Genomic DNA, 144179 nt, shown 5'->3' with positions numbered 1-144179 from the left:
CTTTTATATAATAATCTCCCAAGAAAAAGAGTAGAAGTTCCAGCACGTGGGATATTTAAAACGGGGCTAGACAGCACTAGAAAATACACTCTTGGGAACAATCCTACACTGGAAAGGAGCCAGACTGGATGATGTACTCGGTCTTTTTCTCTCTAACGTCTATTATGTCTGTGATCTAGATGGTGATTTATTTATTTCATTTTACCACCTCCACTTGAGATGATCAGAAAAAGTGAATCTAATGAAAGTGACTCCCTTAGAGGTTGAGATCCACAATTGAGGAAGAAAGGGATACTAGAATTATTTATATTTTTACTTTATGAATAATTTTGTGGCTATGATAAGTAAAATTACATTCAGGAAAAACACAATTTTTCCCCCAGGGAGTTAAAATGAAAATTAATTGAAGAGTGACAGTAAGAGTAATTGTAGGTTTTAGTAAACTGCATCTTAAAGAACAATGCATTCTTGTACTCCTCTGCCCCCCCCCCCAATATGGCTCATAGGTTGTAGATCACAAACATCTTCCTGTGTCGTATTTGTGGCTTATAATATGCCAGCAAATTGGAATATTTCAGATTTGTTAACTTGTTTTAGTGTGAATAATAGCTTACTTGTCGGAGCAGGAGTTGCTTCCTCTTTATGGGCTGAATGTTACAGTCCACTTAAGTTTGTGCACTACCTGGTACAGCAAGACAGGAGGAAGAAACAAGCTGAATCTAGCAGAAAGCTTATTGAAAATGCACAGAATACCATCCTCAGCCAAGTAGAAAATTTTACCCCTCTTTAATGGTGTGTGAACTTCCATGCTCTTATTTTTCTTTAATTAGTGAGTAGCTAGCTACCCTGTTTCAGTTTTAATAAATAAAGAGGCATCTATATTACTTGTATAGGCACTGATCCTGCCAGGTGATGAGCACCCCTTATGAGGTTCAAAGCAACCCTCAACTCCTGTTGATGTCTTTAGTGTAGTAGATGGAAATGAAGGGTCCTCAGCAGGATTAAGTCGTCTCTCACAATCCAAATTCTATTCATAATATACTATTTCACCAACAGGTTACGCTACTTACATGCATTCTGATTGCTAATTGTATCCCATTATTTCAGAAAATTCCGGAAAAAGAAAGTACCAATTGCACATTTCTCCTTCCTATGTATTCTGAGCACCTGACTAATCATTTTGTCTGATCAAATAGTCCCATCACCCTGGCTTGTCATCAAAATAAGACTGGTGCTAATGTAGGGGATCAAAATATGACACATTGGAGAAGTGTTAAAAAATAGTTTCTCTAGGGAGGCTTCCCATTCTGAAGCAATCAGTTGGCAAGGGGAAGAGAGCGGGGTGGAGGGAGGGGAAGGGAAGGGAGTCAGGGCGTAAATCAGCCACCATGCAACCAAATAAACATCAGAATCTTAGTTAGTTTTATGTGCTGACAATAGGCTTGCTGCTAAAGGAGACACACAAAAAAACAACCCACACAATCCCTGGAGGAAAAACAATTGCAGTAGACAGGGCACCCTGGAATACTCTGGGGAAGGAATAACAAGTTTTAAAAAAATACAATTTATATTAGTTGCTTGAGTCACTTGCTGATCACACAGAATAAGTGATTCTCTTGGAGGGATCTGAATAAAGGGTGGGTAGAAGAGCTAAACAGTGCAGCGGAAGAACATGGGCCACATTGCCTTTGGTCCTTGTGTGACAGCATGGAGGTGGAGAGGGCCTTGTGATTCTGATTTAATATTGATACTGCAATAGGATTGGCAGCCCATTGTGCCAGACACTGAGCAACTCCATACACAGACAGGTCCCAGCCCAGAGAGCACACAATTTAAGATAAGTTGCATACAACCTCAAGTCCCCTCTCCGCTGCAATACCCAGAGGAAATCAGCCAGTTAATGATGGCCTGGGGTTAATTTGTACTTTGATTATTTACACTTATGAATTTTTTTTTTTTGCAAATAATATTGAATGAGATAGAAACTAACAGACTTACTAAAATATATATTGACATTTGTTTGTATCTAGATGTCTGATAACTCAAGTTGCAGTGGGGGAGGTTTAGATTGGATATTAGGAAAAACTTTTTCACTAAGAGGGTGGTGAAACACTGGAATGCGTTACCTAGGGAGGTGGTAGAATCTCCTTCCTTAGAGGTTTTTAAGGTCAGGCTTGACAAAGCCCTGGCTGGGATGATTTAACTGGGAATTGGTCCTGCTTTGAGCAGGGGGTTGGACTAGATGACCTTCTGGGGTCCCTTCCAACCCTGATATTCTATGATTCTATGATTCTATGAACTCCACAGCTAAGTGTCAGGGCCTTCAGAAGAGCATTTACAAGCAGTAATTATTTGGATGGAGAGTAATCATGTTTGAAAATACACTCAGTTTTCTTTGGGATGTTCCTCTTTTGCTTTTCTCTCCAAAACCCACAATATTAAATAATGGCACACCATTGTGTACTGTACATGGTGTGAAATAATAGCTTCCTTTTAACATCTTCATTTGTCTTAAAATCATTCTACTTTAGACTGGAAGTCTTTCAAAGAAGTCTAATCTCTACTACCTCCAGCCTTCTGATGTCTGTGTCATATAATGCAGGTGCTTCCAGAAGACAGAGTAATATGGTTAGTACACTAGTTTGATACATTTTCACTTTGGTATCAAATAAGGTTTTTCTCATTCCATAATGTTGTTAATCCATCAAGAGTTAATCTCCTTAGATCAGTGTTTCCCAAACTTAGGATGCCGCTTGTTCAGGGAAAGCCCCTGGTGGGCCAGGCCGGTTTGTTTACCTGCCGTGTCCACAGGTTCGGCCAATCGCGGCTTCCCACTGGGAAACACTGCCTTAGATTATGCAGATCACATTGTACAACTGGGAGACACCTTTGAATTAATGAGGATACTCTTTGCTACTTTGGAAAAGTGGTGTTGTAACAGGCATGTGCTACTCATCACTCAGTGACGCCTCCTGGTGGCTCATCTGGGGAATTAGCTCGCCACTATCCACACGCTGTACAGCAGTCGCTCAGCCCATTGCCTCAGTCACTGGCTCTGCAGCCCCTCTCTTGCTGGCAGGAGCTGCCGTGTCTCTGCTTCATGGCTTAGCCCTCCAGCCAAGTCACAATCATCCTCCCCTTCTGGGGTCTCACCAGAGCCTCTCTCAGGCAGCCTCCATATCCACTGTGCTGAGGGTGCCTCTCCCACCATGGCAACCCAGGCCCACCTTCTACATTGGGTTCCAACCCAGGGGCCTCTGAACCAGCAGTTCAGGTCTATTCTCTCAGCCCTCACTGCTCCTTCCCTGGACTACTGCTGCTTACTCTCCTATTACAGGTTTCAGAGTAGCAGCCGTGTTAGTCTGTATTTGCAAAAAGAAAAGGAGTAATTGTGGCACCTTAGAGACTAACCAATTTATTTGAGCATAAGCTTTCGTGAGCTACAGCTCACTTCATCGGATGCATAAAAGTGGAAAATGCAGTGAGGATGTTTTTATATACACAGACCATGAAAAAATGGGTATTTATCACTTCAAAAGATTTTCTCTCCCCCCACCCCACTCTCCTGCTGGTAATAGCTTATCTAAAGTGATCACTCTCCTTACAATGTGTATGATAATCAAGGTGGGCCATTTCCAGCACAAATCCAGGGTTTAACAAGAACGTCTGAGGAATTGGGGGGGGGGAAGGGGGTAGGAAAAAACAAGGGGAAATAGGTTACCTTGCATAATGACTTAGCCACTCCCAGTCTCTATTCAAGCCTAAGTTAATTGTATCCAATTTCCAAATGAATTCCAATTTAGCAGTCTCTCGCTGGACTCTGGTTTTGAAGTTTTTCTGTTGTAATATCGCAACTTTCATGTCTGTAATCGTGTGACCAGAGAGATTGAAGTGTTCTCCAACTGGTTTATGAATGTTATAATTCTTGACATCTGATTTGTGTCCATTTATTATCAGGCCCACCTTGATTATCATACACATTGTAAGGAGAGTGATCACTTTAGATAAGCTATTACCAGCAGGAGAGTGGGGTGCGGGGAGAAAACCTTTTGAAGGGATAAACACCCATTTGTTCATGGTCTGTGTGTATAAAAGCATCCTCACTGCATTTTCCACTTTTATGCATCCAATAAAGTGAGCTGTAGCTCATGAAAGCTTATGCTCAAATAAATTGGTTAGTCTCTAAGGTGCCACAAGTACTCCTCTCCTATTACAGGCTCCTACTCTCCCCTCTTGTATAAGGGAGTGAGATTGCAGGCTTCCTCGCTGCAGCCTTCTTCTGTGTTGCCAGCTCCCTGACTTTATGGAAGACCTGCCTGTTTCTGCCCAGGTGAGCTTCATCCCCAATTAAATCTCATTGAATCCTAGCTACCCTCCAGGAGCAGCCTATGGCTAATTGGCCTCTCTTGCTTTTATTCACCCTTCCAGGGTCTGTGTGGGGGTGAGCTCCTCATCCGAGGTGTAGTTGACTTGAACTTGTAATAAATGCCAAAAAGATAAATGTGGTTGCATCTTGGGAAAGGGACAATAGAGAAAATGTTGAAATGAAGCAGCAGTGAAGTCACAGAACAAGTAGAATCTTCTGTGTACTTAAGAAGCTTGATCAGTGCTGAAAGTTCCACCAAAAATGAGTTTTGAAGGAGATCAGCCTTAGTCACTAGCGCTGCAGAGAAACTGGGAACTAATATACATTAATAATAATCAGCACTTACAGTGCTTTACATCTTCAAAGCGTTGTATAAACTTTAGCTAATTAATCTGTTCAACACTTCTGTGGGCTAAGTATAATTATTCTCATTTCATGGATGAGGAAATGTTAAGCAACTTACCTTAGGCCAGACAGAAAGTCAGTGGTGGAGGAGGATTTAGAACTCAGGAGTTAGTAACTTTCAGTCCCATGCCTTTTATTCCACTAGCCCATTTCTCACAGGCCAGGGATACAAACTTGTATGTGAAACTAATTAAAAGATTTCAGAAATACTCTAAGAAATAAAAAAAAGCTAAAGTAACTTCTCTCAGAAATGTGGCAACAATAAAATACATGACAGAGGATAGCTGCATAAAAGTTTCATTGGCAGTCATTTGGAATGACCTGAATAGCTCATGCTTTGGCCATCTGTGAGTGATGTGGTTATGCCAAACTCATGCCAATGAAACCATGATACTAGCCCATATCCTCACGGAATACTGTATATATGGGAAATAGCAGCATGCCTCAAAGTGTGAATCAGAATCTGAGGTGGTGGTTTGGATCTGGCATTATGGGTTTAGTCTATTATAAAGACAGGCATGAGCTTGGAAGTTCAGATTCAAATCTGAACTTTCCCAAAGTTTGGCGAGAATGTGTTTTGCACCAGGTGCAGATGCATCCCTATACACATATGTACAGAATGTATTGCAACTTCACTTGCAGGAAACAGGCAGTCCTTGCCTCTTCCCCTGTGTAGATTATTTCAGTCTGTCATATCTTTGGCATGTTGTCATGTTTGTGCTTATGTATCAGTGGTCTGGTTTTCAAAGATGCTGAATACCTTGCCTTCAATGGCACTCAGCTCACTTTGAAAATAAAAGCACAAATGTATAAACAAATTAATAATTAGTGGATGAGTCACAAAATTCTCATTCCTTTATGGCAGTGTTAAAGCTGTTCAGTGAAGGGGGGAAAAGTAGCTATTATCTACTGTTAACTACGTAAAATACATCAACCATAGTCACTTCAATCCTGGAGGGAGGCATCAGGGTAACCAAGCCAAGGAAGTGATAAACAGCTATTATAATGTACTAGGCCACAGTTCAGCAGAGTACTTAAGCATGTGCCTAATTTTAAGCATGTCAGCCATATTAACCTCAATGAGACCATTCCTGTGCTTAAAGTTAGGCCTGTGTTTAAATTCCTTGCTGAATCAGAGCCTTATAGAACTTGGCATCAGCAAACTGCCAGATGATTAAATAACCAAGCCCAGTGGAAAAAACCCTTGTAACCTTTTTAGTTACTAATCAACAAACACCTGCTGCATTTTGGGTTTGACTCTGATCCCACACCAATTTTACACTGGTGCAACTATATTGATTTTAATCATGTATTCCTAATCCACAGTGTGAGATCAGAATCAGGCATTTAAAGTGAAGTAATACACTACATGTAAGTGTGTCATGTTCCGTGTTTATTGTCTCTTATTGATTCCTGATCAAATGTATTCAGTTTAAAGCAAGATGGTTGTTCTTATTGCCAGCCCTGCAAACCTAGCATCTGACTAGATGATCACGATGGTGCCTTCTGACCTTGAAGTCTATGAGTCTACGACAGCTTGTGTTTTTCTATTTGTGTGCATTATCACCAGTAATAGAGTTCCTACAATCAGAATAGATACTAGTTTCCTGGTCCAGTCCTATGATGCTGTATGTATAATAAAAGGATACTGAAAACTTTCAGAAAATACTGTACCTATAACATTCCTTCTGTATTAAACATTATACCATGTATCCATCCTTGGTGTAACTCCAGGAAAATCAGTCAATTTGTACCAGGGATAAACTTGACCCAATATCTTGAATAACATCTATCAAATCCTCAGAAGCAGTGAAGGTGATTAGAAAAAAAAAAAGGTGAAATATTCTCATTGGACAGTATAAATACTCCCTTTCTGGTTAAAAATATTTCTTTAAGGATACAAAACCCTTCCCAAACATACCGGATCTGGGACAATGACACTTCCTCACCGCAAATACAGTAAGAGGTTTTTGCCAGTAAAGGATATGCTCTGCTTTGCAAAGGAAACTCATGTTGGCAGGTTTCACCATAGAAACCCCAGTCCTGGCTGAAAATAGACAAACACCTACTGTCAAATGTTCTTACCTTGGGAATAACAAAGAAACATACTTTTTTTAAAAAAAGACTGAGTTAAGTCACATGAGAATTGGGCTTCCTGGCCTCCGCTGTTCAAAGTGAAAATAAGAACATAAATGCAGCACCAGCTGCAGCAGTGCAAAAATAAAAACAAGTAAAAAAGATTTAATCTTCCATCAACTTTGTCTCCTATTCTGCCACCCTCTCCTCTTATTAACCAGGCTGCGTATTCAGAGTGCCACAAGGAACACAATCCTCAGCCCTCACCATAGCTTACAGAAATTGTAAATTACAGCTTCCCTTTAAATAGGCTAAAAGCCCTCTAGTGGAATGCACTGCATTCTCTGTTTCAGAAGCCACCAGAACCGTGCCAGAGTACCAGTGTGTATATGTAGCTATGTCTTGCATGTTTTATGTAGTTAGTAAACACAGTTATTTGGACTCCACCAAGTCCATGTTGTTCACTCATATTAAGTTTGTTGTATAAAAAGCAACACTACACGTACCCGCCACAAACCTGGTGCCTAGGATTTCTGGGTAAAGGGATGGTGGTGGGGTGAGAAGGAATGATAGATGCCATCTTATATACCTCCTCTGTATTGGGGTTTGGCCAGTGGACTATCTCAGTGGATCTGATCTGCTTGTATGGAGAGTCCAGAAACCTGGCAGATTTTGCCAAATAGAAATTCTCCTTGCATAAGCCACAAGAAGTGTGGTCAGGGAGAAAGGAAGCATGGCCGAAACTTCTAATCTCAGCTGATGGAATGGTGCCATAGGCAGGTAGGAATAAGTTTGAGCAGCCTGAGGGTGCTTTAAATTATGCAAAGTACGAAACTGTCTCCCAGCTGGCTTCAGTTTTTTTTACAAAATTGGCAAAAAAACCCAACCTTTCCTTCTTCCTGGTCCTGACCTCTTCAGGTCCCATGCCACACATAGCTTGGCCAGATCTGAGAATCAGGCCCAAAGTCTCCTCCTTCAAATCCTGCCTTAAAACCTCTTCTTTCACCAAACTTTCCCACATTTATTTATTCAGAGATGATACCGCAGACTGTAGCTTCTTGGGCTTAAACGATTGTTCAAGGTACATGAGTTAGATTAAGGATTCTTTGGAGAAGGAACACTTTTCTGTGGGATCTGTAAAGTGCTTTGTACATTTTCAATTATATTTCAATAGAGAGCCAGATCCTGCTCATCTTATTCATAGCAGGGAGTTATTTAGTTTGAGTTGGTGAGGGAAATAGCTGTGCCCTGAAAATGATTTGCCTTTCTTAAGATATTTTACAGACTTTCAAGTTGTTGCATATCTTTGTGCAAGTGACTCCTTTGACACATCTCTACAATGTCTAAAATGGAGAGACACACAGAAATCCACTATGAATAATCAAATACTCTTGTCATCTCAGCAAAGCTGATGAAAGGCTAGTAGGACCTAAAGGTCAACAAATACTTACTATGAATTCTCCTACCGATCTAAAGTTTTCTGTATTCAGATAATAAATTCAGCCTACATTTTCGTCCCACTATCTCAGTCAGACAGCAGTAATGAGGCACTGGGGGTGACAGACTGTTGAAGGTGGATGGCTATACACAGAATGAAAAATAGCACAGATAAGGCAAGATCAGTCACAGTAACTGAAGAGTGGACATCTTGCTGATAAAAAAGAGTTTACAAAAACAAATGTGCACCACCCTATCTGTAGTGCTTTACCCTTAGTCACTCAGAAGAGCTTTCCTCTACCACTCATGTCACTGAAAAGATTTTCCCCTTGCACAACACCACACCCAATGGTGAACTAAAAGACAGTCTCCCACAAATGTCTTACCCTTCTTGTTTATGGGAGGGGGACAAAGTCTTCTTTTCTTTTTTATATTTGAGATCCATATAACATCTCACTTTCCTGTTTTGCTGGAAGACCACAACAACATCTTGGACTGATCTGATTAGTGAAAGGGCATGAACTGCTGCTCTCCATCCTCCCAGCTGAAGGAGAATGGGATGCTAAGCTCTTGACAGCAGTTAGGAAGAGAGAGAATTGTAGCTCAGCTTATAACCTTTTGCAATATCACCATTCAAGAATGCCAAGGATCATGCCATAGTCTTCTAGGAAAAAACCAAGAGCAAAGTGAGGACCCAATATTCATGATACTTAATTTGAAAAAAAAGATCCCAAACCAACCCAATCCACAACAACAAGAAGCAGAAAATAAAATATTTTGAAAAGTGTTTGAGGGAGCAGGATAGGGTAAGAATGAATATTTTCATCTTGTTTCTTTCTCTTTTCATCTTTAAGTTCTGGATTTGTTAGTGTACTTTTATCTTTTTTATCTCAGGCAACATCCTTTATACACAATATATGCTGTACTGGCTGCTTTCAGGCCATGTGGATATAACTATAAACTCTACTGATGCGCTAATAACTTTTATGGTATGCCTCAACACAGAACCTTGTATCCAAAATTACCTCAACCGAATTTGGTCCAATATTTGGCCTGGTTTTCAGTGAGGCCTCAAACGACTTCTACTTGTATACTCATGAGCAAGTCTGATCGCAACACACACACACTTGAGTTGTACTTTCTGTGTATTAACACAGGCATGCAGGTGATAGACTATTCCTATGCAATACCCATTGCGCATGACAGAATGTACACAGGTTTTAGTGCATAAATATTGTATACACAGATGTGTGTACTCATGCACACACAAACTGAAGCCATCTTTTAAAACATAGGCCCACTTTGTCTCCTATACGCGCCGAAGCAGGGATTTGACTAGCGAATGGAATGTGCCTCTTGAACTGTTGTCTGAAACAGCCCTGGGTGTCTCTTAGCACTACATACAGTTCCACTGAACTTTAAGATCTGAAATGGAGCCTTATGTCTGATATGCACAAACCTATGGAACATACACAGCAGTGGTGTCTGATACTTAGGGCCCTACCAAATTCATGGCCATGAAAAACACATCACAGACAGTGAAATCTGGTCTTTTGTGTGGTTTTACCCTATACTATACAGCAGGGATCGGCAACCTTTGGCATGTGGACCGTCAGAGAAATCCGCTGGTGGGCTGGGCCGGTTTGTTTACCTGCAGCGTCCGCAGATTCGGCCGATCGCAGCTCCCACTGGCCGCGGTTTGCCGTGCCAGGCCAATGGGGGCTGCGGGAAGCGGCGCAGGCTGAGGGTTGTGCTGGGGGAGACCAGCATTTCCCAAATTGGGGGTTCTGACCCAAAAGGGAGTTGCAGGGGGTCACAAGGTTATTTTAGGAGGGTCATAGTATTGCCACCCTTACTTCTGCGCTGCCTTCAGAGCTGGGTGACGGGAGAGCAGCAACTGGTGGCCAGGTGCCCAGCTCTGAAGGCAGCGCCCCGCTCGCCACAGCACAGAAGTAAGGGTGACAATACCATACCATGCCACCAGTGTTCCCTCTAATTTTTCCCACCCGTGTGTGGAATGAATTTTGTTGTGCACCAATGTGGAGGTGATGTGTCACACATGGTTGGTGCACATAACAAAATTCATGTGGCGGGGGTGGGGTCAAGGGGTTTGGAGTGTGTGGGGGGCTCAGGGCTGGGACAGAGGGTTGGGGTGCGGGGGCGGGGGTTGAGGGCTCCGGCTTGGGGTGCAGGCTCTGGGATGTGGCTGGGGATGAGGAGCTCAGGGCTGGGACAGAGGGTTGGGGTGTGGGGGTGTGGGGATGAGGGCTCTGGGGTGGGGCCCAAGACGAGAAGTTTGAGGTGCAGGCTGCCCCAGAGCTGCAACAGGGAGAGGACTCCCCCAGCTCTCTCCCTGAAGCAGCACCTGGGCTGGGGGGGGGGCGGAGGGGCACCTCTCCCCACCACGGCAGCTTTGGGGCTGCGGCCGCGGCCTCTCACACAGCTGCAGCGTCTCTCACACAGGCGCCTCTCACACTGCTGCGGCAAGTCCAGGCCAGGGCTGGGTTGGGACCGGGGGAAGGGCACGTCTCCCCCAGCCGTGGCAGGCCCATGCCAGGGCTGGGTTGGGGCCGGGGGAAGGAGCACCTCTCCCATGGCCGCTGTAGGTCTGGCCTACCCTGGGTTGGGGCCAGGGGAGGGGCACGTCTCCCCCAGCCACAGCAGGTCCATGCCAGGGCTCAGTTAGGGCTGGGGGAGAGGCGCGTCTGCCCTGGCCACAGCAGGTGTGTGGCTGGGCTGGGTTGGGTCTGTGGCTGGGGGAGAGGAATCTCTCCCTGCTGCAGCTCTGAGCACTTGCGCGGTGCTTAATAGGCTGCTGTGTGGCTTAGAGGGAACTTAGCATGCCACCCTTATTTCTGTGCTGCTGCCTTCAGAGCTGCGCGGCCGGAGAGTGGCAGCTGCTGACTGAGGGCCCAGCTTGCAGGCAGCAGCGCAGAAGGGTGGCAATACCGTACCGTGCCATCCTGACTTCTGCGCTGCTGCTGGCGGCGGCTCTGCCTTCAGAGCTGGGCTCCCGGCCAGCAGCCGCCGCTCTCCAGCTGCCCAGCTCTCAAGGCAGCATCGCCACAAGCAGCAGTAAGGATAGCAGTACTGCAACCCCCCTACAATGACCTTGGGACCCCCCCACCTCCTTTTTAGGTCAGGAGCCCTACAAGTACAACACCCTGAAATTCAGATTTAAATATCTGAAATCATGAAATTTACGATTTTTAAAATCCTATGACCGTGAAATTGACACGCCTGGATCCTGAATTTGGTGGGGCCCTACTGATAATCTGTGGCACCCTGCAGTAGAGTGCATTGTGCAATGCCCCTCCCTAGTCCACTGGCCAGCACAGAGGAGAGAAGAAGCAAGTTCTTGCCCTCACCCCACCACTCCCTATCCCGTGGACTGTGGACTAGTGTCACTGCAGACAATAGAGTCCACCAGCTTTTGTGCATTAGGAGTGTAAGAACCAACAAGTGTGTGTGGGATACAAGTGTGTGTGTGTCTATGTGAGAAATGGCTCCTTGTACCCTGTGACAGGGTAAAACAGCCAGGAAAGGGTGATGGGCAACCTGCCTGTCATATGACTCAGCGGGGGATGTAAGGAAAGGATATTCCCCCCTCTTTCTGCAGGCTGTGTGAGGCAAGAGGAAAGCCCCTGTGGGCTGCAGCCTGTGCTGGTCAGGAGAATGGCTTTGTTTTTTGTTATTTGTTAGTTCTGTGTTCTGTACAATAAATTGTTCCTTGAGTCAAGGGCCTGAAATGGACTTGGCATATAATCAGTTATGTTATGCAGCTGTTTTAACTAATAATCCTATCTCCCTCTACAAAAACTAAAACAAGGGCCACAGGAGTCTCAATTATCTGTTACTGGTGCAGTGCAGTGCCTACTACAAAAACTCTGTCTCCCATGCTGAATATTTGAGTCTTGACATGGAAACAAATTAACACTTCTCAGATTCAGACATTGCTTCAATCTTAGTTTCTGGAGGGGAAAAAGCACAGTTTAGATGCAGCCATTTCATGATATGGTCTTACGGTCACGGTCTGGACAGCATTTATCAAATGAACTATACTTTTTAGCATTATGTTATTATATTTTTCATATTCCTCCACTTTTTTGGTGCTTTCACTCATTAGTCATGTGATCAGTCTGATTACTTGTGTGCTATATAGATAAATAATCATTCATGATGTGATCATGTTATCACTTTACCAATGTGAGCTAGAAACCCAGAGAACTGATATAGACTATTAATTGCAAATAATTAAAATGTTAAATTGATTAGTTCTTACACTGAATTTATTCTTTCAAATTTATAAAGTTTTAGAAAATCTACAATACAAATCCTTCCCCCCCCCCAAAAATAGACATTTGTCTGTATATGGAGATCATTAATCCCTCATAGCATTGATGTGAAATATGAGACCATGTTGTAAATCTTGGGGTAATGCTTACCTTTTCAATGTCAAATGATATGACCTGCAACTCTCAGTTTAAATCGAGTTACATTTCAAGCACTTTCACATTCATTATACCCAAGTTATATCGTTATGCAATATTTTAAGTTATGGTTTTTAGTTTTGGAAAAGTTTGGTTTTTTGCTTTACTTTTGTGGTTTCACAAAAAATATTTACTTAGGCAAAACTGTCAAGACCCAATCAGATATCTACATTAGTTTGGAGTGTTTTTTGAAGAGTATCAAAAGACAGGAGAGCAGAAGTTCCGCAGTTCTCTTCTGAGCTACTTTGCTCTCCCTTGCTCATTGGCAGGTACACTCAGTCCAGAAACGGAAGGAACTGCAAAGTTTATGCAATAAATCATTCAATATTTGTATCCTCTACATTGTAATGATCAGGATCTGAGTGTCCAAGGTACAGAGGAACAGGAACATTATTAGAATTCCAGAACCTCAGCGGTAGGTAAGTTGCACTATATAGGGTAGTATGGAAATTACAATCATTTTTGGCTACTTTTATAATGAGGCTGAGATATTTTTAAATCCCAGACCCACAAATTCGTTGATATATAATAATTGCTGCCTCGAACGTACAATTTATTGCTTGACTTACTCCTAATGTGAGAAAGACAGAAGATTTGAGTGATGATGTAAAGAATGAGGGAAACAGCTGTATTTTAAAAAATATCATGTGTGCCTCAGTTTACCTGCGTGATATTATTCTGCAGGACTGCCAGGAATTAAATCAGAGGAGACTGGGGGGTGTGTGCGGGGGAGATGGGAACAGGGAATGGGGGTAAGGAAATTGGAATCATGTTTTGCTAAAGAGGGAGATGGGAACAGGGAAATGGAGTAAGGAAATTGGAATCATGTTTTGCTAAGGGCAGGAATGGGAACAGGGACACAGCTGTAAGGCTCTGTGGTGTCAGAGCTGGGAAGGAGGATACTAAGGAAGGAAACTGGAATCATGCTTGCTGGAAGTTCACCCCAATAAACATCGAATTGTTTGCATCTTTGGACTTCGGGTATTGTTGCTCTCTGTTCATGCGAGAAGGACCAGGGAAGGAAGTGGGTGAAGGAATAAGCTCCCTAACATCTTGGTGCCGGTGACTGACTCGAATGAATTGCATTGGATAGGTGAGTGGCAGCCTGTAAGTCCCCTTCCCCAACAGTCCGTGTAGCTGCTTGGAGGGGGTATCGCAAACTCTCGTGATGGTAGTTGCGGGTTCTGGCAAGCCAGGGTAAAGGATTTTTTGGATAAATGAATAAGGAAGAACCAGGGCCCATACCAGGTGCTGGGGTCAACCTGGGATGAGATTAAAAAGGAAATGGAGGAAGTGTGGGGGGACCCAGAGGGATGGGGGGTGGCTGAGGAGCCCACCCTCCTTGGTATATGGGTAGTTGAAGAAGATCCCTGCCCATGGGGACTGAATGCCTTCCAGGGAAAGGAGGCACTTCAGTCTGCTTTTGAGAGGTTTAAAGTAAGGGCAGCATTATGAAAAGTTGCCAGTAATCTTTCAAGTTTGGTGCTGCTTCAGCAAGGGCTGCTGAAGGGTTGTAAATTAGTTAGGGGTAGTTAAAGATGACGTGGCACAAAAGAGTTGATAGCCAAAAGCAGAGTTAACAGACGACCTTTAGAGACTGGGGCTGGGACTTGGTCCTGGGGGAGTGGAGAGAAAGAAGGGAAAAAAAAAAAAGTTTCAAAGTGCAACCTGCCTTTCCACACTCTTTTGTTTGTCTGAAGTTTTAATGGAGGGTACTTTGGATACTTATGTGAGATGTCAAGAAGGAAGTTTTTGTTTAATGATAAAACCCAGTTATATAAATGTAACTGTATGTGCAACTCTGTGCTGTCACATTGAATGGAAGCTTGGTAATTAAATTTTCCAAGGGGGTCAGGTAGAGTGGCTACTGCCACCACTATGCTTCTGTCCCCAGAAGCCTTTACAGCTGTTCTGAGGGAAAATGGGCCCTTTTCCCACAGAAATGGTCTATAAGGGACTGCTGCCGGCAGAGAGAGAATCTGATCAAAATTATTTGACTATTGGGTAATGTAATCAAAATCACTAAAGGAAGGGTATAAAAATATTGCTCGGGCATGTAGGAATGATATCAGGAGGGCCAAATCGCACCTGGAGCTGCAGCTAGCAAGAGATGTCAAGAGTAACAAGAAGGGTTTCTTCAGGTATGTTGGCAACAAGAAGAAGGCCAAGGAAAGTGTGGGCCCCTTACTGAATGAGGGAGGCAACCTAGTGACAGAGGATGTGGAAAAAGCTAATGTACTCAATGCTTTTTTTGCCTCTGTCTTCACTAACAAGGTCAGCTCCCAGACTGCTGCGCTGGGCATCACAAAATGGGGAAGAGATGGTGTCACGGTTCCTCCCCCACTCTGAACTCTAGGGTACAGATGTGGGGACCTGCATGAAAAACCTCCTAAGCTTATCTTTACCAGCTTAGGTCAAAACTTCCCCAAGGTACAAAATATTACTCCTGTTATCCTTGGACTGGCCGCTACCACCACCAAACTAATACTGGTTACTGGGGAAGAGCTGTTTGGACGCGTCCTTCCCCCCAAAATACTTCCCAAAACCTTGCACCCCACTTCCTGGACAAGGTTTGGTAAAAAGCCTCACCAATTTGCTTAGGTGACTACAGACCCAGACCCTTGGATCTTAAGAACAATGAACAATCCTCCCAACACTTGCACCCCCCCTTTTCTGGGAAATGTTGGATAAAAAGCCTCACCAATTTGCATAGGTGACCACAGACCCAAACCCTTGGATCTGAGAACAATGAAAAAGCATTCAGTGTTTTACAAGAAGACTTTTAATAAAAAATAGAAGTAAATAGAAATAAAGAAATCCCCCCTGTAAAATCAGGATGGTAGATATCTTACAGGGTAATTAGATTCAAAAACATAGAGAACCCCTCTAGGCAAAACCTTAAGTTACAAAAAAGATACACAGACAGAAATAGTTATTCTATTCAGCACAATTCTTTTCTCAGCCATTTAAAGAAATCATAATCTAACACATACCTAGCTAGATTACTTACTAAAAGTTCTAAGACTCCATTCCTGTTCTGTCCCCGGCCAAGACGACTACAGACAGACACAGACCCTTTGTTTCTCTCCCTCCTCCCAGCTTTTGAAAGTATCTTGTCTCCTCATTGGTCATTTTGGTCAGGTGCCAGCGAGGTTACCTTTAGCTTCTTAACCCTTTACAGGTGAGAGGAGCTTTCCCCTGGCCAGGAGGGATTTCAAAGGGGTTTACCCTTCCCTTTATATTTATGACAGATGGCCAGCCCTCTGTGGAGATAGAGGTGGTTAGGGACTATTTAGAAAAGCTGGACGTGCACAAGTTTATGGGGCCAGACGAGTTGCATCCGAGAGTGCTGAAGGAATTGGCGGCTGTGATTGCAGAGCCATTGGCCATTATCTTTGAAAACTCGTGGCGAACGGGGGAAGTCCCGGATGACTGGAAAAAGGCTAATGTAGTGCCAATCTTTAAAAAAGGGAAGAAGGAGGATCCTGGGAACTACAGGCCAGTCAGACTCACCTCAGTCCCTGGAAAAATCATGGAGCAGGTCCTCAAAGAATCAATCCTGAAGCACTTGCATGAGAGGAAAGTGATCAGGAACAGCCAGCATGGATTCACCAAGGGAAGGTCATGCCTGACTAATCTAATCACCTTTTATGATAAGATTACTGGTTCTGTGGATGAAGGGAAAGCAGTGGATGTATTGTTTCTTGACTTTAGCAAAGCTTTTGACACTGTCTCCCACAGTATTCTTGTCAGCAAGTTAAGGAAGTATGGGCTGGATGAATGCTCTATAAGGTGGGTAGAAAGCTGGCTAGATTGTCGGGCTCAACGGGTAGTGATCAATGGCTCCATGTCTAGTCGGCAGCCAGTGTCAAGTGGAGTGCCCCAGGGGTCGGTCCTGGGGCCGGTTTTGTTCAATATCTTCATAAATGATCTGGAGGATGGTGTAGATTGCACTCTCAGCAAATTTGCGGATGATACTAAACTGGGAGGAGTGGTAGATACGCTGGAGGGTAGGGATAGGATACAGAAGGACCTAGACAAATTGGAGGATTGGGCCAAAAGAAATCTGATGAGGTTCAATAAGGATAAGTGCAGGGTCCTGCACTTAGGACGGAAGAACCCAATGCACAGCTACAGACTAGGGACCGAATGGCTAGGCAGCAGTTCTGCGGAAAAGGACCTAGGGGTGACAGTGGATGAGAAGCTGGATATGAGTCAGCAGTGTGCCCTTGTTGCCAAGAAGGCCAATGGCATTTTGGGATGTATAAGTAGGGGCATAGCGAGCAGATCGAGGGACGTGATCGTTCCCCTCTATTCGACATTGGTGAGGCCTCATCTGGAGTACTGTGTCCAGTTTTGGGCCCCACACTACAAGAAGGATGTGGAAAAACTGGAGAGAGTCCAGCGAAGGGCAACAAAAATGATTAGGGGTCTAGAACACATGACTTATGAGGAGAGGCTGAGGGAGCTGGGATTGTTTAGTCTGCAGAAGAGAAGAATGAGGGGGGATTTGATAGCTGCTTTCAACTACCTGAAAGGTGGTTCCAAAGAGGATGGCTCTAGACTGTTCTCAATGGTAGCAGATGACAGAACGAGGAATAATGGTCTCAAGTTGCAGTGGGGGAGGTTTAGATTGGATATTAGGAAAAACTTTTTCACTAGGAGGGTGGTGAAACACTGGAATGCATTACCTAGGGAGGTGGTAGAATCTCCTTCCTTAGAGGTTTTTAAGGTCAGGCTTGACAAAGCCCTGGCTGAGATGATTTAACTGGGAATTGGTCCTGCTTCGAGCAGGGGGTTGGACTAGATGACCTTCTGGGGTCCCTTCCAACCCTGATATTCTATGATTCTATGATTCTAGAGAGTATGTGCTCTTGTAATATCAATAATACCAGCCCTATTAGCCCCTTCTGGCCCTGAAATGGCAAAGCCACACACCTTTCCTTAAAGAATTCAATAGAAAATAATAGCTTTACTGTAGGTTTTTTGATCCATTTTATAGAATTTAATACAAAATAATATCCTTGATATAATTCTACATGCTCATTTGTTAAAAAAAGCATATAGAAATGTTAGGATTCTCTATGAAATTCCCTCACTTTTAGATTAATTTCTATACACTCCTAAAGAGATAAATTATATAAGACACTTCCATAAGGGCACATAGGTACTTCCATGAGGTTTAAAGGGATAATTCTGCTTCTGCACCATTCCCACCATTCCTCATGCAACAGCTGCTTTTGCCCTGCATTTGCTCAGTTTTTGGGTCCACTAGGGACACCTCCCATAGGGGATGATCTGAACTTTAGTGCTTACTTAAAGAAATCTTCCAGTGAAGTCCGAGTGTGAAACACATGATTTAGCACTTTGGATTTATGGAACAGAGATGAATATTCATGAGATTTATAGTAGTGTATGTCCAAATAAACATCCCCATTCATTTTCATCATGTTATATGCACACTCAGTTTATTCAAACCCTCACTAAAAGCTGGAAGAAAATACTGGGGTAATTTAATTAATGGGTCTTGTAATCCTGGTGCTAACATTTTCCTCAACATTTATTTGTTTGTTCACATAACTAGGCCATCCCATCCCCACGGTTCTGGCAGCTGTACAAAACTTTTTCAGAATGCTTAAATGAAAATGAAGTTGGGCTCAGTGTCACAAAGAGAAGCAGCTTATCTGCTCGGACAAAGAAAAAAGCACCAGAAGCAAGAGAGCTTGTGAGGGAAGTGAGGATTAAATAGTTGATGATGAATTGCCCCAAACCAGGAGACCTTACACCTTGCCTCTCAAGACAGTTACTGGGGTACTCTAGCAGATACAGTCAGAGAGGTAGCTACATATATAGGATCTCTGAACCAAAAAGGCCCAGATAAAGCCACGGGACAGAAAACAAGGATAACCCAGCCAACCTCAGATTTGGAGTAAGATTGAGGCAGACAGAACTGTTAAGGACCACTGTCAAGGATATATAAGGGCATTATATATCATCACCAAAATCCTAAACTGAATCTCTTGGCTGATTGTTGAGTATGGATGGTTCCCATTGTTGGTCTTGGTCACTTCCTCTGGTTGGTGGAATATATTTTGCAAAAATGCTGATGCTAGTTATTACAGAGGTTGCCGATAATTCTTTAGTTAAAGATGATAAGATAATGAATTCTTTTGTGCTCTGATTTTTAAGGGCTGGTAAGAATGTACTAATGTTAAAAAATATGCAGTTAGTCCCTTGTTGTCCAGTAATCCCTTTTCCGAATGTGATGTTTTACTGTGTTGCTTGTCAGAAACATTGTACTGGTGGCTGTCTTTTAAAATTAGATGTTGGGGCAGGATTAGCTATGCACGGAACATCATTTTCATGGGCTCCCTCCTTAAAAAAAATGTACATCAGGGTGGAACCAGCCACCAAAAGGCAATTAAAAGCAATCCTTTGATATGATCATAGAAATATAGGACTGCAAGGGACCTTGATAGGTCATCTAGTCTAGTCACCTGCACTGAGCCAGGACTAAGTATTATCTAGACCATCACTGACAGGTGTTTGTCTAATCCGTTCTCAGAAACTTCCAGTGACGGAGATTCGCCATCCTCCCTAGATAATTTGTTCCAGTGCTTAACTACCCTTATAATTAGAAGTTTTTTCTAATATCCAACCTAAGTCTCCCTTGCTGCAATTTAAACCCATTGCATCTTGTCCTGTCCTCAATGGTTAAGTAGAACAATTTATCAACTTCTTTATAACAACCTTTTATGTACTTGAAAACTGTTATCATGTTCCCCTCTCAGTCTTCTCTTCTCCTGATTAAACAAACCCATTTTTTTTCAATCTTTCCCCATTGTTCATGTTTTCTAGACCTCTAATAATTTGTGTTGCTGTTCTCTGGACTTTCTCCAAATTGTCCACATCTTTCCCAAAGTGTGGTGCTTAGAACTGGACACAATACTCCAGCTGAGGCCTTATTAGTGCTGAGTAGAGAGGAAGAATTACTTCTTGTGTCTTGGTTACAACACTCCTGCAAATAAATTCCAGAATGATGTTTGCTATTTTTCCAAAAGTATTACAGTATTGACTCATATTTTGTTTGCGATCCACTATAACTACCCAGATCCTTTTCTGCAGTAATCCTGTCCTGCAAAGCACTTGGGTTTGGGGTTATTTATGCCCTTAAGTGAGGCTTTTTCCAGACCTTTCACAATTGGTTCCTATCAATAATATCTAACAGTATTTGCCCTATTCTGTTCACTCCCTCTGAAGCCTCTGGCACTGGCTACTGTTGGAAGATAGGATACTGGGCTAGACAGGCCATTGGTTTGACCCAGCATGGCCATTTTTATGTTCTTATGACCTGGGCAATTTATCAAGTGATCCATCCCCATCCCTGGTGGTGCTTTTGGGGGCATCTAATTCAACTGGTATTATTTTTGTTTCTGATTTACATGACACTACACTGGGCTGCCTATGCAGTTCCCCTACTCCTGTAGCACCCCCTCCTGGACACTAACTTAAGACTCCAAATTCTCATCAGTACCGCTCCTTCCTCTTGTTATCACTCCTGGGCTCTGTGGTAGCACATTTATCTATTTCCAGTAAACTGGAACCGGAATAATCTTTTCCAAATCCAGCAGCAGCAGATGCAAAGAAATTCAACAGAAGCAGACTTTTTGTGGCAGTATTGCAAATCCTGAAAAGAGACACATTTAGAATATCTCAATTTTTTGACTAATTTTTCAAAATGTTGCTGTAGGTATGTCTTTTTGGTTCTTACTAATCACTTGAGCATCCAGTTCGCCACTGACAGAAGAAAATTATATATAACATAACAACCACCTGGATGGGTCATCAGCAGGATTGAACCTAGGACCTCTCAGTCTACAACCACCACCCATACTGACTGAGCAAAAGGACGGACTCTGAACTAGAAGCGGTAGACTCATAACTTCTTATGAGGACCAGCCACTAGAAGGGAACAAAGACCCTTACAGTATTAATATGAGTTACATTTACAAGGAATAATTAGGATTTCTTGCACATCCACACTTGGAATTACTTTAAAATCAGAAGTATATGCCATGGGAATAGAGAGGTATTTTAAGGTTGGAATGCAACCTTTAAATGCCCACATTAAGTATAATGTTCCCATAAGCATTTTTATACAGTCTGTTTGGTTGTGCTCACGGATTATAAAATTTGGCTGGCATGTCCTAGTTTCCTGTGTTCCTACCTAGGCTAAAATTCAAGATGTTCCCTGTGACAGGTCAAACGTAGTCCCACTGAAATGTAGTCCCACTGAAACTCTATTTGCCTGAGGGAGATATATATTGCAAAGATAGGCTGGGCTTGATTTTTTTCATAAAAAGAAAATGTACATGGACTGGCAAATCTCTTCTAGTGTTTAGCCCTGTTGGGGCCAAATCTTGTATCTTCTTCAGAGGCTACAGAAATGGGGTAGTTCCACTGTGCAGAGAGAGACAAGGTTTGAAAAACTGGATTCCCAGCTTCTAGGCCACTGCACCCAGCCTGGCAAGGGCTCCCTGCATTTCCCAACTCAGCGGGATTTTGGGGAGGGATTTCTACGTACTTCAACTTGGAGCCACTGACCATTGTCCCCAACCAAATGGGGAGAGGGTGAGGGCTACTTTAGTTTCTGGGCTGTAGTGGCATCCTTGGCATGGTTCCATTCGTGTTCTACAGCCTCTGTGGGAGACTAGCTACTTGGGCTTGGTGCTGGAAACAGGATCTAGCCCCTTAGGACTGTAACCAGCTCTTCCTAAACTATTGAGTCAAACTCCTACAGGAGAAGTAAAGGAAAGTTCACAAAGGGCCCAGTCCTACTCCCACTGAAACAAATGGCATAACTCCCATTGCCTTCAATGGGCGCAGGCGCAGGTCCTGCAATACTGACTTCACTGGGAGTTTTAACTGCATCAGAACTACAGGATTGGGCCCACAATGACTAATGGGACATGGAATGGGCAATTTTAACAGAAATTAATTGTATGAATATTTATGGATTTTTATTGGTATTGAATATGTTAATGTTGATATAAATATTAAAATATATTTTATATAATAGTAAAAAAATACTGGCTCCCTCAGACATTTGACCTAACTACTTCTTGCTTAAATTCATGAGTCAATTTGACCTACCTTCCCTCAACTCTTGTTCCACCAAGATTACTTTTTTCTAGCACTGTTGCATGGGCCACAATATGACATAATGAGTATCAACTAGGGTATGTCTGTATTAAATTAATATCTGACTGGTTCCCATACTTGCATTAAACATGCAAATGAAAACACTTAATAAAACAATTACTTTTTAATGTTCTTAGGCAACGTGTACACATTTCATTAATATGCACATATCAAAGAAGGCTCTAAATGCTGACTTTTGGAAAGATTTGTTAAAGAAGTTATAGAACAAACTGTTCATTTTTTTATTATTTAAATCTAAAGAGAATCAATATAGTAAAAACTTCTGTCAAACATTTGACAAGAAATATTCAAAGCAACTTCATCTTTTCTAAATATATATTTAATGATGCTCATTTACCATTTTAAGCAGCCATTGAAAACATAAGCTTAATATCTTTCATATTTTAAGAGAATTCTATTTGTCACATTTGCCACACTGTGCAAGTGAGCAATTCCCTTGATGTACCACGTCAGTTAACAGCTGTTACCAACACAAAGTGAAGCAGGACAGGATGGCAATTGTGGGGACTTTAGAAAATGGGATAGAAAACAAAACAACATATATAGGGTCTGATACTCATTTACATTTATTCACCGCTTGGTGTTAACTACATTTACACCCATTTTAAGATCCTTTTACACTGCCAAAGCAGAGTGTAAATTAGAATCAGGCCCTCTGAGTTTTTTTGGGGTGGGGGGTGTCTCCTCCATATCCTGCCTCTTTCCTATTCCACCCTCAGAAAGAGGATGACTTCGTTCTGCTCATGCAGGAGGCTCTTAGGGACCATAAACTCCAGATAGGTGGTGTTTGACAACACAATAATATATTCTGAAAGAATGGACAAACGACTGAGAGTGGGGGATTCCTGAACTTTAAATGCAGCTTGGTTGCTGATTTGGCTGTGTCTGTGTGGCCTCAAGCAAGTTACTTAACCTTTCTGTGACTATTTTCCACACTGTAGAACTGGGATAATCATTACCTGTCCCACAGGGATTCTTTGAGTATTAATTAGTTAAGATTTGAGCAGCACTCTGAAAATATAAACACAGTGTAAGAGCTCAGGATAAATGACCCATAGGAATATAGAAGACCTCCATGGGCATATAATACGATGAATTAAAATAAAAGTTAATTCTTTTATGTTTTAATGTAACATAGACTCACAGAAGTTAGAGATAGTGGAAGAGTCTTATGTTATGTAGTCCATCTCCCTGCCAATGCAAGGTTTTTCTATATTGCAGACATAAATATTTTTACATTTACCAGTATTTTTGCCCAGCTTTGTTATAAATGGCTCAAATGGATCTGGATTGTAAAACCATGGGTTATACTGTCAGTATTTCACACAATACACGGTGGTGTCTCTGGTTCAGTAATTTATCTCTAGCCTTGTCTACACTGAGACATCCAGGAAAATCCATCCGGATTAACTAAAAGGTGTGAATTTGAAATGGGTTAATTAAACTGCATTAAACCCCTGCGTGAACACCCTCATTCAGAATTAAAGTAGCCACAGTTCAGTTTAGTTTAATTCACTTCCAAAGGGAATTAAGATAAACCAAATTAAGGCCACTTTAATTCTGGATATCAGCACCCACTCAGGGATTTAATGAGGTTTAGCTAATCCAATGTACAAATTAATTTGGATTAATTTTCCAGAGCATCCCTGTGTAGACAACCCTCTGTGTAAATGAGTGCAGTATCTGGTCTTTTGTCTCAATCTCCATTCTTGCACCCAGTTTCTTCTACCCTTTTAGACAATCTGACCACTGCTGGTGCTAGAACCTTCTCCTGATCGATTCTCTGTAATCTTCCTTTATCTTTCTACTTCATCGCCTCTCCATCTGTTCTCAAAACTCACTTGAATATGTATCTTGACTCCCTTGCCTATGATTGTTTGACTACGTCAGTGCCCACTAAGGAACATTTAGTGGGCCCCAGCAGGGTCCACATCGGGGAGTTACAGTGCACCGGTGTGTTGCACTCTCCAGGTCACACCCCAATAGTTGAGCGTGCAGTCTCATGTAAGCAAGCCCTCAGGCCTGCTCTACTAGTACAACTCTTTTGTACTGGTATAACTATTTTGGCTAGAGGTGTGATTTTATTTTACTGAAATATTGGTACAACCCCTATTGTGGCCCAGTTATACCAGTTGTGATGCTGGCAGGCCAGATACCAGCTCCTGCCCAGGCTGCAGGCATTAGCTAAGGACTGACAAACTCATAGCTGGAGACCAGACCAGGGCACCTGTATGTTAGTTTTGCTCAAAATAGAAATTGGTCTTTTACGAATGTATTTTGTGTTTAGACTCTATGAAATGCTTGTATGTTGCTGCATGCATTAATCTCCCATTAATCTCTGCCCTCTGTTATATGGTAATATTTAAGTTGTTTGCTCATCCACCACCCATGAAGAGGAGACCTACAAGTGAACTCATCCCATCATCTTGAACTCCTGGGCAAGGGAATAAAAATCCGAGACAAGAAGAAACTGCATCTTTTGGCTGTTCAAACTCTGAACGGCCAGAGATCCCCAGGGGCAGCCTCCTGGGTCTGCCCTGAAAGACACTTTGAATTGACAGATCACTACAACTCAGTCACCCTTAGGATTTAGATGGTAACTCATTGGTGTCTATATGTTTGCTTGCTTTAACCAGTAAATAACTCTTATTTCTTTTTCCTAGTTAATAAACCTTTAGATAGATAGTTTATTACAGGATTGGCTACAGGCATTGTCTTTGGTGTAATATCTAGGGCACCAATTGATCTGGGGGTAAGTTACTGGTCTCTTGGGACTGGAAGCAACCTGAATGTGCTTTGATTTTCAGTGCAAATGACAATTTATCATTAAATCCAGTTTGTTTCGGTGGCAAGATAGACTGGAGAGTCTAAGCGGACTGTCTGTGACTCCATGGTAAGGCTGCTATAGTGATCCAGGAGTTCACCTTTGTTACTGGATTGGTGAAATCCAGCTGTAGAATACACCACCATTTTGGGGTGTCTGCCCTGTTTTTGACATTATCCTCAGCTAGGCACTCATGGTCGTGAGCCACTCCACACAGTGTTACACCGGTATAAGCATTTTTATAGCTTATTCCCCTTTCCATACAAGAATAAGCCATATCAATATAATTGTATCAACACTAGGGTGATGGTACTGCTATAGTTATACTGGTATAATTAAAGTGATATGACTTACACTTGCCTGCACACTAATCTTCCTCAACTATTATTTTATTCTACTTTGCATGTATATGGGATACAGTTTGTAGGAAAGCTCCAAATGAAGGTGTATCCTAGTCTATTTAGTGCTATTTGTTTTTGTTGGAAGCCATGAAAGGAACATGAGACTCCACACTCAAGACCACTAAAGTTACAATTATTTTCAAAGGGATGGTGCCTCAATCCTTGCATTTGAAATACTTTTATCTATGTACTGTGAAGCCCAGTTGTTTACTGTGATCTCACATAAATACAGAAAACTATTGCTGTAGGTGGGGACCTTCCCACAAGAATGCTACCAGGTAAATGTTATTGTGCTGATTCACAGCATGAGTAACTTTTTAGTACTATGCAAACAGCTTTTTGGTGATGTAATTCTAGAAGTCAGTTGAACATCCAGAGTACTGTATGTTTATGTAGTCAGTGATTCCTGTTGATAGACTGATGGCAATGACTTCATGGTATAGTGGAGCATCCACAATCAAAATGAAGAAATGCAAATGCAAATACATAGACTTCTTCCCTTGAAGTGTTACTTTTATCTTAACTTACTCTTTTGCAAAGTGAGGTTGAGGTAAAAGTTGAGCATCACTCCCCTTAATGGGATCTCTTTCCCTTACTTGCAATCCATGCAATCTCACAACAAACCAGAAGTCTAGTCCATTGTGGAAGCTGGATATTCAAATGTAGAAATTGATTTTACAAGTGAGTCACTGTGGAAAGAGGATAGACCTGAGCTTTTGGAGTCCAGTCCCCCAAGCTTCCAAGTACCTCCTGAGACATGCAGAGAATCGACTTGAGCTGGAGAATAGCTCTCCACAAGTCATGCGAGTGCTGTGTGTGTAACTCAGGGGTTTACAAAATACTGAAGAGGTCCATTTCATTCCATTATGAGGGTGCTAAGGGAATACATTTATTGGGTAAGGGAAGTTTCATGTAAAGAAGTGTCATTTAAATTTTGAATTTCATTCTTGTGAGATCACATTCAAGGAGTATTCGTAGAGGAATGATAAAAAATGGAAATGTGCCCAGTTATAAAAAGAAGAATACATCGTAGTTGTAACAACAAGGAGAAATGTAAAACTGACAATTTGAGACAGTCAAATCCTCTTAGATAGGACACCTTTGCAGACTGCCTATCATCCTGATTAAGTTGCTGCACAGAATAAGAAAAAAAGCCTTTTAAAAAAAATGAGATTTGTGAGATTTGAAATGAAATAAGATACTATAGTGAGTTCAAACTCAAGAATACAAGCAGTATTAACTCAGCAACAGCGACTGCATTCTATTACTGATGGTTGAAATTTAATCTTAAATGTGGTGTTGGTTATTTATTCAGTTAGGCTGATATCCCGCACTGTGTGCAAAAAGGGGTGAAAAGAAAGGACCTACTAGGCACTACAGTATTGCAATTAATAAGAGATGTGAGGCTCCTGGGTCCCCTCTATTTTGCTGTATTGTCCTTCTTGAGATGCAGAGCCTGGGGTAATGTATGTAGATCTGGAAGGGGGCATGGGATGAAGATCACGTGAAGCCTGAGGATCCAGGAGATGAGCAGGACAAAGCCCTGTGGATTTCAGCCTCCTTTGCACCTCTTCACGCTCAGTCACTGGTAGCATGGCAGGCCCTGGAAAGTAGCCTGTGCTCAGAACCCTTCTGTGGAGTATCAAAGCTGCAGAGGGAAAGTTGCTCACCACAGCAATAACTTGTGATCATACTGCTTTGTAAACGATGGCGCTCTAAGAGGGGAACATAGTGCACAGAGCAAGTGTTCCCTGACTCTGACTAGCACCACAGTGGTGAGCTCAATCAATGAGCCTAGAAGGGCGTGCAGGCACTTTTGTGAAGGAATGCTGGCACACACTGCTCATCCCCTCCCTGCAGCCTCCCAATCCACTTTCCAGGAGACTCCTCCATACTGTGCTGTAGAATGGAGCATATGGTTCTTGGTGCCCAAAGCTTCCACTCTAGTCACTCAGTCAAAACTCTCACTGACAAGCATCATCAGTAAGAGTTATAAGGTTATAAGGGTACTTGTTCGTGTTTCTTTTAAATTGATAATGATACCCAGGTGCTCACAATGAATTCTGTAGAATAACAATTATTGAACCCTTGGAATTCGATAACCCAGGGAGTCTAGAATTTCTCTTTTAGTCTATTTCCGCACTTAATGGTGGTGTGCAGAGTATGAACACTGCACGCCCCCCTTGCTTGGATATAAATAGTAGTGTAGACGGTGAGGCCCTGCTTAGGTGAGTAAAGACATGCCAGAACCTTACGGTACATCTCCTACATGGCTCTCTCCATGCCTACGCAGTGCCTCCCACATCAACACTGCTATTTTTAGTAGTGTAGTGTCCCGCTGCTTCCCCCCACCAGAGCCTTTCAGTCATATGTGAACACACACTGCAGTGTGGACGCAGCCTGCTTTTCACTGTACCAGTATGTGTAGCTACGCAGTAGACAAGGCCTTACTTAGATACCACAAAAGGGTATTTAGCCTCTGATTAACCAGAGCAGATAATTGCTAATTTCTTGTTTTATTTCTTTAGCTATCCAGGGATGGTAATGATCTTGACTGGTCTTTTTCCTCTCTACGTGGGTAACATGTTAGTTTGTGAAAAGAGATGTTTGTCATGCACATTTGCATTTATGTTTATGCAACATTTTCTTTCAGCAATTGCAGATGCTTGACAGCAGCCCGTTGCAAAGGCAAAATGATTTTCATGCATTTTAAAAACCAGTACAGTGCAGAGAATAAACATTTTAAGACCGAACTCCCAAACAATTCTGAATTGAGGCTTATGGGATCTACCGGAATTAGAACTATTAATAAAAAAGTAAAATAGGTCAAATGTTGCCCTCCGATGTGTGTACAGAATTCATAAATTCCAGCAACAATCAAAGCAGTTTTCTTTCCTCTTGGTTTTATCTTTTTACACCACACACAGCAGGACTGTATCTCTAACTCAAGCCCTGCATTGTTGCTAGGAAACACAAAATGCATTTCAGTAACGCTGCCCAAGTATTTGATTGTGTGGTTGTCTTTCCCTTATTTAGTTAGAGAGTTTACGTAAAACATATCATTTAACTGTGTCTGCAGTAATTAACAGAATCTAGCCATCTGTCTGCGAAAAGTGTGTGTAAATATACAACACATACACATGGTATGGGTTTCGTTATTTCACAGTGGGCTATATAGGGGGTGATTCTCCATTAAGCATAGTGCTCTGACAGGAAATGAAAGCAGAAATGTTGCCTAGGGAATACCCCTTGAAGGAAGGGGCTCCTATTCCAGAGCCCTCAATGTAAGTGGCCCACCAGGGATGAGAAGGAGGTAATGTGACCACAGTGCTGTGGTCTTTAGCTATTCTGCACTCCCAAGTCTTTGCCAGCGTTTCTCAAACTGGGGTCCGCGAGGGTACCCAGGGGGTCCATGGGCCCCACTGATCAACTCCTCCCCCTCCCAGCACCTCCTCCGTGCCAGGGAACAGCTGTTCAGCGGCTTGCAGGAGGTGCTAGGAGGGAGGGGGAGGAGCAGGAACAGAGCGTTCTCGGGAAAGGGGGTGGAATCATGTCCAGGGCTGCCAGCCCCGCTGATCAACTTCTCCCCCTCCCTCCCAGTGCCTCCTGCCACCTGGGCTGAAGCCAAAGCCTGAGCAAAGTAGCTTGGCAGGGGCCACTGTGGCATGGGGCCCCAGGCAGTTGTCCTGCTTGCTACCCCCTAACACCGGCCATAGCTTTTATGTGCAGAAAACCTTGTGGCACAGGTGGGCTGTGGAGTTTTTATAGCATGTTGGGGGGGCCTCAGAAAGAAAAAGGTTGAGAACCCCTGCTCTACTTTATACTGGAGACTCAACAGGCCCCTGAGACAGCCCAGAAAGGGAGGGATGCAATGGTGACTTCATGCCACTCTTGCCTCTTCCTCCTCACAGGCCTGCCTTTTACTCCCTACATTCCTGTACCATGTACAATCAGCCCCAGAGTGACTTGCTAAGGTGGGCAGATCTTGCTTTCAGAAAGAACTTACTGTATATGTAATGATATAAAAGCAATTTTAACAGAGTAAAATTAATTTCTAGTGTGGCTTAAGAGAAGTTGGTGGAGTTTGAAGGATGAATTTAGCTCACGTCTAGAGGCCAAATTCTCATTTCAGTATGCTGGTGTAAATGCAGAGTAATTTCAATAAAGTATAAGATGTTACTCTAGTTTCATGCCACTGTAGCTGAGATGACACTCTGGGGCTAGGACTTTACATGTTCTAACTGAATGATACTGAAATTTTTGCTCTGAATTTTCTTTCCACTATCTAACATTTGGGGCATATCTGTTATCTAAAGTCATAGGGTTTTACTATGTACAGCAAACACGGTCAGCAGCAGTGCAATCATGGTAAATTAGCAGAGAAATTCTGATTGGAAGCCCAGGGAATAAAGATGAGCTAGTCAGTATATTAAATCACTTGACTAAAAGACAGGTTTCAGAGTAGCAGCCATGTTAGTCTGTATCCGCAAAAAGAACAGGAGTACTTGTGGCACCTTAGAGACTAACAAATTTATTTTAGCATAAGCTTTTGTGAGCTACAGCTCACTTCATCGAATGCATGCCTCCGATGAAGTGAGCTGTAGCTCACGAAAGCTTATGCTCAAATAAATTTGTTAGTCTCTAAGGTGCCACAAGTACTCCTGTTCTTTTTACTAAAAGAGTAATTGTGGGTTTAAAAGAATTCTTGATAATTAGTCCCGAGATTGATATAGTGACAGATAGTACTGGTATTGCAGAAAAGAGAGACAGTTTATTAGCAGCTGTCCTAACTGATAGGACCAAACAGATAAAAATAGAAAGATGGAAATAGAAAGTAAAAGACTGGATTATAAATCAGCATCAGTCCACAATTACTAGACTGAGAAGATGACAAAGAAATTGTTACATGCAGTGTAGCTTTAGCTGTATCGGTCCCAGGATATTAGAGAGACAAGGTGGGTGAGGTAACATCTTTTAGTGGACCAACTTCTGTCCACTAAACTTCTATTGGTTCATTAAAAGATATTACCTCCCCCACCTTGTCTCTTTAAGGGTATGTCTACACTCACCAGGGATCGATGCTGCGGCAATCAATGCACTGGGGGTCATAGAATCATAGAATCATAGAATAACAGAGTTGGAAGGGACCTCAGGAGGCCATCTAGTCCAACCCCCTGCCCAGAGCAGGACCAATCATAGAATCATAGAATCATAGAATATCAGGGTTGGAAGGGACCCCAGAAGGTCATCTAGTCCAACCCCCTGCTCAAAGCAGGACCAATTCCCAGTTAAATCATCCCAGCCAGGGCTTTGTCAAGCCTGACCTTAAAAACCTCTAAGGAAGGAGATTCTACCACCTCCCTAGGTAACGCATTCCAGTGTTTCACCACCCTCTTAGTGAAAAAGTTTTTCCTAATATCCAATCTAAACCTCCCCCACTGCAACTTGAGACCATTACTCCTCGTTCTGTCATCTGCTACCATTGAGAACAGTCTAGAGCCATCCTCTTTGGAACCCCCTTTCAGGTAGTTGAAAGCAGCTATCAAATCCCCCCTCATTCTTCTCTTCTGCAGGCTAAACAATCCCAGCTCCCTCAGCCTCTCCTCATAACTCATGTGTTCCAGTCCCCTAATCATTTTTGTTGCCCTTCGCTGGACTCTCTCCAATTTATCCACATCCTTCTTGAAGTGTGGGGCCCAAAACTGGACACAGTACTCCAGATGAGGCCTCACCAATGTCGAATAGAGGGGAACGATCACGTCCCTCGATCTGCTCGCTATGCCCCTACTTATACATCCCAAAATGCCATTGGCCTTCTTGGCAACAAGGGCACACTGCTGACTCATATCCAGCTTCTCGTCCACTGTCACCCCTAGGTCCTTTTCTGCAGAACTGCTGCCTAGCCATTCGGTCCCTAGTCTGTAGCTGTGCATTGGGTTCTTCCGTCCTAAGTGCAGGACCCTGCACTTATCCTTATTGAACCTCATCAGATTCCTTTTGGCCCAATCTTCCAATTGGTCTAGGTCCTTCTGTATCCTATCCCTCCCCTCCAACGTATCTACCACTCCTCCCAGTTTAGTATCATCCGCAAATTTGCTGAGAGTGCAATCCACACCATCCTCCAGATCATTTATGAAGATATTGAATAAAACCGGCCCCAGGACCGACCCTTGGGGCACTCCACTTGATACCGGCTGCCAACTAGACATGGAGCCATTGATCACTAGATTTAGTGGGTCGATTTAGTGGGTCTAATGAAGATCTGCTAAGTCCACTGCAGATCGCTCTCGCATCGACTCCGGTACTTCACTGGAATGAGAAGTGTAAGGTCATTGAATGGGAGAGTTTCTCCCATCGACCCACTGTGGTGTAGACACCCCAGTAAGTCAACCTAAACTATGTTGCTGGAGTTGCATAAGTTAGGCTGCCTTATCCCCGTAGTGTAGATCTGGCCTAAGAAAGTGTTAGACGTATAAGATAGCTCCCTGGGAAATAAAGTCATACTGGTCAAAATCCTTCTGGTGCTGAGAAACTCCTTGGGAATAAAGCTTTGAAAAGAGTTCAGATTTTAATTGTGGGATTTTTTTTTAATGAGAGCTATAGCATGTACATTGTATGATTAGGTAATAAACTCAACACACTGATCTCTGATCAGGCCAAGAAATATCAGTTGGGGTGGTTAAATGCTGGAGGAAAATGCTCACTATGCAACCTGTGCTATTCAAGTCCTCCTGTTCCAATGGATTTATAACTATAATTATCTTATTTTAGATTTTATCCAATCAACTTTAAATGAGCATTTACTTTTCTATAGTAAATTAATTGTCTTTTTTAAGTAATTTTTTTGTAAACTTCCACTTTGCACTGTGATATCTAACCCTACTGGATATACAGGCTCAGAGTTAAAATAAAAAGTAGCTATAATGGCTCAAGTTCAGCATTTTCTGGTAAATATTTTTAATGGGGCTTATTAAGGATTTTGTTAAAAGGTCCAGTTGAATAGTAATAAATGATTTACCAGTGTTGTAAAAGATCAAAGAAGTTATTCAGAGTGCTTTATTCTCAGAACAACTAAAATCCCGATGTCTTTGGAAGTCTGATTAGCCCTTTATTTTTCGTAGCAGCCAGAACTACTGCATTACATTTTGCAAAAAGGCGATAATTATAAAGAGAGCAGCCGCAACCCCTTTATTAAGGTTGCCTAATATTTTACATGATAAAAGATTTTTGGCAACATTTTCTGAAGAGCTCTAACACCTCAATGGTTTGCAGCAGGATTTTGAAGTTTGTCACAAGGGTAGTCCTGGAACCAGGAAGGTACCTTTTGTTGGCCTTGAGAAAATCTCTTTATATCTGGCCAAGTTATAAACTACTGAGAATCACCATTTCCTTTCTGTATTTCACATGCCAAAATCCCTCACCATTCCATTAGCAGTTCACACCCAGCGTGGAAGCTCTATATGGGAGAGACAAAATGGATTCCCCTCCTGTTTTGCCCCACTCATCAAAATAGGATAGTGTAAAATGTACTGCCCTGGGAACCAGGAAACCATGCATTCTAGACACAGTTCTACTAGCTGATGTTAATAATTCTGTGCCCTTACTAACCCTTATCCAGGGGTGAAAGTAAGTCTAGGGACTTACCGGTACGGGGCTGGGGCAAGCTCTGGCCCCCGGAAGGGGCGGGGCCTCGAGCGGAAGGGACGGGGCTGTGGGAGGTCAGAGCCAGCCCCGGCCCACCCTATACCGGAAAGTGTCTCCTTCCCCCTCCCTGTGGTAACAGCAGCACCCGGGGGCTCTGGCAGCGGTTTAAAGGGCCCTGGGTGGTAGCAGCGGACGGAGCCCTGGGCCCTTTAAATCGTCCCCGGAGCCCCGCCGCCGCTGCTTCCCCAGGGCTCCGGCCACCACTACCGCCCCGGGCCCTTTAAATCGTCCCCGGAGCCTGCCGGAGCCCTGGAGAAGCCGCAGTGGCGGGGCTCCGGGGATGATTTAAAGGGCCCAGGGCTCGGCCGCCGCTACTGCCCTGGGCCCTTTAAATCGCTGCCCCAGCCCCGCCGCTGCTACTCCAGGGCTCCGGCAGCGGGGCTCTGGCAGCAATTTAAAGGGCCAGGGGCTCCAGCCGCTGCTCTTGCTCTTGCCGGTACGCTGTACCGGGGTGTACTGTCTTACTTTCACCTCTGCCCTTATCATCAATCAAGGCCTCACAGGTTACAGAAGCTGAACGTACAGCCCAGATTTCTAATACAGAACACTGAAGACTTAACCACACTCTCTCTCAAAAGCAGTTGGTCTCATGTTTATCCTTGGTTATGCTGTGTGCAAAATATAGCTACTCCTACATATGTAACGCACCAATTCAGTGTGTTATGCATCCTTCTCTAGTGGCTCATCCATAGATAATACAGCCTGCCTCTGCTGCCCAGTAACAAAAGTAGTTCTTCATCTCAAGTGGTACTGTGCTGAAGATTTACTGTTCAAGATTTAGTGACGATGTGTGATGGTGGAGGGAGAAATATTGCTGCTGCAAACTACTGAATTTGATTTTGCCTTTTTTCTTAACAAATAACCAAACTAGAAACTACCTTAAAAAACTATGTTAAAATATTTAGGTTGCAAATTAGGTACTACAAATTTATGAAAAAATAGATTTAAGGTTGCAGAAGCAACAATTTTTAATTTTATGATCTCATACGATTATTTCCTCAGGACCTCTACTTCACTCAGTGCACAGGATGGATAGTGTTCAGGGAAAAAAATCAGGGGAGCGTAGTGAGCGAGATGGTTGAGCAGGACTGCCACCTCCTTTGCTCTAAAAGTTGGAAGTCTAAAAAATCAGACGCTAGATGTCCCAAGTTGGGGTATAATTACTGAGGTATTCCAAATGAATGGAGATTTTGCTCTTAGTGACCTGATGCCTCAATTCCTTGTCTATAAAATGGTAATAATACTACTCTATTGCACAGAGAAGATAAATAACATTTGTGAGGCTAAGACACTAGGGTACTGAGCACCATATACTCTGTGCATTGAATGAGGCAGGACCCTGCAGAACAAATATTATGAGATCATGTAATTAAAGACTAATCATAAAACATATGCACAATGTGGACAATTTAAGGTTGCACAGGCATTTGCATTCATAACTTTGCACTGTTCATAACTATTTGAATATAGCATTTTTAGATGTAGTACTAGTAGAAATTTAGCAGTACAACTCCTATTGATATTACTGATATCACTGGCCAACTTTCTGTACGCTACTGAGAATCTATCCCACAGAGACAGAATGAAACAGACACTAGCGGATTCTTTAGACACTTATGTCCTGATCAAACAAGGTGCTGAGTACCTTTTACAAAGTACTGAAGTGAATGGGAGTTGAGAACGGTCAGCACAGAATTAGGCCCTCCGGCCATCCAACTGAACTAACAAGGATGAGACAAGAGTTACTCAGAATAATAGGGCGAAAGAGGACAGTAAGACTGAGACATTGCACCCCATATTCTTATTATGATAAGATTATGACATAGTTATGTATTTTATGCAGGTTAAGACATGTGAGATGTCATTGGAAAGGTTATGATTTGTTGAATATGATTATCCTATTTGTATAGATGTATCATTTTTGTATCTGAAGTTATGTATTGATTTCACATGTAGCTATTCCTGGGCAATGCCCACTAGGCAAAAGCTGGATGGCTGGCTAGGAAGGGTCCATTCAAGTTAATCATAGAACTGGAAGGGACCTCAAGAGGTCATCTAGTCCAGTCCCCTGCCCTCAAGGCAGGACTAAGTATTATCTAGACCAGTGGTTCTCAAAGCCGGTCCACCGCTTGTTCAGGGAAAGCCCCTGGAGGGCTGGGTCGGTTTGTTTATGTGCTATGTCCGCAGGTTCGGCCGATCGCGGCTCCCACTGGCCGCGGTTTGCCGCTCCAGGCCAATGGGGGCTGCGGGAAGGGTGACCAGCACATCCCTCGGCCTGCGCCACTTTCTGCAGCCCCCATTGGCCTGGACCGGCAAACCACGGCCAGTGGGAGCTGCGATTGGCTGAACCTGCAGACGCGGCACGTAAACAAACCGGCCCGGCCTGCCAGAGGCTTTCCCTGAACAAGAGGCGGACCAGCTTTGAGAACCACTGATCTAGACCATCCCTGACAGGTGTTTGTCCAACCTGCTCTTAAAAATCCCCACTTATGGAAATTCCACAACCTCCCTAGTCAATTTATTCCAGTGCTTAACCACTCTGACAGTTAGGAAGTTTTTCCTAATGTCCAACCTAAACCTTCCTTGCTGCAATTTAAGCCCATTGCTTCTTGTCCTATCCTCAGAGGTTAAAAAGAATCATTTTTCTCCCTCCTCCTTTAACAATCTTTTATGTACTTGAAAACTGTTATGTCCCCTCTCAGTCTTCTCTTCTCCAGACTAAACAAACCCAATTTTTTCAATCTGCCCTCATAGGTCATGTTTTCTAGACCTTTAATAATTTTTGTTGCTCTTCTCTGGACTTTCTCCAATTTGTATAGATGTATAGATGTAATGAGCCATTAGAGAAAACAATAAGCCTTAGGACGGGGTGGGCAAACTTTTTGGCCAGAGGGCCACATCGGGGTGCGGAACTGTATGGAGGGCTGAGTAGGGAAGGCTATGCCCCCCAAACAGCCTGGCCCCCTCCCACTTCTCGCCCCCTGACTACCCTCCTCAGAACCCACGACCCATCCAACCCCCCGGGGACCCCACCCCCTATCAAACCTCCCCTGCTCCCTGTCCCCTGACTGCCCCTCAACTCCTATCCACACCCCGCCCCCTGACAGGCCCCTCAGGACCCCACCCCCTATCCAAACCCCCCTGCTCCCTGTCCCCGGACTGCCCCGACCCCTATCCACACATGCCTGTTCCCCATCCCCTGACCACCACCCCCGAACCTCTGCCCCATCCAACCGCCCCCTGCTCCCTGTCCTCTGGCTGCCCCCGGAACCCCCTGCCCCTTATCCAACCCCCCAACCACTGCCCCCTAACCATGCCGCTCAGAGCGGCAGGAGCTCGCAGCCCCGCTGCCTGGATGGAGCCAGCTGTGCTGCCCATGCAGCGGTGTGACTGTGGGGGAGAGGGGACAGCACGGGAGGGGCCGGGGGCTAGCCTCCCCAGCCAGGAGCTCAAGGGCCGGGCAGGATGGTCCCACGGGCTGGATGTGGCCTGAGGGTCATAGTTTGCCCAACTCTGCCTTAGGAGAAGCTTATCTCCCACCTGGGGGGCATTCCTGAGGATGCTACAGACTGCCTCCGAATAATGGTTGCTGTGACAATATAGGGCATGTGACCATGTCAGCTGGTACTGGACTCCATTTTGGGATGTCAGTATTTTTCCACTGACTGGCATGGGAACCAAACTTTGAAACAAAGAGTTCCCACCATATGCAAAGCTATCTAAGGCAGGGGGATGACATCATCTTGATTCTTTTACTGACTCCCACACCCAAGAAGATTCCTGGAAACACCTGTGGAACAAAGACTGAACTGGGGGAAGTGCTGGACCCAGGCTAAAGGGATTTTTAGCCTGTGAATAGAACACCTGGAGATTCCAAGCTGTAAGCAAGTGCAGCTTTCCCCTTAAGAATCTGCATCCTGCTTGTATCATCACTTAGGCTGGGTGAGGCTCTGCTATTCATATCTAGTCCATGTAGTATATTAAGCTTAGTTTGCATTTTTTGTTTATTTGCTAGGTAATCTGCTTTGATCTGTTTGCTATCCCTTATAATCACTTAAAAGCTATCTATCTTTTGTAGTTAATAAACTGTTTTTGCTTTATCTAAAACCAGTGTGTGGGAGTCATAACTCAGGGCAGAAAGCTGTCGCATAGTCCTCTCCACATTGAGGGAGGGGGCGAATTTTATGAGCTTATGCTGTACAGTTCCCTGTGCAGCACAAAACAGTATAATTTTGAGTTTATACTCCAGAGGGGTTGCGTGCCTTAGGAACTGGGAGATGCCCTAGCTGAAGCCTTTCCAGTCAGGGACTGGTCAAAAAGCCTGTCTGGACGTAATGCAGCTGGGTGTGTCCCTACCTGTATGTATGCTGGTGAAAGTGCAGGCTGAAGCCTGGAGGGCTTGGCAGCTTGTCACAGCAGTACAGTGTAAGAGAGAGCCCAGGCTGGTGGGTCAGGGGGGCTCAGTGGTACCCCAGTTCCGGGTGACCTCCCAGGGGGAACCCATCACAAATACAGTACACAATTGTAGTAGGCTATCCCTCTCAAGCACCCCTTTGGGGAGAAGCTAGGCACTGTTCCTGCCTCAGAGTCCAGTCCAGGGCACAGCCCTCCAGCTGTGCTCTTCAGGGTGTCTGCCCCTTTGCAGGGTGAATTATGGTAGTCTAAACAAAAAAATTTTTATGCTTCTGCAGCCCACAAAAAGCAGAGTCCTAGGCCTTAGGGAATCCAAAGAGGAAAAAAAAGGAAAAGCCTCCTTTCTGAGAGGACCAGGGCAGCTAAGGTGCTCAAGCTGTTTCCCCAATCTGCAGCCTCTGTTTCCAGGGAGCTCTGAGTTACAGTTGTGCTGTTTCAGGTGTGCCCCTCTGCACTGAGCTAGGATTCTCTCTTTTTAAGGACCTTCCAATCTTCAGGCTTGACAAGCCTTACAAGTGTGCTGGGTTGAGGCTGGTTGTGTCGAAAGAAGTTCTTTAACCTGTTCCTGACTGGGGTGGCAATCTGAAGGCCTCTAGCTGCCTTAACATAATCACTAAAGCATAATGAATACAAATAGCTAATTGCACGGAATGCATCCAAGAGCAGGAGCACTGAAAACCCCAAATAAAATCACCTTCCACATCCCATTGTCTCAAGACACCATACGCAGACAATAAATATATTAGATGCAGACAATATAACATAGGACCCACTATGCTGTTAAATCCTGACATACATATATATGTGGTGAAATGTTATTTCTAACAGGAAACTAGGAATCATAGTCAAAGAATGAAACACAGTACAATTCATTGAATTGTACGTAAAGCTAATCCTGCATATCACATTAAATCAACATAATCGGTGCAGCAATGGAATAAAAATAATTCTTTATTTCTTTGCATAACATGTGTCCAAAATTGTATTCATTACAGAAATCTTATCTAGACAGCGGTATGTGTAATAGAAGAAGATTTTTTTATTCCCAGCAGTTCTAAATAAAAATCCACAAAGCAAACTTGATAAATCCAAATTCTATGTGACCATTTTCTATCGTTATAAAAGAATCTTCACCTTTGTGTTGCACAATTCAACCTGCTGTGATAAATCTCACTAAGGAAACCCTGTTGTGACCCAGATCTTAGATATAAGCTTAAAAAAAACCAGAGAAACCCCACAGTGCTCTCCAAGCAATAAGAAGCTCAAGCAAGACTCATCCCAGACAGCTAACATTCAGGAAATTAAATTCCTTCAGTAAAAGAAAACAAATTCCATTTTTTTAAAATCAAGAAGTTTGTGACAATTTATATCTTTCGCCTGCAGTAACAGGCATGATTTGCAATTTACTTCATCTGAACCAAAAGTGTCTTTACATCCATAATTTTAAAGCTGAGAAGTGCCTGTAATAGATCAAGCACAGCTCCCTGCAGCTACTAGAATAGCAGAGTTTACAAAGCTGCCAGAAAAGAAAACAAATATTAAACTCTACGATGACTTCATATTATTGCTGTTTGGCAAAGAAGGCAGAGCTGGAGACTGACATTTGCCACACAGCACATTTCAAATGCAGACAAATGTGAAAAATAGCTGGGAATGTGTGCAATAACGAATCAATAAATAAACCATTTCAATCCAACAGGAAGCCTGGAGAATGACATCACTGTGACAGAAAGCCTGAGCACTGAGCCCTTTCCATCGATCATGCAGGTTATTTAGGGTGATGCCAACTGTCACAGGGCAAAAGGCAAAATGACAGAGGGAGAAAAGTTGACCAAAGGCTCAGCTTTAAACACAAGAACACCCTCTCCAGGCACGGTTTTATTGTAGGGTTCTGCGTTTATCCAAATTGACACCAATTTAACAAAAGTCCCTAGCTAGACTCTTTCCATGAAGTTTTACAGGCAGTAAACTAAAAAAACAACCACCCCAAAACAAATGTACAAACTATGCATGGCAGCTTTGTATGATTCCCTAGATCTCCCTGTCCTGGCTTCTGATTAGCACAACTCTCCCATCTAGGCCCTAGAAATGTCATTGTGACTGAACATGGCTGTCAACAGGGGCTGACCATAGTTTAGTGGTCCATGTAGATCATGACAGACCATGGTCAACACTGTCAGCTAAACCACCTCAAGTGTTTGAGCATGGCTAACTGACAAGACATGATGCTAAACGTTGTTTGTCCTACCCTCCACTGACTGTTAAGTCACATTCAGCCCTGGGTCAACTAATGTGATTGTTAACAACTGTGTTCAGGAAGTAAAAGTCTGTAGTGTAGATCAAATCTGAGCATAACACCTTTCTTTTATAGCGTTGAATTCATCCCCAGCAGGTAGTGCCTACCTGAGCTGCCTCTGAGCTCTGGCTGGAAATTAATTCTCCATATCCCAAACAATTGGCTGGTTTGGCAGGGCCTCTTCCTAAAGACACCATCGGAACATGCCCTTCAGGGAATGCCAAATGACCTGTATCACTACAGAGGTTTTATTACTATACTTCAAAAATCTAAAAGAAAAATTATAAAATTAGAAGCAGTGGAAACCCCAGATTTATGGAAACTTTGCAGAAAATAAAATACATTTAGAGAAGTGGCTGCTTACAGCTGCGCACTGAAGCAGAAGATACACAAATACAGTCTTTTGCATCTGTGATAATTTATCCTGTATCAAACTCTGCACTGCAAATCAATGATATGTGTAATGGGCCACTGTTGTGAAAGTAATTTTGGGATTTAGCAAAAAGACAAGAGTAAAGCTACAGTAGAGATCTCCACTTATAGTCACATTATATTGATGAATGATTGGGACATTTCCCTGAAGCTCCGATGAGCTCCTGATCTGTTACCATATCAGAAAACAGAAATAAACTAGCCCTCAGAGGCATATCGTTTTGAGTCCATGACCCTGCAAAAGGATGTGTGTGAGGGACCCTTAAGCCCACCCAGCCCCCTTTTGCAGTAATGGGGCTTAAAGCTATATATATCCCCAAGTGGGTTTTTAAAATGTATACATCAGTTTAATGAGGAATTATTTTAATTAAAAACAGTGGGCCAAATTAATCTTTGTTATAAACACTACAAAATCAATGACATTGCACCAGGGATGAATCCAGCCTAATTTTAATCATTTGGACAGGTAATGAGTGACTTATTACCTGTAGCTTTTTGTTTAAAGGCTCAATTAATAAAAATAACATTTAAGCAGCTGTTGCTACTACACATGATTTATCAGCAGACCATCAGTGTGTTTTGAACAATATGAACACAATCTTTTTAAATTATATATTCAAGGCAATACATAGAAGTTTGTAAATATATAAATAATACATGGATGCCTACTAGTTTATTAGACAACATCCAGATGCATAAATTTACTGAAAGTGTGAGCTCTATTTACTAATTTGCATTTAACAAAGTCTCAAAAAATTGGTGTGTTATATAAAAAAGTTGCAGAGTACATTAGTACCTTGTGGGTGTAAAAGAAGGCAAAAGCGTATGTGCGGAAATAAACTGATGTTGTGCTTTCTTCTTTAGATGAGATGCAATTTTTAGTATATTGGGGAATATCATAAGGGATTTCAGTCCTGATGCATCATACTATCATGAAGGGATCCGAGTCTGGGACTGTAACAGGGTGGCCGGTTCTAGCACCCAACAAAGGAATGCAAGACTGTTTTGTTGAGCCACTGTGACAATGTAGAAAGTCACTCCACAAGCCCCAGAGCACAAGGGGTTAACCAAATCTCTGCCTTTCACTTGGGAGATAGAGATGGGGCATGCAGATCAAGATTTTAGGTTCTTGTCTTCACTAGCAAGTTAACGTGAGATATAACTTGAGTGTTCCCATTAACATCCACGCACAAAAACCCATCTTGTGTTGACTGGGGGAATAGACTTTGATTGAACTTCCTTTGAGAGCCACAAGCTATCTATAGACTAGATGCAGGCTAGTGCTGCAACATTACAGCCGAGTGCTGCAAATTTTCCAGTGCCTTCCCACAATTCCCTCAGCCCAAGGCCTTTTCTTGCCATCCACCTATCCTTCTTTCCTGACCAGAAGTCACCTACACCTGCAAATTGGCTGGCTCAGCATTCTCTCCTCTCAGTTGCACATAGCTTCAAGTACCAGCAACTGCACTTACTTTTATTTTATTTTTTAAACTAGCCTCTGGGACCCTACAAGCCCCTTTATACCAACTGGCAAAAGATGCACCCAACACACGTTGTCAGACTATTTAGCCAAATAGTGTCTTGTAAGGCAGTGGTTTTCAAACTGTGGGTCGCGACCCAGTACTGCGTCGCGCAATGTAAGCCACTGGATCGCGGCGGCTCTGATCAGCACCGCCGACAGGGCTGTTAAAAGTCTAGCTAAGGCAGGCTAGTCCCTACCTGTTCCGACACCGCGCTGCACCCCGGAAGCAGTCAGCAGCGGGTCCGGCTCCTAGGCGGGTGGCGGGCTGCAGGGCTCCGTGCTGCCTCTGCCTTGAGCACTGGCTCCGCACTCCCATTGCCAGGAGCCAGCCAATGGGATCTGGAGGAGATCGGCGCCTGCGGGCGAAAGCCGCACGGAGCCACTTACACACCTCTGCTAGGAGCCGGACCTGCTGCTGACCGCTTCCAGGGAGCAGCATGGTCCGCGGTGCCAGGACAGTCAGGAAGCCTGCCTTAGCACCACCGCTGACAGGGAGCTGCCCAACGTAAGCCCGTACCCCAACTCTGTGCCCCAACCCCTTGACCCATCTCTGAGCCCCTCCCAAACCTGGAGCCCCCTCCTGCACCCCAAACCTCTCATTACCCAGAGCCTGCACCCCTACCCCAGAGCCCTGACCCCCTCCCATGCCCCAACCCTCTGCCCCAGCCCAGAGTCCCCCCCCAAGCCCAGAGTCCCCTCCTGCACCCCAAACCCCTCATCCTTGGCTCCACCCCAGAGCGTGCACCCCCTAGCCCAGAGCCCTGACCCCCTCCCGTGCCCTAACCCTCTTCCCAAGCCCTAAGCCCCTTCCACACCCAAAACCCCTCATCTCCAGCTCTGTTGAGTTGCAGGCATCAACAATTTTCTTCAACTGGGTCGCCAGAAAAAAAGTTTGAAAACCATTGTTGTAAGGTATCACATGATAATAAGTGACACATTGATCATGAATATTGTGCAATTAAAACTACAAATCTGTCATGGATTCCTTGATTTTATGAGACCTCTGTGACTTCCTGTAATTTCCAATCATTCAGACCCGGGCGGTGGGGCTGGGGCTCTGTGCTTCCGCCCTGGGCAGCAGGGCTGGGGCTACTGCGATTTATTGTATACTGCCTGCGTCCTGTCTGTGTCTTTTAATAAAAATACCTGTGCCAAAATCTTAGCCTTACAAGTGATGTATGTACAGGTAGTATAAAAAGTTAGGAAGGCGAGCTGGAAATATGTTCTTAAAATGTTGATAAAGAAGCCTGCCCTAGACAAAGAAATGTGGATTTACCTGTCATCAGCCTAATAGATGAGTGAGAAAACAGCATGTCTTGATTACAAGCAGAGCCAGTGTGAGGCATAAGCAGACTAAACAATTGCTTAGGGCTCTGAGCAGCTCAAGGGGGCCCCCTATTTGCTTATTTTAAGAACTTGCCTGGTTTAGCATTGGGGGGAGGGAATATATTCCTGCTCAGAGCCCCCAGTGGGCTAGCACTGGCTTTGATTACAAGCAAGGAAATGAAAGTACAATTGCTTCTAAGGTAAACAAAGTGATCAAGCCAATTAAGAAAGCAAACTGACTAGAGAAGGAAGAAGGTGCTTGGCCTGCACTCCAAAAAAGCAGCAGCAGGGGAGAGGAACCTTTTCTGGGTTCACTTTTCAAAGAATACATTTCAAAACTTTTCTGGACTATAAAAGGGGACTCCTTTGTTTTTCATCACTTAGGGGAGAAAGGACTCAGAAGCCTCTGACTCTGAGCTGTGGATCCTTCTGTCTGAGGATGCTATTAGCTTGATGTAAGTGAAAAAGCAGCTGAGGCAATGATTGCAGCTTGCTAAAGTATTAGGTACTGGAAAGCCTGTTTTATTTTGTTTTTCACGTTACCCATCTCTTCTCTTCTTAGTATCACTTAAATCTATGTTCTTTATTAATGAATTGATAAGAAAACAAGAATAAGTTTATCTCAGTGCTGTTGTACTAAAGTAAGGTGTGCATCCTCAGCTGAACCAATGGACTGGTCAGTATTCTGTCTCTTGGTAATCTCTATGAGTGTCCAGTGACAGGGACTGGACACTGTGGATAGATGTCTCTGGGGAACTTGGATTTGCTGAATGTTACCTGTAAGGGAAGGTTAAGACTGGCAGAGTCTCAAGGGGTTTGCTGGTGAGGTGGACAGACTGCTGTGGTAGGGAGCTGATTCACATTTAAGCTCCAGCAAAGCTCTCTTGCTGAGGTAGAGGAGTAACACAGTGGCTTACAGTTCTAGGTGCCCCAGAGAGCATCACCATCCCCCAAAGAGACATTTTCTCAATCTCAATGCAGAAGTGGCTGCAGTCTAGGGGGAAGAGTGAGTCCTTTCCCCTCCCAGCTTGCTAAGAAGCTAGAAAGATCTCTGGCAACTGGGACCCACTGTTGTGAGTGACTTGTTTTTGTTTGAAATCCTTTGTTTCTGAATCAATAAAAGAAAGCCCTGAACAAAGAGATTGAAACTCTGCCACTGCTGGAAAGTACTGGTGGTTCTGCTGACTGGCCTACAGTCATCTTCAGCTGAAGTGCTGGAACCTTGCATAGTTAGACACACAGTGATGCCTGTTGACAGATTAATCTTGCAAACTCTGGTCAGGATACTGAAGAGGCTGGAGAGTTTCAGGCAGTGTACAGACTGGTCTACAATAGGTGACGCAGCTCTGTCGGGGTACTAGCTGTGGAAGATGTAGTGTAGACAGGACTCAGGCATCACTTTTAGCATTTTGTCAGAACAGGGTCATTCCGTGTCATGATGCCTGAGCCCTTTCTATGCTGCAGCTTCCACCACTATCACCAGTTGAGCTGCACTAGTGATGAATTATACAGCTTATTTTTCTAGTGTACAATGTAGACAAGGCCAAAGTTAATGTATATATTAATGCACCCATGCACATACTTCCTTACTCCTCTTGATCCTCTGGCTGATGTGTAATTAGTCACATTCTGTTTTCTCAAAGGAAAAAGTCTTTCAACTTCTAAAAAACTTTTTAAAAAAGTCACCCACCATCACAAAACCAAAAAACCCAAATAGCTGCTATTTAATAGGACCTAGAAACCACAAGTTACAGGATCATGTCTGGCTCTGAAGCAGCAGCTGGCTAACAAACACTATCCTCAGAGCTCCATACCATGACTGAAGCTGTGGGGCAGAGCAGGATGCTTAGGGCATGATAAGACTATCCTTTTAAAGTTCCATTTCACATTGTGAGTGTGTGTGCACACACAGGCATCTATTTGTTTCTAAGTGAGCCGTATTAATATTTCAAACTGTGCATTTACCTGTTGCTGGAAGGAACTTTGGGTACCATATAAGTACCTCACTATATTACTGTAACTAAACCAAATCTGTGTAAGCAGAACAAAAAGTTCCCAAAGTCTTGCAGTGGTCATATAAGGCCTGTTCCTGAGAGACTTTGAACAACTCTGACTGGTTTCATACGTTCATGGTTTCTGTATATTAAAGTTTTTACGATAGCGTATGGTAACCAAGAAGAACCTTTTGAAGTGATAGTTTTGCAAAGCCAATAATCTTCATAGAAAAACAAAACTGACCAACTTGTGGATAAATCAGCGGAGGCCAGGGACCATATGGAGGAACAGAAGACCAGTGGGGGCTATGGAGAGTAGAGGTTCAGGAGGGGATATAGAGGCCGGGGAGAGGAATGGAGAGGGGCAAGAGACTGGGAGGCATAAAGTAAAGGAGTGGTGGCATGGAGCAGTACTCTTCACTCTTGTTTGTGTGCGTAGTATTTTATGCTCTGTGGAAGAGAGGAGAGGCAACAAAAGCAGGGTATAGCAGGGGGTGCAGGAAGAAAGGAAAGGGTGCCACTGGAGAAGGCTTGAGTGTGGCAGGAGATGTGAGCTACTGGGGAAAGGGGAATGGGTGCTGGTGAAGAAATAAATTCTGTATTGAAAGGGAAAAAAGATTTTCCTTTAGCCATTACTGAACATGCTTTAAAATGGAAAAGGAGCTAGATCTGAAAATGTTTTCTCTGTTTCCTTTTCCAAAGCTCTTTTAACATCAAGGGTGTTTTTGTTTGCTTGGCAATGAGGCCCCAGCTGCACACCAAAGCGTCTGCAGTCTCAAGCTAGGCACTCACTGCTGCCCACCTTGAAGAGTGCCAATGAGTCACTGCCAAGCTAATGCAAGGAGGCAGTGCACCCCAAACCACTGCTGCAACTTTCCCTTAGGCCTGCAGGCAGCAGTTCTAAATATATAGCTAGTGTTCTCAAGTATTCTTTCCAACATGGTCTCCAAGAGCAGGTCTATAGGATTAGATAGGTACATAAAGGGTTAAATTACCTTGGCTAACATATATATACACGCTTTGCAGTTTGTGGAAAGTGCAGGTGCTCAGCAGATGTGGAAGGGCCTTAAAAGATGGTATCCTTAATTGGAAACACTGGGCTCGGAATGTGGCTGATAAGATAGGAGGGTTATCTTTGAACAAAAAGCCCCAATTATCAGGGATGGTTCTAACCAGTTTTAGCAAAGAAAGGAATCCAAGAGGCAGTGACTACAGTCATATAGGTTCTGATGGATAAGGTATAAAAGGGTAAACTCTTAAGACTGTTTGTTGCTAGAACCTGCCTGTCCAGTTGGAGCCAGCCAACATGGGTTTGAGCATCTTGGAGCTAGTCCTTTTATAAGTACCTGATCAATGCTTATAAATGGCCCACCTTGATTATCATACACATTGTAAGGAGAGTAATCACTTTAGATAAGCTATTACTAAAAGGAGAGTGGTTTTTTGTTTTTGTTTTTTTTTTTTGGGGGGGGAGGGGTGTTGAGGGTGAGGAGGGGAGAAAACCTGGATTTGTGCTGGAAATGGCCCACCTTGATTATCATACACATTGTAAGGAGAGTGATCACTTTACATAAGCTATTACCAGCAGGAGAGTGGGGTGAAAACCTTTTGTAGTGATAATTTTTTCATGGTTTGTGTGTATAAAAACGTCTTCTGTACTTTCCACAGTATGCATCCGATGAAGTGAGCTGTAGCTCACGAAAGCTTATGCTCAAATAAATTGGTTAGTCTCTAAGGTGCCACAAGTACTCCTTTTCTTATAACTACATGTAACTGTAAGGGTGGGATGATTGCTTAGGCATTTAAGGCACATTTGGAGCATCTGTATAAATATTATTCAGCCCATTGGATTTAATAAAGGAAGTTATGGTTAAATTGGTGTCATGGTGAAATCCTGTATTATATAAACAAACACACACACACACACCACCACCAAGGTCCAGGGAGCAAAACCCTAGAAAAGAAGAAAAGCAGGGGGCTAAATAGGAAGCCACTCAATGTATGGTCAGCTGCCTTAAAAAAAATTCTTAGATTGGAATGCCTGGGAGATTGGAAACTCTATTTCCTTCAATGGTTTTGTCTCTTTGATAGCAGGAGGCCATCATAGAAAGGAGAAGAAAGGCAGAGGAAGAGACTAAAGATAAGAGGAGAAGGAGAAGGAGCAGGAGGGAGGAGAAGAGGGAAACTGAGGAGAAGAGAAGGAGTCAGTTTGATACATATAAATTTGAAATGATGGAGATATTAACATACATTTCCTCCTAGAACACACTTGGGACCATGGATACACTGGACCCCCATTTCTGGCACACTGTGTACATGGGAATGATTGCTAGTTCCTCGTTCCTTAGCGATGGCCTCTGTGCATCTCAGAATTGCAGAAAAGGCTCACAGGGGTTCTATGAAGACACTGACAAGATCTTTCAATCACTCATAAATAATCAGTTACAAGCAAGTAGCACAATTGCTGTTTCAGGTCTTTTATCCCCAGATTAAACACTTAGAAAAAATGTTCTGCATTTGCCAATCTTCATAAAAATACGTTCTACAAGGACATTTGTCTGACAATAAAAGTCAAAGGAAATACTGTTAAGTAAGGATATCAGTCCCTCCTTAAGTCCTGCTTCTACTGTGATACTTACAAAAAATTCCCAATTAATAGCGGGTAATAGAGGGCCAGTGCGGAATGCTGCTACACATTTAAAATAATAAAATCAGTTTACTATTTACCTATCTCGAACTATTCATAAATTGTTTATCGTCTCACACTATGCACTTTATGAGGCAAGGATTCCATCATATCATTTGTTGGGAAATCACCTAGCATATTTGGTTGTAAATATAATAACATGGGACACTACATTAACATGGGACACTCCATTCATGCCAATGCGTGTTGTGCAATACACTCCGTCAAGCTCTGCCATGTGCATCTGACTGGAGAATTTACCCCTAAGGACAACTCCCCCAAGCAACTCCCATTAAAATCAATGGAAGCGGGACTCCTACCATGGATAAAAGCAGGATCATATAGACCTGATTTTTTGTAGCCACATTAAGCTTTTTAATTAACATTAAGCTCTTGATTGTTGTGTCCTGGAGATAGATGAGATGAGAGTGCAAGGATGAATATTCAAAGAAAAAAAATCTTGTTGGGTAGCCAGCAGACTGATCCTCTTCACCGGTCTCATATTCCAGTATTACTCTACCCAGATTGGAGGAACCATTATTACACAGAAGAAGGTACATTTTCATTTGTAGGGATAATTATGCTGGATGGTGTTTTTTCTTCAATTGCTGTTATATAGCTACTTACAGAGTATTGCACAAACAATAGTGTTTGTGGCCACATTTTAAAAAATGGCTGCCTAGACAGCGCCTATAATATTTGTATGCACTCGCATGGTTTGTGTGCTCAGTGGTGCTTAATGTGTGCAGGACTGTAACAGGTCACAGACCCTGGAAATAAGAGTTCTAAAGAACTAGCCATGTCATCAAGGGGTGTAGGTTTTTAGTATGGCCTGGGGAAAAAACCCTCTGATTGGCTGCTTTCCCCACATGCCCATTCAGAGCTGCTGCAGGAAGCAGGCAGAGCTTTCCCGTGTCCCCTCGGGAACCAACACCATTCTCACAGAAAGGGGGTGGGGGAAAATGGGAAAGAGGGAGCAGAAAGAGCCCTGCTGCTTGGAGCTGTTCTGGTCCCTCCTCCTCCTTCACCGCAGTACCTGACCTGGGAAGGGGGAGTTGGGACCCCTCTGCAGCAATGCCCCAAGCCAGGGAGTGGGTGAAGAACCCCTGGAGCTGCAGGAGGAGCAGAGATGAGGCTGGGTGGGGGAGAACTCATGATGAACTGGTGGGACGGGGGCGGGGAGGTGGGATCAGACTGATCTGAGGGTTGGGGAGCAAAATCAGTTATTGGGCAGGGCCCAGGGAACTGGCAGATGTGGGTGTGATGATAGACTCACCGTCACCACCACAACCACCATTTTTTTCAGACCACTTGAAGCACTAGTGTGTAGACCCCGGCATTTATAACATCATAATCCATATGCTCATTCAAGACAGGCATCTGCAGGCAATTTCCCTTCAGCATGTTGAAATGTGGGATACATGCATGTAATGAGGACACGGTTTTGTGGGCACAATTTAGGCAGCTGCTTCAGCATATTTATACTACTGGGAAGTGAGAACTAGCAATTTATTTGTGAAATTCATAACAGAGAAACCACACAACAGTCTCAAAGCTGCTGAGTGATACACATCAACCAGCCTGTTGTAAGAGAGTTAGCACATGACAGTAAAATATATAGATGAGTGGGGAGAAGCATATGACTAGGCTGGGAAAACAGTGAATTTTCAGAACCTGGGAACAGACAATCTGGGGAAGAAAAGAGGATGGAATATTTAAGACATTACCCCTACAAGTAAACAGTGCTGAGAACACAAACTTGTTCAGGGGTGTGTGAATGGATTGAAAAAACAGCTGTACTCATTTGTGGTTACCTAATGCTGCTTCTGTGCATGATCTTCTCTTTGTTTACTGTTCTAAACTGCTTAAATGGCATGAACTACTCTGGTGATAGGGCATATACTGTTTATGCCTTTGCTTGTGTTTGTTTGCCCTTGTCCTATGTACATGGAAGAGATTTTTTTACCTGACTTTCAGACCCTCTTTATTTTTCTCTCTAGTGATTGGCAAAGATTACTACAGTTAACTGGGATTTAAGAAAAAAAGTCAATGGAATCAATGAAATTATGCTTTCCCCTGCATAAATGGTACTTTTTGAATGAGCATACAGTGCCATACTGGCATGGGACTAAGGAATGACATGTAGATAATAAGAAAAGGAGTACTTGTGGCACCTTAGAGACTAACCAATTTATTTGAGCATAAGCTTTCGTGAGCTACAGCTCACTTCATCAGATGCATTCAGTGGAAAATACAGTGAGGAGATTTATATACACACAGAACATGAAAAAATGGGTGTTATCATACACACTGTAAGGAGAATGATCACTTAAGATGAGCTATTACCAGCAGGAGAGTGGGGGGGGGAAGGGGGGAAGAAAACCTTTTGTAGTGATAATCAAGGTGGGTTAACAAGTTAGTTAACAAGAACGTCTGAGGAACAGTGGAGGGTGGTGGTGGGGAATAAACATAGGGAAATAGTTTTACTTTGTGTAATGACCCATCCACTCCCAGTCTCTATTCAAGCCTAAGTTAATTGTATCCAGTTTGCAAATTAATTCCAATTCAGCAATCTCTCGTTGGAGTCTGTTTTTGAAGTCTTTTTGTTGTAATATTGCGACTTTTAGGTCTGTAATTGAGTGACCAGAGAGATTGAAGTGTTCTTCAACTGGTTTTTGAATGTTATAATTCTTGACATCTGATTTGTGTCCATTTATTCTTTTACGTAGAGACTGTCCAGTTTGACCAATGTACATGGCAGAGGGGCATTGCTGGCACATGATGGCATTATCACATTGGTAGATGTGCAGGTGAACTAACCTCTGATAGTGTGGCTGATGTTATTAGGCCCTGTGATGGTGTCCCCTGAATAGATATGTGGACACAGTTGGCAACGGGCTTTGTTGCAAGTATAGGTTCCTGGGTTAGTGGCTCTGTTGTGTGGTGTGTGGTTGCTGGTGAGTATTTGCTTCAGGTTGGGGCACTGTCTGTAGGCAAGAACTGGCCTGTCTCCCAAAATTTGTGAGAGTGATGGGTCGTCCTTCAGGATAGGTTGTAGATCCCTGATGATGCGTTGGAGAGGTTTTAGTTGGGGGCAGAAGGTGATGGCTAGTGGCGTTCTGTTATTTTCTTTGTTGGGCCTGTCCTGTAGTAGGTGACTTCTGGGTACTCTTCTGGCTCTGTCAATTTGTTTCTTCATTTCAGCAGGTGGGTTTTGTAGTTGTAAGAATGCTTGATGGAGATCTTGTAGGTGTTTGTCTCTGTCTGACGGGTTGGAGCAAATGCGGTTGTATCGTAGAGCTTGGCTGTAGACAATGGATCGTGTGGTGTGGTCTGGGTGAAAGCTAGAGGCATGTAGGTAGGAATAGCAGTCAGTAGGTTTCCGGTATAGGGTGGTGTTTATGTGATCATCGCTTATTAGCACTGTAGTGTCCAGGAAGTGGATCTCTTGTGTGGACTGGTCCAGGCTGAGGTTGATGGTGGGATGGAAATTGTTGAAATCATGGTGGAATTCCTCAAGGGCTTCTTTTCCATGGGTCCAGATGATGAAGATGTCATCAGTATAGCGCAAGTAGAGTAGGGGCATTAGGGGACGAGAGCTGAGGAAGCGTTGTTCTAAGTCAGCCATAAAAATGTTGGCATACTGTGGGGCCATGCGGGTACCCGTAGCAGTGCCGCTGATTTGAAGGTATACATTGTCCCCAAATGTGAAATAGTTATGGGTGAGGACAAAGTCACAAAGTTCAGCCACCAGGTTTGCCGTGACATTATCGGGGATACTGTTCCTGATGGCTTATAGTCCATCTTTGTGTGGAATGTTGGTGTAGAGGGCTTCTACATCCATAGTGGCCATAATTTGGTTGTGTGTATATATCTGTGTGTGTCCTTTCACCACACGTGACTTTCATTGTAGGAAACATTTAGGGCACAGTCATCAATGATAAGATTTTCTGGGTGAAACCCTTGCCGCACTGGAGTCAATAGAAGACATCCCATTGACTTCAATGGAGCCATGATTTCACCCACTGAGTTCAACCAGAGTAGTCTTAGACCCTCAGATGCTCAAGAATTTAGAATGTCTTTTTATAAGCACATACTGGCCCTTTCCTTGAGGCTACAATTGAATGCTCATCAGAGTACACCATGTGCCACAAATTTATATACTATATTTGGTTCAAACATCTTTTCTCTGAAGCAGCTCATGTGAGAAAGAGATCCAAGTAGGATCACTACTGGGGAAGTGGAATTACGGCATCTTCCAGCATCATCTACATTCACTAAAGGTGATCATCTCCAACTGTTCAGAATTATACTGTGCAACCACTGGCACATGAGATGGGAAATGTAACATTTGTTACAGATATGTTTTTCATAGCGCAGAATTGTAAAAGATGAAGCAAGAAACTGGGGGAAATGAGATACCTGGAGCAATAATAAGCTATTACATGCGACACACCAGCAGCATGATTTTATATTGAGCTAAGAGACAACTCCTGGCCTCTTGTTCTGCAAGTGTGGCAATGCAATGGATCCATCTGCAAATGAGGACAATGATACTTGTTTCATGGGTGATGTGAGACTAAATTCAGGGGTGGGAAAGGTATACCTAATCCTGCCTCAGGACAACATGATTATGCTGCATTATCCTGAAGGTTGGTTCAACCTGGTCATCACCCCAATGCATAGATAGGCTCAGGGAGTGATTGTGCCTGTAAGGCACAGTCTGGTTTGGTGATGGTCTGGAGTCAATAATGCAATAAAAAATGCTTGATTTTTTCAGCAGGAAGGCCCTGAAAAATAGGTGGTTAGGATGAAAATAAAAGTAGAAAGTTCATAAGCCTTGAACTTTCTATTATTTCTCTGACATGAACCAGCAGTGAAATGTGATTAAATAAAAGTATTTCTATGTTCTCTATTTCACTGTATTTTAATTTAAAAAAACCCTTTTATTGCTCCCTTCTAAAAATGTCCATGGGCTTCACGGCTTCTAAAAACTAAATTATTTGTCATCACATTTCTGAAACCTGTTATTAAAACAGGAATAATATGAACTCCTTCTCTTGGTAGGACTTTGGAGTCTAAAGGGTACTGATGAGAAAATTGGGAAGCTATAATAATTGTGAAGTGGGTGGACAGCATAATTCAAGAAAAAGCGTGTCTGTTACTTTGCTTTCTTTTCTGAAAGGCAGCAAGAAAGATGTCCTAATTTTGGATTTACTTATCGTCACAGAGCTAGCAGCTAGGAAGTCAGTCTGTCTTCTTTTCATTGCTTTTATCTTTCCAAGGATGCTCCTGGTTTAGAATAAAGTTTGCTCATATACTTTGTAAACCTTAGGCTATGTCTACACAAGCACTTTTGTCAGTAAAGCTTTTGTCAGTCAGGGGTGTGAAAAAAAATACACCCCCCTGATCGACACACGTTTCACTGACAAAAGTGCGAGTGTGGATGCTCTTCTGCCAACATAGCTACTGCCGCTCGTTGGGGGTGGTTTAATTATGCCAGCGGGAGAGCTCTCTCCTGCCAGCATAGAGCAGCTACACGGGAGTACAGCTGCACTTCTATAAGGTCTGTAGAATAGTCATAGTTTAAGTGTGTGTGTGTGTGTTTGTGTTGCGGGGGGGGTGGGAGGGGAGGGGGGTGTCACTGTCCTGTGAAAGCTGATTCTATTGTGGTCTCACTGGTGATAGGGCTGAATCATGAAGATCAGATCTGAATCCAAAGCCTGGAGGTGTTCTGATACAGGGTTTTGTTTCAAACCCATTCCTAGTACCCAGATACTCAGGATAATGATATTAGCTATTGAACCAATTGAAATGAGGTTAAGATGGACCTGCTGCCTAGTGGCACCTTGCAAGCTGCACTCTGGCTGTTTTGTTCCTTCCTTGACTGCTGCTTCATTTTCTGAGCTGGACTCAGTGCTGCAGGATTCATTGCACTGGCTGACTTTGCAATGCAAACTACATTCCAAATCTGACCTAAATGTACCATTTGAAATTATTTCACAGCTGTGCTGACTGATTTTCTGGCTTCTTTACAAGGTAACCTTTTAAAATTACCTTTGGGCTCATCTCTTCCAAGAGGGGCATAGGACAGCTGGAGAAACAATTCCATAGTGAGGAATAGGGGCAAAGGACAGCTGGAGAAACAATTCTGAGGTGTAAGGCACCCTCATAAAGTAATCCTTGCAGTCTTCTCCTTTGGAATTGGATTCTTATCTTCTAAACCTCCCTTTTATTGTGTCAAATGAAATTATATGTTTTTCTACCCTTTTTTTGGTGGATTTGACTCTCATTTATCTGCCTTTTTAAACTAATGTTCAGATCCTGCTCATCGTGCAATGTCTATGTGTAGGTGATAGCCTCTCAGAATCAGAGCTGAATAGATTCCCCAGTACAGTATGAAGGTGTTGTTCTCTTTGAAGTCCCATCATTTGGATATCGTTTTCTTACTTAGTTAAAGCAGTTGTCCCCGCTGTCCTTGCTAAATTCTGATTTCTAAGTACATTTTACTTATCTAAATTCTCCTTTTTATTTCAACTGGACACAGTATATCCTTCATTTCCTTGGCAGAAGCTGCTGTGTAGTGTTCCTATATTCCAGGCGTGGCCACACTTGTGGCTTGTGAGCTGCATGCAGCTCTTTTAAAGTTACAGTGCAGCTCCTGGAGCCCCCCATACCCTTCCCCCCATTCTCTGCCTACAAAACTGGGCAGGGTGAGCTTGGGGCTTCTGCCCTGCAGGGAGAGGAGTATAAGGACTTTAGCCCTGTGGGTGGGCATCAGGGCAGAAGCCGCACATCCTGGCAGGCGCTGCCCCATGGGGCAGGTTGTGCATGTCTTGCGGCTCTCGAACTTCTGAAGATTATTGTATGAGGCTCGGAGGGTCAGTAAGTTTTGCCACTCCCGCTATAGGCTATTCAACTGTTGCCACATTCCATCTTACAGGTACTAAATTTCAGAGGTGGTAAGCAATTCTTGTATACAATGAAACCTGTCTGACGTGACCATTCAAGGCACTGACAAAGAGCGGTTGCTTAATGAGGTAGCCTTCTAAGAGTTTTAAAAAACAAAAACAAAAAACCCACTGTACTCAATATGTTGGAAATGCTTTGAGGTAGGCTCTTAAGCCAAATCTCAATAAGTGTGAGCTAGTATTCAGGTTTCACTATATATAGTTCTCGACATATACGTTATTATTGTTTTGTTAGCAGCGATTTAGAATGTGGGATCTTTCTTCAGCAAGTGCGCCTTCTGAAATGAAATTTAATAGAGAACTCTGCTGACATATAGTTAGTTAAGGAAGCTCCTGGAGCTGAAGTTTAGCTCACTGGAAGCTGAATGTAAATAATCATGCTATAGAGAACAGGCTTGTGTGAGTAAGCAGGCTGATTTCCTGCCGAATTACACTGGGCCCATTTATCTCAACATTGGTGTATATAATGCCTGCACATGGGTGCTTGTGTCAGACTTATACATTGCTTTGCCATGTACCTGTTGATGGCAAAGGGTCACCCCTTAAAAAAAGGCTTTTTAACGAGTATTATATGCAAAGTTCATTTTAAGACATAACAGGACAACCTTGTGTGCTGAAGGTAAAGTAGATTCTGCTTTAAAGGTACTGAAGAAACTGAAATACTCTATTTGCAATGAGGCTATACATCAAACACACAGTCTATTAAGGACTATTGTGGCAGTCAGAATAGCCATGGTTGATGGAGTCATACTAGACATCGTGTAGTGAAGTTCCTCGATCTGGCTCACTCCTACAAATCCAAAAGTCTCAGGAGCGGCGCCGGGGGCAGCACCATTTAAGGTCAGGCTGTGCACCCATTTTCTGCATTGATGCAGCGTTTAAGAGCATAGTGTGCAGGAGTGTTTTTGGCCATTCTGGCAACATGGCAAAGAGCCTGCAATGCCGCTTTTGAGTATAATGAATGACTGAAGAAAGGCCAGATCTCGGTGAGATTGTGACATCTCATACAAAGTCAAATGACTTTATGCTCAAGATTTGGCACTTACAGTGCATATGAAATGCCTCTAGTCCCTCCACATCTGCTTTAAGAGGTTTCTGACCCATCTAGCAATGCAGACAGTACACAGGTTTGATAGATCCTGAACTTTTTCTCAGCGCAAACATGTTTGTGCATGCATAAGTGAGACATTGATTTCATGCAGGAAGCGAGAGACATTTGTTGAAGAATGTTCAGTTTGCTGTGATCATTAGAACTCTGCTTGCAGCCTACGTAGATGAACCTGTCAACATTCCCCACAATACAATACTCAACTCCCACCTACAGTGGGGATTCTGGTGGCCCAGCTCCGAGGTTCTGGACCTTGATGTTTGCTATGAGACATTCAATCCCATAGTGCAGGTGGTATCTTGGAGCCCTGGGAGGGCAGGCCTGAAATTCTCTAACTTCTCCACAAGCAAGACGGCATCATTGTGTAGTCTTGGTCAGTAAACACTTCTTGACCAACCTTGATTCTGACACATGGAGTGGCAAGTCTTAATATCCAGTAGCTAGCTATACACCAAGGTCCAAAACCTGGAAGCATCACAAATGGCTGGGGAGCTCCAGGGGGAATGATGGGAGAAGAATCTTTATGGAACTGTTGTGGTATCCTAAAGATTATATCAGCCCCTGTGATTAGTTCACTTTCCTTGTAAAGGGCAGAATGACTGATGGATCCCTACAGTCATGGATGCACTGATCTCATTGCAGCTATCCCTGTGTGCTGGGGTACACAGGGTGCTGGGGTAAGGGCAGAAGAGCTGTAACACGCAAAGAATGCAGACCTGCTGTGTGAGCTCCACAAATTCTGTACCTACCCTTCACACCAAGGAACAGCTTCAGGATTCACTGCAGTTGCAGAGCATCCTAGCATTTAGCCCCTAGGAATTTCCATACTTGACCTTACCAAATGCTGTTACAATATAACAATGTAACTGAAGTCTACATACGATGAATTTTATATATTAAATCCACCATTGAATTTAAGACTTTCATTTATTTATGCAGTGGCAACGGTTTCTAGTCTCACAAAACCCTGACTTGCCATGACATTTCAGGATATAGTCATCACCATGCCCTCCCTCGATCCGCTACTTTCTGCATTGGTCCTGTGTCAGGCTCCTGCTCACCATCACAGATACATTTCCTTGTTGACTAGTTTTAATCAGGGGAAGAGCTGTGAGAGATGGATCCAAGTATGTGCTTATGTACAAGATGAACTGTATACAGAATAGCTAGGACAGGAATTCACACCAAAGCTTAAGTGTTCCACCTGATACGTTATACTATCTAGTAACTCCCTGCTCCACAAGATGGCTCCCTATCCCTTTTTTAAAAGGGCACTGTACTCCTTGTCCACTGGTATGTCTACACTACGGAATAAGGTTGAATTTATAGAAGTCGTTTTTTTAGAAATCGGTTTTATGTATTCGAGTGTGTGTGTCCCCACAGAAAATGCTCTAAGTGCATTAAGTGCATTAACTCGGCGGAGTGCTTCTACAGTACCGAGGCTAGAGTCGACTTCCAGAGCGTTGCACTGTGGATAGCTATCCCACAGTTCCCGCAGTCTCCGCTGCCCATTGGAATTCTGGGTTGAGATCCCAATGCCTGATGGGGCTAAAACATTGTCGCGGGTGGTTCTGGGTACATATCGTCAGACCCCCCTTCCCTCCCTCCCTCCGTGAAAGCAAGGGCAGACAATCATTTTGCGCCTTTTTTCCTGAGTTACCTGTGCAGACGCCATACCACGGCAAGTATGGAGCCCGCTCAGGTAACCGTCACCGTATGTCTCCTGGGTGCTGGCAGACGCGGTACGGCGTTGCTACACAGTAGCAGCAACCCATTGCCTTCTGGCAGCAGACGGTGCAGTACGACTGATAGCCGTCCTCGTTGTGTCCGAGGTGCTCCTGGCCACGTCGGCTGGGAGCGCCTGGGCAGAGATGGGCGCAGGGACTAAATTTGGAGTGACTTGACCAGGTCATTCTCTTTAGTCCTGTAGTCAGTCCTATTGAACCGTCTTATTGTGAGCAGGCAGGCGATACGGATTGCTAGTAGTCGTACTGTACCATCTTCTGCCGGGCAGGCAAGAGATGAGGATGACTAGCAGTCGTATTGTACCATCTTCTGCCGGGCAGGCAAGAGATGAGGATGGCTAGCAGTCGTACTGTACCATCTTCTGCCGAGCAGCCATGAGATGTGGATGGCATGCAGTCCTTCTGCACCGTCTGCTGCCAGCCAAAGATGTAAAAGATAGATGGAGTGGATCAAAACAAGAAATAGACCAGATTTGTTTTGTACTCATTTGCTTCTCTCCCTCCCCTGTCTAGGGACTCATTCCTCTAGGTCACACTGCAGTCACTCACAGAGAAGGTGCAGCGAGGTAAATCTAGCCATGTATCAATCAGAGGCCAGGCTAACCTCCTTGTTCCAATAAGAACAATAACTTAGGTGCACCATTTCTTATTGGAACCCTCCGTGAAGTCCTGCCTGAAATACTCCTTGATGTAAAGCCACCCGCTTTGTTGATTTTAGCTCCCTGAAGTCAACCCTGTAAGCCGTGTCGTCAGTCGCCCCTCCCTCCGTCAGAGCAACAGCAGACAATCGTTCCGCGCCTTTTTTCTGTGCGGACGCCATACCAAGGCAAGCATGGAGGCCGCTCAGCTCACTTTGGCAATTAGGAGCACATTAAATACCACATGCATTATCCAGCAGTATATGCAGCACCAGAACCTGGCAAAGCAATACCGGGCGAGGAGGCGACGTCAGCGCGGTCACGTGAGTGATCAGGACATGGACACAGATTTCTCTGAAAGCATGGGCCCTGCCAATGCATGCATCATGGTGCTAATGGGGCAGGTTCATGCTGTGGAACGCCGATTCTGGGCTCGGGAAACAAGCACAGACTGGTGGGACCCCATAGTGTTGCAGGTCTGGGACGATTCCCAGTGGCTGCGAAACTTTCGCATGCGTAAGGGCACTTTCATGGAACTTTGTGACTTGCTTTCCCCTGCCCTGAGGCACATGAATACCAAGATGAGAGCAGCCCTCACAGTTGAGAAGCGAGTGGCGATAGCCCTGTGGAAGCTTGCAATGCCAGACAGCTACCGGTCAGCTGGGAATCAATTTGGAGTGGGCAAATCTACTGTTGGGGCTGCTGTGATGCAAGTAGCCCACGCAATCAAAGATCTGCTGATATCAAGGGTAGTGACCCTGGGAAATGTGCAGGTCATAGTGGATGGCTTTGCTGCAATGGGATTCCCTAACTGTGGTGGGGCCATAGACAGAACCCATATCCCTATCTTGGCACCAGAGCACCAAGCCGCCAAGTACATAAACCGCAAGGGGTACTTTTCAATAGTGCTGCAAGCTCTGGTGGATCACAAGGGACGTTTCACCAACATCAACGTGGGATGGCCGGGAAACGTGCATGATGCTCGCATCTTCAGGAACTCTGGTCTGTTTCAAAAGCTGCAGGAAGGGACTTTATTCCCAGACCAGAAAATAACTGTTGGGGATGTTGAAATGCCTATATGTATCCTTGGGGACCCAGCCTACCCCTTAATGCCATGGCTCATGAAGCCGTATACAGGCAGCCTGGACAGTAGTCAGGAGCTGTTCAACTACAGGCTGAGTAAGTGCAGAATGGTGGTAGAATGTGCATTTGGACGTTTAAAGGCGCGCTGGCGCAGTTTACTGACTCACTTAGACCTCAGCGAAACCAATATTCCCACTGTTATTACTGCTTGCTGTGTGCTCCACAATATCTGTGAGAGTAAGGGGGAGACGTTTATGGCGGGGTGGGAGGTTGAGGCAAATCGCCTTGCTGCTGGTTACGCGCAGCCAGACACCAGGGTGGTTAGAAGAGCACAGGAGGGCACGGTACGCATCAGAGAAGCTTTGAAAACCAGTTTCATGACTGGCCAGGCTACGGTGTGAAAGTTCTGTTTGTTTCTCCTTGATGAAACCCCCCGCCCCTTGGTTCACTCTACTTCCGTGTAAGCTAACCACCCTCCCCTCCTCCCTTCGATCACCGCTTGCAGAGGCAATAAAGTCATTGTTGCTTCACATTCATGCATTCTTTATTCATTCATCACACAAATAGGGGGATGACTACCAAGGTAGCCCATGAGGGGTGGTGGAGGAGGGAAGGAAAATGCCACACAGCACTTCAAGCACAGCACTTCAAAAGTTTACAACTTTAAAATTTATTGAATGCCAGCCTTCTTTTTTTTGGGCAATCCTCTGTGGCGGAGTGGCTGGTTGGCCGGTGGCCCCCCCCACCGCGTTCTTGGGCGTCTGGGTGTGGAGGCTATGAAACTTGGGGAGGAGGGCGGTTGGTTACACAGGGGCTGTAGTGGCAGTCTGTGCTCCAGCTGCCTTTGCTGCAGCTCAACCATACACTGGAGCATACTGGTTTGGTCCTGCAGCAGCCTCAGCATTGAATCCTGCCTCCTCTCATCACGCTGCCGCCACATTTGAGCTTCAGCCCTGTCTTCAGCCCGCCACTTACTCTCTTCAGCCCGACACCTCTCCTCCTGGTCATTTTGTACTTTTCTGCACTCTGACATTATTTGCCTCCACGCATTCGTCTGTGCTCTGTCAGTGTGGGAGGACAGCATGAGCTCGGAGAACATTTCATCGCAAGTGCGGTTTTTTTTCTTTCTAAGCTTCACTAGCCTCTGGGAAGGAGAAGATCCTGTGATCATTGAAACACATGCAGCTGGTGGAGAAAAAAAAAGGGACAGCGGTATTTAAAAAGACACATTTTATAAAACAGTGGCTACACTCTTTCAGGGTAAACCTTGCTGTTAACATTACATACATAGCACATGTGCTTCGTTACAAGGTTGCATTTTGCCTCCCCCCACCGCGTGGCTACCCCCTCAACCCTCCCCCCTCCCTGTGGCTAACAGCACGGAACATTTCTGTTTAGCCACAGGCAAACAGCCCAGCAGAAATGGGCTCCTCTGAGTGTCCCCTGAAGAAAAGCACTCTATTTCAACCAGGTTACCATGAATTATATCTCACTCTCCTGAGGATAACACAGAGAGATAAAGAACGGATGTTGTTTGAACTCCAGCAAACATACACTGCAATGCTTTGTTGTACAATGATTCCCGAGTACGTGTTACTGGCCTGGAGTGGTAAAGTGTCCTACCATGAAGGACGCAATAAGGCTGCCCTCCCCAGAAACCTTTTGCAAAGGCTTTGGGAGTACATCCAGGAGAGCCGTGAATGCCAGGGCAAAGTAATCCTTTCACATGCTTGCTTTTAAACCATGTATAGTATTTTAAAAGGTACGCTCACCGGAGGTCCCTTCTCCGCCTGCTGGGTCCACGAGGCAGCCTTGGGTGGGTTCGGGGGGTACTGGCTCCAGGTCCAGGGTGAGAAACAGTTCCTGGCTGTCGGGAAAACCGGTTTCTCCGCTTGCTTGCTGTGAGCTATCTACAACCTCCTCATCATGATCATCTTCTTCGTCCCTAAAACCTGCTTCCATATTGCCTCCCTCTCCATTGAAAGAGTCAAACAACACAGCTGGGGTAGTGGTGGCTGAACCCCCTAAAATGGCATGCAGCTCATCATAGAAGCGGCATGTTTGGGGCTCTGACCCGGAGCGGCCGTTCACCTCTCTGGTTTTCTGGTAGGCTTGCCTCAGCTCCTTCAGTTTCACGCGGCACTGCTTCAGGTCCCTGTTATGGCCTCTGTCCTTCATGCCCTGGGAGATTTTCACAAAGGTTTTGGCATTTCAAAAACTGGAACGGAGTTCTGATAGCACGGATTCCTCTCCCCATACAGCGATCAGATCCCGTACCTCCCATTCGGTCCATGCTGGAGCTCTTTTGCGATTCTGGGACTCCATCATGGTCACCTCTGCTGATGAGCTCTGCATGGTCACCTGCAGCTTGCCACGCTGGCCAAACAGGAAATGAGATTCAAAAGTTCGCGGTTCTTTTCCTGTCTACCCGGCCAGTGCATCTGAGTTGAGAGTGCTGTCCAGAGCAGTCACAATGGAGCACTCTGGGATAGCTCCCGGAGGCCAATACCGTTTGTGTCCACAGTATCCCAAATTCGAGCCGGCAAGGCCGATTTAAGCGCTAATCCACTTGTCAGGGGTGGAGTAAGGAAATCGATTTTAAGAGCCCTTTAAGTCGAAATAAAGGGCTTCATCGTTTGGACGGGTGCAGGTTTACATTGATTTAATGCTGCTAAATTCGACCTAAAGTCCTAGTGTAGACCAGGGCATAGTGTAGGTCAGGTTTTCAATGTGTGGGGCACGCTTTTTCCCAGGTAGGCATGGAGGAACAGTCTAGTGGGCTGTGGGGGTCACTTGCCATCCTGGGGCTAGCAGAGGGCCCCTCCCCCCAGTCAATCATTTCCAAACTACTACCTTTCCCATCTTTCAATTTAGTGTCCTTACAGCAAGCAGTTGCGCAGCACTTATTCCGCTGGGGAGTTTGATTTTTCTCTTATCATTGTGTGGTGAAAAATGGAATGGTAGAAAAGATGGTAGTGTTCCAAAATGTAAGCCAGAAGTTGAAATGGCTAAAGGTGATAGAGAAAAAAATCTGCAAACAACAAGAAAATATGATGAAGCATATTTGGATTTTGGGTTTCACTTCCATTAAGGTCTAATTTCTCCATTAACAGCAATGTGTAGTGTGTCCAGTAACTTTAGCAAATGATAGCCTGAAGCCAACAAAACTAAGAAGACATTTAGAAACAAAACATGAGGATTTGGTAGAAAAAAAAAGATTTTTTTGAATGAAAGCTAAGAGAAATTAAACAAAAAAGTCAGTGAAAAATGTGGTATTCACCCTTGCAAGTGCTTTAAAAAATCATATCAAGTTGCATACCAAGAATAAAAAGCCTTATACAACTGGGGAAAAACAGATTCTCTCCGTTGCAATTGACCTTTGCAGGATGATGCTTGGTGACAGTGCAACAGAGAAGTTAAAAGTGATCTTGCTGTCAGGCAGCGCAGGCAGCTGCCGAATCTGACACGTCAGAAAATATCAAGTAAAGCTGATCTATTGGTTGCAATCCAGTTTACTTGCAATCCAGTTAGATGAAACAGATTATCAAAAGAAGCTCATTTAATTGCTTACATTTGATACTCTCATGAAACATCAATATTGGAAGATTTTTTGTTCTGCAGGCCAATTAAGATGCATGCAACTGGATCTGAACTGTTTAACATTTTAAACAGCTTAATAACTTCTCTTGAGTTGAAGTGGGAAGACTACGTCTGAATCTGCACTGATGGAGCCCCTTCTATGTCTGGAGGTAGGGCAGGCTTGAAAGCCGACATATTTGAAATTGCTCCACATACATCATTGGCTCATTGTATGACACACCGTAAAGCCCTTGTAACTGGGGGGACTTACTGATGTTCGGTTATTAAAATCATGAACTTTATCAAGGTGCAGCCCACAAAGGCGTGTCTCTTTGTAATGCCTTGTGCAGAAATGGGAGTAGAGCACAATGCTCTGTTGTTTCACACGGAAGTCAGGTGGCTATCCAGGGGGAAAGTATTGCAACATGTTTATGAACTGAGAAATGAAGTTTGTCTTTTTCTAGTGGTTTTGAATTTCAACAAACGCAGACACACTGTGTGCTCCCCGCTGGCTTGTGCTTTTGGCTTACCTTGCTGATCTTTTTGACAAACTGAATTCTCTAAATGTCTCATTGCAAGGAGTAGAAAGAACTATTTTTGACCTGCACAACAAGATATTAGCATTCAAGAGAAAGATAGATCTCTGGAAAACAAAGATCAAAACTAGTTTAAGTGTTCCATGCCCGTAGTTAACTGACACCTTCAAAGAAACAGAATCTGAACTATTGGTTCAACAACACTCAATCAAGAAACACTTGACTTCTCTCAGAGCCAGTCTGGATCAATATTTTTCTGAAGGAAATGCGTCACTAAATGATTGGATTATCCAACCTTTTGTAGCTGAGGAAGTGACCTCATCTCAAATAGTCCCATCTCTCAAACAGGATTCAGGAGAAGCTGATTGAACTTCAGGGTGATAGGATCCTGGAAATTCAATTAAAAACAGTCTTTGGGGAAATGTTGGTTAAAAGTTGGCTCAGAATATCCAGCTTTGTCAAAGTATGCGATCAAAGCTCTTTTACCTTTTGGTTCATCTTATTTGTGAGAGATCGGATTCTCTGCACTGGCTGTACAAAAGCCAGAATACTGTTCGAGACTAGAAATGGAGGACAACCTCAGAGTGCTGCTTTCAAAAAATCTCCCCACAAATTGATACACTGTCCACAGACAAAGAGGCATACCCTTCACGTTAAGTATCTGTGTATTTGAAATTTACAGGTGTAAGTAACTTAAAGTTCTGTTAAGGTCTCTGTTAGGTTTATGAGTAGGCTATCAAGCATACTTTTGCATATGTAATTTTGTCTGGGTTGGGGGGGAAACCAAAAATTGTAACTCAAAGGGGGGGGGGGCTCAGCTCAAAAAGTTTGACAACCAGAGCTGTAGGAGACTTCAAGACAGTGCACTAACATAATGCGGTGTTTGAAATGAAAATCCTCCTCTTTAGTAGAGCTTGTTTGACTCAGTTTTCTTACACTAAAGCCAAAGGCCAAACGGAGTCTGACACAACTAGAACTATAGTTATGAAGCTATGCTTAGTGTTACTGCTCATCCAAATATGAAAAGAGAATACAAAGTCAAGACTGTTTTCCAATTCAACGGGGTGTTGACTATGTACAGAAGTGGAGTGAGGCCTCACCAATGCCACCCCAGCAAAGAATAGAGTGTGTGCTAGGAAGAGACGAGTGCAGTACTCCCAGCCCACCCTCACAAAAACACATCTCAGTTGCTGGCCTAATGCTGAGAAGAAGGCTCGCTGCTCTCTACAGACGGGGCCCTGCTGCCATTCTTGGGATGAGTCCCCAAGCAGCTGCCCCTTCCTCTTTGTAAGGGATAGCCTTCTGGCATCACCACCACTCCAAGCAAAGGGCCTGCCAGGACATTAGGACCTCCATGTTGTAGTATGCAGTATTGCCAAGCCCAAGCATTCAGAAATCAGTCTTCTCTTCCCTGCCAAAAACATCAAAAGTTTAAGCAAAAAAATGAGTTTTTAAAAAAATAAATGTGAAGCTTGTTACTTGCCTTTGAGCCATTAGAGTTCATGTTTTCAAACTTTTCTATACCAGACAAGCCAGACACCTTGTCATAAAAATAAAGGGAAGGGTAAACACCTTTAAATCCCTGCTGGCCAGAGGAAAAACCCTTTCACCAGTAAAGGGTTAAGAAGCTAAGACAACCTCGCTGGCACCTGACCAAAATGACCAATGAGGAGACAAGATACTTTCAAAGCTGGAGAGGGGGACGGGGGGACAAAGGGTTCTCTCTGCCTGTGTTGTCTTTTGCCAGGACAAGAGCAGGAATGCAGGTCAGAACTCCCGTAAAGGGTTAATAAGCAATCTAGTTGGATATGCGTTAGATTCTGTTTTGTTTAAATGGCTGATAAAATAAGTTGTGCTGAATGGAAGGTATATTCCTGTTTGTGTGTCTTTTTGTAACTTAAGGTTTTGTCTAGAGGGATTCTCTATGTTTTGAATCTGATTACCCTGTAAGGTATTTACCATCCTGATTTTACAGAGGTGATTCTTTTACTTTTTCTTTAATTAAAATTCTTCTTTTAAGAACCTGATTGATTTTTCATTGTTCTTAAGATCCAAGGGTTTGGGTCTGTGTTCACCTATGCAAATTGGTGAGGATTTTTAATCAAGCCTTCCCCAGGAAAGGGGGTGTAGGGCTTGGGGGGATTTTGGGGGGGGAAAAGACATTTCCAAGCAGGCTCTTTCCCTGTTATATTTGTTAAACGCTTGGTGGTGGCAGCAATAAAGTCAAGGGACAAAAGGTAAAATAGTTTGTGCCTTGGGGAAGTTTTAACCTAAGCTGGTAAAAACAAGCTTAGGGGGTTTTTCATGCAGGTCCCCACATCTGTACCCTAGAGTGCAGAGTGGGGAAGGAACCTTGACACACCTACTTATTGTTTAATAAAAATCTAGGATCGTCATATACTGGGGCCTTAAGAGAAACACCAAATATCACACAATTCCTGAAGGGTGTGTGGGGGGAGAACACAAAGCAACACCGGGGGTGCCTAAAATCCTGGATTGCCATAATCCATTCCTGGCTATAATTGCATCAAATTCAAGATTTTTGTCACTACCTTCAAAGCTCTAGTCAACTCTGCCCCCCACCCTACTTATCCTCTCCTCCCTTGGGTCAGTGACCAGGACATGCATGACTGTTCCTAGTGGTTATAGCAGGAGCTGGTAGCCAGAAATTGGAGCCAAGGGTCAGACCTGGATTCAGAGGGCAGAGCCAAAATAGGAAGTCAAAAATCAGTGCTGAGGGTCAGAGCCAGGTTACCTGGAGCACAGCAAGGCAGGGGCAAAGCCTGAACAAGGATGAAGCAGGAGCTATTGGAGCCAGGGGTAAATACGTCAAACAAGCAGTACCCTGCTGCTGCTGGTCTGCTAATCCCATCAGCCAATCAAATGGTTTGGCCAATCAGGCACCTCAGTTGGGGCCCAGCTGAGCACATTAGTCTGCCTGCAGGGTAAGCTAGCAGACAAGCAATCTAGTTGCAGGTCCTTACTCCTGACACATTGGTGAAATATAAGGGGTGGGAGCAAGTTCAATAATGTTCCCACCTTTGTCCACTCACCTGTCAGCTTCTTCATAGAATCAGAGAATATCAGGGTTGGAAGGGACCTCAGGAGGTCATCTAATCCAACCGCCTGCTCAAAAGCAGGACCCATCCCCAATTAAATCATCCCAGCCACGGCTTTGTCAAGCCTGACCTTAAAAACTTCTAAGGAAGGAGATTCCACCACCTCCCTAGGCAACGCATTCCAATGTTTCACCACCCTCCTAGTGAAAAAGTTTTTCCTAATATCCAACCTAAACCTCCCCCACTGCAACTTGAGACCATTACTCCTTGTCCTGTCCTCTTCCACCACTGAGAATAGTCTAGAACCATCCTCTCTGGAACCACCTCTCAGGTAGTTGAAAGCAGCTATCAAATCCCCCCTCATTCTTCTCTTCCGCAGACTAAACAATCCCAGTTCCCTCAGCCTCTCCTCATAAGTCATGTGTTCCAGACCCCTAATCATTTTTGTTGCCCTTCGCTGGACTCTTTCCAATTTATCCACATCCTTCTTGTAGTGTGGGGCCCAAAACTGGACACAGTACTCCAGATGAGGCCTCACCAATGTCGAATAGAGGGGGACGATCATGTCCCTCGATCTGCTCGCTATGCCCCTACTTATACATCCCAAAATGCCATTGGCCTTCTTGGCAACAAGGGCACACAGCTGACTCATATCCAGCTTCTCGTCCACTGTCACCCCTAGGTCCTTTTCCGCAGAACTGCTGCCTAGCCATTCGGTCCCTTGTCTGTAGCTGTGCATTGGATTCTTCCGTCCTAAGTGCAGGACCCTGCACTTATCCTTATTGAACCTCATCAGATTTCTTTTGGTCCAATCCTCCAATTTGTCTAGGTCCCTCTGTATCCTATCCCTGCCCTCCAGCGTATCTACCACTCCTCCCAGTTTAGTATCATCCGCAAATTTGCTGAGAGGGCAATCCACACCATCCTCCAGATCATTTATGAAGATATTGAACAAAACCGGCCCCAGGACCGACCCCTGGGGCACTCCACTTGACACCGGCTGCCAACTAGACATGGAGCCATTGATCACTACCCGTTAGCCCAACAATCTAACCAACTTTCTACCCACCTTATAGTGCATTCATCCAGCCCATACTTCTTTAACTTGCTGACAAGAATACTGTGGGAGACCGTGTCAAAAGCTTTGCTAAAGTCAAGATACAATACATCCACTGCTTTCCCTTCATCCACAGAACCAGTAATCTCATCATAGAAGGCGATTAGATTAGTCAGGCATGACCTTCCCTTGGTGAATCCATACTGACTGTTCCTGATCACTTTCCTCTCGTGTAAGTGCTTCAGGATTGATTCTTTGAGGACCTGCTCCATGATTTTTCCGGGGACTGAAGTGAGGCTGACTGGCCTGTAGTTCCCAGGATCCTCCTTCCCTTTTTTAAAGATTGGCACTACATTAGCCTTTTTCCAGTCATCTGGGACTTCCCCCGTTCGCCACGAGTTTTCAAAGGTAATGGCCAATGGCTCTGCAATCACAGCTGCCAGTTCCTTTAGCACTCTCGGATGCAACTCGTCCGGCCCCATGGACTTGTGCACGCCAGCTTTTCTAAATAGTCCCTAACCACCTCTTTCTCCACAGAGGGCTGGCCATCTATTCCCCATGTTGTGATGCCCAGCGCAGCAGCAGGCATTTCTTGCACAAATGCCTCTCTGTTGTTTCTTCCATGTAGCCCTATCTGCATGATACACGCTCCGTGAGTTCATCCACCAGACCACTATGCTCCTACAATGCTGCTTACAGTGAAGCTAGCAGACCTGGATAAAAATACCTGTTTCTTGTTCCCCTGATCTTAACCTCTGCCTACTTGTCTTTATGCCCTTAGAATGTCAGCTGTTCTGGATGGGGACTGTCCATTGCTGAATCTCTGAAAAGCATCTATGTGCGCTACCTTAAACAAAACAAGCAACAGTGATAATAGCAATTCATTGTTTTGAGAGACCAAGCAGTGGCAGCTCTAAAGGTTGGCCAGTCTCTTTATATTTTGTAGAATCACTGAGGTCAAACATCTGCTCAAACTCTTCACAGGAGGTCCTGACATGGAATTATATTCATGAAGAGTTTAGACTTGAGGGAGAAGCTCTGTTAAAAAATTCTGGAAAGCTTTTCACATCCTGAAAACAGTGTCATGACATGATCTGTACCTTAAGGCAAGGCTGAAGTAAATTTGCTTAATTTCAAAACATGTATATTTGTTTGTTCAGCTGCATGATATCTGGAGTTAAGAACCATAATTGTGATGCTAGCAATGGAACCCTGTTCATTAAAAATTCAAACTGATGGAAACAACAGGGCATAGTATTTATCTGAGTCATGCATCAATCTGACTACTCTGCATAATGATCTTAATTAGAAAAGTGAACTGAAGCATGAAGACAGTCTGTCTCCTACCTCTGAAATTATCATACCCCTATCAGTATTTCAGTATGCTTGGGTAACTTGTAATTAGGGACAAAGGTTATACATAATCTTACATGTTGAATAACTGGTTTTATACATACTGTATTTTGAAATGATTTAAAGACAAGTTACAGGACTTGATTTCCCCAGTATGCCTGAAATTTTGTAATTCAACTATCAGGCTGCACTAATTAGTGGATGAGCTTAATAAATAATGAGTAATAATAAGAGTTGCATCCTGTCACGGTTCCTTCCCCACTCTGAACTCTAGGGTACAGATGTGGGGACCTGCATGAAAGACCCCCTTAGCTTATTCTTACCAGCTTAGGTTAAAAGCTTCCCCAAAGATACAAACTTTGCCTTGTCCTTGAACCGTATGCTGCCACCACCAAGCATCTTACACAAATACCAGGGAAAGAGCCCACTTGCAGACATCTTCCCCCAAAATATCCACCCCAAGTCCTACACCCCCTTTCCTGGGGAAGGCTTGATAAAAATCCTCACCAATTTGTACAAGTGAACACAGACCCAAACCCTTGGATCTTAAGAACAATGAAAAAATCAATCAGGTTCTTAAAAGAAGAATTGTAATTGAAGAAAAAGTAAAAGAATCACCTCTGTAAAATCAGGATGGTAAATACCTTACAGGGTAATCAGATTCAAAACATAGAGAATCCCTCTAGGCAAAACCTTAAGTTACAAAAAGACACAAAAACAGGAATATACCTTCCATTCAGCACAGCTTATTTTACTAGCCATTAAACAAAAGGAAATCTAACGCATTTCTAGCTAGATTACTTACTAACTAACAGGGGTTGTGAGGCTGCATTCCTGGTCTGTCCCCGGCAAAAGCATCACACAGACAGACAGACCCTTTGTTCCCCTCCCCTCTCCAGATTTGAAAGTATCTTGTCCTCTCATTGGTCATTTTGGGTCAGGTGCCAGCTAGGTTACCTTAGCTTCTTAACCCTTTACAGGTGAAACGGTTTTGCCTCTGGCCAGGAGGGATTTTATAGCACTGTATACAGAAAGGTGGTTACCCTTCCCTTTATATTTATGACACATCCTTTATAATAATTATATAATATAATAATTGGGCATGTATCACTTTTCATCTGTAGATCACAGATCACTTTCCGAAGTTTGGTAAGGATTAATATCCCTATTTTGCTGACAGAGGAAGTGAACCACTGGAAAGTTAAATGACTTGTTATAGGTCACAGAGTAAAGTCTTGTCTATATGAGACATTTACTAGCATATGGGTTTACTGTGTAGACACTCTTATTTTGGAATAAAAGTTCCTGTTCCTGGTGTAGCTTATATGGCTTCCAAAGTCACACATGCTCAACCAGAAAAAAAGGCAAACCCTGCCTGGGTTCTGTCAGAACTTTGCTGAAATTGAGCTGTCTCCATGAAACATTTCTATTTTGATGTGTTTGGAAAATTCTGATATAAAAATGTTTTGTGGAAGTTATCTGACAGCTCTAATTAGAACTCAAGAGCCTGAGTTAAGCAGGTACTTAAAATCAGGCACATATGTTTAATTATCTGTATGTACACTGAGCAGTCCCATTGACTATTTACAGTGTGCAAAGTAAAGCATGTGTGTAAGTATTTGCAGGATCAAGCTCCGAGCTTCTATTTTAGGAAGTCTTCACATTTAACCATATTTCTGTACATTATTTCCATCTGATTTTTCTGAGATGGTATTTCATCTTACAAATTCACTGGAAAAATATCACCTCTTTCAGGCAAATGATATAGCCTCACTGTCCCAGACTAGGATTTACACATACTAAAAATACGGAAATTAAAATAACAAGTGGGATCTATTTCATTAAAGTATTTGTTACACTTCTACAGGGTTGATAATCATCTTTTTAATATGCAAGGAATTTATGGGTGTTACAATTCCCATTAGTGGGAATTACAAGTGTTAATCCCACTCACACTGAGAAAAAGATGACATCCTGATAGCTGGTACAAGTAATAGCTTTTTTTTCTTGAACATACATTGTTCCCCTCTAGCTCCTGGCCCATCCCCCAAAATCAGTGAAACCACAGCTGTCAAGTGACTTTCACCTGTTTCTGCATAAATGTTTTCATTTTTTCCCATGTTCTCACTTTATGGGCCATGGTTTTAAAGGGACTTAAACCAGGTTTCCTGTTTTGTGGGGTCAATTAATCACCAACAAAGACCCTAGCATTTAGACATCCAAACATTATCATTGATAAACACAGTATTGGAGACCATTTTCAAACATCTGGCCCTAATGTTTTTTAATTAAAAGTGAATTTTAAAAGCAATGTAATATTAATACTTTATACTTATATAGCTCTTTTCATCTCAAAGCTCTTCACATATATGAATGAAGTCCCACAGCACATTGTATAAAGGAAATAATGGTGCCCTCCTATACAAATTTGGTACAACCTAACTGGAATACTGTGTACATACCCGGACACCACATTGCCAGGAAGATCTTGACAAAGTGTAGGAAGCTCCGAGAAGAGCAACACTGGCGATAAGGAACTGGAGGGACTGATTCATGAGGAATGGTCAAAAGAGCTATATATGTATAGCTTGATTAAGTGACAACTAAGTGGATTATAATAATCTACGGATATCATTAGAGTGTAAACAACAAGAGCCAGATTATGACTGACACATACACAAGAGGAAGGGAACATGGAGCCTCCTTTCTCTGCTTGAGTCCCCTCCTTAGCACCCCAGCTGTGTAAATCACCCTGAAGAGGCTGGGGAGAATGCAAGGCTATGAGTCTATCCTCCTCCAACTCAGCCAGCTGAATTTGTGAGGCACAGAGAGGGGAACACAATGCATCATTCTAAAGGATGGCAAAAGTGCACTCCCAGTGTATGCCTAGGAGCTCAAGGAAGCATTGTACCTCCATGAGGCATGTCTCCCACTGCTCTTGTTGGGGCGGTGCAGCTTTGTGCATAAATTACATGAACTGGTGACCTGGATAAATAATAACAACAACATAATGCCTAGTTCTTATATAAAACTTTTCATCAGTACATCTCAAAGTAAACTTTACAAAGCAGGTCAGTCCCTGGAGAGCAGGGAATTACTGGGGTATTACACATGGATGTAACTAGGAGTAATTGGAAAGCAACTAATAAAAGGGAAATTTAGGCTAATGATGAGGAAAAACTTTGACAGCAAGGTGTTGAACTGGAACAGTCTATCAAGGGATGTGGTGGGAACCTTATCTCTTGGGATAAGAAACTAGATTGGCCATCATACTAGAAAATGTACTGTAGCGAACAATTGTGCATTGGCTATAGTGATGGATATAACAACCTTGGGGCCTATTTACCCTCTCTTCCCATAGATCCTCACTATATTCTCAGGCTAACATAATTCTGGGATGTATCAATAGGAGTGTTGTGTGGAAGACATGGGAAGTAATTCTCCTGCTCTACTCAGCACTGGTGAGGCCTCATTTGGAGTATTGTGTCCAGATTTGGATGCTACACTTTAAGAAAGATGTGGACAAATTGGAGAAAGTCCAAAAATGATAAATGGTAAAAGATTTAGAAAACCTGACCTGTGAGGAAAGATTAAAAAACCTGGGGATGTTTAGTCTTAAGAAAAGAAGACTGAGGGGAGACTTGATAGCAATTTTCAAATACATTAAGGGCTGTTATAAAGAGGATGGCGATCAATTGTTCTACATGTTGGTAGAACAAGAAGTAATCAGCTTAATCTGCAGCAAGGGAGATTTAGATTAGTGTGACGGGTTCGGTCACAGAGACCCCCTTGGGACTGTCACCTGACGTGCTGGAATTACCTCTGAACCTGTTTTCCCTGTCAGCTCTGGACTCCAGACCCCTGTCTTGTTGAGCCAGACATGCTAGCCTGCTGCAATACAGATCCAGGTCTGGTCCATGCTTCAAAGCAGTAGACTTTAACCAAAAACTGCTCAGCAGGTCACCTATCTCCAGCACCCAGACACCCAGTTCCCAATGGGATCCAAACCCCCAAATAAATCCGTTTTACTCTGTATAAAGCTTATACAGGGTAAACTTATAAATTGTCCGCCATCTATAAAACTGATAGAGAGATATACGCAGCTGTTTGCTCCCTCAGGTATTAATCACAAGAATGATACATACATACAAATAGGAGGAATATATTCAGTAGGTCATAACCTTTGTTATGATACCTTACAAGAGACCTTTTGCATAAAGCATATTCCAGTTATATCATATTCACACTCATAAGCATATTTTCATAAAACATATGGAGTGCAATGTCACAATTAGATATTAGGAAAAACTTTCAAACTATAAGGATAATAGGAATAGGCTTCCAAGAGAGGCTGTGGAATCTGTGTCATTGGAGGTTTTTAAATCTAGGTTAGACTAACACCTGTCAGGGATAGTGTAGGTGCACTTAATCCAGCCTCAAAGCAGGGGGATGACCTGTTGAGGACCCTTCCAGCTCTACATTTCTATGCATGGAACACCCATCGTGAGCCACAACATCAGGCTTTTACCATCTCCATGTTCAACTGCCTCAACTGAAAAAAATATACTTTGCATTTATATATCACTATACATGTTCAAAGCATTGTATAGAGATTAACTAAATTAATCCTGGCAAGACCCTTATGCTGTAGGAATTTCTCTAATTGCCATGGGGGATTGAAACAGTGGCCTGTCTTTGACAGTGGCCAGTACCAGAGCTTTAGAGACAGGCGCAAGTAACTCTGCAGAAGAAATGTATTGGATAACCTGTCCATAAAGAGAGTTTCTTTATAACCCCCAGTAGTTAGAGGCTGGTTTATGCCCTAAAGCATAAGGGTTTGTAGCTCTTCCAAACTTTGTTTTTTTAAATCCTAACTGTTGTAACTCTGGATGTTTTCCCCATTGTATAAATGTCCCATTTATTTTAATTCTGCCAAGTATTTGGCCTCAGGGATATTTTGTGCTAATTAACTCCACAGACCAATTGCATTTGTATTACTGTCCCCAAGTAGAAATAAGAAAACTGAGACAGCAAAGCACTGGCAGATACAGGATTTTAACTCAAGGTCAGGTCAGGATTGTGATCTCCTGACACCCCCGACCTTCCCAACCAAACCTCCATTGATCATCATGTTGTGTGTTAGCCTTGCTAAGTATCTACATAATCCTATTGCTGTAACTTCTTCCCTTCTTCTTCTGGCCTCTCTGTACAGAGGTGCAACCACAAAAACCAAACCAAACCAGGGATCAGGAAGAACAAAATTAAAAGGGAGGAGGCCCTGGGATTTCTTCCCAGGACAAATGAAATAGCAATTTACATCCCTCAAGAACCACATCTCTTGCCCAAATCTCTCCCTCCTTCCCTTCACCGTCAGCTTCTGGGAGCTCCAGGACTTCTTATGCCCCAGGAGCATCCCATAAAGCTCAGATTTTGGGTTCATTTCCCTGCACTCATGGTCTCCAGGAACTCCTCCCCCCCACACTCCAAACATCTCCCTTTCTTTCTCCCTTTAGTACTTAGGAATTCCTCCCACTCCCCATCACTTCTGACCTCCCTACTCTGGAACCTGCTTGGGTTGCTGCTGCTACCTTCTGTGATCTGATGAGAGAGAAGATCTTTATGCCACTATTACTGGTTTCTCTCTTGCACCTAGTACATTTTTGGGTGCTGTGAAATAATTAGTAAGAGTAGTAAGACTTTTCCATATCTAATATGGTTCTATGATAATTGTAAAAGGAACTCCATGGCATGGACAGTTGAACAGAATGACAGAGGCATTTCTCAAGTGGCTGTAGACACCAATCCTTTGGCCTTGTGCCACATGGTCCTGCAAAGACATGTGATTATGGTAGAACAGTTCATTGTCTAGCATGGTATTGCTCAAATATTAAACAAACAAACATTAATAGAATGTTTCAGAACAGTGCCCTGTTTATGGACATGACATAAAACTGAGCCCTTGACAATTAAAAAGCAACAGATTTAAAACTCTTAAAAGGAAAATCTTTTTTACACAATGCATAATTAACTCATGGGACTCATTGCCACAATATGTCTCTGAGGCCAAGATCTTAGTAGGATTTTTAAAAACATTAGACATTTACATGGATAGGAACAACATTCCCAGTTACGTTGCATAGAAGAAGGACTACAAACTGTAATGGTTCAGGGTATAAACTAACCACTAACAAAGATTAGGAAGAAATTTCTCCTTCAGGTAGGTATGTTATATCATATTTGTCCATTATGTGATTTCTTGCATCTTCTTCTGATGTATTTCATAGAATCATAGGACTGAAAGGGACCTCGAGAGGTCATCTAGTCCAGTCCCCTGCACTCATGGCTGGACTAAGTATTATCTAGACGATCCCTGATATGTATTTGTCTGCTTTTAAAAATCTCCAGCGCTGGAGATTCCTCAAGGTCTTGAGGCAATTTATTCCCGTGCTTAACCAACCTGACAGGAAGTTTTTCCTACTGTCCAACCTAAACCTCCCTTGCTGCAATTTAAGCCCATTGCTTCTTGTTCTATCCTCAGAGGTTAAGAAGAACAATTTTTCTCCCTCCTCCTTGTAACAACCTTTTATGTACTTGAAAACTGTTATCATGTCCCTTCTCAGTCTTCTCTTTTCCAGGCTAAACAAACCCATTTTTTTTCAGTCTTCCCTTATAGGTCATGTTTTCTAGACCGTTAATCATTTTTGTTGCTCTTCTCTGGACTTTCTCCAATTTGTCCATGTCTTTCCTGAAATGTGGCACCCAGAACTGGACACAATACTCCAGTTGAGGCCTAATCAGAGTGGAGTAGAGCAGAAGAATGACTTCTTGTGTCTTGCTTACAACACTCCTTGATACATCCCAGAATGATGTTTGCTTTTTTTGCAACAGCATTACACTGTTGACCCATAATCTACACTGGCAAGTGAATGACAAAACTTTTGTTGTTCAGAGGTGCTAAAAACACACACACATAGACACACACCACAAGGCAAATGTTTTGTGGAGGAAAAGCGACAGTGCGAACAGCGCTTTGTTGGCAAGAGTGCTCTCCCGCTGACAAAGTCACCGCTGCTCATTGGGGGGTGGAAGTTTTTTGTCCGCGGGAGAAGTCTCTGCTGCTGACAAACAGTAGCACAGCCATGTCGCTAAAAGCCGCATGGTGTAGACAAAGCCATATTTAGCTTGTGGTCCACTATGACCCCTAGATCTCTTTCCGCAGTACTCCTTCCTAGATAGTCATTTCCCATTTTGTATGTGTGCAACTTATTGTTCCTTCCTAAGTGGAGTACTTTGCATTTGTCCTTACTAAATTTCATCCTATTTACTTCAGACCATGTCTCCAATTTGGTACAGTCTTAACTCTTTACATTTAAAAGATTGTTTTGTTTGAAATATCATAGAAATAATGGTTTACTATAAAAAAAATGAAGTGCAACCCACATTAGGAAAGAATGGATCTGAGTTCCACTCGTGCGTCCTGTAAAAGGTTGACAGCTGCAAGGTGATCCTCCTTTAGCTCATGCAGCAAGGGGCACCTGCTTTTTGCACTACAAGTCTCGGGCTCGGTCATGAATTGGCTAAATGAGGGCTAAAATATTGACTGTAACTTCTTCCTCGGGCCCCTTTAGCGGTGTGGCTGATACTCAATTCTGCAGGGCAGCTTCCCTTCCCACCCAGGCTGTGCAGAGGGAATGGACATTGGCTCCACCTCCGCGCGGCGGCGGGGAATCGCGGGGACCAGGGGGCAGGAGGGAGGTGGTCGGGACCGGGCCAGCCAGCCAGCGCACGCGGGCAGTCCCGGCGGAGCTGAGAGGCCAACCCAGCAGCGGCCCCAGGGCGCCAGCCCCAGCACGTGCCGCGCGTCAGGCGGCCCCCATCCATTGCTGCCGGAACCCAAGCGCGCGGCCCCGGTTCCCGGCCGGTTGGGCTTCCCCAGCGCTCCGCAGGCCGTTGCCATGGCTCGGGGCCCGAGGCCGCGCGGGGGGTGAGGCGTCCCAGGCATGGAGGAAGAGGACACGGTGAGAGGTGTCCGGAGCCGCCCCGTGCCGGGTTTACTCCCCTCGGGGGGGCGGAGGGGGCAGGACAGGGAGCGGGGCGGTCATGGGGTGGTGCAGGAGGGGCTCGTGGGCGGGGGTGAGGATGGAGGTAGGTTGGGTGAGGAGTGAGGTGGGGGTAGGTAATGGGGCGGTTGTGGTGGGAGGAGTGCGAGCACGTGGGTTGTGTGTGTGGGGAGTGAGGGTTGAGGTGGGGCTGGGGTAGGCGAGGGGGTGGTTGTGGGCGGGGTGGGGGGTAGATTGGGTGGGGTTGAGGTGGTGGGGTACAGGTAGTGGGGGTAGTTTTAGGGTGAGGCGTTTTTGAAGGTATGGGTTGGGAGGTGAGGCTGGAGTAGGTTGGGTTGGGGTTGAGGTGGGGGTGTAGGTAATGGGGTGGTTGTTATGGGGTAATGCACTTTTGAGGACATAAGTTGTGGGGTGGTGGTGAGGATGGGGTGGGGCTTGTAGGTAATAGCGTGGTTTGGTGTGAGCTGTTTTTGAGATCATGGGTGGGGGGGTGAGGAAGGGGAGATTGTGGGAAGAGTACAAAATGGGCATGGTCTGTGGTCTTTTTCAGGACCTGTTGGTCTGAGGGGTTGGTGCTGGGGGGGCTTAGAGACTGGGGGGCTTGTTTTGGGGGAGATGGTGGTTTTTCAGGAGGTAGCAGAGTTTATTTGTATGTAGCAGGCTTGTATCTTCTTATTAGAAAGATCCAGTGCAAAATAATCCTGAGCATGACCGAATTTCAGAAATACTGGGAATCTACTGATCATTAACTAGTTTCAGTCCCAGGTTTGCTAGAGTTTTGGAAACATAAGACGGCTGTTTCTAAGGATTGGCGGAAGAGCTCTGATTTAAGAAAATGTAATGCTTCACAGGGTTCATTGAAATAACAACTTTGCGTTTTGCATGATGAAAGGACACTGACATAGATTTAGGATTCACTGTGGGCAAATCAGTGCAAGTGACTTTTGGGGTGAGGGGATCCATGATCCTGCACTGACTGGTAAATCATGGGTTAGCTTGTTTTTTTTCTAGTAGCTGGACTACGCAACCTGTTTTAATCTCTCATTAAACTCTGCAAGTCATGCAGATGACTCTGAGTAAACTAACATTTTTCAAACAGAATTTTAGGATTGATTCTCTCCCATCTCCTCATTCCTTCTTTAATGAGACCTCCTCTTTTCTTGGGTCTCTGGTCGCCTTTTATTCTTGCAGGCTTTCTTCCATTCCTTGTGTTCTCTAACTTTTTCCAGTGTTCAAAAAGCTTACCAAAGTTTCCCTTTGTTTCCTTTTATGACTGTCCTCTACTATTCTCTTCCCTTCCTAATGTTTTCATTAATGCCCTGTGGTGTCATGTATTCTAGACATAGGATACATGGGTTTTCCCCTGTATCAGTTTTGCCATGTTCAAAAGTTAACACAGGTCAGGTAAAGAATTGGAAAACATACATTACAGTGATAGACCCAAAAATCTCAAATCTAATTAGTTTAACAAAGAGAAGGTTAAGGGGTGACTTGATCACAGTTTATAAGTGCCTATGGGGGGAGCAAAAAATTGTTAATGGGCTCCTCAGTCTAGCAGACAAAGCTATAGAAAAAGATTTCTGGAATTTGAAGCTAGACAAATTCAGGCTGGAAATGAGGTACAATTTTTTTTTATCCGTGAGGGTAACTAACCATTGGAACAATTTTCCAAAGGTTTTGGTGGATTCTTCATCATTGGAAACTTTTAAATCGAGGCTGGAAGTTTTTCTAAAAGATGTGCGCTAGTTCAAACAAAAATTAATTCGGGGAGGCCCATGGCCTGCGTCATACAGGATATCAGACTAGATTATTATAGTGGTCCTTTCTGACTTTATAATGGATGAACTGAAGAAGGGATTGAGTGGTCCTAAATCTTATGTAACTGTTGGTCCTGTAAGTGGTATGATCACTCTGCCATCTACTAAAATGTTTTGTTAACCACATTTTGTTCTGTAAATATTTCAATCCCAATAGTTTGCCTGGTAAGAAATACTCACAATAAATGAGATCAAATGAATTTAATACTAAAACAACCTTTGCTTTTGTTCCACTTAGAGAGATTACAGTGAACCTTGTGTACAGTGTTCTGTTGTAAACTGGGGTCTTACTGATGAAGGCAGATTTTATTGCAAGTCTTGCCACAACGTCATAGAGGTAAGTACGTATTTTAAATATTTTTTTCTTTTACATTTTAAAGTGATAAATTTTCATCCTGCTGCTAAAAGGTACAGGCAGTTTTGTGGGTATTCTGGGTGCATCATATCTCACTTACGCTGTATAAAAATACTGTATCTTCAAATAATGAGGTATGGGGATGGGCAACAAGGCTAGGAATTGAGTTCAAAGTCCAATGTATGTAATCTTGATATTGCCTTCATTTAACCTCTCTCCATGTCAGTTGACCATAAAAAGGAGATGACATTTACCCTTGTTTCTAAAGCACTTCATATGTATGGAAGAAAAGTACTGTATTAGTGCTAAGTAAATTATTCTTTATGTTTTTCAGAATGACTTATTTTATGCCTTTAAATATTTGATCCATATAATTGCTGCTGTTTGGGTCTTACCCTGTTCATTGTGTTAGGCTAAACTGCTTTTCAGTATTTCTAGAAAAAACAGCAATGTTATAACTGGCTAGGCAGTCCTACTGCTGAAAAGATTTGAGGGTTATAGTGGATCACAAATTAAATATGAGTCAACAGTGTAATGTAGTTGTGAAACTAGGCTAATATCATTCTGGGGTATATTAACAGGAGTGTCATGTGAGACACAAGATGTAATTGTCCCTCTCTACTTGGCACTGGTGAGGCCTCATCTGGAGTACTGTGTTCAGTTCTAGACCCAATACTTCAGGAAAAGTGTGAAGTGGAGAGTCTAGAGGAGAGCAACAAAAATGATAAAAGGTTTAGAAAACCTGATCTATGAGGAAGCGTTTAAAAAAAAATTGGGCATGTTTAGTCTTGAGAAAAGAAGGCTGGGATTTGGGGTGTAGGACCTAAGTCCTCAAATATGTTAAGGGCTGTTTATAAAGAGGACCGTGATCAATTGTTCTCCGTGTCCACTGGATAAATTTAATCTGCAGCAAGGGAGATTTAGATTAGATAAAATAAGGAAAAACTTTTTAACTATAAAGATATAGTTAAAGAGCTGGAATAGGATTCCAAGGGAGGTTGTGGAATCCCAATCACTGGAGGTTTTTAAGAACAGTTTAGACAAACACGTCAGGGATGGTCTAGGTATACTTGGTCCTGCCTCAGTGCAGGGGGCTGGACTAAGTGACCTCTCAAAGTCTCTTCCAGCCCTACATTTCTGTGGTTCTAGAACCAATCCTGCATTCAGCTCTGCATAGGCGGACCCTTGAGCTGTGTAATTGAGCACTTTGACTTCATACCTTTACTAGTCTGTTGACTAAGCCTTGAGCAGATACTGTTTGGAATAGTTATTCCAATTCCTATTTAGCTAGCAGGCCCATCTCCTTGTTGGAGTACTAGGTTCTGTGCTATTTAATCTTCAATGTGAGGTTCTAAGAAGACTGTCCAGGAAGAAGAAAGTTGATTTTACCTCTTGAAGATCCTATCTGGGACATAAGGATGCTTCCATGGAGCCATGCTGAGCATCCCTTCTCTTGAACTCCTCCAACAATTCCTACTTGAGCTAGTCAGGAACCGCAGGAGTGGGTCTCTTTATGTTCTTAACCCAAGTCAGTGGAAGTCTTGAGGGGGTCCGTGCATGTCACTCACTCTGGCTTTCATAAAAATGGTTCTGTGACAGTGAATCTTCTCAAATGTTCCTCCATAGAGCCACACTGTTGAGTAGGTGGTTACAGAAGGTGCAGCGCAACTTGCATTACTCAGACCTCTCTATGTGAAACAGCTTACTTAAACAGAGTAATGGTTTCTAGCACGAGCTGTGTAGTTATTCCTCTAAAGACACGAACAGATTTTAAAAGGCACAAATAGCTGTTAGATGCCTAACTCCTGAAAAAAGAAAAGGAGGACTTGTGGCACCTTAGAGACTAACCAATTTATTTGAGCATAAGCTTTCGTGAGCTACAGCTCACTTCATCAGATGCATACTGGGTCTCTGTGTATATAATGTCTTCTGCAGTTTCCACAGTATGCATCCGATGAAGTGAGCTATAGCTCACGAAAGCCTATGCTCAAATAAATTGGTTAGTCTCTAAGGTGCCACAAGTACTCCTTTTCTTTTTGCGAATACAGACTAACACGGCTGTTACTCTAACTCCTGAAAGTCATTTGTGTTAAGTGCCTTACTGCCATTTGTGCCTTTGAAAATCTCCTCAAAAAATGTTTTTTATTCCCTCTGGCCCCTCAAACCTTGCGTCAGAGAATGTCCTTTCCTGGCTACCTGCCTGCTGAACAGGTCAACATTAGGTAAGGTAGCCTCTTGAATAACTAGGCATGCTGGGTCTGCAGAAGTGCATTGACAGTTATTGAGATGTTTCAGTTGCCCTTCAGACAGTTGAGGTTGCACTGTATTTAAATTTTAAAAAATCCTTCTTTCCTTAACTGTGCTGATAAATATTCTTTAGGGTTTTTTAACTGAATGAATTTAAAGAATTATATCTTTTCTTCATTTATGCTTGTTTTCTTTTTGCATTTCACTTATTTTGGAGAATGAAAACAGACTAGTCAGTTTTGCTCTCGTTCTCATGTGATAGCAAAGTTGCAAAGTTTAAATCCAAACATAAGTGTCTTTGTTCAGTGATACTACTATGGTTTGTCAAACATAAACTTTTATTTATATTTTATTCACAATCCTAAACTTTGGTTAAAAATGTCTACTTTTAACTTTAATGCATATACATTTTGGTAATCTAAAAAAGGTAATGGAAAATGTCAGTGTTTTGTTGAAGCTTAATTAAATGTTTACTACATATCTGATTACATGTGTGATGTCTAGTTGTATGTAGATAATTTCAGTATATAAACACTTCTTTAAAAAAAAATTTCAAGCGTAAGTTGTCGTTACTTCAGTATCTTGATTTAGTGCCTGGATCTTTTGTCTCTAATTTTTTTTCAATGTACAGTCAAATTTAAGTATTTATCTTACAATAACTTTGACACTTCGATTTCCAATATTTTCTAACGGTGAAGCCTGTTTAATTTTTTCACTGCATCATCCAGATGTTTCTGTTTGCTTATCATTCTTAAATTTAAGATTCACAATTTTTTGTCTTTTGTCAGTTGTGGGTAATGATTAGAAGGAATTCTCCAATTAAGTTGTACAGCAGAGGCAGCCCATGCAAGTTAGCTCTTTTCTTGCTAACATTACACTTTTATCAATTATCCTGCAGAGGACTAAAGAGGTTTTAACTTCTGATGTTGTTCCTAACGCAAAGATCCAGTCCATCTCCAGAGGATTTAGAAAGAGAAAAAAAATTGGTATGTTTACTTTTTGTCTATATATTACTTCTACATTTTGTGTAATATATCTTTCTAGTTGTGTGCTAATTTTCTGGTACTACTTACCAACTTGGTTAGTGTGAGCAAATGGATTTTTCTACAGGACCATACAAACTGAATTGAGCTGAAAATGACCCTTTTGTTCTTGCTGGGCCTGCTCTAGACACAAGCTGCACTGGTTTAATTAAAGGTGTGATATTAAACAGGTCCAATTTTGTGTTTATACATTCTTATGTGGGTTAAAATTTGGTTTACATTATATTTTCTTGAGTCTGTAATTTAACAGTGATGCACTAATATAAGCCAGCTTTAAGCCAGTGTAAAAGTTTCCATGCACAAAGTTGTACCAGTTAAACTGACTTAGTTACACTGGTGCAACTTCTGTGTGTTAAGTCTCTAGTCTCATGCTGAAAAGTGCTTTCAACAGATGTAGAAATAGTAATTGTGTGTCTTTAAATCATGCTCTCAAGGGCCCTACCAGTCCTATGATTATATACTATTATGCCTATTGTAATGCTGTTGCTGAAACTAGATAAGCATACTGTGAAGGTTGTGGCAGCCATTTGTTCTGTTGTCTTGGCCACTGACATTGAAACACCTACAAAATTATCTGATTTTAAAAAGAATCTTAGTGCTGCTATACTATCTGCTGTCCCATAGTGAAAACGGTGGTAGAACGCTGTGTTCAGAATGAAGTGTTTAAGATTAGGAAAGGGAACAACCCTTGTGGCTCTGCTCCCTTCAGCCTTTTCTGGCTCCTATGACCTGATTGACACACACTTTTGGTACTGATTTTAAGTAGTTCTCTTAGGGATATGGTAAATAAAAAAAGTTATAGCCCCTAATGTGGATGCAGTTATATACCATTATAAAGGTGCCTTATGCTGATACAGTTTATTCCCCTACATTTACAGGAGTTAGCCATACCATTATAAGCATATTGAAACCACGATAGTTAATGGCACACTCCTGGTATAACACTGGCATAGTTAAAGCAGGATAAAAATTATGTTTAGATGAGCCCTAAGTGTGGGTCGAAGAGAAGGGAAGCTGTTGGAAGGGAGAAGCATTTGTAGATGAAGTAGATCATGAAGAGGGAAAGAGGAAACTGAGGCAGACACTTGGCATATAGAGGAAAGAAGGACATTTACATAGCACAAAGTAGAAAGGGGGAAAAATGGTGAACGGCATAGAGGAAATGAGAGAGAGGATAAACACAGAGAAAATTCAGAAGAATAAAACCCAGCGTAGGAGGAATGCGTGTACACAAAAGTAAAGGCACAATTAAAATACGTAAGACTTGAATTCAGGAGATAATGAAGGGAGAATCATAGAATCATAGAACATCAGGGTTGGAAGGGACCTCAGGAGGTCATCTAGTCCAACCCCCTGCTTAAAGCAGGACCAATCCCCAATTTTTGCCCCAGATCCTTAAATGGCCCCCTCAAGGATTGAACTCACAACCCTGGGTTTAGCAAGCCAATGCTCAAACCACTGAGCTATCCCTCCCCCACAGAAAACTGTGTAGAACTTACAAAAGGGGATAACATAGGAGACAATCATACAGAACATTATAAAGAACGAATACTTTTTTCTCCCCCATTCACTACTGCAGTGAGTTCCAGTTTTTCATGCTGGGAAAGGGAGAGGAATAAGCACATGTATTCTTTCCTTCATGACTGGTATCTTGTGTTTTTATTTTAAAATTTAGGTCACCTAACAGTCATAACATATATATTACAAACACCATATTGATAACTCTCGCTTTGCTACAACTGTTTTGGTTCTTGAGAAATGTGTGGGGAAACTGTTGTAGTTTGGCTGTTTTTGGTTTTTCTTAGTTTAAGATTCTAAACTTCACTGATTTTATAGAGGTACATTAATCACTTAGTATGTTTTTGGCCCTTTGCTCCAGCATTTGGGATTTTCTTATTTAAAACAAGTCCCTAGTCCCTGCACCAAGAGATTAATATATTAAAGTGCAGGTATGTAAAACCAGAACAGCCCAAACAATTTTTATTTGTTGCTCTTTAGATAAAGGCTGGGAATGGTATGTTTGTGAAGGTTTTCAGTACATACTCAAGAAGCAAGCTGAAGCTCTGCAAACTTTAGGAGTGTGTCCACAGATGAAGGTATGTTGGCCTTTGCATAAGGCTTTATATTAGAACATATAGTCTTTATGATTTGTACTTCAAGAATATAATTATTTTAAGGTAGACAGAATAATTCCCTCTTAAAAACCATCAGGAAATGGGCCAATAGATGAGGAGCCAAGGAAGAGAACCTATGAAAATAATATTTACAAGGAACAGTAAAAGTAACTTATGGTTTTGTAAACAGGGTTTTCATGAAAGCAGGCACAGAACATTTTTCAAGGTTCTTGAATTGTAAAGTCACAATTTGTTTTTTCAGACCTATGGTTTTATAAGATATAGACTAATGATTCATTTTTATGCTTATCAGGATGCAATTCTATGCAATTTCTGGAGACGTTACCTTCAGAAGAGCAAGCAGGCATATTGCACCACACCAGTTAGTTATACTAGCAAAACATTATCTGTAAGTGAATTTCATAGCTGTTAAGCAAATGATTTTGCGTTGATCTTTTAAAATGTTGTTTTTGTTGTTCAAGCCATGCATACAACTTGCTCATTTTAATGAGGACTGTCTCCTAAATATATTTTGCCATTTTAAGAAAATATCTGCTGTTGTGCTGATGGAAAACTCTGTTCATATTTAATGTCTTACTTTGCTATTGTGTAGCCAGCCAGCAGATGGAGCACAAATTATAATGCACTATATTTCTAGAGCTGTGTTGACACTTACATAATCCACAAATGATGGCATAGAAACAAGTATGTTATGAATGTCTACGCTTCAATACAACACCTGAGGCTGGCCCGTGTCAGCTGACTTGGGCTTGGGCTACGGGTGCTTAATTGAGGTGTAGATATTCCGACTCAGGGTGGAGCACAGGCTCTGGCACCCTTCCGTCTTGTGGGAGTTAGCAGACTCTGGGTTTGTTAACATACAGCTTGAGCATCTACACTCATTTGTAACCCCAGGTTAGGAATTGTTGAATCCTGGGTCCCCACCTGGGACTCTAGTGTCTATACTGCAATATGCAGGTCTGAGTCCAACTACCCATATCCCAGACTTTCTAGTGCCCTGTCAAAGTGGCTGCTCTAACCCTTTGTTCGTGGTACAGTCTGGGCAAACTTGACTGTCCACCACACTTGACTATCTAGAGGACAACGAAAGTTATCCTGTGGGGTGATTTTGGCAGACTCACTGAGCACGAGTCCAGTGGTGCTACGTATACACTAAAGAGCAATAGGGCTTGAACCCTGGGTCTGGGCTTGAGTCAGGCTCAGACCCTCCACCCCTGTAGGGGCCTGAGACCATGGGTCCAAGCTCTGGGTTAGCACAATTTGTGTGTTGATGGAAGGGGCGTAGGCTTGAGCCTGAGTTCGATCCCTGGGCTTACATTGTGGTGTAGACATACCCTAAAGGGCTATCTTGGCTTGTGATCCATAGGAGAGACCATTTGCAGATGTGAATCCTGGTGGTGGTGCAAGTATTTTGTGTGGAGAGTAGTTCTTTTTGGACGTATCTTTGAACCTCTGTTTGGAAGAGCCACTCCTGTGGAGCTATCTGATCTCTCACAGGTTATATAGCTAGTCAAAAAATTATTTAGTCCCCGAATTTTCCAGTTAGCTCCAAACTGAACAGTCTTCCCCCTTCTCAAATTGCATATTTCATGAATATTTATGATTCTGTGCATTGGATACCTCCTGGGTAGTATGGCAGGTTGGGATGGCTACCTAATCATTGGAATTATTTTGTTCTGACAAACACACTGCTAAAATGAGGAAGAACTTTTTGAAAGGGTGGTTTCTAGTGGTGTGAATTTACATGATTAAAAGCAAGAACATTCTGGGTATGACTTGCTTTAGCTTACACCTAAACTGTCAATCGCATGTTTGCTAACAGATATTATTGAGCTTTTACAGGTCAAACTATTGCGTTAGAACTAACATGGGATAAAAACTGTAACTTATTTAAAAAAACAGATATCTGATGTCAGTACAGATGTGGATAGTGAACCAGAGAGAATAAGTATTCGTGACTTGTCATCTTTCTCTGAAAGTGATGGAGATTTACAAACAGAAAGCAGCTTTGGATATGTTTCTTCCATTGGCAAAGCCTCAGGTAGGAGCAGATATAATTTGAAATCAGTGTTCTATATTGTTAGGATGTGTTTTAAAAATGACTGTTCATTTAGTACTAATCAGAAGGATTTGTTGCTTATGTAGAGGTAGAAAATGTAGATGGAGGATTTCCCTCTTATTTATCAACAGTGTACTCTGCACTGTACTAGTCATATAAATAGTCATGGTCCCTCTACAAGGAGTTAAAGGCTAGACAGGCACATGAAACATGAGGGTTGCTGAAAAAAGTTCTATTTTTTCAGTATGGTTTCTTGGGGGGTGTGAGTGGGGGAAAGTGAAGTTGTTTGGTTTTGTTTAGGGGGGTGATGGTGGTGGTTATGGACAGGGTTAAACTTTACCTGATGACTGCTACTCAGGGTAGATAAATAATGAGCCAGCATGCCCCTCAAGACCATGCCTTCAAACGCACTGCAATTTTAAGGAATAAACATTTGTGTAGTTAGTGACAATCTTGTCACTCATATCTCTATTAAGTTTTCAAAAATATAGTTTATTGTGCACCTTAATTCTGTTATATCTTCTTTCAATTTCTGGCTGTAGTTTCCGTACAGGAAAGAAAAAGGTTAAGAATGTGTTGTCTTCAGTGTTTTTTTAATCTTTCCCATTTTTTCCCTACATTATGCTCTCTGGTTTCTCTTCTATATCTTCTGTCTGTATGTTCTTCTCCCCCCATAACTCCTCTCTACCATAATTCATTTTTTAACTTCCCATCGATCTCTCCTATCCACTCACAGACTTGGAAATTTTACTAGACTCTTAGTAGCCAGGGTACGAGCCCTTCCAACTAAAATTCAATACAAAATTGGAGGGGCAGGGACACTGTCTGGATAGAAGCCAGGAATACTACAGTATCTGATGTTGGACATAAAAGCATCTAAGTAGATTTGAACTTTTATGTCAACTTCAATCTTGTCCATAACCTATTTTCACGAATCTGTTTGCTTGCATCTCCTTTTGCTTCCCCAGTGCCACCTCAGTTTTGCTGTATGTCAGATGACGCTGCCACGGTTGTCTTGCTCCTGTTTGCATTTTTGTCTCCTTTTATGCAGCCTCATATGCCTGGAATCTCCTTCATTCTTTCCTTTGCTCTTCTATCTGGTCTTTTCATACAATGCAGATCTTCTGAAACCTATAAACTCTAGTTTTCCCTTCAGTGAAAAACAACAAGAATAACAAATTTATAAAAGAAAAAATCCAAACAAAAATAGTGGAAACAGTAAACACATGCTTAGCTTTCCCATTCATTAACAATACGTGTTTTATCCCATTTTCCATCCTATGTCTTTACATTTTCTACTTAAGTTGCAGGGTCTTCAGAGCAGGGATTTTTGTTGTTGTCTATATTCACATAGGACACTGGCACTATACAAATAATATGTAGGGGCAAAGTTTTTTTATAAAACCTTTCCTGTTATAAATGTTCCAACAGGTTGTGTTACAATTCACATTGTCTGTAAAGCTTCTTCCTTCCTTAGTTCCTTCTTCCATTTAGGACGGTTCCTTTCTGCAGTAACATTTACCTTTTATAGCAGTTGTAGAGTAACGGATATAATTTTGAGGAAGGGAAGTGCCATATATACTCATTCGTAAGCTGAATATTTTTGGTAAAAAAGTGACACATCAAAGGGGGGCGGTCAGCTTATAAACGGGTCTACACCAAAATTTGATGATTTTAAACTCTATGAAATTATTGAATTGAATATCTAATACATTGTTGTTTTGTTTACCTGGAGAGTTTGCAGGCGTGGAGCCCCTCAGCTCCCAGTGGCTGCAGTTTGCCGTCGGGGACGGCAAACTGCAGCCACTGGGAGCTGAGGGGCTCCTTGCCTGTGAACGCTCCAGGTAAACAAAACGTCCTGACCCGCCAGTGGCTTACCCTGACTGGCCGGGAGCCAAAGTTTGCCAGCCCCTGAAATATAGGGTCCTCTTATGAAAGGGTCATACAGTTTTTACTGTTTTTACCTATCCATCTTGGGGGGTTGGCTTATAAACGAACTGGCTAATGAACAAGTATATATGGTAATTACCAGATCCTTTCTATATTCCTGGGGGAATTCTATGCCACTGCGCATGCACAGAATTTATGTCCCCTGCAGATTTCTTTGCTTGCCCGCAGATGATGGGGAAGCAAAGGGAAGCCACAAGAGTGGTCATGCGACCCTCCCCAGCAGTGTGTTTTGGATACCCAGGGCAGAGAGGTAAATCACTGTGAGGTAGAGGTCAGGACTGGGGAAGACTCGGCTGATGGCTCCTACCCCGTGCTCAGCTGCTATTCCTGGCTGGGCTGGAGAGGGCGGGACTTCCTCTTCCCCTGCACGGCATCAGGGGCTGGATCAGACTCATCCCCAGATTTCTCCCTCAGCTGCAGGAAGCTCTGCAAACCTTCCCCCCCATCCCCACCTGCTTCCTGCACACATTGCTCCTCATCTGCAGAGGGAGAGATCTCTGTACAGGGAGCTTCTCCCCCATCCACCCAACCCTCGTGCATCCAGACCCCCTCATACCCAGACCCTCCTGCCAAGCCTCACGTCCACCGACTCAGGACCCCCCTGCCTCCCTGATGAGCCTCACTCTCCCTGCACCTGGACCATCCCAACAAGGCACCTGGATCCCCACCCCACTGAACCCCACTCCCCCTGCATCTGGGACCCCCACACCCAGACCACTCCTGCTATGCCCCAACCACCTTCACCTGGACAACTCTGCCGAGTCCCATTACCATTGCACCCAGACCCCCCAACAAGTCCCTGTGCATCCAGATCCCCCCCACACCTGGATCCTACACTGAGCCGCCTGCACCCAGATTGCCCCCCACAGAACACTCTCAACCCACACCTAGATTCCACCACGCTAAGCCCCTTCACACTTGGATCCTGACTTGCTGAGACTGCCTGCCCACATATGGTTTCCCTGGCACAGAGGGCAGGGCCCTGGGATGTTTCTGGGGCAGGCCTGGTCCTTGTGCTGTGTCAAGGTTGGGTGCAGCCTCACAACTGAGTCTGTGTCCCGGAGAGAAGCTGCACAGTGATCTCCCACCTCTGTGCAACCAATGGCCTCTCTTCCCCAGTGCCATGCTGGAGCCTCCACATTTATTTAACAAACAAAATTTGCAGAATTTTGCAGAATTTTGATTTTTTTGGTGCAGAATGCCCTCAGGAATATTCCTAGCTTATTGTTTCACACTGTGGATTACAAAAATGGAGTCCAGATTTCTTTAAGTGATCGCACCTTTTTTCGTAAAAGTATTTTTAAAGGCAATACTGTTGAATTCAGCAATATAAAATTACCTGTGCATTTTTGATAGCTGTGTCTAAGAGATCATATGGACAGAATACCTGTCATTTGTATAATGAAAGTTGGTCCAAATGAGCAGTATTGCATTTTTTTCTATGCATTGGCTACTCATAAATTGTGTATAATTACATTTTTGCTGTGCTGTTTCATTGAATTATTGATGGCTTGCTGAGGGGGATTTGGGTACCATTTTTAAATGCTTTTCTAATTAATAAACATTTTATCGTATGTTTATCTGGGGATAATAGCTCATTATTCAACAAGCTGATAGGCTAACATTCCATTTGGTGTAGTCTAGTCGTTGTTTAAGAAGCCTATTAAATTCTTAAGTTGTTGTTACGATGTTTAATTGTATGTTGTGTCAGGTTTAGTGCTGACTGACCAATGTGTCATTTATAACCTGGAACAAATGAAAGGAAAGCTGCTATGTCACCAAGAAAGCTACAAATAGAACAAGAGGATTATTTTAAATCAAGCCATATATAAAGTTAGCAGTGAAGTTTCAATCACAAGGCCTCCTTTAGGCACAGCTTATACATATAAAAGGTGAAACTGATGACTGAAAGGATTATCTGATGTTCATGCTTTTGTTCTGTGGCTCGCATGTACACAATAGATGTTCTAGGGTAGCTTTTGTGTTATCTTTGCCAATTTTTACTAGGCATGCACTGGGGAGTCACTTCCTTGTTAACTCTATTTTAAATAAAAAGAAAAGGAGTACTTGTGGCACCTTAGAGACTAACAAATTTCTAAGGTGCCACAAGTACTCCTTTTCTTTTTGCGAATACAGCCTAACATGGCTGCTACTCTGAAACCTGTCTATTTTAAATGTCTTTGCGGCATCTTTAATGCCTGAGGTAAAAATGTAATTCTCTGTTATGAGGACACTTCTGAGAGCCAAAAACTGCTGAGTTCTAATCCCCAACTCTGACATATTCAGCTTTGGCAAATCACTTATCCTTTCTTCCTTGATATCCCATGTATAAAATTAGGATAATACTTATATCTACCTCATGGGATGTTGTGAGGAATTAGTTAATGTTGGTAATGTGCTGTGTAAGAGTTAAGTATTAGCACCTTTCTAGAGAGCCAAGTTTAAATATGGTCTCACTAGAATGGTGCTTTCAAGGTTTAACATTTTTGTATAGACTGAGGCGACGCACACACTTTCTGGTGTGCCAGTGGGAATTGCCCCTAGAGAACAGCCATACAGGGTCAGACCAAAGGTTTATCTAGCCCAGTATCCTGTCTTCCGACAATGGCCAATGCCAGGTGCTTCAGAGGGAATGAACAGAACAGGTAATCGTCAAGTGATCCATCCCATCACCCATTCCCAGCTCCTCAAGTATTTGTTACTTACCCTGTTCTCTTATTAGCGAGTCTGTGGAGCTACATTGGCACTGGTTCTCAGAGAGCCAGCTTGTCGTCTTGTGTTGCAGTAAGAGGTACTTTGAGAGTGTAAGCCATTTAGAACACTAACACCAAAGCTTTGATTTGAAACCGCCACTAATGGCTAAACGCAGCTTGTTGGATGATCAGTTTCTCTTGTTCTTTTCACATTTGCATGTTCAGTGTAGCATATTTTGTCTACAGAGTTATTTTATATGTAATGTTTTTTATCATCAGCAAGAGAAACCACATCTGTCTGCTCCGGATCGGTAGATGGTGGCTCGTATGTACTTAAGAGGAAAAAAGGGAACTTGAGGATGTCTATGCCAATGACGCTTTCATTCTGCTATATTGCATTACTCTGGCTGAGAGAACCAGTGACGTTATCAGATCTCTTAAGGTATGAATAGTCTCTGTGAAATATTTGCTGCCGTTGTAAGTAATCAGTGTTTTTTTTTTTAATTTGGGTTGCTTGCTTGTTAACTAGTTGAATTATAGGTAGGGCTGGTAGTGACCCTATATTTAGGTTGCCTCACATGTTCAAGGATAGAAGATTCTTGCAACCATTTTTTGAGAGTCTCTAATAGCTCTGTTGTTTGCAGCAAGTGTTTGAAATTTGTCAGGGAGAAAATATTAGTGTTAGAGAAGTGCCTTTTCTTTGTCCGATGAAATTATTTTCCAATTTAGTTGAGTTGTAAATAGATAAATATTGCAGTTTCACTTCCCTCATTTGTATTCCTTAGGAGAATGTTGATAGCCTGCCTTATAACTGAATGAATGTTCTAAAGATCCAGGCTTGTGCTACTGCCAGAACATCAGCAGCAATGCAAACCATAAATCTGTCATTTTCTAGCTTTCATTTGCTTCACCTAAATAGTTGTCTTTTTAACACATTTTTGTATGCAATAAAATATAGGTATAGACTCAATGACAGACCAAATTGAGAAAAAAAAATATACCCAGAAATTATGCTAATAGTCAGGCTTGCCATTTTAGTTCTTTGTAGGTAGGTAGTTCATGAATATTTAAAACAATAGAATACTAGTTGTGCTAAATGACCCACCTTTTTTCTTTTTGGTTTTCCCCCAAAGTGGTAGTCAGCTGACTACTGCTCCTCCCCTGTGATACATGCTTGGGCACCACATCAGGCAACCAGCCATTTTCTAAGGGACTTAAAATACAGGACCAAAAATATTCTTATTGCTATTTGGCACATTCAATACATAACCTTGTAATTAACCTTGTAATTAAAGGGACACTGTGGTTAAAAATAACATTTTAAAATGTTCCTACATATGTTTCAAATAGCAATATATTTTTTTAGTGTCATTAAACTAACGTTCATTGTGCTGTTTATTTTTTGTATTCCTCTCAACAAGTAAGACTACAGTTTCAACATGGGAGACTTCATGTGGCTGTAGAATAATACAGTAATGCAGTTCAAACCAGGCTAAATCTAGCTAAGTTGGCAAGATCAAAATTGTAACCAGTTTGTTTCACTTCTGTTTTGTGGCCTTGGCATGTTATTTTTTTTCATATTATACACAAGATCTAGGGTTTATCCACACTTGGATTACCATATTTAAAAGGACAGAAACTATAAGCCCCATTTGTTTTTGCAATAGGAAAGTTTAAACACAGTTTGTACACTTGTTTAAACATAGTTTATTCTAAATTCTAAACAACACTTCATAAAATGAGTGTGGATGAGCCAAAAAGCGTTAGAACTGCTTTAAAAAGTATTCTCGAACATGAGCTCTTGGAGTAGGTATCATCTGTAAATTGGATGTTTTCCCACACAATGTTTACTTTCATTGCAGTATTTGTGATATTCTCTATATTTAGAATGGAGAACATGACACTTAGGTTAACTGCAGTGAGTGATAAATAAGGCTGCGATTCTTTCACGGAGGTCATGGATGTCACGGATTCTGTGACTTTCTGTGACCTCCATGACTTCCACAGTGCCTGGTGTGGCTGACTTCAGGGCCAGCTGCTCAGGCACCCCACAGCCAGCTGCATCGGCTGCTGCTGGAGCGACCTGGGGCCAGCTGCTCTGGTGGTCCCTGGGGCCAGTTGCTCTGGCCACTGCTCGGGAGGCCCGGGGCCAGCTGGCTTCAGGGGCTGCCCAAGCAGCGGCTGGTCCCGTGGACAGCCCAAGCAGAAGTCCTGGGGGAGACCCCAGGAGTGCCCAAGAAGTGGTCCTGGGGGAGACCCCAGGAGCGCCTGAGCAGTGGTCCAGGGGGGCTGCCCAAGAGCCAGTTGCACCGGCCACTGCTCAGGTGGCCCCATGCAGCTGGCTCCGGGGACCACCAGAACAGCAGCTGGTGTGGCTGGCTCGGGGAGTGCCCAAGCAGCGGTTCTGGGGGTGCCCTGGGGACCGCTCGAGCAGCAGTGGTCCCAGGGCGGCTGGAACAGGGGCCCCAGAAGTAGAGATTTAGTCATGGGTATTTTTGGTAAGTCATGGAAAGGTCACAGGCTATGAATTTTTTTTTATTGCCTGTGACCTGTCCATGACTTTTACCAAAAATACCCATGACTAAATCTTAGCCTCAGTTGATGTGTCCACCTTTTAATGGGCCCTTTATACTAGGGCTATGAGAATTCTTTAAAAACAGTTGTAACAAAATTTGATCTGGTAGAACCATGTTTAGTGAGTACTGTGTTTTAAACTGTATCAAAATACATCTTGCCTCAGGCAAATATAGACTGGTCCTGTAGTGCAGTAACCTAACACATTTCTCCGGTGGGAGGGGAGATTTTACTGTCCATACGCATCATTCCGATTCCAATGTGGACAGGACATTTGTTATATATTTAATTCCTTATTTGTGAATCAGTGATATCAAATTGATGGAAGAGTGCACAGAATTTCAGAATATAAAGTACTAGGCAAGAAAACTTTCTAAAATCAAGTTAAAACTGTTACAAATGTTGCATTAATTTTAATTTAGAGGGATACATTCTTTATTTAATACATCTTCCTTTTAAAATCACTTTGAATCTAGTATTTCTGGAATAATTCATCATAAAATTATAACATACTGTAGTTCTAACTATACTTTGAATTTAAATTCTAGATCTTAAAGAATTGGTTATAGAGTGCAGTCATAGGGAGTGATCGACATTCACTTACCGTAGTTCTTCTTAAATGGAATGTTGATAAGTAGCAAGTAATATACAACAAGTAGCTTCTTTTCTATGGCTTAAATCTTCTTAAGGAATGCCTGTTAAGTAATTTCTCTAACTTTGTTTTCACTTATAAAAGTGTCTCTGCCATCTAGTATGTGGTGTTTCTTTTAATTCCTTGACCCTTTCTGCCAAGGCCTAAACAAAGAAGAGTACTGCATGTTTGTTCAGTGAAATTTTGCAGATAGGCACTGACTTTTTAGGAATATGTCATCTCAATATTGGGCCATCCAAGTTCCTGGTGCCCTTTTCTAAAATCAACATTGCATTTTCTGTTACAACAATGACTTCTTTCATTTTTTTTTTTAAACCACTTCTCTTTGCTGTTTTTGTTCTTGCTTATTGAATTAAGGTAACTGCCCAGATATCTAGGTATATCTGGTACAGCTTGAACTCCCCTCTGGAGAGACTAGGGCTAGCACTTTTGTCGGTAAAACTTAAGTTGTTTTGGGGTGTGAAATAAAAAAAGGCTGCCTGACCAATATAAGTTACACTGACAGAAGCGCTGGTGTGGACAGTGCTATGTTGGCAGGAGATGCTCTCCTGCTGACATAGCTACCGCTGCTCTTTGAAGGAGGTTTAATTATGTCGATGGGAGAGCTCTCTCCTGTCAGCACAGAGCAGCTACATGGGAGGTCTTGCAGCGGCACAGCTGCATCGGTACAGCTGTCACTGTAAGGTCTCTAGTGTAGAAATAGCCCAAGTGTGACTTATGTACTTGGTACTGATATATTTTAAAAATAAACCAAAAGACCTCCCCTAACTCCACAGCCAAAACCTATGCTGTATCTTACTATGTCTTAAACGTCCTGCAGGAAATTTAATTTTGTTGTTTTTCTCTTTGTAATAAACACATTTTGCAACATTCATACCAACCAGAGTATGACTTCCTACCAGGAATCCTATTTTAAAAATCCTGAGGTTTTAAAAAAGTGTAGTGAATTTAGTGTTCATAAAACATGTTGGTTTGATAATCTTCTAGGCCGAAGCATGCTTTAGCCTCATCATGGGTAGTATAAAGTTTCCACTAATGTACTTTAATTCCGACCTGGAGGGGCAACCTCTTAGAGTGAGGATAATTCAGTCTCCCTCTCAATTCAAAACTTGGCTTGTTCGCTGATAATGTCCAGTTGCATGCCAGATATTGGTAAATGTTATGGTGTTCTTTGTGATTCAAACAGCTGCCTACTAAGAGCTAGACTGAGACCACAACTTATTTCATGTGAGCTATTGAATAGCCAGCAGATGACACTATTCAGATGGGCACTCTCTCTTCCCCTCCTTTTCTCTCCCTCTTCCCCGCCATATTTTTTGAAAAATAAAAATCCGAAGTGTTTCGACATTTATCTAAAATAAATGTTTTTTATATATTGATAAAATATATAGTTGTATGGTTTTCTGATTTGGTTACATATAAGCTAACAGTTCTATGACCCTGATTGTAGGAACCCTGCATACTTACTGTGGAAAGATTCAACTCTTTCATGTTTAGTTAAGTATGGATGGATTTGGGGAGCAAAACGCTATAGCCTTATAACAGTGTTATCATAAAAGTGTACTTACTGTCTCCTTAATAGCATTGCCCAATATTGAAAATATTTCAGTTAAAATATTCTGTTTGCAAGAATTGGCTATATAGAGAACGTGCAGGGAAAGCTGGATATAAACATATCTAGAGTAAACTCGGTGCCCTAACTTTATCTGTGAGTCATGTTTGAGCTTGAATTTTAATATTCTAGCTCTCATGTTAAAGAACAGGTAATTTTTTAGTACTAAAGCAGCATTTTGGAGGACACGGTGTTAGCTGGAGCTATTTGGGCTTTTCAAATGTGATGCTATTTTAACTTTGAAATTAAGATTTCAATCTTGATTTTTTTTAAGTGCCATTTTTTAAAAAGTACATGATGCTTTAAACTAAATGTTGATTTGGCTTAAACTTTTTTTTTTATTTAGGTTTGTTATAGATGGTCACATTCCTTACTTGAATGCTTTTCAGTATTTTCCAGAGGAGATGAAATTGTATGGAGTTGATCTCAAGATCTTTCATGTAGAGGTGACTTTTATCCTTTTGTTTTTATTTAATAAGCTACATATCTTATGGTATATTGTACTTCTGGGTTATGGTACTGACAATTTGAGTGAATCTACCTTTGTTATATTATTTTGCTTCCTGGTAGTAATGCAGGAGCCAGTGAGCAAATTATTCTGAGTACTTTCATATTTAAATTAGAATAATTAGGTTGATAACTTGATAAGTACTAAACAGGTTTTTCTCATAGATTCCAGGGCCAGGAAGGACCACTGTGATAATCTAGTCTGACCTCCTATAACACAGGCCATATAACTTCCCCAAAAATAATTCCTAGAATATATCTTTTAGAAAAATGTCTGATCTTGATTTAAAAACTGTCAGTGATGGAGAGTCCACCACGACCCTTGGTAAATTGTCCCAATGATTAATTACCCTCAGGTGTGTGTTTGTATTATGTTTGCTTATCTCTTGGGAAATACAGAAAACATAGACAGGTTTCAGAGTAGTAGCTGTGTTAGTCTGTATTCACAAAAAGAAAAGGAGTACTTGTGGCACCTTAGAGACTAACCAATTTATTTGAGCATAAGCTTTCGTGAGCTACAGCTCACTTCAGCTCAAATAAATTTGTTAGTCTCTAAGGTGCCACAAGTACTCCTTTTCTTTTTGAGAAAACATAAATACTCCTTTGAATACTCAGTTGAAATCTCCCTCTCTTTGGAAGCAAGTTCTATCAGTTTTTTATAGTATGATGTGTTCTTGCTGTATTTATTGGAATTTGTTTCTTTTTTAGCAAAATCTTCTTATTTAGCAAAATTTACATTGTTAAACTAAAGAGTTCACGTTAATATGTTCTGTCCACATGAAAATGGTCTCCCTGCTGCTTGTACTTAGCTGTCTTTCCCTTTGGCCCACTTTGTAGAACATCTACAGCACTTACTGCCTCATACCCCTTCTAGCTATGGGATTCTCTCTTTGAGTACACTGCACAGTCAGATCCTCTTCTGCCTGAAATTGGTGGCTTCTGTGTGTGTGGTTTCTCTTCCTCCTCCCATTCCTCCGGGAAGGAGAACTTGACAACATCCTGTACCTGACCACTGATGCCTTACCAAGGAAGGCATTACAAGAGCTGACTGGAAACAAGAATTTTGTTTCATGAAAAATTTTGAGGATTCAGAATTTTTCATTCCACCTAGAAAGAAAACAGATCTTTTGACTTTCCCCCAAAAAAGAGAGAGGGAGGGAGAGAAACCAGAATACCCCAGAATGTCCAATAACCTGTTGGCTAAGGCACTGCCTGGAACATGGAAGACCCAGGTTCAAGTCCCTATTCTGCCTGATTCAAGAAATGTTATGTACAGCCAGGCAGTCAGAGCAGAGATTATGCTCTGAGGAAAAAGTCTGGGATGCACATCTTAACACACTTAAAACCACTGTCACCAAACTAGAACACTTCAGAGAAGTAGACTGCATCGTTGAACAGACCACCCAAATACTCTGTATTGAAGCAGGTTCTCTCAGGAAAAAACCCTCTGATCACACACTTCTAGTCCATGGACTCGTAGGACTGGTAGAGGTCAAGAGGTCTTCTAGGCCAATCCCCTGCACTCAAGGTAAAACTAAATGTTTATCTAGACCAGTGGTGCTCACACTTATTTGATCATGCCCTCCTTCTTTGTGTCTGTAGTAGTTTATGCTCCCCACCCACCCTGTATACAAGTACATATGCTGATATATGCGGTGGCGGTGCTTCACTTGAATCAGTTTCGGCTTCTTTGTTTTTCGCTTGAGTTGTTTTTGTTTCTGTTGCACGAATGAGCCAACGATCCATTGTAATAAGAGCAAAAGCAAAACTGCGATTGTGGTCTGTGCTTACAATTAAATGTGCACACTGTGTCGTAGCGAACGGATAAACGTACAGATGGCAACAACTTTGTTTGAGAACCCTGATCTAGACTATGCCTGACGTGTTGGTCTAACCTGCTCTTTGTGGAATCTCCGTCATTCGAGATTTTAATCTCCCTCGGCAATTTATTCTAGTGCTTAATTACCCTAACAGTTAGGAATTTTTTCCTAATGTCCAATCTAAACCGCCCTTGATGTAATTTAAGCCCATTGCTTCTTGTCATATCCTCAGAGGTTCAGGAGAACAATTCTTCTCCCTAATCCTTGTAACAACCTTTTTTGTACAATATTTGAAAACTGTTATCGTGTCCCCTCTCAGTCTTCTCCAGACTAAACAAACCCAATTTTTTCAATCTTCCCTCATAGGTCATGTTTTCTAGACCTTTAATCATTTTTGTTGTTCTTCTGGACTTGGAACTTTTCCAATTTGTCCACATCTTTCCTGAAATGTAGTGCCCAGAACTATACACCATACTCCAGTTGAGGCCTAATCAGTGCGGAGTAGAGCAGAAGAATTACTTCTTGTCTTGCTTACAACCCTCCAGCTAATACATCCCAGAATGATGTTTGCTTTTTTTTTAACAACAGTGTTACACAGTTGACTCATGTTTAACTTGTGATCCACTATGACCTCCAGATCCCTTTCCACAGTATACCTTCCTAAAAGCAATCGTTTCCCATTTTGTATACGTGGAACTGATTGCTCCTTCCTAAGTGGAATACTTTTACTCTTAAGTGGAGTCACCTATCACCCCACACTGATACTTTCCCATGGGGTATCATTAAACAATAACAACCCATACATGATGGGGACCACATCCTGAAAGAAATCTTTCCCAACCCCCTCTTCTGGCTTTCAAGCAACACCCTCCAACCTTGCCAAGCTCACCATGAGAAGCAAGGTCTCCCTACAGATCAGGACACATCAACTCATAGTGGCACCAGACCCTGCCAGAACAATAGATGCAAAACCTGCAAACATATCTCCACAGCTACGATGATCAGTACCCCCCACAACAAACCTTTCAAGATTCATGGGTTCTACACATGCATATCACAACATGTTATACCTCATCCAGTGCACTAAATGCCCCAATAACTGTGTGGGTGAAAACAGAAAATCATTATGATCTCAAATGAACTCTCATAGAAACATGATAAAAGTAAAAAACACAATATCACCTGGGAACAAACAGGTTTCATAACATGATAACTCCATATCTGACCTCTCAATCCTCATCCTCAAAGGAAATCTGCACAGCACCTTCAAAAGACAAGTTTGGGAAGTTAAATTCATATCTCTGCTAGACACTAAAAATCATGGACTTAATAAAAACACTGGATTTATGGCTCATTTCAGCAATCTGTAACCCACTAACCCTCCTTTGTTGTATGACTGCAGATGTGTTAACTGCCCACTTCACCTTGAATGTTCTGTTCTACCTTGTATTTAGCTGTGACACTCTGAGGGTATGTTTACACTGCAGTTAGACACATGTGACTGGCTTATGCCAGCTGGCTCAGGCTCAGGGGCTGTTTAATTGTGGTGTAGACGTTTGGGCTCAGGCTGCAGCACTTGCTCGAGAACGCTGTGAGGTGGGAGAGTCCCGGAGATGTCCCTGAATGTCTACAGCACAGTTAAACAGCCCTTTAGCCCAAGAGCCAGAGTCATTTTGCAAAGGCCAGCCGCGGGGGTCTAATTGCAGTGTAGACATACCCATAGTATCTTTCCCAGGCCTGAAGAAGAGCTCTGTCTAAGCTCGAAAGCTTGTCTCTTTCACTAACAGAAATTGGTACAGTACAAAATATTAACTCATCCACCTTGTCTCATTCATATTAGAAAGATATAGTCAAAAGTACAGTTGAAAGATTGCTGTGGTGATTATGGCCTGTGAATATTTTTCTTTCTTTACTTGTGACCACCTAATATCTTGATTGCTCAATAAAAATGGCTTGAGTTAAACAGATGCCACAAATATGCAGCAGAATCAATTCAGCATTGTTCAAATAAAGCTAAAGACGTAAAAAACATTTTGTTCTGTAAATCTGTCAAGTTTTAGTTGTTTTTAAAAAAAATAATAATAATAAAAAGGCAGTGGGAATCTTTTATTTTCCCTGTGAGTGTTGGATGCAGAATAATTGCTAGTTTGCCTGAAGGAAAATATAAAATCAGAATTTCCCGTGGATTATGAAGAGAGACTTACACAACAGTTTTGATAACTTCCTGTTGTGCGTGACAGAAACAAGGATTGGACTGTGGGCCTACATGTTAACCTTAAGGGCTCAATTTTAGAAATTATCACTTTATATCAAATCCTTATAGATTTCAAATAATCTGTGCTGGTTCATTATAAAATTTGTTAGATGATTGTCTGTCAGTAAATCTCCTATTAGGATTAGGTTTACAGTACCTAATTAATCCAAAGAGAAGTAATAGCTCTACTACACACTCCTTCAAAAAATAGTTCAGTACATTTACAGCACTGAATCTACTTTATGGAAAACTACATTAGTGTGACTAATAATGAAACTTTTTAGTGTATTCTGGCCTTATATTTAAACTGGTTTGTTTTCCTTGAGATTTTTTTTTTAAAGATTTTTGTGTGTGTGTGCAATGCTTACAATAAGCACCTATTATAAATAGATTTAAAAAAATGTTTGAATGCAAAAGCATTTTGAGTTTCTAAAAATCATCCATTGTTGTTTTTCTTTCACTTCTTTAGTACACATTCCTTAGCTAGCCTTATAAAGGTTAGTCTGTATTTAAGATAAATGGATTACTGTGTCCTAACAAAAGAAAATGGTCACTGATGTTTCCAATTTTTTGAAGAAAAAAAATAATTGGTAAAATTACTTTAATACATTAGTAAGGATAACTTAAGATTTTTTAAGGTTACCAAACTTTTTAACTATAAGGGTGGTTAAGCTCTGGCATAGGCTTCAAAGCGAGGTTGTGGAGTCCCTGTCATTGGAGGTTTTTAAGAATAGGTTGGACAAACACCTGTCAGGGATGGTCTAGGTTTAATAGGTTCTGCTTCAGTGCAGGGGGCTGGACTTGATGACCCTGTGAGGTGCCTTTCAGCCCTACGTTTCTATGGTTCTATAAAACAATATAGAACTACTGTTTTGGGGTCCAATCCCACAAAGATATGTATGTGAGTAGTCTCTTTGAAACAAATTAGAGCAATTCATGTGGCTAGAGATACTAATGTGCATAAGTCTTCGTAGTATTGGGGAAGTCTACACTACAAAAATAATTCTACTTAGTTACGTTGACATACAGCCACCACGGTAATTACATCAGTTTTTTTGTGTGCACGCTACAGTCCTGTCAGTGGTGCATTTCCTCAGTAGGAGCACTTCCCCCGATTTAACTGTCATTGTGGGGCAGTGAGAGCCCGGAGGTCCAAGCAATGGGGCTCCAGGCTGTCAGCCACCGGAGCTCCAGCAATGCCCCTCTGCCATGTACATTGGCCAAACTGGACAGTCTCTACGTAAAAGAATAAAAGAACACAAATAAGACATTCAAAAACCAGTCGGAGAACACTTTAGTCTCTCTGGTCACTCAATTACAGACCTAAAAGTTGCAATATTACAACAAAAAAACCTTCAAAAACAGACTCCAATGAGAGACTCCTGAATTGGAATTAATTTGCAAACTGGACACCATTAAATTAGGCTTGAATAAAGACTGGGAGTGGATGTGTCATTACACAAAGTAAAACTATTTCTCCATGTTTATTTTTCCCCCCTACTGTTCCTCACAGTTGTCACTGTTCCTGACAGGTCTTGTCAACTGCTGGAAATGGTCCACCTTGATTATCACTACAAAAGGGTTTTTTTGTTTTGTTTTTTTCCCCCTCTCCTGCTGGTAATAGCTCACCTTACCTGATCACTCTTGTTACAGTGTGTATGGTAACACCCATTGTTTCATGTTCTCTGTGTATATAAAATCCCCCTACTGTATTTTCCACTGCATGCATCCGACGAAGTGAGCTGTAGCTCATGAAAGCTTAAACTCATATAAATTTGTTAGTCTCTAAGGTGCCACGAGTACTCCTTTTCTTCTAACTGTAGTGTAGACCAGGCCTCAGCCCCTTAAAGTCTGTTATTAAATAAAGCTCTGAGATGATCCCTTCAAGTCAGGTTTGAGGCACAGGGACAGCACTATGAGGCAGTTTGCTAATCCTATTCTGTGGATTAGAGGACTAAATTTCCTAGCTCCTACTTCCTTCAGTCCACTAGAACACTGCCTTTCCTCTTGGAGACTCATAAGGTGTCACTTTTTCCCCTCTGAGTTGATACTGAATCAATGCCCTAGCAAGGTGTCAGTTGGCACTGATTTGTTAGAGTTTGTGTCTTTTAGGGTATGTCTCTCTGCGGAGTTATTTTGGGCTCTTACTTGGCTGTTGCACCTAGCCGTGCCGCACACCTCTCCCCCCCCCCCCCGCTGTCCACATATAAAGCCATCTCACCCAAGTTTGGTGTAACTTTAAACCCAGGCTGGTTGGCTTGTCTGGGGGTATAGGCTAGAACTTAGGTGCCACTTTCCCTCGGGCTGGTAACCAATGTACCTTGCAGTGAGGAGTGTTGATCCTCCAGTGCCTTCCCAAAATTCTGCCTGTTCCAGAAGGACAGACAAATTGTCCTACAATTCACTGGGGGAAAGAATCCTAGAGCAGCTCAGCTTAGTGCAGCACACAGAACCATGGGTTATGACCCCAGAAATCCTATTGATGCACTTGGGTGAGTGCAGCACCAGTGAGGCCATAGTAACTTGGCTGTGTCATTGCAGTATGCTTGCACCTGCATGATGTTAAACAGCCAACCTGTTTCACCTAAAAAATAAGTGCATTTCAGTAACTAAGTTATTTCTGTACATGTAGTTTATTTGGGATCTTTTGAAATCAAAGATTCTATATAAATGTATTATTTCCTCAACTTTAATAGAAGAAAAGTTAGGAGCTGCTTAACATTCACTGTTTGGGCAAACTGTGCACATTTATAAACTAGACAGTATTTCTTTAGTTATAGGTGTGGATTTATTCTTCCTAATTATAGTACTTTTCTAGGAGGGGCTGATGAAATGAATCACTCCGTTTCAGAACTGTACTTACCTACCTTGTCCCGCCTACTAAAGAAGAGTAAAATTCCTTTTTATTTCTGGTGTTCCATATCTTGCATCAGGCCACTCTGTTGAAATTCTTACCTTCAGCTTGACTGAAATGATTTAGCTAAGTGACACAAATGTAGTCTGGGTTTTGAAATATGTCCCTAAAATGAACACACGAACATGCTAAACCATTTCCTCATCTCTTTGGAGTTTTTAATATGTAAGAAGTTCCCCTATTTTTAATTTTGACTTGTAAACCCAATGAGTATTTTACTAGTACTTGTATGTGTCATTTGCTATTACTTTACTGCATAAAATAGCCTGGGTTGAAGATCTGAATTTCCCATTTTTCTGAGTAAATTTGTAATCTACTGGTCAGAGAGCATGTGTGTCCATGACCGTCCATTCCCTTCTGTTCTCAGACGGGTTGTGAGTCAGTAAGCTCATGCTGTAGAGACTCAAGCGTTTTAGCTATGGAAGTCCCCAGTTCAAACCCTAATGTTGGCCAAGATGGTGACTGGTAGAGATGCACTTGTTGAGACCATAAAGCTTCATCAACAACCAGATCATTGTTATATCCAATTTCTGTAAAAATATTTAAGTATTCATGATATTTAGTTTCCTCCATTTCCTGATTTGTCAGGTCAGAAGTAGTAGTAAAAACAAGTCCTTTAAAGTGTGGTTCTGCTCTGAGAAGTAGCACTGCGAAAAATGTTGTGGTCATGGTGACCTGTTCATCTCAGTTATTCTATTTCTAAAGTATTGAGTTTGCAAGTTTAAAAATTTTTTTTAGACTGACAGCTGTGCAGACTTCTTTTGAGATCTGTGAGGCAAGCTGAGTTCTTTACTGTTCTTGCATCATCTTCACTAATAAAGGTTCTACAGGCATTAAGGGATACCTATAAACTCCCTTGCTTTGAATTGCTTTCCACATGTGTAATTGATCAAATTTAGTACACAAGCCTGCTGCACAAGAAAGAATAGAATTAAAATTTTTTGAGCTGGGGTGACTCTGCGTAAGTAATCAAAAGAAAACGTAGGGAAAAAAAAGTGCATTTGTAAATAGCATGAACAGATGTAACTGTATATACACACAATCAGGTCTGAATACGTAGTGGCTTTTGCGAGTAAAACGGTAACTTAAAAAATACGGCACCTGTAACCCATCATGTCTTCCAACTCACAATTAAGGGGCAGATTAAAATTAAATTATTTTCCTTCTTCTTCTCTTCTTTTGTTCTTTTCATTCTTCTTTCCTTTGCAGGTGGAAATGCTCAATTACTGGGCCCCAATAAGCAGAAAATGATTTTGAAAGCCCATCACACAGTTCCCTTGCAGAACTCCTTGCTCCACTGTATTCACATTAAACTGCTTGGCCTACCAAGCTCCGCAAGTAACCTAAGAAGGGTGGAGCAGGATGGCAGCAGCTTCCCTTTCAAATTCTGATCCTGCCCAACAGTAGATTTGAAGTTGTCTTGAACATCTAGTTGGATTGCTCTTGCTGACACAGCTTCAGGGTTAGAAGGAAGAGTAGGAAGAAAGGAGAATTGAAGTAGATTGGGGAAAGAGGGTTTAAACAAACTCAGATACAAACAGTGTTATATTTTCTATATGGAATATTTTTTGGCAATTAGTATTACAGTAGAAGGTTTTCATTTGGTTTATTTTTTAACAAATCATTTTATGAAGATTCATTAACAAACTACTAATTGTTCTAACATTGAAAGAGGTGTGTTTTTTTTTCTGCTAGTTATATGCCTTGTGCTGCAGTGCATTCCCGAAGTCCATATATTGATAGATGAACAGGCACAAACTATTGAATGGTGTTTGCTTACATGTTCCTTGGTTTTTAGTTACTCAGTTTTATTCTGTTGGCATGCCCTGTTATCATATCTGTAAAGTTGGCCAGAAAATGGAAATTCATTCCCACCAAAGATTTAGTGGGAAAAGATTTCCAGAAAACTTCTGTTTTAGGAGAACCAAAGTAAAATTTTCAGCTTCTGGGTGAAAGTAAAATTTGGCAAAAACCTGTCCAGGTGCGCAACCTGGGAGCCATCATTTCAATTTTTCTGACAGAAAAAATCAATTTTTCAGCAACATTGTAGTTTTCCTATGGAAAACTTTAATTTTGTGAAACGGGCATTTGCTGTTTGGAAAATATAGTGGAAATTTCCTGACCAGCTCAGCTTGCCTGCTGCTGCTCTAGCTTTTAACCAGTTGTATTTGTCAGCAGGTCCTTTACTGAATGATCCTAGTCATGACAGTGTCATTGTAAAATCAGTGGCTGGCTTTGTATCACTAATGTTTGATTTGTCCAGTTAAAAATGTACTGTAGTAAACAATACATTAGTATAATCATGCTCTTTAGTCTATTCCTTTTATGCTGAGTATTTTTGCTTGAGAGAGTAGAACTGTGGACTCCTCTGAAAATATAGTACCTCATTTGGGCATTTTATGCTGTGAAAGGCAGGGGAGGAGTATTCAGAGACCCTTGAATTATTCATTTATATATTTAATTTGTATAATTCAGATTTAAAGTGTATTTAAGCATTGTTCTCTCTCTCAAGCCTCTAGCTAAGACTTGTGCTTTCCTTTGAAAGACAGCATTGTACGAGAACACATGATAATATATCAATCTTAAACAAAGAGCTCTGCTCGGCCTTACCTATGGAAGGTGCTGCTGCTCCTCCATAATATTTTAGCACAGCTGTTTGCAGCCCCGTTTTACTAAAGGTGACTCAGAATTTGTTTGCTGTCAGTGTTAAAAAACTGACCAGCGAGAACACTTAAAACTAAAACTCACATCCACAAAATGGTTACATTAATCTCCTTCCCCCCACCCCCCTCCAAGTAGTATGCGAGTTGTATAAATTAGATATAGCTTAATGTCATCCTTCTAGGGTTTCAAGTGGATGTTATGACAACGTTTCATCTCTTCAGATATACATTTTTTAAAAGTGTATGGGGGGAAGCCTAGGTTTCTTTACTGTAGGCTAAAAGTGGCCCCATTAAATAGATGTATATGAAATCTTTGCTTAAATATTTCTCAGTTTTTGTTTTGGAGGAGTTGTTAGGACAGCTTGCTAGTGAATGTTCATCTCTTCAGCATGGCTCACCTTTTCATCTTGATTACCAAGTCTTTCACATTGGTGAATAATGTTGGCAGCCCAGCACCAGTGAAGGGAAGGAAAATTCACAACAAGTCTGATGGGGAAAAAAATGCAATAAAAGCAGAAGCTTAATAATCTTAGATTAAAGAGCATATGGTGCCATCCTGGAATAGAAGACATGACAAACAGCCTTTTATGAATTATTCATTTTATTTCTCTCTGTTCCAATTCTACTTTCACATTAAACAGATTATCTGCGTATTTCCAGACCGTTTGAATCAGATTTTTGAGCATTGTCTTGTTCAGCTCTTACAGAAAATGGGTAAGGGCTTTGATTCATGGATGAATTAAACTTATATAATTTACATACAAAAAAACCCTACATTTAGAAGTTATTTTGTTTGCAAAGGTAAGCACTTAAAAATTAGGAAATGCCAGAATTGAGGTTTCCTTATAAGCTTAATTTGGTCCCCTTGTTTGTATGCATTAGGCTGCGGTTTTTAATTACATAATCATATGTGGTTTTTAATCCAGGACCCATTTTTAGTGCATAGGATGGATGGTGTTTGGGAAAATGAAGCAGCTGTTCAATATTTATTTTTATCTTCATAATTCCAATGTGTGGCTCCATTCCCTTATTTACTGCGTGCCATCCAACCCCTGCACTGACTACAGAATGCTTCGGTTCCTCGTGGTCTCCTCTTTGGCATGCATCACTATAATATCAGCATGCCTCAGTCATTAGTGAATTTATCTTTACATCTTTCCTGTGAAAAGAAAGTATTATGAACATTGTATGGTGGGCAAACTGCGACAGACAGTGACTTGCCCAAGGCTACACAATGAATCAGTGGCTGAGGCAGGATTGGAATGGAGGATGACCTCCTCCTTCCATTGGGACTTGTGCTTCTAAATCTCTTTGACTTTTTGAAAATCTCCCCCCTTTTTTCTTATTTAATTTTTCAAATTCATTTAAAGACATACGATTTAAGGGAAATCTATTGAAATTAGACAAGGGCACTGGAGCGAAGCGAGACTCATGAGTGCTGCACCTCCTGCTGGTTGTCTTGGGAATTAGCTCTTTCCAGCTTTTGGCGCGCCCTCTGCAGGCTGGTGTCTCGTCTCCCACTGGCCTCTCTCGGACCCCGGTTCTGGAGTTCTGCCCCATCAGTACCCCCACACTCTGGGTCTCTCTTTCAAGGGGAACCCCCAACCCTCTAAACCCACCTTACCTCAGTGGCTACTACCAATCATCATCTAACCCCCGCTCACTGGGGCAGACTGCAGTGTAATGGCCACTCATCATTGGCAAGTGGTTAGGACCCGCTGCCTCTGCCTATTCCCAGGCTACACCGCTGCAGCCCCAGTATCTTTCTGGGCCTTTACCAAGGCCTGCAGCCTGGGGGTTTACTAGGCTGGGTCTCCTCAGCTCCCTTTGCCCTTCCCCAGCACTGCTCCGCTTAAGATACCTCATTCTCAGGCAGCTAGCCCTTCCCAATCCAGGGCTAGAGTGAGACTCCTGGCCCACAGCCCTCTTATAAGGGCCAGCTGTGGCCTGATTGGGGCGTGGCCCCATCTGTGGCTGCTTCCCCCAGTCAGCCTTGCTATTCCCAGCTGTAGCCCTCTGCAGGGCTGCTTTTACTATGGGCTCCCCAGGGAAGCCCTCTCCCAGGGCTGTTTTAACCCCTTCAGGGCAGGAGTGGGGTGACCACCCTGCTACAGGCACTCTATTGAAATCAGACAATTTCAAATAATTAAAGTTTTCAGTATCCCTTATAGGAAACTTCCAGCGCTTAAAATATTCCAGTCTCCCAAGTTTGTTGGATTGTACATTTGCATTTTTATTGTAGGCAGCTTCTTGACTGTAGATAAATCTGTTAACCAACTGTTTAAAACCAATCTGTTGGGAATTAAGTTGAAATGTTTGTTCATGTCCACAAAACTTTCCCCACTCCAGTGACAACTGTACATCATTCTCTACTTCCATGTATCAGTCCCTTTGTGAGTCTTTAGACCCTATTGCACAGTTGGATCCACACAGTGCAGGCAGATTCTTGCATCCAAGGAGAGCTCCACTGAAATCAGGATCGGGGTCTTCGTTCATAAACTTGATGGAGCAGGAAACCTCTTCTTTGCTTGGCAAGTTTGCCCAAATTTAAAGTGTTAGACACACTTTTTAAGGTTTCAGAGTAGCAGCCGTGTTAGTCTGTATCTGCAAAAAGAAAAGGAGTACTTGTGGCACCATAGAGACTAACAAATTTATTTGAGCATAAGCTTTCGTGAGCTACAGCTCACTTACTCCTTTTCTTTTTACACTGTTTAAGGTAATATTATGGTAAAATTATGTTTTATTGAAGAATGCATTGTTTTTCTTTGAAGGGTAGTGTGACATGCGTATTGTGGAGGTGCCACAATTAGAATTACATCATGGTTAAAGCACATATTACATCTTTTAAAGCACCTATGGTTTACAAGAAGCAAACTTGATGGGGCAGTGGATAAGAGACTTAAAATTGTTTTTGGAAGTACAATTTTTAGAACCAAATAAATTGGTTTACACCATAAAAAGTAAGCACAGAACAGAGATGGTTACTTGGTGGTAGTTTCTAAGAATGATAGCAAGTAGGCTGTGTCTTATTTTTCTGGCTACTGAGATTTGGATGTATCCTCTGAGTGTCATTTCATAAAATTCTTATCTCTATTCCCCTTCCCAAAGATGTTAGAATTGACACAGAAGCCAGTTAAGGCTCTGTTGAGTTTTTAGAGCTTAGTAAGAAATACAAATAGAAGCATATAAGTTGTGCAAATCAACTCTGCTGCCTTCATTTTTATCATTCAAAACCATAAACACCAGTTCCCTCCTCAGTCCTGCTACTGTTTTTGGAGTCCATTTTAACCCTTCTATTTGGTGGGATTTTTTGTTTCCTTTTTTTTTTCCTAATGTATTGCAGATATGCGATTAACAGCTGCCAATTTCCCTTTTCTCTTCTGAAACTACTTCAGAATGATAATAAGCAAGGGTGAGGCTTTTTTAAAAGCGCTGAGGAGGAAGTTCACTTCTGACAGGGTTATTGTAATCAGGTTTATCATGGGAGCCTGCTGTTGTGTAACAGAAACTCTAGCTTGTCTCTACCTGTCTTAAAGCATTGCTTAATAAAGAAGGAAAACAAACCTAATAAAATATTTGTGAAATTCAATAAAACTTGTTTGCAAGCTTTAAATTTGAATACTTGTTAGACAATTCAACACAACACTAGGTAGGCTTTTAAAACTTATTAAGCTTAAGTGTTCATTATCACTCAGATTTGTCTTGTGAGCATGTACAAAGCAACACTCAATCATGTGTCTTTGCCAGTTTAATAATATATTAGAACTCATTCAACCAGAACTTTTCTTTTTCAAAATTACCCAATAACCAAAGTAGTGTTATGCATCCCCAAGAAGCATTGTGATGAAAAGTCTTCCAGATAGAATAAAGAAATGGAATTTATTTGGCTATCTAGCAAAGCAAGCTTCTTCTGTATTCAGTATTCATCCTCTAATTCCTGTTGTTGTTGTTTTCGCTTGTGGACAAGATAGCAACCAGTCCTGCATTCTTCAAATAGATATGTGATATGATTTCACCATTAGGCAGTCATTCTCCATAGCATACCACGGATTTGCTCACAGAAGTGATTGATCATTGATCATTCTCTGTATGTTGAACCTTTTTAAATGAAAGCTTTTCCTGAATAAAGAACATTCCTTTGATGCCCAACACAGCCCTCTGGAGTAAGTTTTGGCTTCTGAAGCAACACTGGTAGCTTTATCTGAGAGTTTAAAAGGTGCAGTTATTATAGGAGATGGACACAGTGCCAGTGTTGCTTTTCATATGGTTTGATAAGGATGATCTTGGCTGCATTTTTAATATTCTAGAGAGTTTAGGAAACCATCTCAACAACACACATGCCAGGCTCTACAAGGTGGACAAGTCTAATGCTTACTATTATCCTAGTGCTTCATTCCTGTGGAATCTTGTAAAACTTATTTTAAATGTGAGATTGATCTCTGTATTTCTTTTCTTTTTTTCATGGTGGAGTCCTCACAATTTTTTTCTCTTCTTTGGAATATTGAACAGTTATCTAAATGGAGCAGTAAGAATTTCACCCTTTATTCTTTCCTGCCATTTGTTCACCTTTAGTAGTCTCAGGCATGCCCCTCCATTATTACATCAGCAGCAACATATGATTCATAGATATTAGGATTGGAAGAGATGTATGCAATCATCTAGTCCATCCTTTACATCACTGCTCTATATTTCTTAAACATTCCTTACGGATCCAGTACTTTTTTAGTAAAGTCTTTTGCTGTGGAAAATGTAAGCACAACATATTAGAAACGAACTACAAAACAGAAGTAACTGTGCTATTTTCACTGCCCAAGTTGAATGTGGTGCCAAAAAAAAAAAATTCTTGGTGGAAAGTAAACTTGATTTTTAAAATCTTTCACTTCTAATAATCTAAGGTGTTAGGAATACATTATATGGTAATTGCTTTGATGACATTCCAGAACAATTTTAGAGCCATCAATACCTGGAAATATTGTAAAAGTTCTTCTGGTCAATGCATTTTGGTGAATTCTTTTTCCATATGGGTACCTGACTTCGCTACATATCTTTAAAGAGACGTTTCATCTGGTTGATCTGAACATGTGTTTTGTCAACCTTGGGGAATAATCCCAATGAGCTCATAGTCTGTCAGGTGAATAGAGTTTAGGGGAACAGGGAAAAAAATGTCGTATACAAATCAACAAAACTCACTGTAGATAGCATTGGCAGAAGTGGGTTTTTAAGATGTACTTAAATGAGGAAAGTAAGGGTCTTGTGGATGATCTCAAGGAGATAGAACCACAGTGGAGGCTGCATGGAAAAAGATTTAGATGATGGAGAGGCTGACAAATGGGTAGAGAAGGGGGACAGAGTGACTGATCTGAGAGCAACACAAAGCAAGTAAGGAAATTCCATTTTAATGTAGGAATTTTTAAGCTGACATCTCTCCAAGGACATCTATATAATACAAAGTACTGAGTCACCATCTCATTCCCATTCAGTTTCAAATATCATTTTGGTTGTAAATTTCACATGTGGCATAGTTATTGGAAGTAGTGTCAGCTCTGTTATGAAATCAGCTAGTGGCTAAATTAGCACTTCTGCATCACCCAGCATCTACGGCTCCTGACTTCACTGCATTTCAGATTATTAGATGCATGCAGGTTATTCTAGTTTACAAACTTGATTTACTAGCTCTTTTACAATAAATAGCTTACTGTGTTTTGTGTTTATATTTGTCTTTATAAAGAATATATGTTGCACCAACTTTTCAGTGTAGTTATAATTTTTTTTAAATCCCCCCGACCCCAAAATCATAGCTTAATCTTCTTCTAAGCCTTCATGTTGGAATAATCAATATCCTAGTCATTGGTCCTTGTCAGCCTAGCACATTTTTCCAAACTGTAGTCTGGGGAGAGATGGCTGGTCATAGGCTGCTTCAGATAGGTCAGAATCTTTTCAGATAGTTCCACAGGTATTGAATCTCTTCATTGCAAAGAGACATCTGGATTGGCCTCTACCAGGTCCACTTGTAAAGAGGAGATGGAAAAAGGAGACCCTTTCAGCGACTACAGCTGCTGACCACTATCAGTAGGGGGAATGTTCAGAGGAGCAGAGAACAAAGCAACTAGTCAATGTGCCCAGAGGAGCATGAGAAGACGAAATCCTGATATCTAGACTGCATGTCCAGGAACGAAGGGTCCAAGTGGAAGCAAAGCATGGTCAAAAGGAAAAGGAATAAGCAGTTCAACAATGTACAGGGAGAGATGAATAAAACAGAAAAAGAGGAAATTAAATCAACAGCAAAGGAGACTGCATAGCAAATTCAAGAAGGATAGATCCTTATCATATTAAAGTTGAAGACAAATACATGCAAAACAATTGCTACAGGGATGTTATGTAATCACAAATGAGAGGAGAAATGGTCCGTACAATCGTGTGTGAGAGAGAGAGAAGTGGTCCATTGGCTTTCTCTATTGAGATGTGATCCATAGTAATAAAAAGTTTGTGAACCCTCAGTCTAAAAGAAGCGGCCAGAAAATGCACCTGAAAAGTTAGCCAATAGGTTCTGAGTTTTTCACATGTTGATTAGCAACATTCTGATACTGTCATAACAAGCATGAGAGGATGCAATCTGGGCTCACCCAAAACAATTATCTGTTTCTATGCCCTGATTATTCATATTAACAAATTGGATCATCTACTTTTTGGAAACTAGTTTGTCCTCTTCTATTACAGGAAAAAAATTCTCCCAGAGAGCTCTGAATGATAAAAGAATTAGCTAATTGAAACAATCCAACATGTAGCACACTGGATACCATATTCCAGGTGCTAATATTCCTACAGAATAGTCTGCCTTGTGAGTTACATTAAACAGTGAGGGATAAAAGTATAGTAGATATTCTCATGTAGTATCAAATTCCCTTACTACCTTCTAGATTCAAAGTATCTTGTTTTATAGTATGTGGAGACAAGAGATAAAGGACCTTTCAAAGACCAAAAGAGCGGCAAAGAAATTGCTCCCCAATAGCAGTTGCATCCACATCAAGACAACTGAATCTCCCACATCCGTCTTCAAGAAACTCCAGTTTGCCAAAAGTATGAGAAGACTATCATTTGATGGTCATACGTATTATAATGGTTCTTCTGTTCTTGATCTTTGGAATTATAAAATGCCATCATGAAGTTGTAGCTGAGAGTTACAAACTGTTTGGGGGACTCCCAAGGACTGGGAACAGTAAACAAAAGCACAATAATTCCAGAAAGAGATGGATAGGGGAGCCCTTGTAAATATTTAGCACAAACACAGATGAAAATATGCAATGTGAAGATAAACTTTGATATTGGGTAACAAAAAAAAATTATTCTTTGGTAATCTGAGGCATATGATCTAACATCTCAAGCCACTCCTTCTCTGAATTTAATCATGAGGTGCTGGAGGCAGGGCATTCTCAGTTGAGAGGGCCGTGACTCCAAAACTTGCTTCAATTATTGGTTAATCAAAGCCTGACTTGGTTGACTTTCAGGATGACTTGTTCTATCAGGCTTTTTCTGGGGAGGGACACATAAGTAGATGGGTGGAAGATGATGAGTGTTGAGGCAGGGCAGTTTGACGTTTGCTATAAATTTTGTGTACGGTGAATATATGCACCCAGATATAGGAACATATTTTATAAACTGAATGAAATAAAAACCCTCCTCCTTTACTGCTGTAACATGAATACATTCTTTGTGTGGTAGACTGCAGAAGTAGGAGTGAAAATTTTCACATGGGAACTTCACCGCAAAAGCTAATAGCTCTTTTGACGTTAAACTGTAAAATGTTTGTTGTTAAGATGTTTCAGTGCTTTCTGAATAATAGAGCTCTCTACAGCCATTGTCACCCCCAACTAACTAGGTTCCTGGTAGAAAATGATCTTGTGTGTTGTTTAATTTCAACTTCTACCTGCTATTTACAGACATGAAGAAAACAGAATCTATGTGCTTTTGGTAATGCATAAGTCACTCAATCTAGCATTGTAATTATCTATCCCTTTGTAATAGGAAAAAATGTAAACAGGCTGTTGGGGTTTAAACCACAGGAGGAAGGAGGAATCAAGAGAAGGGTTTGGTTGGGGAGGCCTTGTCATGAATTAGTGTGCTCCTCCAAGTGTATTATGTGTCCCAATTCTATTAAATCCATTGTGAACACATACCCAAGGGAGAGCACTCCTGTCTATTTATACTCAAAAACATCCTTAAAAAGAGGTCACACAGGAGTATTTTAGGTTGTTTGTATCCTTTTGAACTATTTGCAATGAAAAACAACACCACAAACGAAATACCATTATGTAGGGAGTAGTATTTTACATCACTTAAAAAGCTGATCTTTACTATCTTATCATAAAATTAAACCTTGAATTTGGTTTGAAAAAACTGAACAAAAGCTCTTTATAACTTTTTGTGAAGTACCGTGAATGCTTAAATAATAGTGGTGGTGTTCTTTAGTGACTGAGAAATGATGCATTTAAGCTGCTATGAGTTCCTTATGTACCTCACTTTTAATCTTTAACATGGTGCCTGATTGATATTTAGGCAGATCAGTATTTGTGTTTCTTATTCTCATGGGAAAGTTCCATCTCCACGATATCTAATTAAGTATATTATTTTTGCACTGTATCTATTTGCATTATCTGTTGATTTTCCAGTGTGCTCTTTCAGGGCACTAGGAAATTGATATTCCACTGATTTTGAAATTTATGCATAAAAGAATGTATATAATTTCAAACTTGAAATCCTGACTGTTTAAATTTTTTCTTCCACGATTATTCTGTTGTAAAGCTGATGAATTGCTTCTTAGACTGATTGGAGGGGACTGTATACCTTGATTTTGTAGTATTCTGGTAACACATGTATTTCTTTTATCTCAAGATAAGCCTAACAGGTGAGGAGACTACTTTTCATCACTGTTTGTTTAGAAGAATAAGGAACTAAAAAACACTTTAATAAAAGTTACTCCTGTAACTTTAAGTGACTTCAGTAGAACTATTCACATGCTTAAAGTTAAGCACATTCTTAATTCATTGCAGGCTTGGGGCACCTTTTAAAAATGGACATACTGTTTGCAATCATTCAAAACTGTTAAGTGTGAATGACAGTTGAATTGCCTATATTAAAAGAGTTAAACATCACGTAATGTAACAAAAAGAGACTATTGAATTTCGGTTGTTCTTGATAGCATAATTATTGAACATTATTTTTTTTTTTAGCTTGGGTTATAAGATTTCAAAAATAGAGGCCCCAGTTCAGCAGTTCATTCTTATTCAGCAGAGCAGTAAAGCCTGCACTGGATTAATAATTAATTAATTTTTATAGTGTGCTTAAAATTGACACTATAGTGATGTATGTACTTAAACATTTTGCTAAATATGAATAGACATAAGCACATGGTTTACAACTTTGCTGAATTGGGGCCAGAAACATAAAGTAGCAGAGGAAAGAAAACGGGAGGAGAAGCAGCTGCAGGGAGGGGAGGGGTTTTTAGTGGGTTATAGATTGTTGTAATAAGCCATAAATCCAGAGTCACTATTCAGTCCACCTACTATAAAGAATTCAAAGAAGACCCCACACAACAATTTACCTAGGAATTTAAGAATCTCATCAAATCCTTCCCCAAACAATTCCAAGAGACTCTACATACTCATCCTCCACGAACGTCTATATGCTTCCCAAGATACACAAACAAGGGAACCCATAATATCATAGAATCCTAGCATATCAGGGTTGGAAGGGACCTCAGGAGGTCATCTAGTCCAACCCCCTGCTCAAAGCAGGACCAATCCCCAACTAAATCATCCCAGCCAGGGCTTTGTCAAGCTTGACCTTAAAAACATCTAAGGAAGGAGATTCTATGACCTCCATAGGTAACCCATTCCAGTGCTTCACCATGCTCCTAGTGAAAAAGTTTTTCCTAATATCCAACCTAAACCTCCCCCACTGCAACTTGAGACCATTACTCCTTGTCCTGTCATCTAGTACCACTGAGAACAGTCTAGATCCATCCTCTTTGGAACCCCCTTTCAGGTAGTTGAAAGCAGCTATCAAATCCTCCCTCATTCTTCTCTTCTACAGACTAAGTAATCCCAGTTCCCCCAGCCTCTCCTCTTAAATCATGTGCTCCAGCCCCCTAATCTTTTTTGTTGCCCTCTGCTGGACTCTTTCCAATTTTTCCACATCCTTCTTGTAGTGTGGGGCCCAAAACTAGACACAGTACTCCAGATGAGGCCTCACCAATGTTGAATAGAGGGGAACGATCACATCCCTCGATCTGCTGGCAATGCCTCTACATATACGTCCCAAAATGCCATTGGCCTTCTTGGCAACAAGGGCACACTGTTGACTCATATCCAGCTTCTCGTCCACTGTCACCCCTAGGTCCTTTTCTGCAGAACTGCTGCCTAGCCACTGCTTCCCTAGTCTGTAGCAGTGCATGGGATTCTTCCGTCCTAAGTGCAGGACTCTGCACTTGTCCTTGTTGAACCTCATCAGATTTCTTTTGGCCCAATCCTCTAATTTGTCTAGGGCCCACTGTATCCTATCCCTACCTTCCAGCATATCTACCTCTCCTCCCAGTTTAGTGTCATCTGCAAACTTGCTGAGGGTGCAATCCACACCATCCTCCAGATCATTTATGAAGATATTGAACAAAACCAGTCCCAGGACCAACCCTTGGAGCACTCCACTTGATACTGGCTGCCAGCTAGACATGGAGCCATTGATCACTACCTTTTGAGCCTAACGAGCTAGCCAGCTTTCTGTCCACCTTGTAGTCCAATATCTGGCCACGGCACTCCTACTGAAGTACTATTGGGACTCATAGAAACCATTCTCAAACCACTCATCACACAAAGGGTCAGCTTCTTCCAGGATACAACTAACTTCCTCCACAAACTTCATAATATTAACAACCTCCCTCGGAACACCATCTTCACTACCATGGAGGTCACCTCCCTGTACACGAACATCCCTCCAATGATGGATGGCGTAGCTGCCTGCCACTAATATTTACAAGACAATGGACAACCCTCAGATATTCACCCCAAACATATCGCCAGATTCATCCATTTCATTCTCACCCATAACAATTTTACATTCAACAGAACCCATTTTGCCCAAACCATGGGAACAGTCCTGGGTATTAAAATGGCTCTCCAAAATGCCAACCTCTTTATGGGCTACCTGGAAGAATTGCTGGACAAATGCACCATGAAGCCAATGGTGCACCTGAGATGCATCAAAGATATTTTCATCCACTGGACAGATGACTTCAGCTCCTTCCTAGATTTTCACCACAACTTTATCAACTACCACCTGTCCATTAAACTCTCTCTGAAACACTCCCACACCAGCATTAACTTCCTGGACACCATAAGCATCTTCAACAATGGAACCCTAGAGACAAATATATGCAAGAAACCCATTGATCACCGTACCTACCTTTATATGGGCAGGAGTGGTGTCCCTAGCCTCTGTTTGCCAGAAGCTGGGATTGGGTGAGAGGGCATGGATCACTTGATGATAACCTGTCTGTTCATTCCTTTTGGGGCACCTACCATTGGCCACTGTCAGAGGGCAGGATATTGGTCTTGATGGACCTTTGGTCTGACCTTGTATGGCCATTCTTATGTTCTTAACTATCCCAAACACACCAAGAAATCTGTTTTCTACAGCAAGACACTCAGATCCACAGAATATGCTCCGAGGAGGAAGTCCAGGATATACACCGTAACACAATCAAAACTGCCTTCACCAAACAAGGATGCTCCATCAGGGAAGTAGATCACATCATGGAATGGGCCACCCAAATACCAGAGAGAACTGCTTCAACACAGAAATAAAACTCTCTCCAATCGCCCACCTCCAGTTGTCACCTGTCACCCCACACTGGAACCCATATAGGGTATCATCAAACAAGTTCAATCCATGATCGATGAAGACCCCCATCCTGAAAGAAATCTTTCCTGAACCGCCTCTTTGGACTTCAAACACCCCCCACCCCCAACCTCTCCATGCTCATCATTAGAAGCAAGGTCCCCACAGACCAGAACATGTCCACTCAAAACGGCGCTGGACCCTGCCAGAACAACAGATGCAAAACTTGCAAACACATCTCCACTATTACAATGATAAACACCCCTCATGACACACCTTTCAAGACATACACCACATGTTGTGATTGGCATATCTTATCCAGTGCGCTAAATGCTCCAATAGCAACTATGTGTAGTTAGACTCCTAATCGCCACACTCATGAATGAACTCACACAGCAAAATGATAAAAGACAAAAAATACCCCATCTGTGGGTGAACGCTTTTTGCAAAGTGATCATTCAGTATCTGACCTATCAGTCCTCATCCCCCAAGGAAACCTGCACAACACTTTCAAAAGATGAGCCTGGGAGCTTAAATTCATAACTTTGCTAGACAATAAAAATCATGCACTGAATAGACACACTGGATTTATGGCTTATTACAAAAATCTATAATTCACTAACAACCCTTCACATCTCCTTCCTTTTGTTCCTGTGACTGGAGGGATGGTAATGGGCCACTTTACCTTGAATGGTCCCTTGAAATATATGTGAACTACTTATACTAAACAATCTGTTCCATCTTGCATTTAGCTGTGACACTTGGAGTAAGTTTTCCAGACCTGAAGAAGAGCTCTGTATAAGCTCAGAAACTTGTCTCTCTCACCAACAAAAATTGGTCCAATAAAAGATATCTCACCCACCTTGTTTCTCTTGAGAAATAAGGTCACATTCTGCTGCCCTTTATGTTCTTTATTCCTCAGGTAACTGTTGAGCTCATTGTGACCAAATAAGAGTCTGATCATAAGTAATGTTTTTATCTAGAATTAATGTTACAGTGGAAGCTTGGAAATCTTTCTTCATGTGGTTAATAGATTCGAAAGGAGACAGTTGCAAGATTATTTCTATGAATTAGTATGGAAATTTGAAAGGGATTTTTGTATGAAGTTATGTTACAGAGCTACAGATTGTTATCTATCTAGCTTTGAGAGTTCATGCTAAATTTGCAGTGCTTTAGGGTATTTTTTTGATTTATTTATTTTTTTGGGGAACCTTGCTGCCTCACAAACACATGTTATGAACAAGGTTCCAGCTCCAAAGAGTATCCTGCATAATACATACCAAAGCTTGTAGAGGTGCTAAAGAAAGGGCATGAACGTTTCTGTATAACAATAATGTAGAATTTGAATTAAAAACAGATAGCTAAAGATGCTGGGGTAAAATCTAAAAACAAAACAGAAGAAACTTTTTAAACCTATTTTGTCTTTCAGTCTTGGCCTGTGTATGAAGATGTGCATAACAAGATGTCTGAACTTGCAGCGTTTTTAGATTTGCCTCGTTTTCCAGCTATAACTGATAGCTGCTTTCTTCATCCAAACATCTTGTGCATTAAATATCTGATGGAAGCCAACTTACCTGGTAAATACGCCTCTTAAATTTACCGTCTAATTAAACCTTGGCCTTTGTAGTCTCTAAAACTGCTAAGGCTCTCTAGCAAAGGAACTGATGAACTATTCACATACCAGCCTTATCATAGTGATATGACAGTGCTTCCCCTCTTCCTTCTAAGTTTCTTAACATTTAGTTATGAAACTCCAAAGATAATTACTACAGAAATAATTTAATAAGTTGGCTGAACATTTAAAATAATTATTATGGGCTTGATCCTGCAAGGTTCTGAGCACCCTGACCCAGCAAAGTGCTTAACAATATGCTTACTTTAAGCATGTAAATAGTCCTGCCAATCGTCCTTAGGACTGTTCATATTCTTAAAGTTAAGCATGTGTTTAAGTCCTTTGCTGGATTGGAGGAGAGCACTTTGCAGGATCAAGCCCTATGTGTGGTACTCATTTTTAATTTCATGAGAGCTGATGTTCATTGTATATATAAATTTTTATAAGGTTGTTTTTGAGTGCCACTGTAGTTAGGGGACGCTTCATGATTTCCACTTTAAACTCTGTTTTTTAGGGAGTTCATATTGCAATTGCTTCTGTTGCTTTATCTCAATGTAAACATGTTTTGACATACATTTGAATCGCTAGTATTCATTTTTAAAAGTGACTTTTGAGACTTTTTTTCTGTGCAACTGTAACTAATTTCAGTAAGTTTTCAATTTAAGATATATTAAAATATATAAAATCTGGTCAAAGAAATTAAAAGAAATAATCCCATTTTTCTCTGTACAACTATCTGAAGCTCAGTCGGAGATTTCTCAGTATTTACAAACTGAAATGAAAAGTACCTTGTGATTCTAGTTCTCTGGGGTCACAGTGTCAGGGACTGTAAATCAGTTTCTGACTTGCTTGATTTCTGAGTTAACATCAGAATTAGTGCTGTGTAAACATTCCATGCTTTTTGTTTAAATAGTAAACATTCAAGATTATCTAACAAATGACTATAGAAACTAGTATATATGCTATATATATTGGGCTTCTATGCTGCAGGTATCACAAGTGGCCCAGTTAGTCAAGATGGCTGTTTTCACTGAATAGTTTAGAAATGGTAATTTATTTTTCATACGTATCAGATATTTTATGAGAATACAACAATTCTTTTCACTGTGTGAGCTTGCAGTTCTTATTTACGGTCACATTTGAATGTGTAAAAAGAAGAAAGCTCACATTTAGAGCTAGAATTCCAGACTGGATATTCCATCTTTTAATCATTCTGTGCCTGTGTAGCATTTACATTATATGTAACATCACATTATTTTGAAATCTTGAAATATCAAATACGTGACTTGAGGATGGTCTGTAGGTCTGCAGTTTTCAGACTTACTACAAAGAAATTCAAAGCTGTCAGACCTTTTAAAATTACTACAAAAGAAGAATAGTTACAAAGGAGCAACAAATGGAATCCACAATAAAACTTAACATAAAAAGAATTAGTGACTATCTGAAAAAGGAATAACAGGGTGGGAGAGGGATTTGGACAAAGAAATTGATTCGTATGACTGTGTCTCTGTATGGGAAAGGGGATATACATCTTCAATTTGTGTAGCTCATAAAGAAAATTTTTATAAATTACTGTGTAGGTGGCCTTTGACTCCAATTAAGATCCATCCTGTTTTTGCTCCTAGGGAAGTGCTCTGTTGGAGGGTTTGCAGGGAAAGGGGAAAATACTGCACATGTGATTGTGTCCAGGAATTAGACTGTTTTGGGAGAAAATTATTGAAGAAATTAATCCTATGACAGAATACCAACTTCTTAAAGATCTCTTGACCTGCTTACTTATTGCTCCGGGAAATCTACATTTTAAACAAAATGACAAAATATATTTTTATTGTTAGCAGCTAGACTTTGGTTGCACATTACTGGAAAGTGGTGACCCTTCCTCCTTTGGAATTGTGGTATAGTAAAATATGGACTGTCCTTGTAATGGAAAAGCTTTTGTACCAAGAGAATCACCAAAAAGAGGATAGGTATTTAAAAATTTGGTTACCCATTTCTAGCCTTCTCAGAGAAGGGAGGGCTTTCCAACCTGGAATCCAGAAGCTTTATCCAGGTTCTTTAAATATTAATCTGATCCTGAATAAGTAATGTATGCTGTAGTACATTAATGTTTTATTGTAACTTTTGCCTTAATAAAAAACTTGGGGGGGGGAAGCTGGGTGGGAATATATTATGTGATTTAGGCTACAGTGAATTGATAATATCCCCTTGGGACAGTGTTGAATTATGAGAAGTCATTTTTTTCTTTTATTATTCACTATTTAAACATAATGAAACTTTCTTGTGTAAGTGATGCTATTGTTGGTAACATTTTTATTTTCAGGGATTTTAGTGGTTTGATGCATAGTCTCTGTGTGTTTAGTGTTGTGTATGAAGGTGACAACTGGAAAATTAAGATCAGGTCTTGTACTAATTTAACTCCTTACAAGCAATAGCTGCTGTGGAAATAGAAAGTATAGCTGAACTAATGTTGTACTCAGTCAGAATATAGCAAGATATTGCTAATCTTTTTGGAATCTGATGATGTAATCAGTTCCTGAGTTTCTTGCTAAACTGGAAAGGTAAGAAATGTGGGGATTTTGCACCAGTGAAAATAAGTATACAGTAATATTGGACTGTTCAGATGCAGTACAACTGGTGTTGGAATAATATTGATGTCTTTGACTTTCTTTCCTTTTGTGGTTTAAACAGAGAGTAGTTAAGATTAGCATTATAAACTTTAAACTGTGTCACTTCAGGCCTTGTTTCTGCAATCACTTACACACATGTTTAATTTTATTACTGGGAGTAGTTCTATTTAAATTTACAGGACTACTTGAAGTAAAGTTAGACCCTGATTCTGCAAACAAGTTAAAGGTTGTACAACATGTATTTAAGATCTGCCATACTTAGGGTATGACCAGGGTGGCCTAGCAACATCATTATTCCATCCAAAGGATCCAATGAGTATTTTATTCAAAGTGTAATTTTTCTTCCCTATTTCATAGTATATATTTTAAATCATACTGGCCTACCTCATAGGAGTGTTCTGAAGGTTAATTTAGTTAATATTGGTAAAAAGTTGTATTTTAAAAAAATCTGTGTATTTATAAGGTGTTAGAAACTGGCATATTTAACATGTCTGTACAGCTCATTTAACAATATTTTACTTTACTTTTTTCTTAATTAGATGAATTGCACAACTGGACTTGCAGAGTGGTAAAAAAGATCAATGCTGGAGAAACAGACTTTCTGACACTTGATCCTGTGAATAAATCAGCAAGGAAAGTAAAATATGATGTTCTTGCTGCAGCCATCATTATAGTGGTGCTCAAATTACTATTTTTATTAGATGATCAGTATGAATGGTAAGTATGTTTTATGAGCAAACTTTCACATCAGAAGGGCCCAAATTTTCTAATATTTCACTAAAACTTTTTTTAAACCGCTAACTCAGGCCCAAAGAATGGAAAGCAGATTCAATAATAGCCAATGTCAATTTCTTGCTATAACTCATGATTATTATTTAATGCTATTGTACCTTTAGCTAACTAATAATTTTAGTTTAAAAGTAAGCAGTAGTTCACATCTCAGCTGACTGTATTGATAACCAAATCTGATTGTTTTAAAGATAGGATTAAGGCTAAAATGGGTGGAATTTTTGGTGTCAGCGGTTTTGTTTTAAATATTTTTTTTTAAAGTTTCAGAAGTGGAAAGTATGATTCCAAAAAACAATCCATCTGATAAATATATATTTTTTCAGGTTACTTGCAAACTTGGCTGGAAAAAGAAATCAAAAGAACAAAGAAGGTACTTAATATGTCAGTGGAAAGAATCTAATATAATTTTTAAAATTAAATTTTGTAATTAAACTAGGTAGGGCATGGACTTATTGACCCTAAGAATGTGTTTGGTTTTTCTTTTTTTGGCTTTCATCAGTTTTTTATGGTGCATCAATTACTTCTTTGGGGTAAATTTAAAAATCTAGAAGCCCATTTGCAGAGTTGTTGGATCTACATTAGCATGTACATTTTCAGTATTAACTGTTAACTAAATTTTAAACGTTAATTTGTGATGTTGGGCTAGACTAGATAGAAATGTAAAACATTTCCACTTAAGACAAAACATACACTTTTTTCTGAAAAATATTTAAAGTTTTAATAGCTTCTGTTATTTCTGCTCTTGCATTCTTTGAATACAACTCAAAAGTTTTGGCTATATCATGTATATTTTGTTCTTCATGGAATATACACATCACTGCTTTTTGGAGTAAACAATACCTTGTATGTTCAAAAATTAGTTATTTAAGCATGTTTTATTTGAAATATACTCCACACCTTGGTTCTGTTTGGAATTCTTATAATTCTTGTACAATACTTGTTTACTAACATCATACTTACGCCTCTTGTCATGGGATAGCAGGTGCTAGGTATGTTGCTTAAATGCATATGTGGTACAGTTCAGGCATAAATTGAGAGGTACTTATTCTCAAATCACAGAACGGGGTTTTGTGCTATGTTTCATTACTCTAGTTAATCATAAATATGGAATGATGATATGACATTGGAATTTCGGAGGGGCTGGAGGAATATGGTTGACATTTTGTTTGCAGGATGCCTAGAAGGGAAGGCTATTTTTCTTTGTTTTGGGAGCTGATTTAAACTTTTCAGAATCCCATGAATACTTTAAAAAAGAATTAAAAAGAATACTTTAAAAGTAGCTAAAATTTTTGACCAGTCAACCTTCATCATTCCTTTGAACAGTTCACATTCTATATGTATGGAGGCCAATTCATGTTGCAAAGGTGAAAGGTTTATTCTATAGAGAGGGAGGACTAAATCTAAATCAAATCACCTCTTTGAGGATGAATCTTGGAGCTTGGGGGAAAAAATGCCTTATTAACTCCTGCTATTCTTAGCAGCAAGGTAAGGGCCAAAGAGTGAAAACCAAAAAAGTGTAAAGTGTTTATATGAGCTGAGTTAAAGAAACACAATTCACTCCCACTTATTTGGCTCCTCCACATCCCTGATGGTATCCTATAGGTTTCTTCACTGCCTGCTGTTTTATATAATTTATTTTTAAGGTATCTAGAGTCTAGGATATGCAATACACCCATTTAAAAAGAAAGCTAAAGGTCTAACTGCTGCTACCTTTCTAACATTCTGTATTTTATTTTGTTCTATCACTTTTCCTAAAACTAAATTTTGGATTTAACTTCAGGCTGCCTGTGGTTTGATTTCAAAAAGTGGTACAAGATTATAAAGAAGTCTGTGGACGTGGAACAGAAGAAATTAGATGAAGAAAGAGCCCGGTATGCTATTGTTCAGTACCTCACTTTTTTTGAGGTTGAATATCTTGGGTGAAATCGTGATCTCACTGACTTCAGTGGGGCCAGGATTTCACCCTTATTTCTGTCGCACGAGCTTGGAGGAGTAAAGCAAATTAATAAATCCTTGTGCTCTTTCTCCCATCACACTTAGAACTTTGGCCTGACATATTAATTAAATGGAAACTCTCTGTGACCAGTGACTGAATTATTAAAGCTATCAAAACTGATTACAATAAATGGTGAAAAATTGATGAAGAGCACTTCTTCCATGCCCCGCTCCACCAGTTTGAAGAGAGACTTCTCTTATGCACGGTGGTGAATAATGGTGCTGGGCACTTACCAATTTGAGGTTATACCTAAAATATTGGATACTTGTAATAACAATCCTGAGAAATGACTGCCTTTTCTTGTTTAGATATGGTTGTGCTGGTTTTTATTTTTTCACCAGGTTGTATTTCTTTCACTGATAGGTGTCTGTGGAAATGTGAAAAACCACTATTCTACTCAGCCAAGGAAAAATCTGTGGTTCTTAAGAAAAGACGTGAGTATAATTTTCTTTAGCCAACAATATGAGCAATACAATACGAATATTTTCTTGTCTTTTTCCCTGTTCAAGTTTTTGTTTATCAAAGGGATTTAGAATGAGAGTACCAGAATACATTGTTTATATTACAAGAGACTTGAAATGGATTTTTGCATAATTGAACTTTTGCCCTTTTTATGATATTTTATTATGTATAAAGGCAGCCTGTATTTTTTAAGCTTTCTTTTCACTGGATTTTTACTGTAAAGATATTGGGAAAGTCTTTTCGGTCTTCACTTGTTTTGCTGGAGTACCTCTTGGGAGTCTGAGCATGTGTATTGTGGGCTCTGATAGCATAACTGGTGGGGTAATGGTGTTTGAATTCTTAAAACATCCTTTCTTCAAAATGTTTATCAGAAAATGGAGTTAAATGCATTTTTTAAAAAGATCTCTAAACAATCTGATTTAAAATTACTTCTCCTCTCAGGTCCTCTATAACTTTGTCTCTTTACTTACATGGGGTCATAACTTTAATAATAGTTCCAGTCACAATAGAGGTTTTTAAAATAGACTGACTTGAATTTCAAATGTAAAAAAGAGAAGAAGAAAAATAAACATTTCACACTTTTTCTATATATCATGCAGAGGTAGAAAAAAGCACAAATTCAAATTAACGTTTTAAAACAGGATTTTAATGTTCTGTGTAGAAAGGTAAACTCTGTTTGTGGGAAAATGTAATGATACACTGTGGCTTAGGTTTTTGTTTCTCTTTGTACAGAAATGGTAGTGAACTTACAAAGACAGTTTGGCGCACTGTCTGGTTCAAGGCAAGTTGCTGAAAAGCAAAGCCCTTCAAGTTTCCAGTTAAATTGGGCTGAAGAAAACACAGATGGGAATTGTTTTCATGGGCATATCCTAGAGGGAGTTTTACAAGAAAAAGGCAATTCACTTACAACCATGAACACCAAGTATTGGTTGTGTACAGTTAAACTATGTAATGAGAAGTGAGTATCTGACTCTTGTTGGAAATGTGTTGAATATTCATGAAAAAGTTTCTCAAAATTAAATTTTTGTAAGGTATTTTATTTTTATTAAACAAGATATTTAGTGTGAGAGCTATGGACTGAGACTGTGCATTGGCTAGTGACTTACCTATGCTAAGCTGTTATATAATCTCAAAAAAATTAATCGTGATTAATTGCACTGTTAAACAATAGAATACCAATTTAAATGTATTAAATATTTGGATGTTTTTCTCAATTTTCAAATATATTGATTTCTATTACAACACAAAATGCAAAGTGTACACTGCTCACTTTATATTATTATTTTTATTACAAATATTTGCACTGTAAAAATTATAAACAAAAGAAATCGTATTTTTCAATTCTCCTCATACAAGTGCTGTAGTGCAGTCTTTTTATCATGAAAGTTCTACTTACAAATGTAGATTTTTGTTTTGTTTTGTTACATAACTGCTCTCAAAAAGAAAACAATGTAAAGCTTTAGAGCCTGCAAGTCCGCTCAGTCCTTACTTCTTGTTCAGCCAATTGCTTAGACAAACAAGTTTGTTTACATTTTCAGGAGATGCTGCTGCCTGCTTCTTATTTACAATGTCATCTGAAAGTGAGAACAGGCATTCGCATGGCACTTTTGTAGCCGGCGTTGCAAGGTATTTATCTGCCAGATATGCTAAACATTTGTATGCCCCTTCATGCTTTGGCCACCATTCCAGAGGATATGCTTCCATGCTGATGATGCTTGTTAAAAAATAATGTGTTAATTAAATTTGTGACTGAACTCATTGGGGGAGAACTGTATGTCTTCGGCTCTGTTTTACCCGCATTTTGCCATATATTTCATGTTATAGCAGTCCTGGATGATGACCCAGCATGTTGGTTTTAAGAACACTTTCACAGCAGATTTGACAAAACTCAAAGAAGAGACCAATGTGAGATTTCAAAAAACAGCTACAGCTCTCGACCTAAGGTTTAAGAATCAGAAGTACCTTCCAAAATCTGAGAGGGATGAGGTATGGAGCATGCTTTCAGAAGTCTTAAAAGAACAACACTCAGATGCAGAAACTACAGAATCTCAACCACCAAAAAAGAAAATCAGCCTTCTGCTGGTGGCATCTGACTCATGATGATGAAAATGAATATGCGTTGATCTGCTCTGCTTTGGATAGTTATCGAGCAGAACCCATCGTCAGCATGGACACGTGTCCTCTGGAATGGTGGTTGAAGTTGAAGGGACATGAATCTTTAGCGCAGGGGTCGGCAACCTTTCAGAAGTGGTGTGCCGAGTCTTCATTTATTCACTCTAATTTAAGGTTTCGCGTGCCAGTAATACATTTTAATGTTTTTAGAAGGTCTCTTACTATAAGTCTATAATATATAATTAAACTATTGTTGTATGTAAAGTAAATAAGGTTTTTAAAATGTTTAAGAAGCTTCATTTAAAATTAAATTGAAATGCAGAGCCCCCCGGACCAGTGGCAGGGACCCAAGCAGTGTGAGTGCCACTGAAAATCAGCTCACGTGCTGCCTTTCGCACTCATGCCATAGGTTGCCTACCCCTGCATTAGTGCATCTGACACCGAAATATCTTGCTATGCTGGCTACAACAGTGCCGTGCAAACGCCTGTTTTCACTTTCAGGTGTCATAAACGTGAAGCGGGCAGCATTATCTCCTGCAAATTGTAACCACGTTGGTTTGTCTGAGCGATTGGTTGAAGTAGGACTGAGTGGACTTGTAGGCTCTAAAGTTTTACAGTGTTTTATTTTCCAGTGCAATTATTTTTTGTACGTAATTCTACATTTGTAAGTTCAACTTTCATGATAAAGATATTGCACTACAGTACTTTAATGAGGTGAATTGAAAAATATTATTTTTGTTTTTTACAGTGCAAATATTTGTAATAAAAATAAATATAAAATGAGCACTCTACACTTTGTATTCTGTATTGTAATTGAAATCAATATATTTGAAAATGTAGAAAATATCCAAAAATATTTAAATAAACGGTATTCCATTACTGTTTAACAACGCGAATAATCATGATTAATTTTTTTAATCGCTTGACAGCCCTAATACATATATATATTGGTCGTGGGTCGGAAAAGTCATACTGTTGTATGCAATAGATGGTGTTAAACTAATGTGATTTTTTTTTTTATGGGATTACAGTTTGATTGATAAAGATAATAGTGTTGATGTAATATAGAATCATAGAATATCAGGGTTGGAAGGGACCTCAGGAGGTCATCTAGTCCAACCCCCTGCTCAAAGCAGGACCAATCCCCAATTAAATCATCCCATCCAGGCCTTTGTCAAGCCTGACCTTAAAAACTTCTAAGGAAGGAGATTCTACCACCTCCCTAGGTAACGCATTCCAGTGTTTCACCACCCTCCTAGTAAAAAAGTTTTTCCTAATATCCAACCTAAACCTCCCCCACTGCAACTTGAGACCATTACTCCTTGTCCTGTCCTCTTCTACCACTGAGAACAGTCTAGAACCATCCTCTCTGGAACCACCTCTCAGGTAGTTGAAAGCAGCTATCAAATCCCCCCTCATTCTTCTCTTCTGCAGACTAAACAATCCCAGTTCCCTCAGCCTCTCCTCATAGGTCATGTGTTCAGACCCCTAATCATTTTTGTTGCCCTTCGCTGGACTCTCTCCAATTTATCCACATCCTTCTTGTAGTGTGGGGCCCAAAACTGGACACAGTACTCCAGATGAGGCCTCACCAATGTCGAATAGAGGGGAACGATCACGTCCCTCGATCTGCTGGCAATGCCCCTACTTATACAGCCCAAAATGCCATTGGCTTTCTTGGCAACAAGGGCACACTGCTGACTCATATACAGCTTCTCGTCCACTGTCACCCCTAGGTCCTTTTCCGCAGAACTGCTGCCTAGCTATTCGGTCCCTAGTCTGTAGCTGTGCATTGGGTTCTTCCGTCCTAAGTGCAGGACCCTGCACTTACCCTTATTGAACCTCATCAGATTTCTTTTGGCCCAATCCTCTAATTTGTCTAGGTCCCTCTGTATCCTATCCCTGCCCTCCAGCGTATCTACCACTCCTCCTAGTTTAGTATCATCCACAAATTTGCTGAGAGTGCAATCCACACCATCCTCCAGATCATTTATGAAGATATTGAACAAAACCGGCCCCAGGACCGACCCCTGGGGCACTCCACTTGACACCGGCTGCCAACTAGACATGGAGCCATTGATCACTACCTGTTGAGCCCGACAATCTAGCCAACTTTCTACCCACCTTATAGTGCATTCATCCAGCCCATACTTCTTTAACTTGCTGACAAGAATACTGTGAGAGACCATGTCAAAAGCTTTGCTAAAGTCAAGAAACAGTACATCCACTGCTTTCCCTTCATCCACAGAACCAGTAATCTCATCATAGAAGGCGATTAGATTAGTCAGGCATGACCTTCCCTTGGTGAATCCATGCTGACTGTTCCTGATCACTTTCCTCTCATGTAAGTGCTTTAGGATTGATTCTTTGAGGACCTGCTCCATGATTTTTCTGAGGACTGTGGTGAGGCTGACTGGCCTGTAGTTCCCAGGATCCTCCTCCTTCCCTTTTTTAAAGATGGACACTATATTAGCCTTTTTCCAGTCATCTGGGACTTCCCCCATTTGCCATGAGTTTTCAAAGATAATGGCCAATGGCTCTGCAATCACAGCCGCCAATTCCTTTAGCACTCTCGGATGCAACTCGTCCGGCCCCATGGACTTGTGCACGTCCAGCTTTTCTAAATAGTCCCTAACCACCTCTCTCTCCACAGAGGGCTGGCCATCTACCCACCATGCTGTGATGCCCAACGCAGCAGTCTGGGAGCTGACCTTGTTAGTGAAGACAGAGGCAAAAAAAGCATTGAGTACATTAGCTTTTTCCACATCCTCTGTCACTAGGTTGCCTCCCTCATTCAGTAGGGGGCCCACACTTTACTTAGACTTCTGTAAGGCATTTGACTTAGTACCACAAAATATTTTGATTAAAAAACTAGAACGATATAAAATTAACATGACACACATTAAGTGGATTAAAAGATGACCAACTTCCATCTGAGTGCAGAAGACTACTCAGGATAATGTAAGAGTTCAATAGCATTTATCTCTTGTGAGGCAGGAAGAAGTATTTACATTTCAAATGGTGTTTTTATCTAGCCTCCAAAATCCTGATTTTTTTTTTTTATTTTTAATAAACAAGGTGGCCTGGCCTAAGGCCAGTTTACTGTTCTGCCACTGGGTCATGCCATGAAAAGCAAACCCAGCTCCTGTTCAGCCAATGGATTAGGTGGGGGTGAGGAAAAGATACTGAGAGATTGAAGATCATCTTGGATTCACACTGCAATAATGGGTTTCTGCTGTCTTTTGTGGGAAGGAATATTGGGAAATCTGAATTCAATCTCATTGCATTTCATGCCAATATATTATATACCCAAGCCTTAAGATTTTATTTACTATAAAATATCACGTTTAAGAAAACAAACACTACAATATCAGCTATATTATTTTAGGTTTAGTTTATTTAATATTCTGTTTTTGAAAATGACTGAGTCTAAAGTGTGTGCACACTTTGTTGCCTTTTCAGTGTACTTGCTTATTATTCATCTACCTTTTTTCCTTTTCACTTTGCCTTTTATGCATTCACCAAGACAGAAGTGGGTTGGAATAATGTAAACATAGTATCATATTACAAGAGCTTTTGTTCTTTAGGTTCATTCTCTTGTATGAACAAGAAACTTTTTAACAGAGGGTGAGGGAAGAATCCTCTTTATTCATATGCATAAATCTGATACAGATTGGTTAAGTGTTTTTTTTAATGTATGTTTGCATGAACAATCTCTCTCCGTGCAAATTTTGTATTTAAGCATGTATTTACATATGTAGTACGTTAGAACATAATGTGAAATGCAAATAGTCATAGCCATCAGAAATCAAGAATTGAGTTTAAATTCTTATCCTTTAGATTTCCCATTGTATCATCTATAGTGCAAGTAGTTAATGTAGTTACAAATATGGCCATTTCTTTAATTTTTTGAAAATGTGAAAAGAGCATTCATTCCCTCAGCTATGAGATTTTGTGCATTAGAGATGCCATAGAGCTAAAAACAAACCCCAGAAATGTTTCTTTAAAAATCAGTTTTTCTGGAACCACTGAAATGCTTTATGCATATGGCTATTTCATGGCCTCACTACAGAGCACAGTTAAGGTTGCTTTAAATTTCCATATGTTAAAATGTTTAGACTTTTTAAGCTTACCTAACTGTGAGTTTCTTGTGTTTCTAACACTTAGTTTTTAAGCTAATTAAACATCCGTTTAATGAATTTTACTCTAATTTTGTTTATATGTACACTTCATTTTAATGTAATTTTTGTCTGGGAATTTAAAAAGCACAAGGTCCTGAAGTCTTAGATCCTTTAAACTATTCTTGGAGTAGATAGTAAGGAGAAAATGCCTTTGAGGAAGAAAATGCAAATTCTATGTATCTGATGTCTGTATGAAAACCCTCACTCCCATTAAAATCAAATAGGTGCCCTGCAATGCCACTTTAACCTGTTTGTATCAGATCATTAGTTTTGGTTGACAAAATATATTTTGAGAGAGCAGAACACTTTGAAAAGAAGTGTTACCTCATGGGCCATTCCACATAAAAAATGCCTGAGTATCTTTCTTTCAGCTTCATTGATGTGCATAAACCTGATGTTTTGATCTCTTACAAGTTCCTAAATGCAGATTTGGATTTTTTTTTTAAATCGTCACTGTCAACCTTTTCTAGTCCTTTGTATGTTGCTCCCTTACAAATATTTTTACAATAAAATTGTGCACCACTATAAAATTAATTGTAATAAAGTACCAAGCCCCCAGAATTCAAATGCCAAGTAATATTGATTTTAAAATCTTGCTATTTCAAACACATGATGCTAATACTGCCTAAAAACAAAAAGAAGCGCTAAAAATGTCAGTGGAGATTTGTTTTAAGTAACCATACATATCATAGAATATCAGGGTTGGAAGGGACCCCAGAAGGTCATCTAGTCCAACCCCCTGCTCAAAGCAGGACCAATTCCCAGTTAAATCATCCCAGCCAGGGCTTTGTCAAGCCTGACCTTAAAAACCTCTAAGGAAGGAGATTCTACCACCTCCCTAGGTAACGCATTCCAGTGTTTCACCACCCTCTTAGTGAAAAAGTTTTTCCTAATATCCAATCTAAACCTCCCCCACTGCAACTTGAGACCATTACTCCTCGTTCTGTCATCTGCTACCATTGAGAACAGTCTAGAGCCATCCTCTTTGGAACCCCCTTTCAGGTAGTTGAAAGCAGCTATCAAATCCCCCCTCATTCTTCTCTTCTGCAGGCTAAACAATCCCAGCTCCCTCAGCCTCTCCTCATAAGTCATGTGTTCCAGACCCCTAATCATTTTTGTTGCCCTTCGCTGGACTCTCTCCAATTTATCCACATCCTTCTTGAAGTGTGGGGCCCAAAACTGGACACAGTACTCCAGATGAGGCCTCACCAATGTCGAATAGAGGGGAACGATCACGTCCCTCGATCTGCTCGCTATGCCCCTACTTATACATCCCAAAATGCCATTGGCCTTCTTGGCAACAAGGGCACACTGCTGACTCATATCCAGCTTCTCGTCCACTGTCACCCCTAGGTCCTTTTCTGCAGAACTGCTGCCTAGCCATTCGGTCCCTAGTCTGTAGCTGTGCATTGGGTTCTTCCGTCCTAAGTGCAGGACCCTGCACTTATCCTTATTGAACCTCATCAGATTCCTTTTGGCCCAATCTTCCAATTGGTCTAGGTCCTTCTGTATCCTATCCCTCCCCTCCAGCGTATCTACCACTCCTCCCAGTTTAGTATCATCCGCAAATTTGCTGAGAGTGCAATCCACACCATCCTCCAGATCATTTATGAAGATATTGAATAAAACCGGCCCCAGGACCGACCCTTGGGGCACTCCACTTGATACCGGCTGCCAACTAGACATGGAGCCATTGATCACTACCCGTTGAGCCCGACAATTTAGCCAGCTTTCTACCCACCTTATAGTGCATTCATCCAGCCCATACTTCCTTAACTTGTTGACAAGAATACTATGGGAGACCGTGTCAAAAGCTTTGCTAAAGTCAAGAAACAATACATCCACTGCTTTCCCTTCATCCACAGAACCAGTAATCTCATCATATAGTAATAAGCTATTATAAAATATTGATTCCAGGAAGAAGTGTTTAAGGAAAATTTTATTTAAAGGTAAACTGCAATGTACAATAAAGGTCCAATCAGTGTGGACAGAGATTGCTTAACTTTTTTTTTTTTTTTTTTTTGAGACTGAAACACACAGTTCTCCACTCCAGCAACATTTGACAGCAGAAAGCTTGGCCCAGTACCCTCTATTGTAACCACGCCAGCTATGGCCAATGGAATAAGTGCACTAACTGAATGTTTCTGCTAAAAATGAATAGTAGCGGAATAGTTAATAATGCTGACATTTAAATTGTCATCAGTAGGCTCAGAATTACATCAGTTATGATGAATAAGAGCAAGTCACACCCGTTGGAGCTATTGTTCCAGGCTGTCTGCAGACTCTGGAAAACATGACTCCACCTGATACATTCTGTTAACATTTAAAAGGTTTTGCTCCTCATAAGCGGGGAATAGGAGAGGAATAATTTTCTTAAGTAACATCTTAAATTTGACAGCCAAATTGTCTCAATCTGCAGTGGTGGAATCATGGAAAATACAGGGTTTTAGTGAAGACCAATGTGTACCTGGTTTTGGGAAACATATACAGCACACCCTTCTTACCTGTCTCTAGAATAACGATCTAGCCTAATCTGTATGTGGCCCCAGTCTTGCAAATAAATATTCCATAGAGACTCTGAGTGGGTCCATAGATTGGAGCCATAGATCAATAACGGTACTTATGATATAATAAAAAATACTCAAATTAGAGGAAAACTTGAGTATGTCTGAATGTCAACAAGATAAATTTGTGATTTAGAACATACTTATCCTTTTTTTTGTGTTTGGTTTTTTTTTGTAGGATATGTGGGCAACTGACACACTATAAAGAATCAAACTTTCCACAGAGCTACCAGTTTGTGTTAAACCTGTTCTCCTTCCTCCTAAGGGTACCAGCCTCTCTCATCCATGAAGAGGTATGTTTAATAGAACACAAACTGTTTAAAACAAAACTCCACAGAAAGTAACACAAAACAAAACATTCATGTCCAAGAAAATGGAAAGTCCTAAAGATCACAGATGGTAAATGAAAAAGTTAAGAACTATGGCCCCAGTCCTGCGATAGCATCCATGCATACAGACCTAACACCTGCATGAAGCTCCACTGTTCTCAGCGTGATGCTGTATGGGTGGATCTGCCACTGCCTGTCTCACTGCCAATTCGTGGTTTCAATGCATCTACATTACAAAGAACAATGGGAAACCACGTGAGGGAAAAGTTACTGAAGCAACTGCTTACCAAAGTTTACATCCACTTGTATTAAAGGCAATGGGAAATTTATTAAAGTAGTAGTTTTTTGGCATACATACATACTTGTGTGTATCTTGATTGCAAAGTGCAGCAAATCATCTAGATTATATTAATTGTTCATTTTACTGAAGGGTTTGCATTTCAAAATAGTCTGTATCTTGTTGGGGTTTTTTAACTTGTATGAGAGCAAATGTTACCTATTTCTAAAAAGAACTATTTGTTTACATTTGAAATAAAAAAACTGCTAAAAAACAACTGTGGGAAAAGAGGTGTTTAACAGAGGGTTTTATTGGGGTGATCTGACATTTGGGTTGCAACTCACTATTTTGAAACATCAGATTGATTGGAAGGAGCCTTGCAATATTCTCTCCTGGCCTCTTTACATTTCCTCTCTTCCTATTCTCCTCCTCACCCTTTGCTATGCCCAAGCTTCTTACGTAGCCATTATTTTATATTCTTTTCCCGCTCCAGCCTCATGGTTTCTTCTGTGCTTCCCCTTTAACACCTGGAACTCCTCCCTCCCTTTCCTGGTACACCACGTGCTGGGTTTCTCTCGATCTTTCTTCTGCAAGGCTTACTGACAGTGATCATGATAATTAAATTATTCCACTTGTCACCTGAAGATGTGTTGAGCCTCATCCATCTAATACCTGTCCAAGTCCTAGCTTTATTCTTCATGCACTGAGTAAGTTGCTCAACTAAATCAGCCAGAACAGACAAGGTGGAGAGAAAGCTGGATGCCAACACCATCATAGCTAGGGCCCTACCAAATTCGCTGTCCATTTTGGTCAATGTCACAATCATAGGATTTTTAAAATCATAAATTTCATGGTGTTGTAAGGGTCCTGACACAAACAGGAGTTGTGGGAGGATCGCAAGGTTATGGTAGGGTGTGGGGGGTTGCAGTACTGCTACCCTTACTTCTGCGCTGCTGCTGGCAGTGGTGCTGCCTTCAGAGCTGGGCAGCTGGAGAGCGGCAGCTGCTGGCTGGGAGCCCAGCTCTGAAGGCAGAGCCGCCGCCAGCAGCAGCGCAGAAGTAAGGATGGTATGGTATGGTATTGCCACCGTTCTGCGCTGCTGCCTGCAGAGCTAGGCCCTCAGTCAGCAGCCGCCACTCTTTAGCTGCCCAGCTCTGAAGGCAGCAGCGCAGAAGTAAGGATGGCATGGTATTGTATTGCCACCCTTACTTCTGCGCTGCTGCTGGCAGGGTGCCGCCTTCAGAGCCGGGGGCGTGACCACCCGCTGCTGCTCTCTGGCCACCCAGCTCTGAAGGCAGAGCAGAAATAAGGGTGGTAATTAGGGATGTAAATAACGTGTAAAAACAATAATCGTGTAACTGATTAAAATTCTATCTGTTACATGGTTAAACATTTAAACAGGGTGCAGGAGGTGCTGCAGCACCCGCACGTTTTAGGCCGGTTTCTGCTGCCGGCCCCACACCCAGGGCTCTGTGCAGGGCAGCAGCAGATCCCCAGGCACGCCAGGATGCCGGGCGAGTAGCCAGGACCCTGAGGGTGTGCAGGGCCGGCAGACGGGACCCCAGGCAGAGTTTAATTGCTCACAGAAATTGATAAGCATCAATTTTATCGGTTAACCGGTTAAACTTTTACATCGCTAGTGGTAATACCACAACCCCCCTAAAATAACCTTGTGACCCCCCCCTGCAACTTCCTTTCGGGTCAGGACCCCCAATTTGAGAAACGCTGGTCTCCTCTGTGAAATCTGTATAGTATAGGGTAAAAGCACACAAAAGACCAGGATTTCACGGTGGGAGATCAGTTTTTGTCGTCCGTGATGTATTTTTCATGGCCATGAATTTGGTAGGGCCCTTATCATAGCCCATGTTTTCTCAATTGTGCTTTCTAATGGGCTTACATACGTTTGAACAGGAGTAAGGAGTAGATACCATGTAGGCTGGAATCTTTGTGGCAGATAAACGGTTGCCTAGCACCATTCTTTGGTGTCTCAGCTAATATTAATAAAAGCCAGTGCCTCCAACCCCTAATAGGGAGCACAAATGTTACGAAATTCAATTATACTAAAGTCAGCAAACATCTAAAATGATTACCATGGACAGCATGTCCCATCTGGGGGTGTGGGAAGGCTCTTAGGGTTTGTCTACACCAGGAGTTCTCAAACTGGGGGTCAGGACCCTTCTGGGGGTTGTGAGGTTATTACATGGGGGGTCGCTAGCTGTCAGTCTCCACCCCAAACCCCGCTTTGCGTCCAGCATTTATAATGGTGTTAAATATATTAAAAAGTGTTTTTAATTTATAAGGCGGGTCGCACTTATAGGCTTGCTATTTGAAAGGGGTCACCAGTACAGAAGTTTGAGAACTACTAGTCTACACAACAAAGATATAGGCCTGATATAGGCTGATATAGGCCTGCAGCTGGCCTATATCAGCCAACTTGGGCTTGTGGGGCTTGGGTTACAGTGTTGTTTTCATTGCTGTGTGTTCTGGAGCCCCAAGCTCTGGGATCCTCCCACCCCACCGGATCCTAGAGCTTGGGAGCCAACCTGAGCCCAGAAGGTCTACACAGCAATGAAACAGTCCTGCAGCCTGAGCCAGCCACAGGTATCCAGTTACTGTATAGACATAATCTTAAAGAGCTTCCAACTTCTCTCATGAGCAAGGAGCCCAGGCTGCAGTGGTGAGATAATCCCAGAAGGTGGCCAGTACAGTGGGTCCTCTCTCTGGTGGTCAGGTCCCCTCAGTCATAGTTTAAATAAAATTATAAAGTTGAAATCTGAAGACTGAGAATGGATCTTGTAGGTTGTAGGAATGGAGATGTACTGCCCTAACCTTCTGGAACCAAGTGGAAAAAGCAACACTCAAACTGTGAAGATCACCGGGAAGGAGCCCAGAGGTGGTTAGGAAGTCAGAACTAGGTCACAGAAAGCACCTGGAAAGTTTTGCACACCAAGGGGGAAGATTCATTCAAAACTGAGCAGAAGGTCAGTGAAAGTGATATCTTGCTACCTTGAAACAAAAATCTGAAACTTAGGGTGGTCTTATCACAAACAGGGAGTCAGAGTAGTAGGCTTGAGATTGTGACATGCTCTGATACTAGGGAGATTATATAGTGCCAACAACAACAAAAATAAGTGTGTGTTGAGTGGGAGGGAGGAGACTGAGATGTGACTTGTGTCACATTCATACTCAATGATTCATAGCGCTTGTACAGTGCTTAGGTGCCTTAGGCATATCTAAGATCTAAATAGAAATTGTACTGGGCACGTCAGACAGGCATGAAGAGAGAGACCCAATTCTGATAATTTTATATGTAAATTGACTCAGAGATAAATTTCATGCATTGTGTTTTTAGTGCCACAATTTTTGTTTAGATTTTAAGATTTGTTATCTATGTTGACCCTTCCTAGAGTTTTTAGGCCTTTTGGAAGAAATTTCTGATGTGGTTATGAGATAGGCAGCCCCAGTTGCTATTTTTATCAGCAGTTACATTATTTTTTAACAAGAATGTAAGTTTCCTTATCACTTTTTTAAAAAGTTTGAAATACCGTCTCCTTTTATACACTGTCTTAATTGTAAACTACTTATCCTTTTATTAGTCAAAATGCCTTATTCCTGTTACTACAGTATTTATCATTGGTTTCAGGTTCACTAGCTAAAAGACACATAGTATTTAAAGTAATACGAAAGGCTGTATTTAACTTCATTTGAAAGACTACATATGCGTAATTACAGACACAGCTTTCTTTTAAAGCTACTGTAGTTGTAAAAATAGTGTGTGCATACTCAATCTGCGAATGTAACAATGCGCCCTTAGATGTTGGGATAAATTAAAGTTGTGCTTTAATAAACAGAAATAAAGCTTGCAATTCATCACCAAGCAGTTTGTGCCTCCTGGACACATAGGGTAAGAGTCGGATTTAAAAGTAAAGGGTGTGCTTCTAATGTGCTTGATGTCAGTCCCATCCAGTTTAATCAGTCAACATTTAGTTTGTGTAATGATAGTTAGCAACAAGCTGATGAACCACAGGGTGACTTATCTTCACTCAAGTGTAGTTGTGCTCTCTTGGGACACAACTACTTTGAGTCCAGTCAACACTGCACTGAGGTGGAGCCACATTTCTTAAGCAGACAACTGGGGCTGGATAGCCCGAGGCTAGGGTGTCCACTTCAGCCCAGCAGCTTTAACTCCTTATTCTCTCTGGTTTTGTTACATCTTCTTTTTATAATCATTTGCTAACAACATTTAAGGAAAGTCAACATTTTTTGCTTTGCTCTTTACTTTAGGTATTTGAAAAGGGGAAATTATACAAATGAAAATAATTGATATCTGCTTTTGACTTTTATCATTAAAAGATGAATTATTATTTTACAGTGCATAGATTAAAATGCATTAAAATATTTAGCAGCTTTAAGTCTTTCACACTGTAAAGTTATTAATTATTGATCTGCATGAGATTGTGAGTTCTTTAAAACTTATTTCCTCTTCCCCTGTGGTACATATGTATGCCCTGGCTTTGTGTATTGTTGTATATTAATGCATGTTTCCAGCTCCAGGAACGCAAATATAACCTCAAGACTAAGAAGAATTCACAGAACTCAGCTTGCCCTTCTGTTGACTTAGCAAAGAAAGAAAGGGCAAATGAATACACAAAGTGTTACCCTTTCTGAGCCTCTATCAAGATTTACTTGGAAACATTATATAATAAGACATCTTTTATTTTTTGAATGAAACCTTATGACTCTCAAAGGAATTTGAGAAAATTTGAATTGTACCTCCACTTAATTGCCTATCTCCATTCAAACACTTGACAATGTTAAACTAATAGTCATTTAATTACACAAACCCATTGAAAACAATTTATTAACTGAACTTCAAAAAAGCTTTTACAATTCTCCAAATATAGTCATAAAAATTGACTCCATTCTCTTCTGCCTCTAATGTGGTCTACACTAGGACATTTAACTGGTGGGTTAGCACCAGTGTATGTGTCAGTGGTACAGTGTGAAGGCAAGCCAGGCTGGTTCGGGTTTGTTGTCTACCCACCCGTGGTGTTCACAGTTGTAGTAGCATTGTTTGTAGCCCAGTCCCCAGCACAGCTTTCTAAAGCAGTGACTTGTGGGAGATTTTGGAAAGCCTTCTGGCATAATTTGAAAATAAATCAAACTCCCTTAATCCCCTGGAAGAGTCCCCTAAATCCCATTATCAAAATGGAAGTCTGAATAAACTCTGTTGTTTCCTTGCTTGGCAAATAAGGTTTCTGCTGAGGCTCCCAAAAGGTACTTGTGAGGCATCTCCAGCAGTAGTGGTGATTTGGTGAAGGGCAGTACTTTTGGAGATCCACAGACTAACTGGAGTAACTGGGGAACATTAAGGCCTGGAATCATTAGATATCTCACTTAGTCTGTTGTCTTTTTTCCTACCGCTCTTGACTTGAGTGAGCCACCCATCAGCTTGATTATTACGTCTTGTGCTGCTTTAAAAACATTAGTGAGACAGAAGGAATTTATTTAGGACTGCTTTTTATGCATCTTTCATTTCAAGACAGAATGAAATGTGTTTTCAGGTAGGTAAGAGTCATATGTACTACCTAGGTGAGTAGGCTGGTATGTGGGCCAACAGATGAAATGTAACTTATGCTTTGGCCATAGTACCCCATGGGGAATTTCTTCCAATAGAAAACTCCTATTTTCTCCTGTTTCAGCTGCTATGTTATTTTCTGATTTTCCTCCCCTCATTTGTCCAGCTTTCTGAGTCTGGACATATGACATAGCTCAGCCAGCCACTGTGTATGTTGAATTTAGCACTTCTGCCCTGACCCAGAAAACTGGCCATGCAGCCAGAAAGAAGAGCTGAAGGAGATGCAAGACTCTGAAAATTGAAACAGGTGTGCAGGAACCAGCTCTTCCCACTGCACTAATGAGAGGCAGAAAGAAATAAGAGGTAGAGTGAGGCTAGTAGAGTAGAGGAGAGGTGAGGTTAATGCTTCTGTCCTCATGACAGTTGCTAATGGCAACATTCATAAGAACCAAGAAAACTCTTCCCCTTCCCCAAAATATGAAAAATCAGCTCCCAACGGTATATGAGATATCAAAAAGCTATATAACCGCTCATCCCCTGGTTCTTTCTCCTGTTAAACCAGCTCAGCTACCATGGGCAGGATTGTGGGTCTGTGCCGTTTGCAGCTCTCAGAATTTTGGATCTGTCTGGAAATCCTGCGAATGCAGCAGTGTGAGGGGCATCACCTGTTCTGGCTTGTCATCCACCCAGGCTGCCTATCCTTACTGATCAGACCACAAGGTGTTTCCATGGCATGTAGTCGGACAGGGGTTCTCAACCTTTTTCTTTTTTTTCCTGAGCCTCTTCCCTTCCCCCCCAGTGTGCTATAAAAACTCCACGGCCTACCTGTGCCACAATAACTGTTCTTCTGCATATAAAAGCCTGGGTCGGTGTTAGAGGGTAGTAAACACGGCAATTGCGTGGGGCCCCATGGCGCTACATTGCTCAGCCTTTGGCTTCAGCCCCGTGTGGCGGGGTCAGGGCCCTGGGCTGCAGCCCCATGTAGTGGGCATCAGCTTTTTGCTGAGGGCCCCAGTAAGTCTAATGCTTGTTGGACCCTCTGAAACCTGTTTGTGGCCCTCTAGGGCAGTGGTTCTCAAAGCTGGTCTGCCGCTTGTTCAGGAAAAGCCCCTGGTGGGCTGGGCCGGCTTGTTTACCTGCTGCGTCCGCAGGTTCAGCTGATTGTGACTCCCACTCGCCGCGGTTCGCTGCTCCAGACCAATGGGGGGGTGCGGGAAGGGTGGCCAGCACGTCCCTCGGCCCGCGGCACTTTCTGCAGCCTCCATTGTCCTGGAGTGGCGAACCGTGGCCAGTGGGAGCCGCGATCGGCCGAACCTGCGGACACGGCAAGTAAACAAACCGGCCTGGCCCGCCAGGGGCTTTCCCTGAACAAGCGGCGGACCGGCTTTGAGAACCACAGCTCTAGGGGACCCCGGACCTCTGGCTGAGAACCACTGTAGTAGGTTATCTGTCTGAATGGAGAGATGGATCCTGGGATTTAATCCAGCTTCTCAAACAGTGGATAAGTTTCCCACTCCAGTCCTGATTGATGATTATAGTCATGAGCTGGATTTCCGCTCCTTTTCACAGAATCATAGAAATTTAGAACTGGAGGGGACCTTGAGGTCATGAAATCCAGACCCTTTTTGTCTTACAGCATGGCTTGATGCTCCTGTTGATGCCCATTTCTGCCTGTTGCTTGGCTAAATTGTCACACTCCAGAGCACTGAGCATTATTTTGTTCAATTGGCTCTGGATCTCCTCTCCCCAGATTGACACCAGTGCCTGAGCATCAGCCTAATAAGATGAGCCATCCCAATATAAGATTGTTTTAGAAACTGTTCACTGTGAAAATGACTTGCAACTGAGATCTGAAGTGTGCAGCGCTGTCTGTGGGTACAGGTAAGTGGCCTCTTTGGCCAACTCAACAGTGTGTGATGATTAGGCAGGAACACTAAATAGTGACTAGGGTGCTGTGAAAAGACAGCTGATGGAGCAGTCCCATAATACAATCTCCATCCATACTGACCCAATGGAGGACCACGTGGTAGTTAGATTTGCACAAAGCAAGTCTCATCCTAAGTGCAGTTGAAACACCAATGCAAAGGTGGGAGCACTTTTATGCGTGGATGGGAAGTGTGTTTATAGGAACTGCTAATAGGACTGCCTAGTGGTTAGTGTGCCAAATTCTTTCCTGCATATGGAACTCTAGACCAGAGGTGGGCAAACTACAGCCCATGGGACCATCCTGCCTGGCCCTTGAGCTCCCGGCCGGGGAGGCTAGCCCCTGGCCCCTCCCCCTCTATCCCCCTTCCCTCACCACCACGCGGGGAGTGCAGTTGGTTCCGGCCAGGCGGCACAGCTGTCAGTCCTGCCGCTCTGAGCAGCATGGTAAGGGGCAGGGAGCAAGGGAGAGGGGATTGGATAAGGAGCAGGGGGTTCTGGGGGGCAGACAGGGAGCGGGGAGGGGATTGGATAAGGGGCAGGGGGTCCTGGGGGGCAGACAGGGAGCGGGGGGGTTGGATGGGGCGGAGGTTCTGGGGGTCAAGGCAGTCAGGGGACGGGGAGCAGGGGTCAGTTGGATAGGCATGGGAGTCCCAGGGGGCAGGGGTGTGGATAGGGGTCGGGGCAGTCAGGAGACAGGGAGCAGGGGGGGTTGGATGGGGGGGTTCCAGGGGATGGTTAGCGTGGGGGGTCCCGGGAGGAGGTGGTCAGGGGACAAGGGGCGGGGGTTGGATGGGTTGGGAATTCTGATGGGGGGGCGGATAGGGAGTGGGGGCCAGGCTGTTTGGGGAGGCACAGCCTTCCTTATCCAGCCCTCCATACAATTTCACAACTCCGATGTAGCCCTCGCGCCAAAAAGTTTGCCCACCCCTGCTCTAGATCTTAAGTTGAATGAACAAAAAATAATATATAAAATGTGAGCTAAGTGAATATTGGATGACTTTGTATTATACCCCTTTTCGGTATCATGTCTAATTTAGACTGGTGGAGCCTGACCTCCTAGCCTCTGACTCAGTCTGGAAAAAAATGGCAACTATTTCAGCTGTGGGTGTGTGAATATGTATTTAAAATAACATCAACTCCTTAAAGGATTCCTATAAAACACAATTTAGCATGGAGGGATATAAATGAAGTGAAAATAAAACTTATTATACTATTTTCCCATTCTTTCTTCATACTTTATATATTTCCCCTTTATTTTCTTTTTTTATCCACGTTTGTCCATCTCTTCCCTCTTTGTTGTTTTCTCCTCTCTCTTTCTTACCCCAGGTGCTCTCTCCCTCCCATCCCAACTGCCCTCTCCACATTCCCTGAGTCTCCTTATCTTATTCACTTTTACTCTTCTCCTTTTTCTCTTTGCACTCTATTTCCCTGTGTTTGCAGAAACCTCAGCTCTTGGGCACTTCTCCCTCCTTTCTAATCCTCTGCCTTGGGGTTGGCTGTGAAGGGAATTGGGATCCAAACTCAGGGTCTCCTCCCTTTTCCAAATCCATGCTCCAGCCACAGGAAACCCTGTGAGCCTGTTGCAGGAAGGGGAAGGAAGCTTTTGCTAAAGAGTTAACGAGACAGACTGTACAGAGTGCTGAAATCCTTTCTGTTTTCTGTAAAGCAGTGTGGGGAAAATTAAGCACTTTTTGTAGCCACCTACATTGCTAACCCCTAACACGGAATCTGTTCTATGGGCAGGGACTTTGTTGTCATA

General features: G+C 41.9%; 1 protein-coding gene across 3 annotated transcripts; it reads left to right on the top strand.

The window, feature by feature from the left end:
- Positions 1 to 76476: 76476 nt before the first annotated feature.
- Positions 76477 to 139203, top strand: TAF1B (TATA-box binding protein associated factor, RNA polymerase I subunit B). Of its 3 annotated transcripts, XM_084622044.1 has the most exons (15): positions 76478 to 76741; positions 78839 to 78937; positions 82101 to 82188; positions 84244 to 84341; positions 84673 to 84768; positions 86283 to 86421; positions 91362 to 91524; positions 96267 to 96366; positions 119397 to 119544; positions 122746 to 122923; positions 123319 to 123365; positions 124776 to 124866; positions 125355 to 125425; positions 126186 to 126411; positions 134489 to 139199. In XM_084622044.1, exons 1-15 carry the CDS (start codon positions 76724 to 76726, stop codon positions 134652 to 134654), a joined length of 1728 nt encoding a protein of 575 aa, XP_084478170.1. In that variant the 5' UTR covers positions 76478 to 76723; the 3' UTR covers positions 134655 to 139199. The 3 variants fall into 3 exon arrangements, with proteins under 3 accessions (XP_084478171.1, XP_084478172.1, XP_084478170.1); XM_084622045.1 differs by lacking the exon at positions 84673 to 84768 and having other exon boundaries at positions 76477 to 76741; positions 134489 to 139201; XM_084622046.1 differs by lacking the exons at positions 84244 to 84341; positions 84673 to 84768; positions 86283 to 86421 and having other exon boundaries at positions 76477 to 76741; positions 134489 to 139203.
- The last annotated feature ends 4976 nt before the right edge of the window (positions 139204 to 144179 follow it).

This window comes from Lepidochelys olivacea (assembly GCF_965140295.1).
Source record: "Lepidochelys olivacea isolate rLepOli2 genome assembly, chromosome: 3".
Lineage (NCBI taxonomy): Eukaryota > Metazoa > Chordata > Testudines > Cheloniidae > Lepidochelys > Lepidochelys olivacea.
Note: the sequence above shows the minus strand (reverse complement) of the source record. Positions and strands in the feature narration are given on the sequence as shown.

Bases quoted from the DNA above. Each gene is read 5' to 3' on its own strand.
- TAF1B (XM_084622044.1), top strand. The intron at 86,422-91,361 runs GTAGGAGCAGAT...TTTTATCATCAG, and splicing joins TTCCATTGGCAAAGCCTCAG to CAAGAGAAACCACATCTGTC. The intron at 119,545-122,745 runs GTAAATACGCCT...TTTCTTAATTAG, and splicing joins GATGGAAGCCAACTTACCTG to ATGAATTGCACAACTGGACT.